Raw genomic sequence first — 121,896 nt, 5'->3', positions numbered from 1 at the left:
GCCAATTCAATCCATCTGACCAATTCTGGCCGGAATTAGACGTGGATGCTGGGCATCCCATGGATGGACAATTTTTTATAATATTTAATGTTTTTTCAATTTTTTATTACTTTGTCTTTTGTCTTTGTTTCTTTCTCTCTCTTTTTTCCTTTCTTCTTCTTCCTTTGGCCAAGGACCGGCGACAGGCGACGGGTGAGCAAGTTGGCCTCGCCCAGGCAAGGGTCTCCCTCGCTCGGCCATCGCCGCCACAAGCAAGGCCCAACCAGGAGAGGGTGACGCCCAACAAGGCCACCCTGCCCTAGGTGACGCCCAGCCTCACTCGATCTAGCAAGGGGAGCCCTCGCTAGGGCTCGCCTTTGCCCAGGCCAGATTTGGCACTGCCGATCCTCGTCGGACATCTCCTTCACCTAGGCGATGCTCAGTGAAGCCGCCCTAGCCTAGGCAAAGGTCGGCCTTGCTAGGACTTACCCTTGCTCGGCCGAGCCTCACCCGTGGAAGGCAGCGGCGACCCTTGCCCAAGCGAGGCTTGCCCGCCCAGTCATGTCACGTAGAACGATCAGCGTCCACCTCAGCGAATTCTGAACAAATTGGTCAGATGGATGCAATTGGCAAATTAGCAAAATTGAAAGGTTTATGATTAAATTGGCAAAATTTCAAAAAGTTTATGATTTTTTGGAAATTTTCCTCACCTTTGAGAGTTAAAATCACAAAAAAATTGTATTATCATGTAGTTTTTTGACATTCCATCTTTCTCTGGGAATTTTTGTTGTTAATTGTCTTAAGGTAATGTATATACATTTACGTTGTCTTGGAACCACCGTGACTGTCCACTCAAACAATCATGAAGTATTGAGTATATCATGAATTGTTCCATTTTCTTTTAAAGAAAAATATTTTAACGAAATCCTTAAAAAAATATTTGTGTTCCTTAATGATTTGTTTGATGGACGGTGCCTTCGAAAGATAGGAAGGAATCTTTAATGGGTATTACTAAAATCATTTTTTTATGTCTGGTAAAGAAATAGCCAATTTTTTATAGGAAGAAAAGACAATTTGCTAGCGACTGACATTAAAAGGACAACGTTTTTGGTGTGGGATAACCTAATTTATTAAATAGTGGATGTGGCTGCAATTTCTTTGATTTAATGATAGTTTTCTTGTTGCTTTGCAATGAAAAGGAGAATAAATATCGTGTTGATCAAGCATTATTTCATAATTAATGTTGCAAATAAGATATTGGCCCAACCCTAGAAATACACCTGACTGACAGTCTAGAGATACAAAAATGTTGAGGATCACCGTATTTTCAAAATAATTCAATACTCTTTGACCCATCCTTGAAACTAAACAGTAAAATAATTTGTTTTTTTCCTTCATTGAACTTGGATTTTATCTCCATTATATGTACTTTACCGGTGAACAATAGTAGAATGGATAATGAAGGTGAAGAAAACAGCACCATTGAGGACAGATATGGAGAAATTAAGGCCAGAAATACACTCAACACGAAAAAATACCTCCAGTACCAGTCCCAAATCTCCAAGAACCAATCCGTGAATAATGGAATGAACCACACCAACATAACAGTAAACCGGTTCGATCTGCTGAAGAGCGAATTGACTGACGTGTTCAGAGTACTAGACAACAGGTTGGCTACTACTAATGTGGCTCATACGCGATTGAGATTGATGTGGCTAGTGACATGTCAGATAACATGTTGGATGACTTGACTTATCGTGGCCAACGCTGAAAACTGCTGGCGTGTAAAGCACATGAGATCAACTTGATCCTTGATGTTGCGGTGCATGGAGGTGTGTGACGGCGTAATGCAGCGGGATTTCACGATCTGAGGATGGCGAGTCTAACGGTGGTGTTGATTTTTTCAGAAGAAGCAACATAAAATATGGAATCAACACCGCGTTTGACAAAATGACAAAACGAATGGACGCTTCTCAGACGGGGAATAGCTCCTATACCAAGATAAAAAGAAAATGCGAAAGTGAATTGTATAATTTCCATTTGCAAGCACATTAATTATTTGTAGGCTTTATCATGTTACTATATAATATAATAAGATATTACAATATCAATTACGACAAGTATGCATAATTAAAGGAGATTTGGAGAATCTCCAAATTATCTCAAACAATTGACAGGTAGATTCACATAAAATTTCCTCATAATATTTTGAATTAGATAATATATTAACTTTTAACGAAAAAGAAATATTTTGGTTTACTTAATCCTGAAGAAACGCGGTTGGGATATTAATTGTCTGTTTGGAAAAGATGGGGAGCGGGACACTGGGAAGTGGGGTAACAATAGAATAAAATTTTAAAACATTTGTTTCGAAATTTTTTTAAAATTTTTTCCATTTTCTATATCTCCACTTCTCAACTTTTTTTCCCAATTCCCATCTTTTCCAAACAGAGTAATTTTTTTTTTTGGTCGAACCAAGCAGAATGTAAATGAACACGTTTCTTCTCTTATTTATGATTACCTTAGTCATGGAAAATTACTGATCAGCAGCAAAACTTGTCAATTTTCTTCTTAGAAAATTTGACTGAGTCCTCGTCGAAATTTCTTATAATTAGCTTTTGACCCCTAAAAAAGTAAAATTACAAAAAACACTACAGTCAGACATAAATTAGTTTTTCGTATTCCAATTTCTTTTTTTGGGGAAGAAATCATAGAATTTCATTTCCAAATCTCCAGAGAAAGAACATAGCGATTAAGCTCTCAATTTTGATAGTTTATACTAGGGGAGAGCATGGTCCGGATTAAGCCGGTCTAACACCTAACCCAAGGACCAACTCACACAGTATTGGTCCCTAATTTTTGGGACTGAGGACCGACCCTATTGAGCCTGAGACTGAGGACCGGACTGACCCTTTGGGTCCAGTTCAGTTTCAGGGTCAATCCGGGACTAATCGATTATTTTTTTTTTCATTTTTTGTATTCGTTGAAAAAACAGACATACTATTTCAAATTACATATCTATCAATAATGTGACATTGAGTAATCAAATTATGAACACCAAATTATGAACACCAGTACATAACAACATAAAATTCACACTTGTTAAAAGCAACAAACCAAGAAAATGAACACGTGACATACAATTAAACCATAAGAAGTTCAAAATACGTAATATAAACCATGAATTATATAACTTCATATCTTGTTCATTCTCAAATGATCGCTTCAACTTCCGAACACCTAAAAACAAAATAAACAACACACATAATTAATACTTAGCAAAGTATGTTTGTCCAACTGAGTTGCGTTCGTAAGGTGAGTGGAGAGGCGAGTGAACATAGGTGAGCAGTAAGGCGAGTGAGGCAAGCAAAGAGAGGCAAGCGGCGAGGCAAACGAACATAGGCAAGCCAGGCGAGGCGATCGAGATAGGCAGAGACGAGCGAAGAGGTTTTCTATTTTTTTTTGTCGAAATAGAGCTGGGTTTCTTTATACTTTCTGTTTATACGGCAAACTGAACTGCATAAGAAAGAAGACAATAGAAAAGGAGACGTTAGGGTTTAGAGTAGATAAAAGCATATAATGTATAATATATATTATATATAATAATATTTAATACATACAGGGTTGGTTCGGGTTGGACAAACCCTAAACTCTCAGGACCGAGAACCAACCCATACAGTGCAGGGTCCAAGGATCCCAGGACCAAGGACCGACTCAGACCCCTTAGGAACCGGACTAGGACTGGCCAGGTTGGGCCGGTCCAGGGTTGGTCCAGGGTCGACCCTGTACCGATGCTCACCCCTAATTTATACATAGCCAATTCTCCAGAGAAATCATGTATACACTAGACACATGTTCATAACAGAAGGACTAAAATTCATCATACAATACCTCTCGATTCTGTTCATCTCAAGTCTCACTCTATTGAAACTACAGGACATAGCCAAAAAGCTCGACGGGGTCGCGGGCCGAGCCGATCAAATCCTCCTTTCTCCAATTCGGATCCCGCGAACTGCTCTCGGCCTCAGGTGAGCGCTTCCGAGTCACCCTCACCGGCTCCACCTCGGCGCAACCGATCAAGTGCGGGAAATTCAGCCGGGCCTGGGCCCCCCGCATCGAGAACGCAGCCCGGTCATAAGCCAATGCGGCCTCCTGCGGCGTCTCGTAAGTCCCGAGCCACCTCCTCGCACCATTCTTCTTCGAATCCCGGATCTCTGCTGCATACTTCCCCCACGGCCGCCTCCTCACTCCCCGGTAGTGACACCCTCCAGGCACGGCCTCATTCACTTCGACGTGTCCGTAACCCACGACCGATCGCTCATTCGACGAGCTGGGCGATTCCAACCCTACAGTGTCCTTCGGGGGGTTCTGACGGACGTCCACGTCGTAATCACTCGCTTCCAACCAAAATGTTGTCGCCGGCGAGAGAACTATGTCGAAACTTGAATCTGGGCAATGGAATTGAACATCTTGTGCAATTTTCGGTAGGGTTTCGAGCTTGTCATCGTTGAGAAGATGCTGGCGGATGCACTCTAAAAGAGCAGCATCTGAGTCTGATATTGCTGAGCTTCTTGTGGACATGCTGATCCTGAGCGGAGGAGAAGGATACGAGGTTAGGGACTGATTAGGGTTTTGTGCGTACTAAGCTGTTCTTGGGTGGCGAGAGTTGACGCCTGAAGGTATATATAAACGAACTTCATGGGGGAGTTACTTTTTTTTGAAGTCCTTCAAATCGGTACTTCATCTTGTTTATTAGTATTATTATATATGTCACACGGTTGCTTTTTTCTAGTCATTCTGGCGTGGAGTATGTACAGGTAGGTCATTGAGTGTTTCGTTGAAGATTCACTCTTTTTTAACAAATGATGACGACATTGATGTATATCATTTCAAGAAAAAACAGTAAGTGTGAAACCACTTTTGATTCCTTATATCATCTTCAGTGGAACGATTATTCAAAGATAAGACGTTGTGGGTACAGTAACCAAAAAATCAAGAGAAATGCTAGGCTTATCAAGTCTAGTTTACCAAAATTTGTTTACCCACATATATGTCAGACTGTGATTGGTTCTTGAATGCGGCTCGCTTATTTGAAAGGCCTCATATGATGAATCAAATTTGCAGACCAATCTCAGTAAATCAAGCATAATCGAAAACAGTTAAGTGAACAGTTATATCATTATATATATATATATAGGAAAAATTTCAAAAAAGAGCTCGAAATGGAGTATTTTCTCAAATAAGGGTTTGAAGTGGATATTGTCTCAAATAAGGGTATGAAGTGGCCAAATCGTCTCAAATAAAGACCTTTGGCCGGTCGGTGACTATTATGTCGCTGGAGAAGGGGTATTTTAGTAAAAAAAATTATAATTATATATATTTTTTATTTTTTTTACTTTCTTTTTCTTTTTCTTTTCTTTTCTTTTCCTTTTCTTTTTTCTTTTCCCTTTTTTCTTCTTCCCCAGTGGTCACTGCGCCTGGCCGGCGACGGCCTCAAGCGAAGGCTGCCCTTGCCGGCGTCAGGCAAGGGTCACCTCGCTTGGGCTGGGCGGGTGAGGGCGACCCTCACCAAATCCGACGAGGGCAACCCTCACCCTCATCGGCGTCGGGCAAGGGCCACCCTCGCCTGAGCTGGCTTGGGTCGCTCTTGCCCGCCCAGCCCAAGCGAGGCAACCCTCGCCCTATGGCGACGACTGGGTTGCCCTCACCAGCGTCAAGCGAGGGTCGCCTCACCTCGGTTGGGTGGGCAAGGGTGACCCTCGCCAAGCCAGGCAAGGGCGGCCCTCGCCAAGCCAGGCAAGGGCGGCCCTCGCCAAGCCAGGCAAGGGCGGCCCTCGCCAAACGCCGGCGAGGTCAACCCTTGCCTGCCCAGGCGAGGGCGGCCTCCGCCTGAGGCCAGCGACCTCCGCCGACCCCGGCAATGGCCGACGGAGGGAAGAGAGGAAAATAAAAAAGAAAAGGAAAAAAAAAGAAAAAAAATTTAAAAAAAGTAAAAAGACTAAAATACCCTTTAGCCAGTGAGGTGAGGTCCTTATTTGAGATCGATATGGCTACCTCATGCCTTATTTGAGATAGGATTCACTTCATACCTTTATTTGAGAAAATAAGGGCAATTCAGATCCTTATTTGAGATAAGGTTCACTTCAGACCTTTATTTGAGAAAAATGACTCCACTTCGGACCCCTTTTTTGAATTTTCCCATATATATGTTGTTAATGTGATGCACATAGCTAGGTGATCATGTTAGTGGCGATTAAAAGGAGTGCAAAATTGTTCAGAAGCATCATTTTGTCAAATTTTTGCCTCCAAATTAGACTAAAGTCTCTTGGAAATTCCTTCCAAAGTTTTGTCACCTAAAAAACGTGAAATTACTGAAGATATTCGTGTCGGGCTTTTTTTCCCTCTTTTTTTTTCTTTTTTTTTGTGAAAGAAATTATTAGCCTTCTGTTTTCAAAAGTTGAAAGTAAATATTCATTTTTCAAAAGTTGTTTTAGCTTAAAATTATATTTACCGTGAGGGATACTATGAAGATGGAGGGAAAATGGATCTCCTAAAGAAGTATAGTAAACTTTAAAGGAGTGTCTAAGACAATGATCCATCTAAAAGATGGAACAGGGGGTCTCTTCCTTTACTTTATTTTTATCTCTCTGTATGAATTTAATTCTAATACAGAATTACATATGTGTCCCCTGTTACATATACTTATAAAAAAATCATATATGCACATACACAAAATTAACCACCGCCACCGCCGCCGCCGCCGCCGCCGCCGCCGCCACCCCCCCCCCCCCCCCCCCCGGTTTCTAGGAGGCTTTTAATTTGGGATCTGGCCTAGGGTTTTATCGATCCAGCTTGACTCAACTCGAGAAATCAAAATTCATTTGGAGGATTCTCAAGTCTTACCAACAGCTACATATGTTCATTAGATTGGAACATCATAATACATAGACTGATGATTCAATTCTTCTCTTTTTGATAGATTAAGGCTAGCATCATCAGATACAATCAATTTATTTTGTTGAAATTACTGATGATTCGCACATTAAATCGTGTTCACAATCGAGTTTTGAAGAGTCTCTTCAGGCAACTTAATCTAAATTGAGACTCCAACAAGAACTTGATACTGAACCGAGGATTCATTCAGGATTTGGAGCACAGGCATCAAATCAAAGAAAGAAGGAAACCGATGACGATTGAAAACTTCTCTCAGTAGGAAAGACTTTTGGCAATTAGGTTTCGTTTGTTTCGCGAAAAATGAATGATTTGAAAAATATTTTCGTAAAAATAATAACTTATATCCCTTATAATTATGAATGAACAAAAAATATTTTCACTATCCACGAAAATATTTAGGCAGTTTAATAATGAAAACATTTTTTATTGTCTAATTATTTCGAGCAACGTAAGCTATTATTTTTAGAAAAATATTTTTCAAATCATTCATTTTTCGTGAAACAAACGGAGCATTAACATGCGGTTTGTCCAAGAAAACATTCATGTTGATTTGATTGATTTCTCTTGTCTGATCCAATGAAAATTGATCGTTACTTTCTGCTGTTGTGGCCAAAAAAAGGAAGTTTGAGCAATTTCGAGGAGTCAATACATTGTTAAGTCGTTTTATTACTCCAAAAGGAAGGGCAGTCCACACTTTTGACTATTCTTTACTTGACTTGAGCTGACCGAGCTTGAATTTTAATGCGCGATTGAGTGAAGTGCCCCATATGCTTAACCTAAGATTTTCTATGTTCCTAAATAAATGAGTAGGTTCATTGGCCAATTGAGTTTAAATTTCCCTCTTTTTGATATAGACGCTATTTGAACATAATCGGAATCAACTCACGGTCGAATAGTCAACGAACCAATCTTGATTGATTTATCTTGAATAAATTACACCGTCAAAATCAACCCTAGTTTCGACATTCCTCAAAGAAACAGTTGTATGTAGTAGAGCAAAAATTTTAAAGTTCATTCCATTTTCTATATCTCCACCTCTCAATTTTCTTTTTCCAATTCCCATCTTTTCCAAAAAGAGCATAAACGAACGCATATCTTCTCATATGTATGATTTTCTTAGGTGGCGACTCAAAGCACTGTAAAGTGCAAATTTTTTAGTATGATAGCATGGAAAATTACAGTTCAGCAGCAGCACTTGTCAATTTTCTCCCCAGAAAATTTGACTAAACCCCCGTCGGAATTTCATCTAATTTGTTTTTGCTCCCTGAAGAAACAAAAATTAGTAAATCACGCATAAATGAGTTTTTCGTGTGCTTCTTTTATGCGAAAATTATACACTTGACGCATGTTCAAAACACAATGACTAAAAATCATCACACAAAACTGTCAATTTCGTCCATTTCAAGTTCCACTCTATTGGAACGACAGGATATAGCCATTAAGCTCGTCGGGGTCGCCAGCCGAGCCAGTCAAGTCCTCCTTTCTCCCTGTCGGATCCAGCAAGCCGATCTCAGCCTCAGGTGAGTGGTGCCGCTTCCGAGTGACCCTCACCGGCTCCACCTCATCACAACCGATCAAGTGAGGGAAATTTAGCCTGGCCTTGGCCCCACGCATCGCAAACGCAGCACAGTCATAAGCCAACGCAGCCTCCTGTGGCGTCTCGTAGGTCCCGAGCCACCTCCTTGTGCCGTTCTTCTTCGGGTCCCGAATCTCCGCCGCATACGTCCCCCACGGCCGCCTCCTCACTCCCCGGTAGAGACACCCTCCAGGCCGGGCATCACACTCACGCATCACCGCAGGCATGGCCTCATTTGCTTCAACGTGTCCATGATCCTCGATCGTTTGCTCATTCAACAAGCTGGGTGATTCCAATCCCATGGCGTCTTTCAGGGGATCGGGATAGACGTCCACGTCTGTATCATTTGCTTCGAAGGACATTGTTGTCTCCAGCGACGGGAATGTGTTGAAACTTGAATCTGGGCAATGGAATCGATCATTTTCATCGATTTTCACAGGGGTTTCAAAGTCGTCATCGTCAAGAAGATGCTGACGAATGCACTCTAAAAGAGCAACATCTGATTCTGATATTGTGGAACTTGTTGTGTAAATGTTGATCCTGAATAGCGGACGGTAATGCGAGGTTAGGGACTGATTAGGGTTTTCTGCGTACTATGATGTTCTTGGGTGGCGAGGGTTGACGCTTGACATTATATATAAACGCAATTAATCGGGAGTTAATAAAAGTCCTTTCTTAAATTTGTACTTCAACTTGTTTATTAGTATTATATGTGCAGTTTGGTTGCTTTTTCTGATCACTGTGGCGTGGAGTACATACAGGTAGGTTTTCGAGTCTTTCACTGAAAGCTTCACTTTGTTTTAACATATGATGGCGACGGCGATGACTATAATATATAGTGATTAACAATATATCGAATTTGAATTCATGAACGAAACCTGATTCAAAGCCTGATCGTGTAATTTAAATTAGGAAAGTCTAGATCGGACTTTCGCTTGACCTAACAAATGAAGCTAAAAATCTTTACTGGAGTTGAATTCCTAATTTGAGTCAGTTAAAAAGGGTATCCTTTCTTTAATACAAATATATATAAGAGGTAGATTTTGGTTTTAGCATATTAGAGCAAACAAGAAAAATGTAGGGTTTTCTATCAGTGAGTTTTATCGGTAATTCGTTGTGAGGGATTGTGATATAAAACATTTATGAGTTTGCTTTGGTTATAATTTAGGGTTGGGAAACACTTGAGCGATTGAGCGAGTGTAAACTATGTATTATCCGGATTCATAGGGATTTCTTGGCAGCTAGTTCTCCTCGTGGGATAGGTGCCTACACTCGGATAAAAGCACATAAATCTCTAGTGTTCATTATTGTTCCACGTGATTTCTTTGGTAATTTCTTCTTCTCATGTGAGCGTGCAACTATTTTAGGTCACTCAAATCTTTATATGTTGAGCGATTATTCGAATTGAGACATGCTGGGAATTGTGCAAAAAAAAAAATCTAGAGAAATGCTAGACTTGCTACATCTAGTCTACAAAATTAGTTTGCTTAGTGATATGTTAGACTGTGATTGGTTCTCAAATATGGTCAACTTACTTAAAAGGACTCAAACCAAATTTGTAAAACAATCTCCATAAATCTAGCATAATGTAAGTCTATTAATTTATAAAACAGTGGTAAAATTGAAATGAAGTGTCCAATGTGATCCCTCTATAAAAGGGTGATGGACATCTTCCCTCAGTTTGTTTCCATCTCTTGTCTCAACCTTATACACAATCAGTTATGTGTGGTTTGTGCATATCAGTTAATAAAAAAATTACCACTTAGCCTAACACTCTCTCTCTCTCTCTCTCTCTCTCTCTCTCTCTCTCTCTCTCTCTCTCTCTCTCTCTCTCTCTCTCTCTCTCTCTCTCTCTCTCTCTCTCTCTCTCTCTCTCTCTCTCTCTCTCTCTCTCTCTCTCTCTCTCTCTCTCGGACCAACTTCACACTATATTTTTATCTCGAACATTATCAAAATCATCTCATGGTCGAGTAGTCAACGAATCAATCTTCATTGATTTATCTCGAATAATGTACGCAGTCACAAAATCTACCCTCGTTTTTTGCATTTCTGCTTACACGGTTATTCATATTCATATTCATATAAAGACTCGCCATTTTCTTGTGAGAAATTAAATTCTCATTTTTGCATTTCCGATTATATGGTTATTCATATCCATTTAAAGACTCACCATTTTCTTGTGAGAAATTAAATGTTCGTGTAAAGGGGAAAAAAATAAGCACCACATAATTGCTCAAGTGCATTTGAACTTAGGTAATAACTAATCGGGTTTTCTCACGTTTCATTCATCTAATAACGATTCTGTAAAATGTTATATTTTAAGGGCCGTACTTTCTGATTTAAAAAAAAAGGGCAGTACTAACCCCGAAAGCAGAAATAATGCACAGCATTGTTATAGGTTCTTTCTTTCTTTTTTTAATCTTTATTGATAAAAAAAAAAGAAAATAAAAAAAATTATTTCAATTTTAATAGTTGGAGGTTCCATTTTCGGAACCTAGCTCGAAAGACACGTTATAGTCCTTCACTTTTTAATCAAATTATTTCTCACATGGACCATTTTCAACTATATCTTATTTATTATGTGGTATATGCTCTTTTCTCCATTTTGTATGGCGGAGTTCCTCCATCTTTTGCGGTTGTCAGAGTTCAGTAGATCTTGATAAATTAAAACATCTAACTCCGTGACGAGGACGACAAGAGACGGTGTAAATTACTGGATTAACACCTCTAATTAAAGTATTAATTTGTAATTAAAGCCAGTGATATGGATGCAATGTCAAAAGGGCCCAGCTTTGGTTATTATCACGCGTGCTTAAATCATGTCGCTCCAGTGTTTTGACTTGTGCTTTCACACGAGCCAGTTAACTCTCAGTTAAACAAAACATTGTTGATCGATTTTGACGTGGACAGCTTATTTTAATCTCATTGGAACACCAAATATGTCATGATAATGGACGTGTAATTAATCTGGAATTTATATTAAAAATAGAACCTGGGTCCTTGTGAAATTTTGTGTAACATGGTCAAATTTATGTAGAGTTTAATCTTAGGATCTAACTCCTCCGTCGGGAAATTTTAAAAAAAAAATTTGTTTCTAATGCGAGCCTTGTTGTCAATACACAAATATAGTATAATATATACATATATATTATCTTGTATCTATATACAACATTATAAAATTGTGTCCGTTCACTAATACACTAAGCCAACTGGTTCCGTACAAATATGAGGACAACGAAAATATAAACAAAGCATATCAAAAGTACACTATGCTACCGATAGATTTAAACCCAATATTAACAAGTTCCTAAAAATCATTCGGGTATTTCATACATAATAATATCGTGTCCTATAATTAAGTCCATGCGTGGCATAGATACTCCAGTATGTATGTTTGTATGTACGTACATCTCCTGAAGAAATTGATCGCTTGTCGTTTTTTGACACCCCACGTTTCTTTTGTGAACGTCGCTCTTGTCAGTTGTCTTATTACATGTTTTTGGATCCACCATGGCTGTCCAGTCAAACAATCACGAAACACTGACTAAATCGTGGGTTCTTCCATTTTCTTTCAAAGAAGAATATTTTAATAAAATCCTTACAAAATTCCGTGCTCCCAACATGATTAGTTGGGTGAAGGGTGAACTGTCAAACAACTTCTCCTTAACTTTTACCAATTAATCAACTAACTAGTCACTAGCAATTGAGTGATTAGAAGAAAACTCTAATTGGTGTGCTGAAATTAATTTTCTTCTTTTCTATTATTTCGAGACGCGGAATCTAAAGGAAAAAAACAATTTCTGATTGGAATAAAAGCAAACGTTTTTGTGTGGGATAAAACTACTAATGTACAGGCAGCGTGCATCTGGCTGCAATTTCCTTGATTTAATATGTAGTTTTCTTTGTTGCTTTGCAATTAAAAGGAGAATAAACATCGTGTTGATCAAGCATTATTTTGATGGTATAATTAATGTTGCAAATAAGATACTGTCCCAAACCCTAGAAATACACGTGACCAACACAGTCCGCAGATACAAAAATACAGACTGGGATCACTGTACTTTGAGAACGTGAACACCATTTCCAAGAAGATCTCTTCGAGAACAGCAGGTCCGTACGTGAAAATGGGCTTTTCTTTGCTAAAGAAGGCTCTGGATAACTTCATTTATCTGCATGTGCACTGCGTGGGGGAGTTCTTTACGTGTTCCTCTTCGACCCATCCTTGAAACTGAACATCAAAAATGGTTTCTTTAACCTCCCATTGAACGTGGGTTTTGGATCTAGCTAAGGGTTTTTTAGATACTTGCTGAGGGGAGAACAGTCAATGAAGTGAAGTAATCTGTCTGCATATCGTTGTGGGTGATCCCTTTTGTTTCTTTTCTTCATTGTCTCATCCTTGCATGTGATTGATATGCTCTCTGCTGTATTAAGTTTATAGAGCAGTTTGGCTATAAGTTGAGTATCTCATTATCTAGTTAATTAAGCATGCGAAATTCATTAGAGAATTCATTCATTCATTTGAATTAGCCAAGAAAAATGCCACAAGAAGAGACAGAAAGTAATTACCGGAGTTGGGTCTACAAGCATCCTTAGAGGGGAGTAGCGGGGCCGGCAATAATGAGGATCAAGGGTGATTAATCATAAGAAATGATAACATTAATAAGCACATGCTACATATATCAGCATATAATATACTTCTATAATAAATCAATACCAAAGTCCAAAGAAAACATGTGCTCTTGCAATTCGTGTGTCGCAATATCAATACACTCTATTCGTATAAGATTTCACTCAATACTTGTTAATATATAATAAATTTGTAATGCCGCGAGAGCCAAGATGGAATCACATGACTGTATATTTCAAATCTTTATTGTAAAGGACGATCAACATTTTGACATTTTTTGAAAAAATAATTCTTTATTTGAAGTTGAGTTAGTATTTAATCACCATATGGTCCTCATTTTCCATAATTAAATCCGATATTTTTCCTTTGTTTTTTCTTTTCTTTTTTTCTTCTTCTCCTTCCTTGGCCCATGGCCGGCGAGGGCCGCGATGCCCTCGCCGGCTTTGGCGAGGGCTGGACCCTCGCCGCCAGCCCTCACCGGATCTGGCCCAATGAGGGCAACCCTCGCCTAGGCTGCAAAGCCCTTGTCAGATCCGGCGAGGCAGACCTCACCCAACCCGTGAGGGTCCAACCCGGAAAGAAGAAGAAAAAAAATTTTCTTTTTCGTTTTTGATTCTTGTTCCTGGAATTAATAATCAACTTTTGTTTTTATTCTTGATTCTGTTCCAAATTTGTTCCCGGGAACAAAAAATTTACCAAATGGATTTATATTCTTTATTTGTTCCAGGGAACAAAAGAATAGAATCAAGCACCGTTTGGCCAGTTACCAAACAGGGTCTTAACAACTTAAATTTTTAAAACAGTTAGCGGTGCCCGGTGATTTATGATATTGCACTAAAAGTTCTGGTTCAATGAAGACAAAATGTCGCTTACTTCTTCTTGTTCTAGATAATGGCACTCGATGGTTTATGATGTTTTCATGAGGTACTCTTGTTGACCTCTAAGAATCTTCGAGTATAAATATTTCTATTGTTGAAACCCTGGCCAATCTACGTGGAAACTCGACTCCTCAGGTGCCGACTATTATCATAATCTTGAATTTTTTCTCATTCGTCTTGCCAAATATTTTTGAATATCTGGCCCGTTGTATTTCAAACTTTTCAGGCTTGAATTGTCGGCATGCACGCTTGCCGTGAGGATCCAACTCGGAAAGAAGAAGAAGAAAAAAAAATTTCTTTTTCGTTTCTGATTCTTGTTCTCGGAATTAATAATCAACTTTTTTTTTATTCTTGATTCTGTTTCAAATTTGTTCCCGGGAACAAAAAATTTACCAAACGGATTTCTGTTCTTTGTTTGTTCCCAGGAACAAAATAATAGAATCAAGCACTATTTGGCCGGTTACCAAACAGGGCCTTAACAGCTTAAATTTTTAAAACAGTTGGCGGTGCCGGTGATTTATGATATTGCACTAAAAGTTCTGGTTCAATGAAGACAAAATGTCGCTTACTTCTTCTTGTTCTAGATAATGGCACTCGGTGGTTTATGATGTTTTCATGAGGTACTCTTGTTGACCTCTAAGAATCTTCGAGTATAAATATTTCTATTGTTGAAACCCCGGCCAATCTACGTGGAAACTCGACTCCTCGGGTGCCAACTATTATCATAATATTGAATTTTTTCTCATTAGTCTTGCCAAATATTTTTGAATATATGGCCCGCTGTGTTTCAAACTTTTCAGGCTTGAATTGTCGGCATGCACGCTTATGTTTTTTAAACTTAAAATGAAGCAAGAAGATCAGGACATTATTGATAAATTTGTGGACATTTGATGCCGCATAGGTTAACGCTGTTGAATTTTGCACGGGCAGCTTCTAATTAACAATAAAGAGTGGAAATTAATGAAATTAGCATCTTCAATAATGTCAAAGATACAGTGAAAGAAACTCATGAACCATGTGTTTGGAATTTTGTGGAAGGGAGAATCTTCGACGCCGAAAAAATAGAAGTCGCAGGTCAAGAAAAATGGGAAAATTGTCAATTCAGTCCTAAACCTATTGTACGCGGCCAATTCAGTCCTAAACCTTTCAATTTTGCCAATTCAGTCCTAAACCTTTTAAAAATTTGCCAATTCAGTCCTTCCGGCACATTTACCCCGGAAAATGCTTACGTGGATGTCCAGTCAGCTCTGGCCATCCTACGTGGCCGGACCGGCGGGAGGCCGGCGCTGACGTGGTCACCGGAGATAAAAACGACGCGTTTTCTGCGATTAAAAAAAGAAAGAGTTTGGAGTTGTCGTCTGCTTGGAACCCTCGTGTCTTGCCCCAAAGTGAACGCTCACCCCAATCCTCGCTCCAATTCGAAGAACCCTAACACAAATCGATTCCATCTCAAGTCGAATCGAACGATTTCTCGCAAGCCGCATCGTTCTTTCGTCAAATCGGCTCCTCCAATCCTGCGTTCGCTCGTCAAAATTGAAGACCCGATTCACCCACAACACCCGATTCGACCTCCGGATTCTACAGCGAACGCGACAAGGTGTGTGGTCCCGATTTTCTTTTGTTGTCGGCACTCAGCGAACACAATATAAAGGTGCGTTTTCGTGCTCCCAAACGCAACACAAAGATTTATGAATTCTTTTGTATGCTGGAACTGATGGTAATGCTATTACTGCCTGTTGTGGGTCTGTGTCGGGATCAGCTTGCTATGGGTTCTATGGGTTTTGTCTCGGGATCTACTAGTTGGGATGAGTTCACCACTGAATTTTAGCTTGAGGTGGGTTGTTCTTTTGGTATCAAAAGCCATGGGAAGTAGCATTAATGTACTGAGGTGGGTTGTTCTTTTAGGAATTTTATTTGAGTACCATATGTTCTCTCTGCGAAATTTTTCTCTGTTCGTAGCATGAATCTGTTCAGATTGGAAGTGCTGCTACTGGAAGAGTTCATCTGATTAGTATCTATTCATCTGTCCATCATATTTGCTCATTGTCTTGACTATTGGAAGTGTCTTTTTGGATTCTCTTAAATCTTATGCTATCCTCACTTTTTCCCTTGCAAATGGCAGAATCACAAAAGGAAACTCCAGTAGTAATTTGAAAGCATAAATAGCAATTGTACTATAACTAACAGCGAGGTGTCATCGCAAGAAGAGATTAGAGAATTCATGAAGAGATCAGCCTATTCGTCACAATCGATGGCGTCGGTCCCTCCAATCAACAACGATACATCCATTTTTTGTTACTGTGGCCTCAAATCTCCACTACGAACAGCAAGGACGAAGGACAATCGGGGAAGAAGATACTACGGCTGCCCAAGATACAACCACAACAACAAAGGAGAAAGTTGCAGTTTTTTTATTTGGGTTGATGGGGAAATCAGTCAATCAGCAAGAAGTGTGTCGAAAAGTTTTCACCAGAGCAATGTCGAGCAAGAACTAATGTCAACCTGTAGTGAGGATGATGGCTGCTCGATGGACGCCGAAGTCAAGGCTCTCAAAGCACAATTAAAACATGTGAAACAAGAAAATTCTAGATTGAAGATAATGTTGGTTGTGTTGTTAGTGTTTATAGTAATATTAGCTCGTATGTTATTTTAAAATTTGAAGGTGAAGGATGTCATGAGTTTGGCATAGAATGTGTTATTCTGAACATGTTTTGTATTCGTCGGCATCTTTTTTACATGTATGTGCACTTTGTTTGTGGGATGAATGAAGTGAAGATTTTTTTTCAGTTTGAAAAGCACATATCCTGTCTGGATATGTGGCAATGTTCTTTATAATATTTGGATTTTTAATAGTTCAATTTCCTTTCTGGAACAAATGTTGCTTAAATCAGGAAAAGAGCTAGGGAAATCTCATGGCTAGGGATTTTTAACTTTCCGTTATCCTATATGCCATTGAAAACTGTCTTGCATTCATTCTGATATATGAATAACCCACAATGACAAGGAAAAGAATAATAGATTATCCCACAAAAGCAAGCAACTTGGGTTGAATTAGCTATACTAACTTCATCAAAGCTTCTGTGGCTGAAGATGTTATATGCCCATTAGTTGGACTGAAAAGGTACAAAAAGAAAATTAATATTGACTTTAACAAACAAAGTTCTGTAAACTTACTATGGGAAACGGCTCAGATTTGGCTTGGAATGGATGTATCCACATTTGAAAATGTTTCTGGTGTGGAGAGAGGTTGCTAATTGTCTAATGATGTGCATTTGAGATTGTGCTCTATTTGGTATATTGAAGCTCCATTGATGTTGCTTTAGCTTGTAACAAAGGTTCAGCTCTCATGGACATGCCATTTTGGAATCCAATTTGCAATCTATTTTCAAAAACTAATGCCCACTAACTTTGTCATGTTCCTTGCCATTAATCGGAGCAGTCTTCATGTGCTCAGATTACTTATCTTCCTAGCTGAACAGTGACCAATGCAAAAACAAATAAATTGAACATTAACTATCCCAGGCACCTGCTTCAACTTAAGCATTTATTTGACTTGTCATAGAATATGCAACAATCGGTAAGAGTAACAACAGATAAACAAATTTACCAGAATGCACAAGCACATTTCATTGCAATAAAGGAGAGTACAAGCACAGTACTTCACCGATCCCCAACCAAGTCAATGAGCCATCATCGAGCCAAAAAAAAAAACTAAAACCCACAATGCTACTTCACTGAACCAACCTATCATCGACAAACAAAAAGAGAACCACCACACTACTTCACTAAACCTCTGAGTGACAAAAAAAAGATAAGACAGCCACAACGATACTTCATTGAACCCATTAGCGAAAAAAAAAAAAGAACACAACCATAACACTACTTCCTATCACTTTTTCACAACCATAACACTACTTCCTATCACTTTTTCTTGTAGGTTGAAGTTGCTTCTTGTCACTATTTTTCTTCTTTCTTGATGGGCCTCTTGCTTTAACTGGAACTTCAACTGCAGTTGCTTTTGATGTTGATTCAACATGTGTTTGTACATCAACTCTTTGTCTCTTGCCATGTGCGGAACTTGTAATCTTGCCCAACATCATTAAATTTCATTAGTTAATAAAAATTGCTAATAAAAATGAAAATTTAATAGAATGCTACTCACAGTTTCGTGGACTGGCGTCCTAGGAGCAGCACCATCAATTGGTGCTCCACCAACACTACCACTCGCACCTTCGCCCGTATGCCTCTGAACCTGGAAAGAGTAATATTCACTTAAGGTTTTATCGACAAAGCAAGCATGACACCATGGAAATAGAAATACTTTGCTAGTTAAATTGAAAATCTAACAGAACACTACTCACAGTCCTACAAACAGGTGTCCCAGGCGCAGCATCAGCAATTGGTGTCCCACCAACACCGTCGCTTGCACCTTCGCCTATATGTCTCTGAACCTAGAAAGAGACAATTCATCTAAGGTTTTATCCCCGAAGCAAGCATGACATCATGAAAATGAATGTACTTACCGAAAGTTTTTTCCTTGAAAAGTGTGTTTGTGAAGCGGTAGACCTAGCCTTCCTAACTGGACATGTCAAACTATTGTGTCCTGTTTTCTTGCAAGTTTGACAAGTCATCTTCATTCCTCTCCTCGACATCCGAGTTCCACTTGCCACCTCACCTTCCTCCCTTAATCTTTTATGTTTACGTCTGCCAGGCTTCACCCTAGCTGGAAGTGGTTCAGGTGCCTCATTGTTAGTTTTTTTCCAAAATCTCTCTCCTCGAACTGGCATAAGCATGTTCTGATATGCAGCTAAGAACTTCTCCTTCTTGTAACACACATCGACATAATCATATGCATCCTCATGCCTATGATTTAAAGCAGAAATGGCATGGGGACAAGGGATGCCAGTAAGCTGCCACCTCCTGCAAGTACAGTCTCTCTTGAATACATCGATCACGTACTTCTCACCCTTTTCCATCACCTCATATCCATTATCACCATTCCATATCACTTGGGAGCAAGTTGCAGCAAGTCTATTTTCTTCCAATTTTTTTACGATTCTTGGACCACAGTCTCTCCTCCATCGAGCACATGCATCCCTTTGTGTGTGCATCCTTGTCATTATCATTATCCTCATCTCCTCTAACATGCTATAAATGGACTTACACCTGGCATCTACGATTCTTCCGTTGAATGCCTCACATAAGTTGTTGTCAACTATATCACATTTGACCTTAGTGGTGAAGAAAGCCTTTGACCAGTGCTTTGGCTCCGTTTGAACTAAGTCATGATATGCAGCAGGACTAATTTTCTTCAATGCTTGAGCATGTTCATCGTACTCTACCATGGTATTGCTCTTAGCACACTGCCAAAACAATCTTTGCATTTGTACTCCCTTATACTTCTTGCCCCAGTTGGCATAAATGTGTCTAGCACACATTCTATGCTCAGCTGCAGGCAACAACTCTGCCACAGCTTGTAGAAGACCCTACAAAATATGATTCCAATCAAAATAACATACTACAAGTGTGATCATTTAAGACAATAAAAAAGAAATAAGGAACTTACCTTTTGCTTATCACTGATTATGACCCAACCTCGTCCATATGTGTTTATAATGTTGAGGTCCCACATCAACTGTGTCAAGAACCAATTCCAGGTGTCTCCACTCTCAACTTTGACAACTGCCCATGCAATTGGAAACATCTGATCATTTGCATCCCTTCCAATGGCACACAAGATCTCCCCTTTACAAATTCCTTTTAAGAAGCAACCATCTAACCCTATCACTTTCCTACATCCATCAAGGAAACCTTTTTTGCATGCAGCAAAACAGATATACATTCTCTCAAAGAATGCCTTAGAATGCATTTCGGGCTTCTCAACCTTCAGTATAACACTACTCCCAGGATTTGTCTCCCTAAGCTCCTCTGCATAATCCCACAACTTTGCATATTCTTTCTCATAGTTTCCCATCAAAACAGGGAAGGCAAGCAACCTAGCCTTTGTACACTGATTCATACTTACATTTAAGCCCAACTGATCCTTGATAAGCTCCTTCAAAGCACTAGTTTTGATGGTTGGCATTGCTCTAATTGTACTAAGGTAGTGCTTTGCCAACCAAGAACTCGTGACCCTCTTATTATTAAAGCCGATGCTACATGAATGTTCTTCGTGGTAGGTCTTCACATGGAATGACCCAGTTCTACCATCCAAAGATGCAGAAATCCTCCAAGCACAATTTGCATCCGCACATTTTGCTCTAACAAATTTTTTTTCATTCTTGACAAATTTTATCTCTCTACGCTCGGCTACTGAGTACTTTATGAGAGCATCTTTAAATTGCCTACTATCATCAAACTTCATAGACGTAGAAAAAAAAGGCACTACACTATCAGGATCATACATTGGAAACCTACTTCTCCTTCTTGTCACATCACTATCTTCTCGCTCTACATCAGAACTTAAACTCTCATCTCCATCTGTTTCATAATAGTCTGTTTGGTAACCACCTTCAGCAATAACCACATCAGATTGTTCGCGATTAGATGATTCTCTTATAGATTGTTGGGATGGTACAACTTTCGTGAGTGGTTCCGCTATAATCCAACCCTTTGTGACCCTCTTGTGGAACTCCCTAATGTTCTTCCTTGCTTCTACAAGTTCCTCATCATCATTATCCTCATCATCAGTCGAGAATATTGTATCGACTAGATTAGATGAGTATTCATTGTCTGAATCAATTTCAACATTATCTACCGATACATCTAAATCATCCACCATAAATTCATTACTCTCTAATGTAGCACCATCACCCTTATCAACTGAGAAATTACAATCTAAACCAATACCCTCAACGGCACCCTCACCAATGCCCTCGCCTTGGCCAACACCCTCACAGGCACCTCCACCAATGCCCTTACTTTTACCAGCACCCTGACCAGCATTCTCATTAGCACCCTGACCAGCACCTCCAACAAGACAAACCAGAGTTGACTGGTTGTCCATCTCGACCCTATACAAAATGACAACGTATATTATAGTTTGTTAACTGAACATAATTGAGGGTCAATATAATAACACGTGAAGATAAGCATTAGCACAAAGAAATTTGTCATTGTGCTTAATTATCAGATCTCTTGACACTCCTTGTGAGAATAACTTAAACTAGAGCAAGACAAATGCTAACTAAAAAAATAGGAAACTGAAGTAAAATTTTTGCGCAGGCAAACTTATATAACGATACATATTGTCTAGTAAAGTCATTGAAAGAATATTTGGTGCAGGTTTCAGAAGCTCTAATAGAATTCCCATCTACTTCATTAAATCTTTTGTGCCTCCTGTGACATTTCAAGGCAAAGTCTTCTTATTGTCAATTTGCCTAAACAGAAGTCACAGTTAGTTCATCCATAATCTTGTTCAAAGTTTCAGGAGGCTAAAATTCACGTGACCTTACTCAAGTGAAATTCCTAAAAGAACAACCCACCTCAGTACATTGATACTACTTCCCATGGCTTTTAATAACAAAAGAACAACCCACCTAAGGCAAGTTCAGTCAAAACAGAATTTGCCACAAACATTCTGTGTAGAAACAAAATTTGCCACAAACATTCTGCGTAGACTATTTTGCCACAAACATTCCGTGCAGTCAAAACAGAACCCAAAGTTACAACACACAAAAGAAATTCATAAATCTGTCGCAACAAAATTTGCCACAAACATGCTACGTGGACTATTTTGCATCCAAATATTCTTTTGTGTGCATACATGCTTAGAAATTAGTTTCAGATGGCCATCGGGGGTTTTGCGTGAAGACAATCATGTTCGTCAAGTACCGACAACACGTGAAGACAACGAATCTTTGTGTCGCGTTTGGGAGCACAAAAACGCACCTTTATATTGTGTTCGCTGAATGCCGACAACAAAAGAAAATCGGGACCACACACCTTGTCGCGTTCGCTGCAGAATCCGGAGGTCGAATCGGGTGTTGTGGGTGAATCGGGTCTTCAATTTTGACGAGCGAACGCAGGATTGGAGGAGCCGATTTGACGAAAGAACGATGCGGCTTGCGAGAAATCGTTCGATTCGACTTGAGATGGAATCGATTTGTGTTAGGGTTCTTCGAATTGGAGCGAGGATTGGGGTGAGCGTTCACTTTGGGGCAAGACACGAGGGTTCCAAGCAGACGACAACTCCAAACTCTTTCTTTTTTTAATCGCAGAAAACGCGTCGTTTTTATCTCCGGTGACCACGTCAGCGCCGGCCGGTCCGGCCACGTAGGATGGCCAGAGCTGACTGGACATCCACGTAAGCATTTTCCGGGGTAAATGTGCCGGAAGGACTGAATTGGCAAATTTTTAAAAGGTTTAGGACTGAATTGGCCGCCGTACAATAGGTTTAGGACTGAATTGACAATTTTCCCCAAGAAAAATTGTTTTTGGTGGGTATATGATTAATTCTTGTCATCGAGTTATCAGCCTTATCATTTGAGCAATACTTCAGTAGATTGACCATCTTATAGTTCTAGATTACTTGACAATGGGTCTTACATGCTCTTTGTATACATATGACCTCTCACCATCTAATAGCTTAAACTTTCAGATTAGACATTCTAATATGATAATCTAGAGATGAGCAGTTCCAAATTCCGTCCAGGTTTCCCTTGGAATTTATAACCTACCCTATCACAAGTTTCAGGGTTGGTTCTAGGATCTACCAAAGTTCCACATATACTATCAATTGAATGATTGTAATGAATCATCACCTCTAATTATCACTATTTGCTATAATTCGTTGATCACAACTCATATTTAAACACACAAAGAATATGAAACATTAATAAAGTAAAAGTTTTTGTTATGATATCGCCGGAAATGGAAGCCCATACTACTGAATTCAGATTATACACTTATCATTGGACGTTATGGAATATCGCAAGATCGCATAAAGACATAGAACAAGAAAAACACAAAAACTTGTTCGACTTGGAACCTATTTGTCAGAATAGTTTTCCAAATTTTTGGAACCTAAAACCTACTCTGCATACCCTAGAACCTAGTTCTCAGGTTTCTCGGTTCTACCATGAAACCATGCTCACCCCTAATGGTATTGGAGTCAATGTTATACTTTCACGTATGTGCATCCACCCCCATCAATCAAATTTCACGTGTCGCTCCTAATACGTATTATATACTTTTTACATAGAATCATTGTTCTAGACGAGAGATACAAATGTTCGAGGCATTTTCTCTTCTCTATAATTTAAAGGCATAGGTATGGAGACTCGGCTAGGCTAGTTGAAGGCCTGTAGAACACCCTTCATGTTTCTTTTATATAGTTTGTTGGATTCAAATGGATGATATGCAATAGGTATGCAGACTCGGCAATGCTGGGGCATGCAGCTACTAGTGGAGAGAGAAACAGAGGAGAAAAGAGACTAGTATTTTTTACGAGCTGTTAGGGTGTGGTTTATACACCCCATCAACAGGAAGGCATGGGGATCCGAGGGGGCCGTCTCGATAAGGGTCATGAGGGTAACGCCCTCGAGTTGCCAAAGGGCTTTCATAGCTTGGGCCCGTATCTTATTGATAGTTTGGCTTGAACTCATGAATAGCTGTTGTATTATATATATATATATAATCTCTTTATCTTGTAATTAAAAGTTGTAATAGAGAGGTAGGAGATGCTAATTATAGTGGAATTCCCTGCCGGATGTAACCCTAGTGTAAGGGTGAACAAGGATAAAATCTTATGTCTTGATTTCTCTTTCTCGCATTTATTCTCTATTTCGTTGTGTTTGTGTGTCTAATCTAACACGAGTCATGTGTTTTGTGAATACGTGATGCACATGTATCGATTAGATAAATGGAGAGAGATCCGAAGAACTATATCACCCATTTTTGAAGAAGAGGAATGCCATGTTCTCGTTTTTAATCTTTCACCAACGGGAAAAGATTAGGCATGCAATCATATCTCTATAAATTCTGGTTATTAGACTACAAACACATGTAATGTTTTAAAGTTGAACATTCCCCTTCACACCCAAGGTGAAATGACGAGGAAGGTCTAAAATTTGCGAATCTAATATGCATGGGAGAAAGAAATTTGACAGTGAATTCGTGTTAAAGAAACTAGGGAAATTCACTTTGAGGAATCAAATTTGAATATGACTCGCGATTGTTTATTTTAAGGATTTAAGAACTTGTTATTTCCACTTAAATAACAGCAGAAGGTAATCTTTTTTTATTAAACTTTCCTGTCAAAATGTAATTTATTATTCAAACTTTGAAAGATCATAAAAAAAACTGTATGTGAATCTACATTTCAACATTTACATTTTGTGAAGTTTCGAGTGTTTTGCATTGAATAAAAGTGAAAATGCGTGAGTCGTAAGATTTCGATTAGATAAAAAAAATAGAGAGTGAAGTTAATCCCTAAGGATAATATTCCAGAATTAATAAATTGTGTAATGCAAAACATCACATGCACAAATATGGTTTTAGTTTTATATATCAGCGACGGCCATGCCACGTAGAATCTCCGACGTTCACGTCAGCAATTTCCGATCTAAAATGGCCGGATGGACTGTGAAAAGGTTTAAGACTAAATTGGTCCAATTGAAAGATTTATAATCAAATTGGTACTAATACAATAGATTTACGACTTTTTTAGCGCTTTTTTTCATTATTTGTCAATGTAGCCCCACATGTCTGTGGCCTAATTAATGGAAAAACTTGATTGCACAAAGTAAAATACAAGATGTGATTGAATAAACATAAAGTTCATAAAAATTTTGAACACTAACTATATACTTAACCAAAAAAAATTATTATACATAAGGGAAAGATATTCGAGTTTTTTTTTTAGTTCGAGCTCTAGCTTAATTTCGTAGCTTGATTATAACCGAGGCAAATTGAGTTGAGCTTGACTAAATCTCGATTTTCTACCCGAGTCGAGCTTGGATGGGAAATTCCATGCTCGATCAAGCTCGAGCTGTACTTTGAGCATCGAGTGCGCAAGTCGAGTTGCGTCGAGTTCAAACTTGGCACCCTACTGCCTCCACTAGGCTCGATTATACCTTTGAAAGAAATAAGAACCGGAGACATATAGTATCATAAAGGGGGCAAACATCATTTCCTTCTTGTACAAGTGTGATTGTTACGGGCCCGTGATGGATCATGCTATTGCAACGAGCACATTACTCATGCATTTCAAGCTAGAGTCTACAAAAATGAATGGTATAAGATAGGCTGTTAACCAGATAATAAGCAAGGATAGATCCATACGACCAATTTGGTCCAACACTAATAACTTCCAGTAGGTTATACACATGTTTTTGATCTTGTTTTCCTATATGCGTGGCTACTGGCTATCTCAGCAGGAAGTATTTCAAGAAAACAATCTTAACCAATCATTTTCTTTTCTTTGTTTTTCAGGCCAGACGACCCGTTGCAAGTTGAAGCAGCATCTCATCTGCACCACTTACTGGAGATACATGGCTGATAATCAGCTAGTGAAAAAATACAGAAAGAAAGGCGAATTTGGTTACTTCAACTTCTTAGTGAAGTCAGAGAGCTGAAGAATCTCAATCCTGGAAATGCTAGCTGCTTCCTCCCGCTCCTTCTTTGTGTTATAACCCCAATCCCCTGCTTAAACTATTCGAGCTTAGTGTGCCGACAAATGTGCTGATATGCTAGAGAAAAGCATACACTTACAAATGCAGAGAGGCAAACTGAGTAATGCAGAAGAAAAAATATAGGCAAAGATGGAGAAGCGAAAACAAGAATGTGAACATGGGGGACAGGAGATAGTACCGAGATATAGATTCCATCCATCTAGCTCAGGCTCTTTAATGACATTCTTAAGGGTTGCAAGTCGATCTTCCACAAAGCTGGTGAACAAGAAAAGGGACATTCTTAATTAATTTTCAACTTCTCGAGATCATTTGCAGGATGGCGAAGTGATCGAGATTAGTATGGCATGTACTGCTACTCCTCGTTTACCAGAAGCAGGACAAAATCTTACTGTAATTTTAACCCCTGGTGTTCTGGTCTCTTCTGAAGCTGCTTCAGCACTTCCACCTTGGGTCTGTATACAATTCACAGAATGAATTAAGAGAGAAAATGGAGATCTCGAGGATACATTCACTAATTTAATGCTTCTTTACTACACTTATCGGAGATTCACTTACCCAGTCCCCAAACCATATATTTTTTCAGAGGGTATAGTTACCCCCCCAAGTTTCTGCAGCAAAGCATCTGCAAATCGACTCTGGAATGGGCATAACAGAAGAGACTTTATCAATGTATAAGACACGAAAAGGGAAAAGGGAATAATCAATTGGATGCTCAGCAACAATAACAACTTAAAGTGCTGATTGGAAACACTTTAAAAAATTCATAGTCCTACTAAACTAGAGTAACCATGACTCTAAGAGCCAACCTGTTTCGTTGTAACAACAAATATACTTGAGCTCGCTAATTGAAGAGCATCAGGAACTCCTGGGTAAAATCTGCAGGAAGAATGATTGATTACGAGAAAACACAATGAAATAGCATAATCAAGTGTGCAACACTGATAATGTTCCTAAAGTCAACATATCAGACGGAACACAGAGCCAGCAGGTAGGTTAGTCCTAGACATATGTACATCAAGACTCTTATCATTAGGCCAACATATTTCACATCTAAGCTGCACGAACATGGTATTTTGTCCTTCAATTTTATTTTATATTGTTTTTGAACTCCATTGATCGATAATCTAACAGATGTGCCACAAACTCAGCTAAGAGAAATTCGATGGTACCGGAGTCCCAATTTAAGACAAAACCAATTGGTCATTGTACAATTTAAGAGGAGATACATAATGAGCATGGCCAGAAGAACTAGGAAATTATTCTGATTGTGAGCACACACATCAGTACACGTGAAGTAAAACGGAATAGTGGGTCTAGAAAACAAGCCATGCGAAATGATAATGTTGGCGTCAAATGAGTACGCTCGGTTGAATTATCACAATGGCTATTAAAAATTACATCAACATTAATACAAATTCCCCAAGAAGAAAAATTTCTAATGGCTTTGTTAGGGAACTTAAGACTTGCAAACTCTCATCAACGCATTCCCTTGAGTAACTCCCATCCGAAGGTAGAGCTATATATCAGTCAAAAGCTTTTAGAAAGATCAAGCGGGATTCTGACGTTCTTTATGAAAATGAAAATCTAAAGAACCTGTTTGCAGCAATCCAAGTTCCCAAGTCCTTATCCATCCATTCATCTCTGACCTTTCCAAAAAGGTCTACCAGTATTTCCCTGTTCTCGCCCCACTCTTCCAAAATGACAGGTTTGATCTTTGACCAGTTCTCCAGAATCCCATCTATGGCGAGTCCCTCTGCAACCTTGCACACCAAACCCCATATCATCAGGTACATCCACTTTCATACTACATTTTAAAAGTACTTCACCCCAAATAGAGACGCATAATAAATCAGCTCAAAGGTGCTCTAGAAGCAGTTTATAGAGGAAATATTCATTCAAGTTACCCACCGAGGACTTGCGAATAGAGCTCACTCTCATCTCCAACAGCAATCTCACGAGCAGGACATTTTCATATCCGGTCTCCACGACAGGTCTCACCTACCACAAACCATCACCATTAGGACACTGCTTCAACCTATTCAATCCTCATACGTTGCCAACATTTTTGCAGCAATTTCCAGATACATGATGATTAACTCATCTTGATCTGGGTGTGTCAGAATTTTCGGGTATTAGAATTAGGTAGGACAAGATCTTCCATACACGTGACATTGCATCACACGCAAAGATAATTCACAAAGAACCCACTATTTCAGAGAAAGAGGAGAGACATTACACTTCAAGAAAGAACAAGCACAGCAGGTGCACAACATCACATGACAGAGAAGCCAAATCCCATGACCACCCTGCCCCCCAAAGTGATAAATGGCTAATCTTTTCAGGTAAAAATGAACTTCCATATTCGTGTCAATGATTCCACTGGAACTCCCCACGAGATGCGCAGTAGCTATTTTCCGACCGAAGAACACGAACCCATCCGGAAATCCCATAATTAGATTGCAAAGGAACTGATTAACCACTTAATCAAAGCCGTCACCGATTCAATCTCACCAAACTTAACACGACGCGAAAACAAAACGATGGACTATGGGATTCAGTTACTCGGGAGCAAGATTTACGATGTGCATCTGGTCGACAATCCAATCCTCGGTGGCGGGATCGACGCCGTCGAAGAGCCCCGGCCATCTCGCCTTCGCGGCCTAAGGAAAGCGGAGGGAAAGTCAACCCCACGTTCGAGTCAAACCACGAGAAGGAGAGAAGCGAAAGTACGGAAGAGAGGGAGATGGGGACCTTGACGGCGGAGAGGGAGCTCTCGCCGCAGCTGTCGCAGAGAACGCCGTCGAAGTCCAAGGCGTAGAGATCATCCCCCATCTCCTTCCCGGCGGTTCGGCGGCGGCGGCGCTGCTGCTGCTGCTGCTGCTTCTGTCATCCCCTCGATCGCATTACCCGCCACAAGAACCTCGACAGGGAAGGGCGTGCTCTCGCGTCATTGGTCCACGTGTCACGACACGTTCTAGCTTGTCATCCGTTCCCCTTCCCATCCCCACGGGGATTTGGATTTCTTGGCGGCCATCTACGGTTCTCACGAATCCGCTAAAGATATTGTGATGGGTTAGTTTCGCGAAAAGTAAATATTTTAAAAATAATTATTATTTTATTTTATTTATAATTAATATCATGAAAAATTTCAAACTGAGTACATTTATGAGAAATTTATCTCAAATTAATTTTTTGATCACCAAAAATCTCAAACTGGTAGACATGTGATAATTTTACCCCAAATTAATTTTTTTACCACTAAAAACCCTAAACTGGTACATTTGTGACTAATTTACCCTCCGTTAATTTCAGCTAAATTGGATTAATACAAAAAAAAATCACAAACTGATACACCTGTGATAAATAGAGGGTAAAACCCAAAAATGGTATATCCGTCAACTACCATGTGTCATTTAACAAAGCAATTTAACAGTAAAATTTAACGGAAACTAACGCAGGGTAAAATTTGTCACAGATATACCAATTTGGAGTTTTTGATAGTCAAAAAATTAGTTTTTGGTAAAATTGTCACATATGTATCAGTTTGGGGTTTTTCGTGGTATTAACCCTTCTATTTATGATTCGAAATATGAGTAAACAAGCTCGCTTTTTAAATATCTCTCTTTATGTGAGACCCCTATTCAACTCTTTTAGCGTCTATTGTATCGAGAAATAGGTTTGATTATCCATTTTTATGATTTGAACAAATTAAAAGTTTATGGATCACATTACACATTAAGTTAAAGTTCAAAGACCATTTATGTTATTTTCCCAATTCAATAAGACATTTTATTTCCCGAAACTCAGTATTCTTTGTTTATAAGAATCGAATCGCATTTGCATTTCACGCTCAATTGAATCGATCGAAAGATTGGTTTCGATGGATCGACGCCAATTAAAAATGAAAAACGTACTTAAAACCGGATTGCTAAGCGGTTCGATCCATCCATAAGGCACACTATCTACAGCAATTTTTGAAAGCCGCCTAATTAATGTTTCGGTTCGTTTTGTCAATCTCTACATTAATCCCACTTGACTTATTAAGGTCATCTTTCTCCTTCTCCTCCTGCCTTTGATGGAGAGTAGACCATACCCTATTTTTGAATTCAATGATGGTCGTTCTATCCAATCACACTTTAATATATGGAATGAGATGTGCATCACTCCATGACTAAAAGAAAGTCACGATCAATCGGTTAGGCCGAACTAGATGATCTCGCTATCAACCGGGTTTTGATATTTCGTTCGCATCTTATTGTTCATTTCTATATCCGAGGATTTAGCCATCTTGTTCGTTTTATTCACCGGTTTTACGCTTCAGGCCAGTTTCTCTTGTAAAGCATTGTTCGCTTCTACAAACCGAACTCTCCTATTCGGAAAAAAAAAAAAAAACCCTTGTTCTTTAAAAGACCTTACCTCGTTTCTATTACCGTGAACTTAGAAAACGAATCGTATATAACCACAGAGGGTGCTACAAAATGAGGTTGGGATGCGCCTTTCATCGCATCCATACCACCATGAAAACTTTCATAAACTTTTCGCTTGCGCGGTATCATTTGATCAACGTACCGAAACTGACACCACTTGACATTATGCGGGCTTGCCGCCGTGAAGGTCTTTCTATGGTGACAGGTCTCTCCGAAAACGGCATTGAATTTAGAAACGGCTTTATTTTTCCATCTTTTTTACTTGATATACGTATTAAAACATCGAGAAGGCATGCTCCGAATAATTCCAACCAAAGAGATCGAATGTACGATTCGAGCCTGTACGAAATAACCGCTCAATAGAAATACTCTCACGCTTCATCTTTCCCAATTAGCACGAGATCTTAGCCTCTTTGTTTTAATGACAAACTTGTTTTTGTGAATGCAAAACGACCAATGACAACGTCCATGGGTTTTCCGACAACACGAGCGGCACTCTTTGAGTAGAACTGCTGAACCTTGTCCACGCATGGAAGTTTTCCTACTTCGTGTGGACAAATCCTATGGTGATGCAAAAGCAAGCAAGAGATTTACAAACATGAGAGCTTTAAGAACAGAAGGCCGCGAGCAATTTTAGCATTCTTTCTTGTATGTCCGATCAGCTGTCCATGCTTGTCTGAGCTTGCGATCGGTGACCGTGACATAATATCCGACTTGGCTCCACCACATTGACAAGGAACCGGGACTAGGTTGTCGGTTTATTAACACGAATTGACATGAATCGATGCAATAAAGAGTATAGGCATTGATCACGCGATAGCCACATGAATAAGTCGATAGTTACTTACATTCAAGTATCTGCCAGAAGTACGCTAATAGGAGGAACTCCATCCATACGTGGACGGTTTAGTTCCAACATCGAGCGACAGCTTTGGGAAAGTATCACAACACGGATCTGAGGTTCATCGAAATATTTCAATTAATAATCTCGGCATTAGTAAGATCCAATGAGTTTCCTACTTAAAAAGCTAATCTCAGTATAGATTGTCGAGTTTTGGGGTCAAGATCACAGAATTTCCGGAGAATTTTTCCCATTTGGTAGTGCAGTAACAGGGAGAGACAGAGCAGAGAAGCTCCAGCGGGATTATCAGGAATGCTAGAACAAACACAGCACAGAAATTCCACCAGTCCAAAACACTAAAAGAACTCGAAGTCCAGAAATTTACCGCCAGACTTCATGTCCGTCCCCGGCCCAGACATCCTTTTACTAACACTGCCAACACCAACCGGGTCGACTGCCCCATACTTCCCTCGCAGCTCGGCTTCCACTGGCCTTGGCACCTCTGGAGGTGTGCTGCACCGGATGAGGGCCCAATTCACGCCCTCGAAGAATGGGTGCTGCTTGATCTCGGTTGCACCCCTCTTCACCCCGAGCCTATTCTGTGGCTCTTTTACCAACAAACCATGTATCAAGTCCCGGCTTGCATAACTTGTGGCTGGTGATTCCGGGAACTTGAGTTGCTGCCCAACCACGTTGAATAACGTGGCGCGGTTCCCAGAGCCTTTGAATGGGGTTTTACCGTAAAGCAGTTCATGCAAGAAAATGCCAAAAGTCCACCAATCAACCGCACTCCCATGCCCTTCTCCTTTGATAATTTCGGGGGCAAGGTACTCATGGGTCCCGACGAAGGACATTGACCGAGCAGAAGTGGGCTCAGCTACAAGCTCTGGAAGGGTGCTAGAGGGGAATCCTGGATCTGCACGGGGTTTCTGAGTCTTTTTCTTATTCTTCTGGGGGAAGAATCGGGGAATGAAGCAAGCAGGCTGGATGCAAACAGAGGAAGGCTCAATACAAGCAGGCTGGACACAAAAGGCGCCAGCCCTTCTTGGGTCAGAGTCATATGAGGTTCTTATGAGGGTTGGTGATACAGCACATCTTAATGAAAGATCAAAGTCTGAGAGCATAATGTGGCCGTCATCACGAACCAGAACATTTTCAGGTTTCAAGTCCCTGTACACAACTCCAAGCATATGCAGATACTCAAGAGCTAGCAAAACCTCTGCAGCATAAAACCTGCAAATATAAGACACAGTAATGATTATTTTACTTCATAACGTGTTCAACAAAGTTCAGGAAATGCTTGAAGAAACCAAACCACAAGACAATTGAACATCCTCGCTGAGCCTAGAAAATTAGTCCTCCAAATCATGCCTAGAAAGCCTATAGATATTTACATATAACAAAATTTATCCAGGTCCTACCAAAACAGTATCCACATTACAAGATTAAAGAGGAAAGGTTGCAAGACAGATAAATCCAGCCATAAATTAAAGCAGTTTAAAGATATTTGAAGTTTTCACAGAACATAAGAGACTATAGCCTTCCCTAGGGATATAAAATCGTCTACTTTTAAGAATAATGTCCAGTCAGGTAAAGATACATGAGATAACGTATTGAAGGAAATGTGCTATCTCTCACCGCTGCTTTGAACGATGAGAGAAAATATCAGTAAAGGATTCTCCATATCTCGGCATTTTATACTTCTAACCAATGAACCAGAAAATCCCATGAAAATTACTGAATCCTAGAAAAACTCTCGGTCATCTGAATAAAATCGTGTGGAGGAACTTCTTTCAGATTATAATCTAATTTTCTCCAGCACGTCTATCTGTATGTCCTTCAAGGTCAGGTGCCTTATACTTACGTAAGTCATTATAGCACAAAAAGGAGGGGTCTCACAAGAATGAACTTCAACATATGAGCAATTTCAGGTCACTTATTCCCCTACCTTTAAAAAAATGGGATTGCAGCAATTCTCACTTTCAAGAGGATAAGGCAAGCAAAATGGATTTCCTTTGCTAAACTGCTGGAGGTATTCCATAACCAGAAATAACATATTGAAAGATCAAAAGGAGGCATATTCAAAATAAATAATTACACACGAAGTCATCACGCTATCATCTCTTTCTCATGCTTAGCTTCACCACCTCTTTTTGCATGCTTAACCTTCTATAAACACAAGTGGCTTAAGCAATTCACTTTCAGCCAAAAGTAAACATAAATGGTACTTAAAACAGAAGCACTAGGAAGGAAAAGTGCCTCGTTAAGGAAGCTAAAAGAGTTCCATGGACTTTCCATTGAAAAACTGTTTCTGGTCACAAACCCTAGCACTTTATTTTGAAGCAAGCACTTGAAGATAGATGCGGCCAATGAGATTTATAAAAACAAGGGAAATTTAAGATCATAGTTGTCCCTGATAGAATACTCAATATTTCTTCCTTTTCATTTCTGCCAAATATTATTTACTGATGCCAATAGTTTAGGTAGAGGATATGCTCTGCAAATCAAAAGATGAACTTGTTAAAATGCTGATGAGATTCATCATAAAGAACGGCACCAAGTAGTGTTTCATCTTCAGCAAAGCCAGCAACCGATGCAAGTTTCACATAGCAAAAGAAAGGAGCAATTTATTAATTGCGCCGAGCAACACTAGTAAGTAGTAGCAAAATTAACTCTCCACTATGCACTAGGTCAATATTATTAAGCATGTTTACTTCGTGGATTTCTGGATATCATGCTTACTTACGGTCCAAAAAAGTTTTAAAGAGAGGTTTGCCCTCAATAGTTTCAGAAGATAAGCTGCAAGCACACATTTGGTGAAGGGCAGATAGAGGATAATCTGGAACCACTCTTAAAATACCCTATCTGCTTTCTCCCATATGGCAGAAGCCAACAATCCATTCTCAGATGGAAACCCAAAAGGAAGGATCTCTACAGAATCTCAGGTCCCCTCTCTCAATTCGTATCAAAGCAAGCAATATGTTATGTTCTGTTGGGAAAAAGAACGCGCATTTGTAGCAAAGGAAATTACCACGGTCAAACCATGCACAAGATTGTGCAAGAAATGAACCTGAAAGGTGTTGCTCACTAGATCCCAGATGAAGTGGCAGTTAGTTCTAAATGCGCAAACATTTTTACATGCAAAAGATATAATTTCATACACACTCCTGCCAAATGCATACTTATATTTTCTCACTGAATAAAGGAACTTTCGCATAAGTAATGCAGAAATTAACATACCCTTCCGCACAGAACAGGCTAGAAAAAATAAAAAATAAAAAAGTGTACTTGTCTTAAAGTAAAGGAAGGAAACACCATAAACAGCTGATGACGCGTAGTTGTCAATCTTACCGAGCAGCATACTCGGAAAAATGCTTCCTCGGCTGTCGCTGCCTTAGAGTATGCAGATCCCCTCCAGGACAAAACTCCATGACCAAACATGAAAATCTTTCTGTCTCGAAATGTGTATACAAAGTTGGCAAAAATGGATGGTCTAGCAGCTGCAGAATCTCTCTTTCTGTTTGTGCCCTGTTGAGCTTCTTTCTGCTAGCAAGAGATGCCTTGTCCATAACTTTCATGGCAAAATAGCAACGAGTACCACTTAGCTCAGAAAGATACACACTTCCAATATCACCACATCCTAGCCTCTCGAGCAACCTAAAGTGACTCATCCCAAGAATTCCATCTCGTGCTCGAATGGCAAGGATAGCCTTCCACCTAGGATCATTCCCTTTGTGAGGCTTATTGGCACTTCCTGTGATGTTGCTCCAATTACTGTCATCACTAAGGCCACTGCTATCACTAGCTCGACTAATGCTTGTTTTCGCACTCTCAAGTGAATCCCCCCGTAGACTCCCTTTCGTACTCTCAAAATTCCTGTCGACGCTAAGCATGCCGTCACTTGTGAACATATCACTGCGGTATGTGCTGGCCCGACTGTTGACAATGCTCATGGCAGTAACGACGCCTGTACTATCAATGCTACTGTGTGGACTTACATTGCCACTTGGAGGCAAAGAAGCATCCCAAACACATTCCTTCTCCTCTGTGTCATTTGGAAGGAGAGAATTATCTGTATTTTGTGATGCACGAGGAACTGAAAATGGACAAACATCATTAGGTTCTTCAACCAAACTCTCTGCTGGTGAAAGAATAACCAGGCTAGGTTTCTTAGCTGGAGGCTTGATTGATAGATCTTCCAAAAAGGGCGGCCCTTTTGCAGGCAAGCTTTTAATCAAGCATGCGCTCTCTGGTTTATCTTGACCAAGCGGTACATAAACTGCTTTCATTAAATCTGTGTCGATCGGCTCGGGAGGATGACTAGCTCCTGAAAAATAACTCGGGCCACCTTCCTCAAATGAATCATTAACGACCTTAAATGAGACAGCATTGGGCACTGATTGTTCTCGTCCGGGAATAGAATCTTTGCCTTTCCATCTTCTTACGGATGCATATGAGCGCGACTCTTGTGAGTCCTGTAGAACAGATCGGCTAATTTCTCCTCTCCCCGACATCGGATGCCCACTAGACACTTGATGTGCTTCTCTCAACAAATGCATGTGCGTATCTATTTCTTCTGCAACTTCTCTCACAGTGGGCATACGAATACTGGATACCTGGTCCTTTCCGGGCAATTTTGCAGGAAGTACCTTGACTTCTGGAAACCTTTCCATTTACAGTGATAGGAAAAAATCACATAAATACTCTCCACAAAGCAACGAAGCAACTCTGCAATGGACCAAACATACGCGTTATCACTGCACGCAGTAATTTAAAAAGTTTTCTATTAACTACATAGTTTCTACTAAAGGCTTCACAACGTACCACACAAAGAAAACCAATCATTCTTGAGACTAAATACGTCAGAGCATCAAATGGTATCAACTCCCCGTATAAACAAGCCAATTCAAGTAAAGGGAGTGACAAGGTTTTAATACAATTGCCACGAACAATTTTACACACGCAGGTTTCGATAGAGGTATAAGCTTAAAGATCGGACGCCCACGTGAATTTCATTCTAGCCTGAAAAAACTGAGAGTAGATTTACAAACTCTTACTTATATCGCACGCATGGTTTCGAGGAAACGAAAGAGGTAGAAATCAAGAAGATGGAAGGGTTAAAAACAACTTAAAAGTAACGATACCAAGAGCAGCAAAATGGGGAGTGACATTGCTTCCATATAAATGACAAACTACCGCTCATGGAAATACAGAGCATGATGATCCAAACGAAAAAAGCTAGCGAACCCAGCAGCCACCGACCACGCACGTCACAAGAGCTTTCGAGCGGCAAAGTCCAGCTCGAGGAGCCAAATCAGCAAACTCGGCTCATCTTCGCCGGATCAAGCAACGAACCAAAAGACGCAAAACAAGCTCACACGACGCCAAACGGAAGCACCCGGCTACGCTCAGGAGCCAGGACCAAAGCGAGGAGAATTCTCCACAAGCACCCACCAATTCAAAACCAAGAACCGCAAAAGAAGCACTAACGATGCTGGGCTCAGTGGCATTGTCCTGTCCCCGTAACCAGAATCAACGTCGCCAAGCCCACGCGCCCCAAGGCGAGAACGAAGCAGGAAATGCAGAACCCAGAAGCAGAAAGAGAGAGGAGCAGCAGCAGAAGAAGAGAAACGACGCACCAGTCAAGAAGGCATGCGCGCGCGCGGGCTCGCTCAGTGGCGATGCCGCAAACAGCCCCGAGCTCGACGCAACGGGCCGCGACAAGATTCCCTGACGACCCAAGAACGCGACCGGTCGTCGACCCCTGTCCCCCCCCTGTCTCTCCCCCACTGTCCAGAAGCAGCGACCAAAGCGAAAGCGAAGCGCGGGTGCGTCCGCAAGAACCGTGCCCGGGGCTTTTTCACCTCGGGGTTAATTCATCTCTTTCCCCCCCACCGCGAGCGCAAATTCCATGGAGGAGAGCTCCAGCGCTCCCCTGCTTTTTCTCTCTCTAGACTCTCTCTCTCTCTCTCTCTTCCAGGACAGGAGGTCTTGTCTCCTTCCTTCTCCCTCTGCCTCTCTCTCTCTCTCTCTCTCTCTCTCTCTCTCTTTCTCTTTCTTTCTCTGCAACTGCAAGTGAAAGGAGCGCTTTGAAGCGGGACGGTTTCCATCGTGCTTAAGCTCTCTCTCTTCCTCTTTTTTTCGCCTTTATTTTCTTTAGCTTTTTTTTACGGTGGTGTCTCGCCTCGCGTCCAGTCTAGTCTAGTCCAGTCCTGCTGCCTTTTCTCTCTTTTTCATCGAAAACGAAAACACGAACCGATTAATTTCGAAATATTAATTTAAAGAATAAAAGAATTATGTTTGCAAAATTTGTAAATTTTTTTTCCCTCTTGTTAGATTGTTCACCCGAGTTTCCTGACGATATCCTTTCACGTCATAACGTGAATATTAAGACGAGATCGGTCAGAAAGGCGATCCGACGCCTTTGTGCTTGGACACACTACACAGGGTAAGATTCATTTATTTATAAGTGTCGATTTACCAATTCCGTCCGCTTTTCATTGCTCGGTCTCTAATTTTTGCAATAACGAATTGCTCGGTTGTCTCGGTAACCACTCCGTAAGCATGACAGCCCTATCCATCCACACGTATCAAATTATAAACCGAGCGTGACCTATAGCTCGGCTCGAGAAAACCCACAAGTATGACGGGTTCATAGATCGAGGCCGTGTTTCCGTTCGGTCCGAATCTCTTGCGCGATGCACACACTTTAGGCGTTCTCGATCGGAAAAAAAAAAAAAACACCCGAAAGTATTTTTAACAAGACATATAATATTTCGACACGCAAAAAAAATCGGGTCATATAATTTCTCGTCCGGGTGTGAATGAATGGATGGACGGGAAGGAGGGAAAAAGAAAGAGAAAATAAGAGGGGTGGGGCCCAGGGAGAGAGAGGGGAGAGGAGGGGTGGGCCAAGATCTGTTCCCGCTTTAAACGACACAGCTTTCCGATGGGCGGGGAGAGGGGGACGGGGTGGGGCCTCCGGCCCCAACTTTCTCAGCGGCGGCGCGTGTTCCGCACGGCGGCCCTCCGGCGTAAGCTCGGTCGGGTCGGGACTTCCCTCCCCCCCGGTCCCCTCTCGTCGCCTTCCTCCTCCCGGAGAGGAGCGAAAGAAGCTGAGAGAAGGGCCGATCAGAATAGCCCGTCTCTCCGGAGAAGCCCCGTTCCGGGTATCCCAGACTCTTGTCACGGGATGTCCGGCTCGCGTATGAATCGGGGACCGGGGCGATTTATCGAGTCGGCGTTTATGTCTTTTGCATCGGACCGCTGAAGAGGTCCCTCTTTGGATCGCGCGCGTCGGTAAAAAGACTATTTCTTCTCGCTCGAATGCGAACGACGAAAGATGAAAGTTTTTTTTTCGCGGAATTGTTTTTCGGTCGTTTAATACAGGAGACCGAAGATTCTCGATGTTAACTTTTGTATCCGACTTTAACCCTTTTACGTACCCAAAAAAAAAAAAAAAGTCCTCGCGACGATATGACTGTTTCTTTTGGGTAAGCCAAAATGTAAATTGGCGCTCAAACTTTTGAAGGCACGCTCATTCCATTTTGGAGTTACTATCTTTTTGCTACTTTGGTTAAAGATTCAGCACCAAGAAGAGTGAATATGCTCACGTAAATTTTCTCATTAATCATAAAGAAAAAGTCCTTTCTTACCCCAAAAAAAAAAAAATTGGGTCGCACCAAATAATTGCAAATCAGCACATACCATATAATATAATGCGGTCGGTACACCAAAGGGAACTGAAGATATCCCTTGGACGCAAAAGAAAAGTCGTCTGTATTCTAATATTCGTGATTATTTCTCGAGAAATATTGCTAAATTATTCGAAACGCATAAAGCCAAAAAAGAGAAAAAAAAACATTCTTTCGTGTTCGAGACCGTATCTAGTATCGTGATTAGGGGTGAGCATTGGGTCGAGTTGAACTAGAGAACCGGATCGAATATAGCCTGGACCGACCGACTTAAGGCCGGCTCTAGAGAGAACCAGAACCGGCCTGTAATCCATTCAGTTCCCAATTCCAATGGCGGAATTGCTGGATTTTACTCGGAAACCGATCCCTTGATTAAATAGGTTCTACACCTGTTTTGAAGCCTCTTTATAGATAGAAAGTACCGTCAAGGGCCGAATCATAAATTTCAACATGAACAAATAACGACACAACTACACGACCAACTTATATCTCGTAGTGAGATAGTGCAATTTTCGCATTTTATTATGAGAATTTGATTTTTTTTCACACAAACCGTTTCCCGGTTATCGATCTCTTCGATTCCCGATTTCAGTCTTTTGGAACTAGGAGTCACCCGATTCTAAATCGGGCACCGACCCACGTTAGAACCGATCCCCTCTAATCGCAATCACCATTTCCAACAAGCGATTTGGCTAGGGGGAGGCTCAACACGCGCTTCACGGGAGCGCGTGAATCGAGTTCATTTTTCCGGTCATTTTTCATTTTTTCCTTCGGTTACTAAACGTTAGCGTGGATATGGAAAAAACGTGGTCGCTAGGGGCTCTTCTTTTTTTTATCGTATATTTGGCGCAATTCGATTGGCCCACGTGGGCCCCACGCGGCGCGATTTTTTTATTTTATTTTGTATATAATTCGACCTCATTTTTGGCCCTTTTCTTTTGTGTTTTTTTCTTTCTCGTGGTCCTCGTTTGACCGCCGTAGGTCTTATGTAGCATTAAGGAAAGTGAGTAGGTTGGGCAAGGAATCTACGAACGCCTACGTGTCTCCCTCCCCCCCCCCCCCTTCAAAAGATTATACGTACAAAAAAAAAAAAGTGAACATTTTCGTCTATTTAGATCTTATATAACGGGAGAATTTCTTTTAAAAAAATTACCTCGAGCTATGGAAAAGAGATCGGAAAAACAAGGATTGATGTAGGTCATTTCTTTTTCTTTTTCTTTTTTATCTTTATAAGAAATTGAATCACTCGTATCGATGGGAATCGAACCTATGGAGAGATTTTCGGACGCTCTCGTGCTACCAAATGAGTACGGTTGCAATGTCGAAAGGGGACGGACGTCGTTTCTGAAAACGAAAACACCCGTTTGGCTCGGCGATGTTGATTTTTTTCCCTTGCGTAGTTCGATGATGCCACGGTAATCCATTCTATAATGCATAGGTATGTCGTGCGTTATTGCATTTTGTTTAAAAAAATTAGGGTTAATATCAGCAAAAACTCCAAACTAGTATGTTTGTATTACATTTACTGCAAACTAATTTTTTTATCACAAAAATTATGAAACTAGTACACTCATGCCACATTTACCCCAAATTGGTGTACCCACATCACATTTATTTCAAACTAATTTTTATGTCACAAAAAATTTCAAACCGGCGCCCCGTGCCACATTTACCCTCGAACTGGTGCATCGGTGTCGTATTTACCCTAAAAAATCTTAGATACTACAATTTAAGGTAAATGTAACATGAATATATCAGTTTGGCGTAAATATTGCACGGGTGTATTAGTTTGGAGTTTTTGCGGCACAAAAAATAATCTAGAATAAATATGACACGAGTATACTGATTTAGGATTTTTGATGATATTAGACATAAAAAATAAATGCTCGACTTCGTTTTTTACCAAGGAGTGCACTATTTAACGTGTGAATAACCATTTGTGGGATTTTTTTTAGCAAAAAAAGAATTATTTGGTATTTATTGCAAACGCCAAGTTATCGTTGTCTTCTTTCTATTTTTTTATCATTTTTTTGTGGCGTATGAATATTAAATATTTCTTTAAGTAGACATGAAAACCAAATTCCGAGCCGACAAAATTCACCTTTCATTTTCGACCGTTCACGTCGCTCGCACAGACAGAAAATCTCCTTCCTCTGCCCGGCGTGGAAATGGTCCAAAGTGCCCCTGAGACAGAGGCGAGGTGGGACCGAAAAGGGCCGCAAACAGAGGGGCAACAGAGACTTTTCATTCTCGCGGGTCGACACGCGTGCCTGGTAAAAGTAACAAAGTCCTTGGTGGCAGTTGGCAGCTCTGTGAGAATAAGGACAAAAGACTGATTGCTCAGCAGAAACGGAAAAAAAGAAAAGAAAAATAATAAAATAAAATATCAAGCATGCATTAAGAAAAAGGTTAATACCACGAAAAATCCTAAACTGGTACACTTGTGACACATTTACCTCAAACTACTTTTTTGACCATAAAAAATCCCAAACTGGTACACCTGTGACAATTTTACCCCAAACATACCACAAAAAACCCTAAATTGGTACACATGTGACAATTTTACCCCGAACTGATTTTTAATATTATTTTTTTTATTTTTTTGAATTTTTTTTTCTTTTCTTTTCTTTTCTTTTTTTTTCCTTCACCTTCAACCTCTGGCCGGTCGCCGACGAGGGCCGCCCTCGCCAGATCCGGCGAGGGCGACCCTCGCCCGACGCAGGCGAGGGCCATCCTCGCCTACTTAGGGCAAGGGCGACCCTCGCCCGACTCAAGCGAGGGCGGCCCTCGCCCGACGCAGCGAGGGTCGCCTCGCGGATTTGGCGTCGGGCGAGGGCCGCCCGACGCCGGATCCGGCGAGGGCGGCCGACGCCGGATCCGGCGAGGCGCCTCACTGCGTCGGGCGAGGACCGCCCTCACCTCGAGGTCCGGGCGAGGGCCGCCCTCGCCTGACGCAGGCGAGGGTCGCAGTCGCCGGATCCGGCGAGGACAGCCTTCGCCCGATGCCGGCGAGGGCGGCCCTCGCCGGCTTCCGCCTCTGGCCGATCGCCGGACCGGTGACCGGCCAGAGTTTGAAGATGAAAAAAAAAGAAAAGAAAAGAATAAAAAATAAATAAAAATTCGAAAAAAATAAAAAATAATATTAAAATTTTAATTCAGGGTAAAATTGTCACATATGTACCAGTTTGGGGTTTTTTGTGGTAAGTTCAGAGTAAAATTGTCACAGGTGTACCAATTTTGGGTTTTTGGTGGTCAAAAAAATAGTTCAGGGTAAAATTGTCACAGGTGTACCAGTTTGGGGTTTTTTATGGTCAAAAAATAGTTTGGGGTAAATGTGTCACCAGTGTACCAGTTTAGGATTTTTCGTGGTATTAACTCTTAAGAAAAAGCATTTATTACAACTATTCACTCTTTCAATTTAACATATATATGAGGGGGATAATGACACAAAATGTGCAACGCGATTCCCGAATTTTTAAATTGTTCAATATGGTCTCTAAATTTTAGCTAAATATATAATGTGGTCCCTAAAATTTTAATTTGTTTAATATAGTACATGAATTTTGGTACATGTTCAATATAGGCCCTAAACTTGTACAGTATTGAATATTTTCATACAGTCAAGTGACTAAATTGAACATGTACCCATTGGATCAATTAAAAGTTTAGAGACCACATTACACATTTGACTAAAGTTCAGGAACTACATTGAATAATTAAAAAATTCAGGAACCACATTGTTACATTTGACCAGAGTTCAGTGACTACTTGTGTCATTTTCTTTGTATGAGATCTCGCCCGTGTACAATTTGTGTTACGCCACAATGCGCGAAAACATAAACGATGACAGAAAATTTGGGGCCGTGTTAATAAAATAAAATATCAAGCATGCACTAAGAAAAAGCATTTATTACAACTATTCACTCTTTCAATTTAACATATATACGAGGGGGATAATGGCACAAAATGTGCAACGCAATTCTCGAATTTTTGGAGATCACATTGCACATTTGACTAAAGTTCAGGGACCACATTGAACAATTTAAAAGTTCAGGAACCACATTGTTATATTTGGTCAAAGTTCAGCGACTACTTGTATAATTTTCTTTGTATGAGATCTCGCCCGTGTACAATTTGTGTTACGCCACAATGCGCGCTATAATCGCGCGAAAACACAAACGATGACAGAAAGCGTGTGTAGGGCCGGTCGCTCTACGAATATAACGGGAAAAAACAGCGGGTATTTTTTTTTCGGGTTAATAGATGGTTTTTAAATTATATAGCATAAAATAGAATGGCTTACGACAAGATCCGAGTGTGCGCGCGCGTGTGGATCGTACGACTGTATGATGGAATGCAGAAGGGGTCAAATTGGGAGGAGGACAGAAGATAGGGGGGACTGACAGAAATCATAGAATCGGTGAAGAACGAGTCAGTGAATGGTCGACTTTCGAAGGTCCCGTGCCGACCCGGAATGTAGTCGCTCGGCGACACGGGGGTTCGGCTCACGATCGGAAGGCGTGCAACAGTACGTGCAATTCGGGAGTAGAAAGCATGATAGATATCTTTGATTACTCTTATTACAAGTTATGAAGATCACCGGCATGCGATTTTAGCTAAAAGTGGTATTTGGCATTCGCGTTCGTGATTATGGGGTCGAAGGAAAACGAGGCCGCCTAATCGATTTATTCGAGTCGAATTCCGGTGACAGCTCTTTATGGCTGGATAAACTTTGGGGTCGTGTTAATGGCAAGATAAATGAGAAGTTTAGTGTTTAAAATATGGGATCATTGCGGTGCGAATCCTGACACTAGTTAACTTCGCGCACTTTAGTCCTAGAACTATCATTTTGTGAATTTTAAGTCATAAAAATTTGTGACTCTCGTCCATGTCCAATCAGTTTAATTGTAAGCGGATGGACATGCGCATGTGACCTTTTTTTTTTGAAATTTTTAACCTTACGTGTTTTTTAAAAATATTTCTTAATAGTTGGACCCAAAACAATGCCGCTTTGTGAATCCGCATAAGAAAATTAAATAGAAAACTATATGAAAATCAAATCAAATCAAATCAAGTAATTGAAAAAAGAAAGAAAGAAACAAACGTAAGGGTGGCCGCCGCCGCCGGGTCCCCTTGTTTAGGCCCCATTGGCCCATCCTTCTTTTCATTATTTTTAATATTTTTTGATATGGCGGACAAAACAACGTCATTTTGTGTTCAAATGCCACATAAGATTGGAAAAAAATAATAAAAAGACTCACTTGTGCATTTTTGTAGATTGAAAAGTGAAGTGTATGAACTGAACAAATTTTATGACCTAAATGTACGAATTGAAAGTTTTAGGATTCAAGCACGTGAAATTGACAAGTTTTAGGATTTACACTATAATTTCTCTCAGAAAACTAAATCGACATAACATGAGAGTAGTCAATGTACTAAAACTTATATAATTGATCGTTTAATAAGTGTCGAGAAGGTACTCGTTAACAGAATCTATTATTTAAGTACTTCTTTTTATTACAATTACGTGCTGAGGAGATGCAAGGCAAGGCTTGATCTCAAGTTTTGTGCATTCTCATGTTCGGGCCATCCATCGGAATTTTTGGGTCGAGTCCTTGCCTATGTTTGGAGCGCTTTTCATGACACGAGTTATCCAATCCCATGTGCCAACGAACCTCTAATTGGCCAAGATATTAATAATTTCGAAGAAATTAGTGATGATTGTTTTTTTAAGTAGGGACAGATTTGATACTATAGTGAAACTTTGTGATCTTTTGTGGATCAAAAAAAAATTTGAGAGAGAATTAAAATTGAACTCAAAGTTAGTTGAGCCTGCAATGAACAACAATAATTAGAGGGGGTACCGTAGCCGTCATGTCAGATCTTTTATCTAATCATCCCCCCGACAATGCATGTCCATTTCCTATTTCTCAAAAGCAATTCGAGTCATACTTTGGCCTCAATTCTAATGACTCAGATTTCACTTTTTGGACATACATGTACGAGCCCTTTGGCCGGTGATGTAGACAGGGAAAATGACAATAGCCCTTGTCTTGTCCATGTCTTAAACTAATGTTTCAAGTTGAAACTTCGATCATCGATTCTATTTTGTTCTCTCTTTTCTTCTTTTTTGGGCGAGGCCACTCAGAGTTGGGGTTCGACTGTAAGAGCATATTCCAAATCGGAAATAGTCCTCCGATAAGATAATTGCAGCCTCTATTGTCCTCTTCTTACCCAACAGAAAACAACCAAATTTGCTACGGGGACAAAATGCTCTCGAGGAATCATTTGGTTTCATCTCTTCACGATGTCGTGGTGTGATGACCGACGTTTTGCAGAAGTGTCTAATATCACGCTATTTTTCGTGAGGTCGTAAGTTTGAGTTGGCGTGGAGCATTTGTTACCTCACGAGTCATGCGGAGAGACTCTTTGTGTCTTATGGCACGTCATGATGTTGCGGTGCGATGATGGGATCATGCACCTACATATTGGAATGAGCAGTTTTTTACTCGAATCGAATATCCCGTGTCTAATTATCCTTCCCTCGTTTCTTCTTTTATCTGACTCACGGCGGATCATGCTTCCAAGGGCCATACACGAAACCCTAGATAAGCCTTGATCATCTGCTCTCTCTTATCGATCTTTTCATGATTTCCTGAAAACTCGGATCATTCAAGTCATTGAATTATGTCAAACAAAGTGCGACGTTCTTCGTACCTAGCGGAGTACCGAAGCAGAAGAGTTCGATCGAGTTCATTTGCATGGAGGTACATAATATGGAAGAGGAAAGAACAGCACATGCACACGTTAAGTTGATGTACTGAAGTTGAAGCATGATCAGTACAAAAGGAAAAGGAGTAATGTGAGGCACACAAAGTGTATATGAAAACTAGTATGCAAAATCGCACGTTGTCCATAACGATCTGTTTCTCCATGAATTCATGCCGTACTACCGCGAGAAGTCATTATCGATCTAACACATAGCATTTTACGTATTGGCCTTTATAAGTGCTTTGTACGCATGATATTACTCAGAAAGAGGAATCGCCGCGAGTTCTATACTTATCTCGTGCCAGTAGAAGAGGAAATGGGAGAGAAGATGAATCTCACAGTGGAAAAACAGCTGCCCAAGTGTGATCTCTATAAGGAAATTACTGAAGACTGATGGCAAAAATAAGGTTGCACATCTAAATCCTAAAACCCTAGTAACTGTACGTGTATGAGAAACGAGAGCCCTGTAGGGGCTAAATACAACTGTAGAGTTTCAAATTTGCAGTGCTCCAAGTTACTGTAATATCAAGCCAGAGGCAAGATGTTCTCAGCTGCTATCCCACTCAGCCAAACTTTGGCACATTCCAACATGAAAGTGCACTCAAATCACATTCCAAAAAGCAACTGGAAAAGAAGTGGCATAACCCACTCACTCAGTTTTGTTTTCAGCTGAGATCCCAAAAATGACAAATTCATTATCATTTTGAGGAGAGAAAGAGAGAGAGAGAGGAAATGCTGGGGTCAGTTTTCAATGTGAAGTGGGATGTGGGATGATGTGGATGAGGATTGGGGTGACTTTCCACTGTTGATTGGTGATGAAGGTGTCCATTGGCCAAGTTGTCCATGGGAGAGAGACTCCAATCCCATGATGAAATCAAATAAGAAAAGAGAAAAGAGAACAGGGGAAAGAGAAAAAGCAACAGAGTTAGTGATGAACATGATTAGCTTCCATATTATTTTGCCACTCATTTCAAGTCATTTTGCCCACATTTCCAGAAAAATATACGTGAACCATAAAGTGGTGTGGTAATCACATGTGGGCCAGGGTTTTCTTCCTAGCTTTTTGAAAAGTTGGAGCAAATTGGAGTTTTTTTCCAAAGCGAGAGTGTTTAGGGAGAGAGAGAAAGAGGGTGTGTTGGAATTAGCAAAAGGGTGGGCAGTCAAAGGTGGGGCTCTCCCTTTCATCAATTCAATGATTCCTTCCTCACTCTCTGAATTTCTTGGTCCACTTAAGGACCTTTTGAAGTGGCATCACCTGTGAATCCTGCACTAAATGAGGAGCATGAGTTCACTTTTCTGACTCAGAGAGAGAGAGAGAGAGAGAGAGAGAGAGAGATCTGAATGATCTGAACATTGAGTGTGTAAGATTCTGGGACAGGAAGTCATGAATCCCCAAAAATTTCAAAGTATGGCTAGTTCAATCTTTGCAAATGCATTGTAAAACGTTGACAGCTCTGAAATGCATGGATCTGTCCATGCCACATTCTCGTTTAGATACATTTCTATATCTGAAGTTTACCCTGATGAGATACTCTGCTACAGATTTTGCTTTGTTCATGCCATTATATCAAGAGCATAACACTTATCACCGATGGTGGTGGCCTGGTTGTATAATTGTTCATGCTAATACACCAAAATACGATGTCAAGTCTCAAACACGTCACAAAACATTATGATCTAAGACTATGGAAAGATTTTCGCGCAATAACAATCACAATTCATTGGTCCAAGATGGCAAGTCCTCTCACTATCTCACCAAGTGTCTAGTGGTCCAAAAACTGCGCACCAAAGCGACATAGCTCTTTTTCAGCATAAGCCGAGTCACGTCAGCAAAGTATACAATGAAATTAAAATCTTGTCAACTAGACAAACCTCAAGATGACAAGATTAATGGGCTTAGTAAAAACGATAAGAGTTTTGAGACTATTGACTCTGGACCTCTGTTTTAAAGATATATTAGATGACAATGTGTCCTAAAAGTTTAAACTATTAGAAAATGTGCTGACTCTTAATTACATTTGCTATCCATCCTATGGTTGTATTTTAAACTAGTTGGGATGATGTAGTTGAAAAATTGCATTTCTTTCCACTCTGGCTAATTATGTTCATTTCTATTGCGGTCCTTCGTTTGAGGAGTAAAGATCATTTCAGATCTTTCTATACAAGGGAATCACCATAAACCTTACCCACATTTCATCCTATGACCACTTATTCTCGTACTTCCTACCGCGTCCAAACCCGAAACGCAACCACCAAACTCTAAGCTCAGTTGCCCACCACCGGCTCCTGCCGAATCCTTTCGCCATTGCACTCGCCATCCGGATGGCAGCGGTAGACGGTGGTGGGTGGTGAAAGAGGCGAGGGTTTGCGGGTGATGGAAGCTAGGATTTGTGAGATACTTTGGAGCAACGGAATTTTTTAAAGAGCGGCGGCAATTTGGTCGTCTTAGCAATGCGATTTTGCTAGAGGACGATAAGTGGTGTTTTGAAAAGCAACGGAGAGAAAGTGGTAAAGGGAATGAAATTTGACGAGGGTTCTTGGCATTTCCTCTTTTATATGTACAAAAGCAAAGATCTGGATCATTTCTGCCTAAACATTGTGAAGGCAATTCAAATGCCACGGGTCAAGAAGCCCACCACTTTATCATATACGGTTTTTGCTCCCAATTTGGGCCATATTGCTAGTAATATATGAGGCATGGGCTCCAACTTTAGTCCACATTTCTCTCAATGAAATTGGGCTCTTGGAACTTGAGGAAACTTGAAGAAACTTAATGGTTGTTTTGCAAAATACTTGAAAGAGCAGAGTACATAAGTACCAAGGAAGGTATCTATTAATATCTATACATCTATCTATCATATCACTAGTAGCACACCTACGTGTAAAACTGAAATATGTATTTTAGTATAAATTATCAGTTTAATTTTCATCGTATTTCTTATGAATCTCCTCCTTTCAAATGAAATAGAGGAGGGATTCTTAGTTCGTGTTAAGTATTATTGTAACTTGGTGATCGTTATAAAATTTATAATTATAGTTGTTATGTGACATTGGGAAATTTTATATAAGTGAATAGCGTAACTGTAAAATCGAGACGATGTAATGAAAATGTCCTGAGGAGATACTTAATAGAAAGAGTTATGGAAAGATGTTAGAATTTTCGAGGACGGGAAACTTGCAACATCGGAACTCATTAAAAGGCAAAACAAGAATCTTAGTTAGAAGCAAAATGAGTGGAGAATGCAACAAAAATACTCTTTGTAAGGAGAAAGGATTAACCACATAAAATATTAGAGTCTTATGCGTCGCTCTTAGAAACAATCCTTTACCAAGAGCTGGTTATAATATATTTGCTAGGTGTCGACTGCCATACGTTGCGTGGAAGGCATAAACAATAATTTTATCAATAATATGAATATTAATAGTTAGTTACCACACAACTATGTGAAATGACTAAGCGTGACAACCAAGAGGGGTGAATTGAATAATCTTGGAAAGTAAGAACTTTGTGAAAGGCGTGTAAAATGCGTTATGTGAAAATGATCATGCAGAAATAGAATATCTTCTATCAAGCAGATGTTAAAGGAGTTAAGGAGATGGAAGAGATGATGCAAAGCAGATTTATTGTAGTTTGACCTTCGACTTGGCTTACTCCAATCTCTCAGCTCTCACAGCCTCAACAAGGCTCAAATTCATTATGTTCCTTAAGATTTTACAGCTTTTAAGGAGTTCTAGTTTTACGCGATACTTCAGTGGTCGCTTTCTTAAGCACCTCTCACAACACTGTATCACTCTCTTTCCGGATTACAAGTATTCACACGCTATCAACAGAGATTTGCAATTGGAAATCACTCATTTTTCCTCGAAGGAAAGCTAGAACATTCGATGCACACAGAGAGTCCTTGACTTTGCCGATCTTTACAGTCCACTTTGATCTGTTTGAATAAACTTCCAATCTTCGAAGATGTCCATTGGAAGCTATCACAGTCAAAGAGCCGTCAGTCTGTTCTCCTTGACCATTAGAGCTGTTATCGGGAAAATTGTCCAAAAAGTCCTAAACCTATTGCATTTTTGCCAATTCAGTTATAAATCTTTTAAGTTTGTCAATTCAGTCCTAAACCTTTTCACTTCTTGCCAATTGAGTTCATTTGGCCGGCCGGCGCTGACGTGGCCGCTGACCAACGCTGACGTGTCAATTTTTAATTTTTTTTTTCTAATTTTTTAATATTTTTTTATAACTTCTTCCTCTGACCGGTCCGGCGACCGGAGACCAGCCAGAGGCGAGTGCCGGCTAGGTCGACCTCGCCGGCCTCTGGCGAAGCTCTCCCCTGTCGGCCACTGGCGAGGGCGAGCCTTGCCCAGCAAAGGCGAGGCCGACCTCGCTATCGCCTAAGTAGCGACGGCGAGGTCAGCCTTGCTAGATCTGGGCGACTAGCCAAGGCGAGGCTCGACCTCGCCGTCGCCAGACTAATTTGGAGTTTTACTCTCTGTTTATCACAAGCGTATCCATTCGTGATTTTTCGTGGTATTAATCCAATTTAATGGAGGGTAAATTTATCACAAATATACCGGTCTGGGATTTTTCGTGGTCAAAAAATTAATTTGGGGTAAATTTATCACGGGTGTACCGGTCTGGGATTTTTCGTAATAAAAAGATTAGTTTGGGATAAATCTGTCACGGGTATACAGGTTCGGGATTTTCCGCTGTATTAACCCTTATCGGACTTAATTAACGTATCAGGAACACCTGTCAATATGAATCACCATCCAGAAAAAAAAAAAGGAAAAGAGATAAAAATAATAATAAAGAAAAAACCCACCTGGACAAAAAATATCTTCTCCAGGCGCCAACTGGTCCTCTTGCACCCACCTCGCTCCGACACCACACGAGAAAACACAAAACACAGACACGAACAGGGACAAAGATACACACAAATCCTAACGGTCGTAACTACCTGGAAGCTCTCCCCAGATTCAGCTTCCCTTCACCGCCTTACTGTTTCTCTCCTGGGATTTTGCCCGAGCACCTTGTCGGCATGAGCCCCCCCCCCATACCCACATGAGCTCCCCTGCACGCTCCGCTCGCCGACCATTTTCGTCTCTCCGTCACGCACATTCTCTCGCGCTTCTCGCTGACAAAGGGTGAAAAAAGGCAATGAACCCAGAAGACGAGCGATGCCCGGAACCTTCTCCTGGTTCTTCTGACCGAGGAGGAGGAGGAGGTAAAGGCAAGGCTCCTGCTGGTGCTGGGTCATCGTCGTCGGCTGCGTTGGAGTCCCGAACGCTGTCGTCCGTTGACAGTTGTTCTTAACATGATGGGTTCGGAGGCATTGCCTTCTGGGTCGTTCTTCGATATGGAGAACATTGGCTTCTCCGGGTCTCTTTCGCCTCTCGTGGAGTTTCGAGGCATTCTCCCCTCTGAACCCGTCCTCGTCGTTCGACTTGTTCGAGTCAAAACCGGAACCTTTTTTCGAAACAACCCCTGTTGGGCCTCCGTTTAGTACTAGTGCAGCAGAAACAGAGGAGGCGGGATTTCCGGTGAGAGGCGGTGACATGGAGACTGCTGTCGGTGCTCCTCAGCCTCTGGAGTGCCTGCAGGGTACTCCAGTCCCGCCGTTTCTTTCGAAGACCTTCGATTTGGTCGATGACCGATCGTTGGATCCGATTATATCATGGGGGTCGATCGGGGAGAGCTTCGTGGTGTGGGACCCCGTCGAATTTGCCAGGATTATACTCCCACGGAATTTCAAGCACAACAATTTTTCCAGTTTTGTTCGGCAGCTAAATACTTTTGTGGGTATTTGCTGGAACACGGCCTCTCTTGGCTGCTGTTCTCTCTTTGTAAATGCTTTTTTTTACTCTGCCTTTTTTAGCTTTTGTATTTTGTTGTATTTCTTTTTTATTTTTGCTGTACCGCTGTGCCTTTGCCTTTGTTTCCTGCTCGACTTTGTTGTAAATCAGGTTCCGTAAACATTGACGTAGTTGCAGTTCTACTGTATAATGGAGGCATTCTTGATGGTGTAATCTCTAATGAGAGCTTGTAAATGACTTTAAAATTAATGAGTAATTTGTTTACATATGTTTCTAATTCTTTAATCGTCTGGATGCTAGTTCTTTTCTTACAGATTATGTTTAACTTATGCCGCATCTTTTCGATGTTTAGCAATTCTTGTAATGCTTCCCACATGCTGTTTTGTTTGATGGTATTTCCTTCAGACTTCCCCCCTTAGGTTTGCTGCTAGTTTTAGGTGCTTCTAGACATGAAACCATGCAATAAGCTTCTTTCTTCACTCATCCTTAAGTTTTGAGGCTGGTTTTCTGTCTTGCTACTCCTGATGAAAGAATGTCTCCTACAAGTTTTCTCGGCAACTGGGATTTCATTCATCTCCTGCAGGTAGAAATTCTCAGGTTTTGGTATATTGTTGGTAATCGGTCAATGTATAGGTTCCCATGATGTGTTACATTTTATTCCTTATGCAGATTATGCAGCTAAAAGATTTTCTATGTGCCGCAGTGCAGCTTCTCCTGTTTAGGAAGGCTGTTCATTTCGGCTTGTGTGCATGAATGATGCATGCTAGACTTACAGACTATAATTCCTCCTTTTGGTCCTTTGGTGATTTTTACACATTCCATTCCCTACTCATTCTTGAATTTTCATATAATGTGTTCAGGGGTTCCGCAAGATTGACACTGATAGATGGGAGTTTGCTAATGAAGCTTTTCAGAGAGAGAAGAGGCAACTTCTAAAGAACATTCAGAGACGCAAGTCGCCCCAGACACAGCAGATTGGAAGCTACTTTGGACCTTCCAGTGAAGTGGCGAAACCTGGGTTGGAAGTTGAAGTGGAGATGTTAAGGAAGGAGAAGAGTATGTTAATGCAGGAGGTAGTTGAACTGCAGCAGCAGCACCGTGGAACAGCTCATCATGCAGAAGCAGTAAATCAGAGACTTCAAGCTGCTGAGCAAAGACAAAAGCAGATGGTTTCATTCATGGCAAAATTGCTGCACAACCCCTCCTTTGTAGCGCGCTTGAGGGAAAAGAAGGAACAGAGAGAAATCGGTCCTTCAAGGGTGAGGCCGAAGTTTCTCAAGCATCACCAGCCAGAGGATGTTGAAGCAGTCCCCTCCACGGAAGGGCAGATAGTCAAGTACAGACATGATACAGGGACTCTTGATGCATCTTCCGGATTTCCTACTTTGAATCCTATTCCTGTCAAAAGCCCTAAACATCTCCCTGAAGTTTCAACTGGCACAGGTTTAGGTGAAGAGAACATTCCGCTTCAAGTTGAGGATGTCATGTCAAGAGAAACATCGGCGCCACGTGATATGGCATCTGTACAGGGCTATCTCAGAACTCTGGATCTTCTCAGAGAGGGGTCATCAAGCTTGGGAGCTGATCTTCAATTCAAGGGGAAGAGTGTCACTGAGAGCCCAGGGCAAGAGTTCACTCCTCAGTACTTTGTCTCTTTCCCAGAGGATTTGGCATAGAGGAAGAACTTTCCAGATTTCTCATCGGGGTTCGAAAGCATGATTAAGCAAGAGGAGGTATGGGGCATGGGTTTTGATGTGAGTGCTGGTATGTCTAGTTCTAGCGGTGTGGTATGGGGTAATCTTGCTCAATATGATGCACTGGAAGTGGGAGTTACTGGTGGGCTATCTGATACATGGGATTTAGGATCAATGCAAGCTTCTGGCCGTTCAGACATTGATAAGTGGCCGGCTGATGAATCAACCTATGACAAGCGTGAGGGTCGAGCTGGCCAGCATAAAGATGATATGCATAGTAAAATGGATCCATAGGTTGCACTTGGTGTTGCCAATTGATGACTACATGGATTTTAGTAATTGTTAGTTGATGGCTTCTATGCTCCTAGATGAAAAGTATAGACAGTTATTGATTAGTAAAAGCTTCCATTCTTTCTTGATTCGAGTCTTGGTTCTCTGCAAGGTTTCTGGTTCAGCTGATTCTCTTACATAAGTTTATGTCCTTATGAGCTGCACTGGAGTTGCAGGGGTTTCCTTAGCTCACAATGTCCTTTTCTTCTAAGTCGTGAAAATTGCAGGTACCTGAACTTGGATGGAGATGGACACTTCCGTGGGAGTTTGGTTGCTTTTTCTGAACCTGGACTGCGCGGTAATGGTTCACGAACTTTGTGAGTTGATCTTCTTCACGCCACTTGATCCTTTGCCCCGATTTACAAGATCAGTCTTCTGTGGTGATGTGACATACTGGCACCCCTTTTTCACCCACTGAAATTTGATCATTGAGGCAGTTTTATCAACTGGGCACTTGGATACAAGTGTTCATGGTACTTTCATATGACACGAGAGGTGATTGCTCTTTCCAGTTCTAACCGTATCTAGACTCTGCAATAGTTGATTATGGTGATTGAAAGAGCCCCCATTTCATATCTGAAATACTTTTTACTGGATAGGCAACTGAAATGAGATGGAAGACCTCATAGCGAGATGCTGAGATTAGCCAACCAAACAGAGAATTGTTCAGACATACAAGAGAATGCTGGCTTGGCCAATAGTCTGTGTTATCTGAACAAATATTCCTCAACTTGATGGAGACTAGATAGGCTGTAGTAACCAAGAAGTCACATTAGCTGATACGTCATCGAAACTGACTGAATGGAAGTAGGCTCGAGGGAATTTGAGAGGCGACAAACTGAATAAATAGCTCTTCGAAAGGTTGCAATATTATATATATCCAACTATGTCAAATGAATCCATTAGCTCACAAAAATCCATCTGAAGGTACAATTCTAGCCAATTCAAAGGGAGTATCAGTTGGTTATTTGGTTGGCAATGACATAATATGAGATCCAAACCAAGATCCTACATACAGATTTTTGTGAGGTTAACATATATAAAGAAGTGATTCTGTTGTGCCCCAACTTGCTATGATGACGTGCTAACTGCAAATCAAACTTTCTGAGTCGACTCTTGTAATTCGAACATGACTATGTTGGACCCACAACAGAGGAAACCGTCGTAGGAACATTTCTTTACTTGGGAACTATTGAAAGTTTGTTTGAGAAAGTTTGTTTACTGCTAGGATGGTCACATGGAAAGAAAAGGAAGGTTGGCTTCTGAAGGTAGTTTGTAACTTTCATTTGACTTTTACCGTCTCACAGTGTTGCTATTAGAGGTAATTATTTTTATATGCTGTGTTTTTCTTGAATTATTTTGGCAAGAAAGCGCTTTGTTCTGCATTCTTCTTTTTTATAAATTCCCTACTAACATACGAACTAACAGAAGTCTCCATGCTCCCTGCGATTCTTTCTTCCAGTGAACTCGTTTTCCGAGCTTATGTGAGCAAGCTTGTATTCTCTTTGTGCAGGTTCTGATGAAGATGATCTTTCAATCTAGACAAATTTCCTGATCAGAATCATGTGTTACTGTGTAAGTGCAGCTGCATCAATGAAGATCATACCTATTTGGTCCACCTTTGAGTATGGCACTTTACAGTTTACATGCCCACCATTGTTTAGATGCATATTTTTGTGTAGCTCGACGGAGACCGAAAAACGCAGTCTGCATACTCACTATATTCGATATAAATTTATTTGGACTTGCCTTCTTACTGATCCACTAGTAGTTGATTCTCAAGCCAGTTATAAAGCTATTGAGGCTGATGGTAGCAAGTTACTCCTAATCTCATCTTGGAGCGCTGTTAGATCAGGTGGGTTTCAGGCTCACGTATTTGACAACTCAGATACCATCGAAGAAAATACAGAATATACCTGTCTTTCGCAGGGGTCAAACGCCACCGTTCTTAGCAGTTTTCATAGCAGTGTTTGGAACATGGCGAGGTAGCACGTTGGGACAATAACAATACAAAAAAGTGATTTTTAAGTTGGGGAAATTGTATAAATAGGAAGTAAGAAGGTGTGCGATGTTCTTGTAAGAAATTTGAACTAAAATTGCCTCAACTTCCACCTATGCTAACACGTGAAATAGATAGAAGAATCCATTCCCTATAAACAATGAAATCATTTAATTTGTGTTTTTTTTATTTAAACGTTTCTTAAGTAAAAGCAATGTTTGGTTATATCTACTAATAAATATCTATTTAAATCCATTTTCATTTTATGAAGTTCGTCACGTCTAATCGGTAGCTACACTTTTTTATTAGGAAAATATCGAAAAGATTACCTCGCATTTCACCCATTGACTACTTACGTACCTCTATTCATGAAAAAAAATCAAATACACTTTGAAGACTACTTTTTACTTACATATCAATCATCCTTGTATCCTTAGTTACAAAAATGTGATTTTTTTTTTCAAAAATGCCCGTCTCCAAATCCTAAATTTTCGCACTCATTTTCAATCAAATGTGCAGGTAGAACAACTCACATGGCATATTTCAAAGTTCACCTTTTTGGTCGGAAATTTTCCCAGCTAAAGCAATGCAAAGAATGCTGAAAGCGCTCAGAAAGTAGTACATGGCATTGATCCGTTCTTGGAACTTTAGGATGAAGACAAGTTGCGGCAACACAATTTCTTCAGGCTCAATTGCGTTCGTCTGTTTGCCACTGGCGTGGCTGCTCACAAGACGGCAACAGAGCATGAGCAAGCTATTAATCGAGATAACCTGCCGTGTGCATACAAAGTTATCTCACACCAAGAGATGAACTAGCCTCCTGGTCGAACGATTCATGCAACGACATCTACAGCTACAACCCAAAGAAGAATTCACATCAAGTCCCAAATGCAACATCATGTACTTGCATTGAGCACCTTGCCATACATTGCCAATGACTCGGGGCTAGGAAATGTAGTACTGGCTACAGTTGCTAATACCCCAATCTACTAACATGGAGGATGAAAAACATGCATCCCATTTTGGGAGGTGATGTAAACATAAAGGTAAAGGGCATGCCACCTACCTCTCTTCGCTTGAGTGGATAAAGGAATTTGCTGAAGGCACATGAAGCGCCATGAAAAAGAAATGTATTGTATAAGAGTAGAAAAAGAATCTGGTCGCGGACAGGACGATTCAATCGACATAACCCATTTGATAATCATCTAATACAGAGAACAAAATTGCAGGCGCCTCTTTTAATGGCATGGGACTAAAACAAAAATGATCGCCACAAGGCAACTACAGACAAAAATGCAAAACAAATTAGTCAGAGCCTCCCTTCCGCTTTTTTGATGCGTGTCCATTTGCTTGTTTGTTCATTTTTGCTTCGCGGCGCTCTCTCTTCACTCCTTTTGCTTTATTAGGCAGATTCATGTCTCCAAGCTACAAAAAAGAATATTTACAAACACAATTATACCACAACAGGAAAGTGAGGGATATCTAAGTGCCCTAAACTCTGTTTTTTCTAGTTCTTCCTCTTTGTTCTACTTCCGTTTCTTCTTTTACATTGAGCATAAGGAAGCAATACAGGAAAGAGTGGGGATGCAAGGGGGTAATATAGGATGGTAGTTCCATACGACCATTATAAAACTCAATAATATGATAGAAGCACTCACCTGTTGATCAGGAATATAAACCTTCCCGATCTTCCCTTGTATAACATCCCGGCTAACATTCTTTTCCTGCAAAGATAGTACATCCAAGACCATCATGTCGGTTCATTCCTCTAGAAAATAATAAAGGAGATAAAACTTGAGAAGAACATGTGATTAGCCAACCTTCTTTTTAGGCTTGTCTGCAGCTGTTTTCGTGGCCTCCTTTCTTAAACTGTCATTAGGAGGCCGGTGCCTACGTAATACCAAGTCCATCGATGGACCAACTTCCACCAGTTCCATCTTTGGAACAATCGTGCCAGACTTCTTAAGTCGCAAAGCACAATGCGTGAAGAAGACCCGATCAGAAGATAGAGCTGTGCAAACATAAGCACGGTCTATGCCGGCAAGATTCAAATTCTCCACAACCTGCATAATTAACATGTTAAATCTTATTGACAACATCTCTACTGAATTTAGAAAGAAAAAACTTCAAAGATATTATAGCCACCTCTCCTCGAAACAAATCGAGTAGAACTTCCTTCAAATGCTTCAATCCTTCAATGCTCTCAAATCCTTCTCCAATAAATGCAATAAAAGGTTTAGAACCCATCTTCGGAGCCAGCTTCTTATCATATACAAAAGACTCCATAGATTTGAAATTTTGAACCCCAACTTCGACAAGGTTGTAGATGTGATGGTCATACATTTGCCCTAGAATGAGATTGTCTGGCCGCTTCTTGGAGTGAGAGCCAAACTGCGGTCAAAGAAAGCCACTAAACACCATCCTTTCAGAAGAATGATCCGTCTATAGCAATCTCTTTTCCAGAACAGAGCAAAGCACGCTCGCAATTTCATACCAAATGCATAAAGCATCTTAACTTCCTAATACCAGCTATTAAAAAATTAGAAATGGCCAAGCCCAATTGACCTACTGAGAAATCCGAGATATATTTCAGACATTAGTCGCTTCTTGTTCGACAAAGCAAGAATGTGCAACCAACAGAGCAGATAAATAGCTAAAATCGACCAGCAACTTTTGCACATCATCAAGCTATTGTTCATTAGAATCAGACTTGCTATTGCACAATGACACCAATCAATCAAAAAACGTAAGGTGGGCTGTGATGTCCAATCAAGAGAAAGGAAGCCGCAGAGCTTATATTCAAGGAAGCGACTTCTACTGTTTAAAAAAGCAATGGAGAAACATTCATCGAACTCCCAAATCTCCGTATAAACAGCTAATTAGGACTAGAAAATCAGAACAATCCATCATGCGCATGCGCAAGGCTCGAATATTCCAATTGCTTCGCGCTTCAATTCGGCTAGACAAAAAGAAGAGAGACCAAACGATTTCGAACCCCCGGCGCCAGAGTCCGAACTCACCACAAACATGCCGCAATCGGTCTTCTGAGAGAAGAACTCCAAGGAAGTCTCCCCGCCGCTCTCGAACGGCCTAACGCCGTCGTTCCTTCGCGTGTACCTCACCGAGCTCTCCTTCTTCAGGCGGTAGATTTCGGTCAGCACGGTGTTCAGCAACCCGCTGGTCTTCGTGCCTTGCAATATCAGCGTCTTCTTCTTCCCAGTTTCAACCTACGACATCGTCGCCCAACAGAAAACCATGTCGGTTCGGTTCGGACCCATGAAACATAGTAAAAGAAAAAATCCGAGAACGAGAGGAAGAGCTGCTGCTCGGGGCCGGGGGGGGGGGGGGACTCACGAGCTTCGGAGCGCGCTTCTCGAGCTCTCGCCTGATTCTTCCCTTCATCCTCATCGTGGTTACCTGCGACAATAAGGAAGAAGAAGAAGCACGGGAAGCGGAAGCAGGAAGCAGAAGCAGAAGCAGCGGAAGCCAGCAGAAGCAGCAGCAGCTGCTAGGGTTTTGCGTGGAGGAAGAAGAGCGTGTGGATCCGGGTCCTCAAACCCGGCTGGGGACCCGACCCAATGGGCCTGTTGGGTCGTGTCTAGGCCCGGCCCATTCTGGCCCACTGGGCTGGAAGAGCGTAGAGGGCTTTCTCGGCCCGGCCTGTCGGTTTTTCCTCGCCCTCGTCTGTAGCGCGGCCCGGAAAAAGAAGATTGAAAGAGGCTCGGATCTTTTTCTTGAGGTTTTTTGAATTTTTTTTTTTGCTAAAAAATATTTCTCACTATAAATTTCCAAATCTCATTAAAGAAACGAACCTCAAATGTTTCCACTTAAACACGGCATATAACTTATAAGGTTCGTGAACTTTAATGGTTCATTTCATATTTTTTTATTATCCCGAGATTTGTGAATAAGAGATAACGGCACTATTGGTCCTCGTGTATGGTCAATTTGTTCAATCTCCTCCCTTTTTTTTTCGGTCCATTTTGATCCATAAACCAAGTGTTTTGTCATCCAAATTAGTCTTTTCGTTAAAATTGAAAATGGGAATGCCGACGTGGATGGCCACATCAACATCATGTCCACATTCCGTCCACGTCGATGTTGACTGGACAACTCATTAAACTAGACTAAAATGTTAGAATTTCTTTATCAAAAAAAAAAACCTCAAACTTGGGAGAAAATGTTGCGTACCTCTATAATTCCCGCTGTTATCTGTGCAAGCAAAACTACTCGTTGGACAATGGCGGGCCTTTTCCTCAAATAGAGATATATAGATTATGAAATCAAGAATCGATCTAGATGCAAAAGTATTAACTAAAAGGAGAAATATACATGTTGATTGTGCTTTTGCGAAAAAGGGTTCCGCGCCATATCGAATTATCATCTATAATTAGAAGGAAAGACCAAATGCGATTTGTCATCAATCCTTAATGAGCACGTGAAAGTAATATAAACTGGGAGGAGCCATTAATCTATTGATGGAGTAACGTCCGATAGAGCTAACGGGCTTCACAAAATTCCCGCGAAGGCAGCAAGTTCGACAAAATCACACAAAATCACCCGCGTTCCCTCGTTCGGGTCAAATTTTCATGTTATTTTGCGCGACACTAAACATAATCCCCCATACGAATTTCATAGATATGATCTAGCCGAGCTACTCATGTCACTAATGCATCACAATGTTCACGTATGATCGCACGCAAGTGTAGTTGAAAATGATCAACCGGGCCTGCACCCAGTGCCCTCGGAGAAGAAAAAGAAACAAAAAATGGCTATTTGCACTTAATCACTCCATATTCTATTTATTATTTCTTTTTGGGCACGTTTTGGCGCACGAGAAAATCGCACTTCATGGAAAAAAAAAGAGCATCATATGGTCGCGTAGATTCCCAATTTTTTCGTTTTCGCTTTTTCAACTTAAAAGCGAAAGAAAAGAAAAGAAAATAAGCTCACCGAAACTCTTTAAAACTTATCACGAAAGTATAATTAAATCTTAAAATTTATAAAAAAAAATACAATTAAGTCATAAAAACTTGTCAAATCGGTGTAATTCCATTAAAATGCTGAATTGACAATGATGTGGCTAATTTTACATGATTACATTTTTTTTTTTTTATAAATTTTAGGAATCGATTGTGCTTTCGCGATAAATTTTAGGATTATTTATTAAAAAAAAAGAAATTCCCGCCGGAAATTCCTTGACGGGCGTTTCCCCCACAAAGTCAACCTCCGGGGCCCCACGCCCCACTCCCCACTCAACTCAACTCGCCCGTGACGTGTACCGGAACTCTCCCCCGAGCCGAGCCGAGTCGACTCGAAACCGACTCGCCTCTGCTTTTGTCCGTTCCGTTCCGTTCCGTTCCCGAACGGCAACAAAAATTCATTCGTTTCGCCGCTCCCCACTCCCCCCACCCAAGTTCCCCAACCACCACCACCACCTCCTCCTCCCCTTTTCTTTGCTCTTCACGCTCCCGTCTTCCGTCGGTCCGCCCGTTCCTCCGCTCCACCCGGACGCCGGCGCGCGGATCATGGCGGTTGCGTCGTCTCCTTCGAGCGCCGCGGCGATCGTCGAATCCATGGACGCCGCCGCGCCGCCGCCCCGGATGTCGCCCCCCGAGGCGGCGGCGGCGGCCGGTGGCGGCCCCTCGCCGCCTTCGCCCGCCGCTTCCTCCGGCGCGACCGAGTCGCCCGATCGGTGCGATCCGTCGCCGAGCTCCTCCCCCGCCGCTCAGAGGGACGCCGAAATCCAGGTTCCCTCCGCCCGCTCCCCCGCCGCCGCCGGCCCCCCGCGCGCGTGCGAATTGCGGCCTTCTCCTTTGGTTTTCCTCTTTTATCTGTCCTTCCTTCGCTTGCGTTGGGTCGGGCGCGCTTGCTTGCTTGCTTGAGTTGAGTTTCCGAGTTTTTTTTGGGGGAAGTGGGCTTGCTGTGCTCGTCGATCGCCGCCGTTAGACGGCGGTTTGATAGGCCATTGACTGTCCAAGTGTCCACTTCGAGTTGAGCGTGTCAATCGGAACTGTTTTGACCACGGTTTTGAAGTTCTTTTCAACTGGAAAAGGAATTTGAGTTTTTCGGATATTTCGAGGAAATTCAGCAGTTTACAATGTGAAGGTCGATGTCCTTCTTTTGGTGCATAGGTGCGATGTGCATAAAGATTAATTGCCATCATCGGCTTAGGATCATCTCTGCGCTTAATTCTGCAATCAGCTTTTTAGGATCATCTCTGCGCTTAATTGCCACAGTCCGCTTCATTTACTGTTGGGAGGTACTTTGGTTGTATAAGATTGATGATGCGCGCTTGTTCTACGGTGTCTCCGCAAGTTCTGCACAAAGCGCCCCCCCCCTTTTTTTTTTGTGTGATTGGGAGGAGCTCTGTGGAATGCGCCTCTTCTTTGTGGTTATCGTGCTTTTGTTGTCGCAGACTGCGGCGTCGCTGAGGAGCGAAGAGTACCGGCAACTGTTCAGACTTCCGCCTGAGGAAGTAAGTGGTTAGAAGTTTTCAAGCCAGTCATTTTTAGATTTGCAAAGTGTTCTCTTTGCCAATAATTGCTTAAGCATTTGACTGGGGTTTATCATCCTTTTTTTTTTTTTCCAAAATGGGAAAAAAAAGAGAGGAGAGGGACACCCTGCTGGAGCATGTTGCGTAACTTTCAATTAAGTGCCGCTAGTGCACCCTTTTGTCATGGGGATTTTCTACTGGACAAAAGTTCTTCCTATATGCCTGCTTGGATATTCCATGCTTATTTAAATTATTGTGTGTAAGTTCTGGAGCTTGTATTATGTGTTGCAATGAAATTGCAAAATCACTCAAGCTACTGAGCAAGTCAATATATTCATGCTGAAAGATGTGCATCTTCTTTTGTAGTTATATTGTTCTTATGCTTCTCTATAAGTTATGCACGTGATGGTTATCTGATTCTTAATTTTGATATGCTTTGTGATTTGTGCTGCTCCTTTATCTTGTGAAGTAGCTTACTACTCACATTTTCAATCCGAGGTCTGTTTGGTCCTTGAAATTTCCATTTCTTTCCATTGACATTGTCAATCAAACTGGAGAACTGCTTGCAAAGTTGTTATGTGGCTATTGTTTTTCTATTATGATTTCCAATTTTTTTAAACTTGTTACCAAATGTACAAATTGCAAAGTCAGCTGGAGTTGAAATGATGGATTAGTAGGAAAAAAATTTAGGAGTCAAGATGATGGCTTGTGTTTGGCTTGGTGGGGAGCCACCATTATTGATTAGACAAGGCTTTGGAGTAACTGACCTAGAAGGCTACTTGGTATGGATATAATGGTAGGATCTCTTAATTTCCAGACATTGTGTTACAATCCAGTCTAATCTGGATTATGCAAATTTCTGAGTTCAAAGTCGTCATTTCACATCCTTGTTATGTGGACACGTATTGAATATCATATGTGCACTATTGTTGATTAGAAGCTAGAGAAGAATTTCAGTGTCTTCCCTTCCTTCATGTACCGCTGTATTTTGGTTATTTAGTAATCAATGCTCATTGGCCCTTCAATAAAGCTAGTCATTGTGGTAGAGATTGTGGATAACTTTTCTCAGTATTTTGTTTGTGGGCATGTAAGAGTAGAGTTCTGCCTATTTACCCTCATTCTCTTTAACTTTCCAATTCAGGTCCTTGTTCAGGATTTTAATTGTGCATGCCAGGAGAATATACTTATTCAGGTATGACTACCTCTTATCTATAGGTCCTCCCTTGAGATGAGCTCTAGTTCTTCTCATCTGTTTTCCTATGATAATGGCATTAGTTAATTGACCGTCCTGATTTTTTGTTTGACACGAATTCTGTTTATTTGGACTCTTGTAAAGAATAACATTTTCCATCTTGTAATTTTGATTTTTCTGCTGTTGCAGGGTCATATGTACCTGTTCGTGCACTATATCTGCTTCTATTCCAATATATTTGGTTTTGAAACAAAGGTATGCTGTTGAACTGATCTGCTTATGATATTTAGCTCTGCACGTTATGTGATGAGAATTCTCACTTATTGCACATTTGTAATTTTCTTTTTTGATATCGGGTGTTACAGGATATTGATGACCTTGTAGTATTGAATACCCATCATCGCTAGACTATTTTTGAAAACATATCTCTATGCGGCACCTCCATTTTGTCAAAGATGGAGCACTCGAAGATTCTGAGTTTTCATAAGTTATTTGTGATTTTCCCGCTTGACACTTGCTTAGCTCATGATGGTTGTCTGTCATAAAACAGTTTTGTAGCTCTATGGGAAATTCCTTATGAGGCAATGGCCTTTTCTTTGATTTCGAAGACTCTCTTCTGGTTAACTGTTGGGTGGTTTTTTATGAATATCTATTGTCAGTGAGTGACAGTGGATCCTTCCATGTGATTATATTCTTTCTATTTTCAAGTATTCTTAAACTCTTCGAACTGTTTATGCTTCAGAAAATAATACATTTTGGAGACATTACAAGTGTAAAAAGAGCGAAGACCGCAGGTATCTTCCCCAATGCAATTGAAATACTTGCTGGAGGGAAAAAGGTAGTCTAGATTTTTGTAATTTCATTTCTTTGCTCATAAGTATGCAATGGGGAGCCACACCTTTTCTTGTGGTTTTTTGTTTTTTTTTTTCCAGTTTTCCTACAGGACAAGTCCTTTTCCTACATCACAAGTCTTTGATTTTTCAAAAATAATTTTGCAGTACTTCTTTGCATCTTTCCTGTCTCGTGATGAAGCCTTTAAGCTGATTAATGATGGGTGGATGCAACTTGGTGGTGATTCTAGAGTAGTCATCGAGAAGCAGGTGATTTGCTTTTTCAGAACTGCTTACTCTTTGGCTTGCTTAAATGTGAAATTCGGTAAATGCAAGTCACTACGGTGATTTTGGTAAGTTGAATTAAGAGGAGATGCGACTTTTCTATGAGCATTTGAGAGTTAGGCTGCACAAATTTAGGATACGTATGAAATTCTGACTTGAGGCTGTTCTTGCTGGTTTTTTCATATTGTTCGAAGCAGGAATTGTTTTAGCAATCTAACGTTTACTTCCTTGATGTCATGTTACAATAAGTTATTAGTTAGTCATAATCGGTGAATTTTTATGCTTCTGAACACTAGAAAGTTGTTGGAGTCCTGTGGCTAGATGGTTGTCTATTCTGAAATAATTTGTAGCAATTGCCTTAAAGTGTTGCTGCTATTTTTAAATTCAAGTAATTGTTTTGGTACAGCTCGGTGTTTGTATTTGAATCTTTTGGTCGCAAGTTATCTCATTAAATCCTTTTATCAGATTGTCATAGTTTCTCCAGTTACACATCATGCTTATGCAAAAGATATCTTTTTAAACTTTTCGGCAAACTAGTTTCTCCCTTTAAGTGGTTTGATACTCAATTCAACCTTGAGGATATGCCTCTTAGGAGAGGTTTTTGAGTATTTATGTTGGATATAAGTTCTTTTAAGTGCGACAAAGGATTAACCTAGTTTGCTTGGTCAATCTCAAGGCAATAGTCTAGATTCAAATTTCACAGCTTCTTTCAATGCTTCCCTTTCCTACCTTCATTAGTACAAAGAATGAGAAGAAGTGCATATATGATGTGCAACAATCGCTAAGGAAAATATTATCCAAGAGTAATGCTATAGATAATTGAGACCGGTTGAAAGAGTAACGCTAGTAGATTGGTTTATGAAGTGATGTGAGATGTACGTTTTATATAAGGGGTGTCAAGCACTTAGTAGGGGTCTACTACAAATCACATAGTGAATCACGACCAATATTAGTCTCTCTACAATTATTCTGTACCCATTTTTAGCCGCAATTCACCAATTTATTACATCAAAGATTACATGGACCAACAGTTTATATACCTTGGGGTATCTGGAAGTTTAGATGGAACTTAATTTGCTTATGTTGTCAATCGTCTGTCTAGAAACAGGAGGATGAATGACAGATAATTATTTGGACCATGTAGTTATAATTCACTGATCACAGGCATCTACGTCTGAGTTGAGCTTCCAGGAAAATGGATCTGAATCTGATTTGGTGAGAAGCTCCAAATGCCTTGATGATATGGAAATAAGCAATGGGTAATTTTATGTCCTGTTTGAATTAGATTCTAGCATAATTACTTAAAGTGTATCTAATGTGACATGCGTATGAATCAGAAATGTTGATGTTCCTATTCCTGTTGATACTGTGATTACACCCAACGCGGAAGATGATAATGCATCTGCAACAGTTTCAGAATTCCAAGATACTGAAGAGCATGAATCCGTACCTACTCCAGTTTGTAATTCTTCATCTTCAGAAAAGACTTGGTCATGGAAGGTGGAAGATTATGATGCGCCAAAGAGTTAGTTGCTCCTGACTTTTTTCCCGTTCACTGTTTACTGACTTGTTTAGAAAGCATCTTTTTGCATCAATAAAGTCTAAGAATTTGAATCCAATACCTCATCTTAATTCTGGTTGAAAGAAGTCCTCCTTGGTAGTCTGAAGAAAAAAATTGGTCAAGCTTATCAGCCATATGACCAGTAGAGCCTGTTTGGTAAAAGGGTGGCTTTTGAGAGAGGGTGGATCATTGTCCGAATCATTGTTAGTAGATGTCATATAGAGACTGACATATTTGTCAACTCAATGAGGTAATGAACCTCTTCTCATGGTTGATGAGGTCTTTCTGAGTGAACCCAAGATTCGCAATGAATCAACCTTCAACTTTGTACTTTCTAACCTTGACTTGTACGGGTTGATTTTCTTGCTTCGACTATCTTTATGATGAGATTATATGAATGATGGTTTGTAAAAGCGGGGAGGTTGTGGCTTTAGCCTTTTCTTTCTTTGGCTGGGAGGTTGTGGCTTCAGCATCTCCTTGTTTTTCTATCCAAGTGCCTGAGCCACAACATCGACTTTGCCAATTTACACAGAATTGACAACAACAAATAAGCCTTTCCATGAGTTGGCGTTATTTACATGGATCCTTTTGTGCTAATGCACCCCATTAAGTGTTATTTTCTTTTGAAGGATTTGCATAAATGTCTTTGTTTGTTGTTCTTGCTCATTTTTAATCAAGATTTAGTAACTCTTTGACACGATTCGGTACCATGAAGTCATGTTTTACATCTTGAGTTTCTGCTTAACCAGTTCAGATAGCCTTAAATAAGTTCTACTTGCTGATTGTTGACCTAACTTTTCAGATACACATTTTGATCCCATCTTTTCATTTTTCCTGCGCTTTTGGGAGTCGACTGAAGAATTTCATACCTTGTAGTATTGACTAATAAGTGTTTTCTTTTCTTCCGCTCTACACCAGAAGGTGAACCTTTTCTGGATTTTCAACTTGGGTTGATTTATGAGGCTTGTCTTGCTTTGTTTGACAATCTAAAGTTGGATATGACAGAATGAAATTCATGGATCAGTCAACTGATATGGAATCATCAAAACTTTTTGTCCAGATTGACAACCTTGAAATTTCTTCGTGATTACTAAGAACCTTAAAGATTCTTAATATGTTAGTTTTCTCCGTTGTCTTTCTCATGGACTCAACAGGACAATTAATAAATTCTCATGGTTGGTCTAAATATTCTTGAGTATTGTACTTTAGTTTGGGCTGTCCTTTAACAAGAAACAGAAGTGGGATGCAAAGGTTAATTTGGATAGGTTTGGTTGTGCCTTGGATTTTCCAGAATATGAGTGGATTAGGAATTTGCTCTTAAGTATTTATGTTGGTCCGGCTCCATGATGATTCTCAAGATCTGGCAATGTGGTGTCTTGGCAATGATGAATACTACATGGCATTTTGGCTGGACGGTTGGACGGTTCCTTAGGATAGCTCATGGGTTTTAGGATACTGCATGTCCGTGTTTTAGTAAACATGATCTGAGTTTGTTGGATTGCTTGCTTTGTGTTCTTTTAGGTAATGGCATATATAGTGCTCTTATTTCTTTTTTCTGGAAATGTTCTTCAAGGTTAGAAAATTTTGAAAATCTGCTTTCCCTTTAAACAGACTCTGAAATCGACTCTATTATTGTTTACATAAGAGGATGTTGATACTTGGATTGACCATTTATATGAATCTTCTCTTATTCCATCATATACTTGACTGTTTTTCGAGAAACGGTTTATTTCAGATTGTAGGAGATGCCTAACATGGGTGGTGGAATTGCAAGAGTGGCTTGCTTGTTTAGGTAGAGGAGATTGTACTAGGATGTGTGTGATGGGTTAGAAGGTCAATTATAGCCTAATGGACACAGAGCTCAACTAGAATTGTTCTTTTATTTTTATGGTGACTGTTTCATGTATTATTTTCTGAACCCGGGAGCTTCACATGCAGTACCCGATTACCAGACAAAGGTTGCAGAGTCCAAGTTCCCGGTAGTTATCTTTCCTCCTTATGGAGTTCTCTGTTTGAAATGGATTCCCTTTTCTGAAGCTGGCCATGATTGTTGAATTATCATAAATTTTTTGGGCATTGTCTGATTTTGATTCAGTTTTTTCTAACCATGGTTTGTTTGATGTGCAGCTAAAGGTGGAGGACTTCTTTAACCTGTTTTTCTCGAATGATGCTGTCGAGTTTATTGAGTCATTTCATAAAAGATGTGGAGACAAAGGTATAACTATGTGGTCTCTGTAATTATGCACTTTCACCTAGTGTTCAATTTTAGGCTACATCATCAAAAGTTTCATTTTCTCGAATTTGCTATTGCTACATCTTTCAGAGCTCAAGTGCTCTCCTTGGCAACCCCATGATCAGTTTGGGCATGCTCGTGAGGTGTCTTTTCAACATCCTATCAAGATATACTTTGGTATGAGGGTGATTCACCTGATATGGATTGTTCATGCTACAAGTTCTGAATAATTTTATCCATTTTGTACATATAAAGATGGATGTACATATATCTTATTTAGTTTCCTCTGTTTTCTGCTAAGGGGCAAGATTTGGGAGCTGCCAGGAGCAGCAGAAATTTCGAGTGTATAGGAACAGGTTACTGAAACATATTTTCGTACCATGTTGATGTCCCTTTTGTAACATACGACGGTCTGTGGTTTTGGTATTATTTTGTAACTTTTTTTTTTGGTTATTGAGTTGTGCATTAACTTTTTCTTGCTTTCTAGACATCTGATGGACAGGGAGATCTTTGATGAGCTTATATTGACATTGCTACAATTTCAAGTACTACTATTGATATTCTGCCTATCCTTTTGGGCTAGGAAGACTAGTTTTAAATTGCTTACCTTTAATCATTAAGACAACTCTGCCAACCAAGTGGATGGTTGCATAATTTTTCCCCCTGATATGAGTAAATTTTCCCAATCAAATATATAGTCAAGATCGAGTTGCATAACTGCATTTTCAACCACACCACTTCAGAGGTACGCTACCTCTAGTGTAAATGTTATCTTTTATTTGCTTGCATTTGTTTTCGTATGTGCTTATTGCATGATATTTTTTAGTTATCTTCTTTACTAATTTGATTCTTTACTGGAGTTTTATTATTGTGGAATGACTCTTTCAGTGACATAATTTGTGTTTCTAGTTATGTTTCTATGCCTAATTCTTGACATTCTTGCTTTCTGTTTTTGCCAGTCATTTGGTTATTGAGACATCACAAGAAATCAACGACGTACCATATGGAGATTATTTTCGGGTGGAGGTAAGCCATCTTTGTGCTGAGAAGTTAACTTTAGTTGGTTATGCGGCTTGTCGTACTGGTTTTTAGAAATTATTGGTAACAGAATTAGAGTCACTTTGCTTCCTGTGGGGATGCAATAGTGGAAGGGAAGGGGAGGGCTGGCTGTCACATTGGATTTGTAGTAGAAAGGAGGCATGTATATTTTTGTGCTTATTGAAGTTACTTGGACATATATAAGTAAATAAATGTACACATATATGTGCATCTATGCATGTGCAAGTTATGCATGACCATGCACATGGTGTGCTTTCTGTGCGGCTTCTTTAAGTTTTTACATCTGTTGAACTTAGTCTTTGAAAAGATTTTTTTTTTCTCTCACCTGGTAGATTTGAATTGTGAAGTGTGTTCCCCAGCTCATTTTTTCTGGTTGACCCTCTATGTACTCAGGCACTATGGGACGTCAGAAGAGATGGTGATGAATCAAAACAATGTTGCAGCTTGTGTGTATATGTTAATGTGGCATTTTTAAAGAAAACCATGTTTAGAGGTTTGCTTTTTCCTAATCTTTTATATTCACCTTTCGAGATTGTCATGCATGATGCATGCATAGCTAATATACTTGGCGAAGGCAATTCTTTGTCCTTGATTGCATAAATAAAAGGAGAAAAGGAAATGTTTTTTATCTATTTTATGGAACTAAAAATACTTGTATGTCTGCTGTCTCTTTAGGTATCCCAGCATATTTATGGCAAAAGCTTGTTTAAAAAAGCAATAGAAGATTTTACTATTGGTTTTGTTCTTAGCTTTGTGGTAAAAGGGATAGAAGCTTTTACCATTGGTGAACTATTGTGATGGGGTTTAAGTACATCTTTCAGAGTCTTGTAAGGTATCCAATTATTGACTATTTGATTGTTGGATCAAGTATGGTTGTTTACTCTCTTGAGATAAAATTTCGGTTGCATTCACAAGATGCTTATAAGAGATGGTGGGCAATCTTTTGGAACATCTGGGTTGCTACTTAACGGAAAATGAATCCATGCCTGTTCCTAATGCTAATGGATCGGTTGTCCGTGGTTGTTTGTTTCATAAATCAATGACTTCCTATAATCGAGTCTTTTTCCTGGATAGACAGCTTTTGGTACGTTTTGGTAATTTCTGCTGATAAGAAAGATGATGAGTTTTAGTAGGAATTAAAATTTGCAGGCACAGATTCAACTGATGCTAACCTTGATTTGAATAAATCTGTTTTTTCTCTATTAGTGATCTGGTCCATCCGCATTTTTTCAGGAAAAATTGTGCAGTCTACATTGGAGGAGTGCCGGGAAGCTTATGCAATTTGGGTGGACATGGTATGACGATACTTTTTTAACGTTCTTTCTATTTTATTTGGATTAGATTTGACTGTATTAGTGAACTGTTAATGTTTACTATGTTTCTAGGCCCATGAATTACTGAAGGAGAGAAATCTTGAAAAACAAGAAGGTAATATATCGCTGGCAGAGTTTGCAGGTCAAGTTTTGCACATTCATTTAGCTTAAGTTGCACAAGACTTGAATTGGGCACATTTTGCCCAAGTTGAAATTGTTTGGCTGAATCATGGCTTAGGAAATTTTTGACTGGCTTGCATGGATGGAGTTCTTACATCGTTCTATTAGTTTGCACTTTTGTGCATGTTGTTACTCATATCTTTATGCAACGTGTTACTCATGTTGCAATTAAAGCAGATAGAGCTCCTGAGTGTAACTTGATTCAGAATGGGGAAGCGAATCTGCAATCAAAAGAGAATATTGGGAATGCCACAGAGGTGTCTACTGACATAATTAACAGTTCGAGGACGCCGAAGATATCTGATTCTACAAATGTCCAACAGCATGAAGCCAGCTTTTTCCATGTAAATCGGATTGACAGTGCCTCTACGTTTTCTGTTCTGAGAGAAACTGTGGTGAAATTCTTGTCTAACATGAGAAGCCCAACCAATTTTCCACTACTTGTAGCCGTAATTTTCGCTGTGATTCTTTTGATGCAGGTAAACTTTCCAGCCTGTAACTTCTACTTAAAAGCTGAAGGTTCCATATTTGATTATAAAACTGCTTCATATGATATCAATACTGAGCATTCCGTTGGTACTGTTATATATCAGTATGGTTCACTGTTCACATTGTTTGCAAGTTTTGTTATATTGAAGTAGACTGTATACCTTGTTTTCTTCTTCCTCTTTTTTTTTAGAAGTAGGCTAGTATCCTTGGAAGGAATTAAGAATCTGCATCATCTGACCCTCCGCTGCGCTATAGGCTATTCTTGTCAGACAGCGTTGTGTAATTTCCTTGCTGTATAATTAAATTATGCTAAACTTTACTTTTTTTAAAAAATAACTGTGTGTTTACCTTAATTTAGCGTCATCTTTAGAAGAGCTTTAAATGCGGTAACATGATATTTTTAATAATAACCATATACCTTGATTTCTCTCTCCCACATGAAAGTATATTCAAGATGTCGGATAGAAATCACCTGTGCCTTTGTCATTACATGTTCTGTTCTGAAGATAAAAAGCTTTTGACCCCCCGGTCCAACCTCAGCCTATGTTAGTTCATGGTTAATTGCATAAATTCTCTTATAGTCGCAGTCAAACCTTTGACCTAAATTTAGGTAGGATAAAGCAGGAAAAAAAAAAAAACAGTTGAGGACCCTATACTAGGCAGCTAGAATTAATTTGATCGCTGTAGGTGCTCTTTTAGATATCGGATCTCACTAATCAACCATAAGAGCAGATTCCCTTTTTAGTTGAGGATCATAAAAGTTGATGGCCAGCGTGTCTGTAATACGATATGTATGTGCTTATTGTAGCTTTTATGGTTAATGGTATGACAATTCTTGCTTGAAAGTGGAAGTGCATCGAATTCATGGTATCTAGATTTCTTCTATGGTTCACATATGCTCCATTGTTTTTTGTAATTTGTAAAAATGTGGGTTGTACATTGGCACTTCACATGGTTTTCTCCATCATTACCGCACCTTCCCCTCTTGTACTTCTCCAAGTAGACCTGATTTGTATTTGCTAAATTTTCGGCAATTAGTTATTTTTAAGATATGAGCTTTTGCCTCTGCTATCAGGCATATAGATTGCAGAAATTTTGGTTGATTATACGTAAGATGCTCATCAATATGCGGTATATCCAATGCAGGTTAGCATAGTTCTGCTCCTGTCAAGGCCACAAAACATCCATGTCATTTCTCAAGCAGACTACCTCGGTGGCTTGGGCAGTGGAGCAGGCGAAAGATCTCCTGAAGCAGTCGCCTGGTTGGAGAAACGATTATACCATCTTAAGGACGAAATGACCATGGTTGAAACTCGGCTTGAGAGGATGCGTTTGGAACATGCACGACTAAAAGAACAGCTGAGAGAGCTAGAACACGTAAATAACCAGAGAAGACGAAAAGGTACATGACGTGGTCATTCTTCTATGATGCATGTTGTACGAGTACATAATCTCTGTAATAAATAGCTACTATCCTGATTTCATGAGGCAATAAATTGCGAAGAGATTCATCCCATCAGCGTAATGGGTTTTAGGGTCCTTTGATTGCTTTGCGGGGAGATGAAGTCTCTGACTTGCATGGCTGGCGATTCTGTTAAAACCGTTTCTCTGATTCCTGAGTGCACATTCGTAGTACTGTTAGGCATCGAACCCTTCATCCGAAACGAGACATTGGTACATTCCAGCTGAGAGATCTTAAAGGTGTTCTCGGTCGGAGCAAATGCTTGATTAGATATTGCAATTCAGATTGCATACATCAACTTGAACTTTAGAGACAAATTACCTTTTCCACGAGTCAGTCGATTGCGTTCTATGTCGGATGTTATCTAGCGTGATTTCCAGGATTTGAATTCTTCCGAGACGATATTAAGAGAGTGGCGTTGCGCAAAATTGATCTTTGGCACTGCGCACTTGTGAGCACGGCCACAGTAAAAAGGAGTCTCTCTAGACCGGGAAGATGATAGATATATGGACACCGCAAGACTGTGGTTATTCTTTAGCGAGAAAAACCTAGGCATTCTCTTTATTCGAGCCCCTTCATGCCCTGCCTGCCTCCCTTATTTTTCTATCTATCGCCAAAGGGTTAGATTGAGACGGAGAGGAAAGGCGCTAATCGGGCCAAGCAAGCAGCGAAAGGCTTGTAAAAATGCGCTTTTCTTCTCTCTTTTAGCGCAATTTCCTCGAGTTGAAAATATCCAACCAGAGGTACAGATGATGCCCGCAATCAATCCAGCCCTAAACTAGCTACCGGTGACATTAACTCGGCCAGAGATATATCGGACGCATGATCCTGAACATATCCATGCAAAAATAAAAAAACGAAGAATGGTGTCATTAAGTGAAACTCTTAACTCAGATCATTAAATCTCAATTTGGATTAGCTAAAACTCAATCGAAATTTCGATTCATCAATTATGCCCGGTTACAACCACGCGTAAGAAGTTCTCTATACAATTTAGTGTTTTTTTTTTTAAAATTATGATCTCGTATATGGAATTTAGAATTATACATATAAAAAAGTAAGAGCGTGAGTCAGCAGTGGTAGCTGCCAGCTTGCCACCAACGACGCCCTCGCTTCTCGCAAGTAATTTGTTTTCCTAATTGTATTACTTGTTTTATCCTAAGCTTGCTATCAAGGGGAAATCATATAATAAAATTTCAAAAGATGCGGGGGTGACGTTTTCCAAATTCAAAACAAAATGGAAAATAGGGACAATACGTAAAAAAATCCTCGGGGCAAAATGTGACGATCGGACAACAAGGGTTGTAGGAAGGTTTAACTGTCGATAGTTGGTGGAAAAAGTACCAAAAAAGTCCTAAACCTATTGCATTTGCACAAATTCAGCCTTAAACCTTTTAATTGCACCAATTTGGTCATAAACATTTTCACATTTTACCAATTGAGACTTTTTGACCAATTTAGGTGGGAAATCACTGTCGTGGATTCTAGCGATCATACGTGGCACCGTCAGTGCTGACATGGACATTCTTTTAATAATTTCTTTTTTTTTTTTCCTTTCCTTTTCAATTTCTTCTCTTTCTGCCAGTGGCTGGGCGCTAGCCACCCGCCAAAAGCCATGGCCGGCAAGGGTTGGCCTCGCCCAAGCAAGGGTCACCCTTGCCACCACAAGAGAGGTTGGCCTCGCTTGGGCAAGCGCCGGTGAGGGCCTCCCTTGCCAGATTTGGCGAGGCCGACCCTCGCTCAAGCCTAGGTGAGGCCAACCCTTGTCCAGGTGATGTCGCCTTGGCCTGAGTGAGCCTTGCTAGATCTAGTGAGGAGGGCCCTCGCCCAAAGGGTGGCGATGGCCAACGCTCGTCCTAGCTAGCGATCGACCACTAGCAAAAAGAAAAGGGAAAGAAAAAAATAAAGGAAAAAAAGAAAACATCCAATAATTATTAAAAAATTATAAAAAATATTTACGTCAGCACTAAACATATCATGTAGGACGACCGATGTCCACATCAGTAATTTCTGGCCTAAATTGGCCGGATGGATTCAATTGGCAAAATATGAAAATATTTAGAACTAAAGTGTCATAATTGGAAGGCTTTGGAGTGAATTGACACGAGCGCAATAATATGTTTAAGACTTTTCTTTGGCAAAATGTGATGATCGGACAACGAGGGTCGACGGAAGGTTTAACTGCCGATAATTGGCTATAGCCGGTCATGTGATGGCACGTAACCGGAGTTTTAGGCTAGAAATTGATCGTGGTTCGTGCTAAGGGTGGGGTTGCATTACATCGATTTTCAAGAGTACAGGGGACGACATTTAAAAACCAAAAACAAAGAAAAAAAAAAACAAGGGGCAAACAGGCATTCTCCAATATCCCCCATTCTAGTTCCTCGGTACTCAAATTTCAACGAAGTCACTGGCATGATGGACCACCAACCAAAGATTGTCACTCGATTTCGCAATGCGCAAGCTCCAGTTTCAACACGTTCCATCATGACATCCATCTTCTCTCTCTCTCTCTCTCTCTCTCTCTCGAGAAGTCTCGAACTCATAGTGCTGGAGGGGCACTCACCATGGAGGCCTAGTCGTGTTAGTTCTCGGTACTCACTATCGTTGCATGATACACTTTGACAACACTCTAGGATGATTGATATCGGATGACTATCGTCCTCGTATCACGTTAGGTGGCATCGCGATGTTTTGGGAGCACTCGATAAATTCAGGGAAATTACCAAAGAAAGTCCTAAACTTATTGCACTTACGTCAAATCAGTACTGAACCTTTTAATTTGGCCAATTGAGTTCTAAATCTTATAACGACTTGCTAATGTAATCAATTCAGCCAATTTTAGCCGAAAATCGCTGATGGAGACGCTGGCCGTCCTACATGGCATGGCCTGCGTTGATATGGACAATTTTTATAATTTTTTTCTTTGTTTTTCCCTTTTCTTTTCGCCAATGGTCGGTTGCCTGCCATCGGCCATAGATAATGGTGAGTGCCAGCAAGGGTCCCTTGGCCGACTTTCGCCCAAACTAGGGCGGCCTCGCCAGCCGTTGCCCTCGCCTAGGCGAGGCTCGGCAAGGGTCGACTTGCCCAAATCAGGCAAGGCAAGTGGGCCCTCGCTGGTGCTCACCCTTGCCCAGGCAGCGTTGGCCCTCATCGGCCATCGCCTGTGGCCGGTGGTCGGTGGTCGGTCGGCAACCGGCCATTGGCAAAAAGAAAAGGGAAAGGAAAAGAAAAGAAAATTCAAAAAATTTTAAAATTTTTTCCAGCCAAAGTTGGTAAGCCATCAAAAGATTTAGGGTCAAATTGACCAAATTGTAAGGTTTGAAATTGAATTGATACAAATATAATAGGTTGATGACTTTTTTAGTAATTTGTCCCTATAAATCCCCACAATAAGGTACTGCTCGTGATTCCATTGTGTGGTGGTGAGGACTCCCTTTAGCTAGAACTTGGGGGGTACGTCCCATAGTGGAGGAACCTCAAAGTCTCCCACCGTGTGAGCGGCTCTCCCACATGCGAGGACGAGCGCGGAACGATGGCCAACATTCCAAAACTGCCATAATTACCACATGCAACTTGGTGGAGTCCGTACGCGTAACCTGTACAATCGATCATGAGCTATAAGTGTTGCGACTCAATTCAGGTGCTAAATCGGGTTTTCGCTTCAGGTCATATGCGTTTCGAGTCGGGTTGGGTAAGAGAAAACACACAACTATTATGACTTTGGGTCGGATAGGGTGGCATGAAAAAATGACCCAAACCATTGACACCCCTTAGATATAAGGAGTTACGATCTATTAGTGAAAGATGGATTATGGATATGGTCACTGTGACTCTTTTTCAACCACGTTACAATGCAGTTGGCATTGGACGCGGGCGGGCCAGTAGTCTCGTGCTTGCCTGTCTTTGACAAGATCACGAGTTCGTTCATGATTTAAAGCGCGATCTCAACAACCAGCTATACGTCATGATTTATGCAAGTGATCTGGTCCAAATAGTCACCACCTTAATTACTCCTTTTGGAATGCCAATTAAGACGTAAATGTCTGTTGTTCGTGTGTCACGGACGCGGGGGCTGGGGTGTTCTCAAGGCATAAAAGGCCGAAGAGGTAGCCAAGATGACCGGGGCACGCCTTGAAGCTTTACAAGAGTTCGAAATTTTTTTAAAAGGCGTTTGTCCCGTAAGGTTACGTTCTTCTTAGGACGGATTTGGAATTTGAAAAATTTGTCCATCTATGTGGTGGTTTGTATGGGAAAAGCATGTTTGACCCCACAAATATTTGGTTTTTGAGCCATGTCCGGTTGATATCTCACAAAAGAATCTCTCTCTCTCTCTCTCTCTCTCATGCTCTCTCTCTCTCTCTCTCTCTCTCTCTCTCTCTCTCTCTCTCTCTCTCTCATGAAACTATATTTTTCAGATAATTGTATAGATATAATATTTAAAGTTAATTTAGAAGTGAAATGGAAAAGATAGTTATGGGCTTGAAAATGGCCTTTTTTGTAAACAAAAATTATCACGGTACTTTATAAAATCAAGTTTTTGTAAATGGTCCCCGTTTGGTTCAGTTTTCCCAAGGGGCTTTCTACCTTTAAAGCCCCTTAGGGAAATGCTGAGGCGTTTGGCAAGTATTCTTAATAAGCTTTCGGACGAAAGCTAGCATTGGGTATGTTGAAACTAATTTTTTTTTCCCAAACTACCTTCACTAATTCTTTAATATTCTGGTTTTGCCCCTCGTTGTTATTGTTCATCTTCTTTGTGCAAAGGCTGCCGACCAAAGCCGACGAGGACAGATCGGGACATCGAGAGGCCTACGAGGGGTTGGTGAGGTCACACGACCCTAGAGATGGCTGCCTGAGGTTGCGCGACCCTCACCGACGATTGGACGACCTCGGGTGATGGCCGTCGATGCCAAATTTGGCTCGCCAGTGGCCATGGCCCTTCGCTGGGTCCGGTGAAGGGTTTGCTTTTTTTTCTTAATAAAAAAAAAACCCAAAGCCCTTGGCAAATTTTTTTTTGCCAAACACTACTTGGTCCAAAGTAACTTTACAAATGATTTTTTTACCAAATGCTATTTGCATTTCCCCAAGAGGCTTTAAATTAAAGGTATTTGCATTTTACCAATGGTCATTTGCAAAACTGAACCAAACGGGGCCTTTAGTCTTGTAAGGTTTCCTTCTTCTTCTTTTTTTCTTCCTTTTCTCATTATTTCTTTTATAGCTTTTATGTAAATAAACAAAATGCATTCATAATTATAATTAGGAGTTTTTTTTTTTTATGAAAAACCATTTTGGGAAATTGTTTTCGGGAGTTTCCAGCATTTGAGTGACGGAAGACTAGTCAATAGACGATAAGCTTAGATTGGGAAAAATGATTTCCCTTTCTGGCAAGAAGGAAATCATTTTTCCTAACTTTTTGCGGTGCGTGCAAGTGAGAAGGATATGTCCTGCTATGTCTATTTGTTATCTGTTATCAAATTTTTTTCTTGTAAGAATCATATGTTTTTTCATAAATCTTGTCTACCATATATTCGATATACTTCATTAATGCTTATATTTTTCTACATTGCCGAAAAGCTTGTAATACAAAATAAACAAAGAAAATGTTGATTTTAGTTTGTTAATCTGTACATGTTATTTTTGACCATACAAGCTGCTTATAGTGGATTCACTTATAGTCACATACCATAGAACCGGTTTTTTTAAACTTATTTTCGGCGCATATAAACTTAAATAGAATTTTTTGTAATATTTTCTAACGACAAGAAGTTTTGATCGAAACAAACAAATCTTAAGTTTCACTTCTTACTCTTAGGGTGCGTACGGTAACATTTTTGTTCCCGAGAACAATTTTTGTTCAGAAATAGTTTTTTCTATTTCTATTCACTGAACTAGTTTCTGAGTAGAAGAACGCGTTTGGTAACTGCACAAAATTTCTATTCTAATAAAAAAAGAACAAAATAATATTTGGTACGGCCCTAAAAATTTTGTGACGTGGATTTTTTTTAGTTTTTTAATAATTTTTTGAGATTTTTCTAACTTTTCTAATTTTTTCTTTTCTTTTTTTCCTCTCCTGTTCTTCCCCCTCTAGCCGGTCGTTGGACCTCGGTGAAGGCCAACAACTGACCAGAGATGAGGGCTAGTGAGATCGACTTCGCCTAGCCACCGCGAGGTCGGCTTTGCCCAACCATGGTGAGGCTGACCTCGTCGGCCATCGTCGAGGCTCGTCGATCGGCTAGAGGAGGAAGAAAAAGGAAAGAAAAAAAGAAAAAAAAGAAAAAAAAAAGAAAATGACCTTATTTCAGAAATTGTTTCCCAGAACAAAAAAGTAGATTTTTTTTTTTACTTCTTGTTTTTGTTCCAAATCTATTCCCTAGCTACTTTGGGGAATAGAAAAATTAACTGACGTACACAAACAGATTTTTTTTTTTCTATTCCGGGGAACAGAAGAGCAGAAAAATAGAGAAATAAAAACGTTACCAAACGCGCCTCTCCCCCTCAAATATTTAGGTTAAATTTACTTACATTGCATCCCTCGGCCAAATGGCCTACCTCCATCCGGCTCCATGGTCATCTGCCATGGCCAACCTCGAATTTTCGAATTTTGACGCCATCGACCTTTGACCTTACATTGGAGGTCCGAAGGTGGCCCGGTCTGAGGTGGCGAAATCGGAGGCCATGGCCCCTAATATGGGGTTCAGTTGCGGCGACAGCATTAGAGAGAGAGAGAGAGAGAGAGAGAGAGAGAGAGAGAGAGAGAGAGAGAGAGAGAGAGAGAGACTGAATTACACTGTTGCTGTTGGGCAACAGCAAATAAAGAAATTGTGAGTGGCCGCATGATGCTTCGCATTAACGTACACTGGATGCTAAAACTAGGTATGCTATCGCTTTCACCTCAGTTGGTTGTCCCCAGCAAAATCCGAAACCCAGAGAGGTGTCAAGCAATATTGTCATCACGAAGCGAACATCACTTGATCTCTTGGTGGCTTTCCTTGTAATTTGTAGTTCTACCCCACTATCTTCCTCTGAGAGATTCCCTTTAAGGAGGCCAACAGAGTGCTGGACCACGAGAGAGAGAGAGAGAGAGAGAGAGAGAGAGAGATGTGAAATATCCCAGGAATAATTCTTGTTTTCTGCTAATACATTTAAAGGGAACTTTGGATATAAAGATTGCGGAAGGATCTCAGCGCTCCTACTTCACCTGTTCACTTTCCGGAGTCGCGACCACGGCACTGCGGTCACTAGCCTAAGCAGTATGACCCCTGCAAAGTGGTGGTCACCGCTGTACAACCACAATCACGTCACAGTGGCTGCACTTTTAGATAGCCGTTCTGATGTCCTATACGACAGCATCTCATCTCCCCATATGCACGCATGGCAATTGCTCCTATCTTGGGGCTCCTCCACTTCGGCTCAATGCTATTCAAGCCCTCGTGAGACTATGTTTCCATGCGTTGGAGGCGAATAACAATGATGGGGAAGTTGGAAAATGCGAGAGGAAAGTGACCCACTTCACCCACCAAATTCCTCGAAGTTAATCCTTTCAATCTCCCACTAGATTGGACCGTCAGTCTTGAGGATCTTAAGGCTTTGACATTTTCTTGGGAGACCTGTCTTTAGTTTTGAGACAATCCCTAAGTAAAGAAACTGATGGATTAGATGGAGAAATTCAACTTGATATTTCAATATATTATATCGTGACAAATCTCGATTTGAAAATGAGTTATTGCTTGTAGTATATTCCACTCATATATATAATTTATTTTATAAAGACTGTTGGTGGAACGAATTTTCTCGTGTGATGAAGAATGAGATCAGCATGATGTGAACTAGAGTAACAATGCAATAGGATAAGGACCACTTATCAAATGAGCAGTTCCTCATCTGGAGCTACTTTATCATATTTTGAATTTAGTAGATTCAGTAATACCTTAGTGGCGGGTAACTCTTTATATCTTTACTGTACCTTCCTTATGACGAAAACCCTAATTTCACATCATCAATTCATCTTCCTGCACCGAAAATCCTTATTCCAATCACCAACCAGAATGCAACTACTATACCCCAATCTATGCCCTGCGTTGAGCTGCCACTGATCTAACCTTACGATGATCTAATGCCTCCAAACCTGCCATCGTTGGCAGCACTTCAACTTATGCCCTCTCTCTCTCTCTCTCTCTCTCTCTCTCTCTCTCTCTCTCTCTCAATAGAAGTCACAACCTTATAATTAGGCACCCTTTGGTGTAAAGTCCTGAACTTGACTATCTAGTCTCAGGTCATGATGGTCTTCAACGATGAGTAGCAACGTCGATGGGTCGTAGTTTAGTACTTCACAATCAGTTTAGAAGAAGGGAAAACGAGAAAGGAAAAAAGAGATGAATGCATCTTAGGCGCAAATTGTGGGAAGTGGATATTTTCCTTTTCGTAACTGATTGTGAAAGGTATACTTCACGCTCGCAGTGTTTCAAACAATTGATGATGGTCATTCACCCTGCAAATGGGGATATTCCAACCTGATGCAAGAACGCCACTATGAATTCATTTGTTCTATAATCGTTGACTTGTGAAAGGAAGAGGAACTCAGCAATGCTCCCCTCCAAGAATTTTCAGATTATATGTGAGGGAGAACATACCTAATTATGCTCAGCAACGTATCTGTGTATCTATATACGGGCAAAAAACACGTGTTGCATGACACGAGACAAATTCAACACCTCGCTTACTATTCTTAACTTTGTCTTTTAATCGTAGAGAGAGATTAACGAAAAATTACATGGCGAGAATGACTCCTGTCCATTCAATAACAGAATACAAATACATATGCAATAGACACAATATTTTCAACCAAGAGTTGAAAACAGCTATAAAGACCAAATTTATTTTCTCACGACACCTTCACCGACTACCTATCTAGCGTTAAGGTAATAATAGGTGAAGCCACTGGGGTTCTTCAAACCCCCAAACGACCACACGAAAAGTATGCATCCTATGCTATTTATTCACGTGCTAGTCGTGAACAATTCGAAGTTATTCATGGATCGTGTCGACCTCCCGCGAGATCTCTCGTACCCTACTTTTGGAGTGTATTTTGGCTCGCATGAATCAGATCCATACCAAGAACATCTTCGAGAGGGAGTGAGGAAGGCTTACTGGCATGCATTCATGCATGATTCTCATATTAATTAAGATATTGGCCTTTATCCCTTGATCTTCTTTTATTCACGCTCAGCACCTTCTTCGCTGTAGCCCTAAAAGGACACTTGGAGCTCACAAACCCACTGATTAACTGAAGATACGTCTTCAACTCGTGACACGTGGCGAGATCAATGCTGCCGAGGTACGGGCACTCCCTACTACTCAGCCTCAACTCCCGTCCCACGTCAGTGTATGTCGACGACGTGCACTCCATGCGTTCCCGGAACAACCACAGGAGCCTCACGACGTCATCTTTTAGTCCCGGCACCTTGGTGACGAGGTCGTCCGAGTTCACGATGCGAAGAACGTTCGCCTTGCTCTTCTCCAAGAAGCGTCTAAAGGTTCGGTTCCCGACGCGGGGCCCGCCGAACGATATGACAGTCACCATTGGAGCATTGGAAAAGTTGGATCTTATGTCATATGCGCTGAGAATGGCCAGTGCCGCACCGAGGCTATGGCCTGTGATCGTCAAGCTAAGGGGCTTGTCGCTGTACATTTTGATGATCCTGGCAACTTCTTCTCTTACTATGTCCTGAAATTAGGAATGACCATTTCGATATCATGTATCAACACATTGATGTTGTCGTCATTCCTTTAATAGTAAAATATTTTGAGATTCATTTTCGGAAGTACGTTGAACAAATAGTTACTGATAACAAATAAATTTGAGCTTTTGCTCAATTCAAAGCTGGTAAAAGATCAGTATAGTATCTTGCGATAGTAGTACCAACAAGATGACATTTTGTGAGGAAGTCATCACTTGTTCACGTCCCATGATGCGCTCGATTATAGTCTACGATAGCGTCGTTTGTGAGGACTCGATCGTGCCTACTAGAATTCATGGATTTTTTCTGTGAATTCTGTGTTATCAACTATTCTTGAAGATTTTTCGCTAAAGAAGACACTACGACTAGAATATAGATCTGTACGGGACTGTGCTATCGAGCACTTATGTGCTCATAGTGCGACCTTTTTTCCTTACCTGTAAGCTCATTTTAGAGGCTGTTTTTGATGTGTATAAGCTTAAGAACCCACTTCCCACCATAGGTCCCTCCTCTCTGCCGTTGCCGCCGCCACCGCCCACACAAGTCAAGTTGGCATGTAGGTTTTCGATCCACTCCAAGCACGTGCCGGTCCCTCGAAACGCGATCACCACGTCCCTCCTCCCCAGCCTCGAAATCTCCCTCCCGTCGTGGCACACCGCTACATAGCCGATCCAGCTCGACCGCGTGCCCATCCAACTAGGGACATTAGATGCCCAATGCGGCATCTGGACCCCGCACGTGGCGCGCAGATAACGCGTCACCTGGTATCCAGTCTCCTGGATCCCGGCACGGGCCAGGAGCGAGCTCCTGGGGTGCTTGCAAGTGGCATAGGTAGGAGAGGAAGGGTTGAAATCGAACGAGCGGTACGTGGCTTCGACGAACTCTCCATAACGGAGTATTTCACGGCGTAGGTTGTCGTCGAGAGGGTCGAGCAGGCCTTCCCAATTGTTGATCCCTTGGTACTCCATCCATTTCTTTTTGCAAATTGCGATGCGCTTGGCAGCGATGGTGGTGCGGCCCGTCTCACGGTGCTTGAGTCGGCGGAAGTATGAGTATGGATAGGTGGGTTTGACGACCGAGTTGATAGATGTGGTGGGAGACTTGAAGAGAGGGGCGAGGTGCTTGTTAGGTGATGGAATGGCAATTCTCATTGTTGGACAACCCAAGAGCTACAGGCTTTGCCACAAGTGTTGGCATCCTGACGAGGCTCTAGGGTTGAATCTTCTATAAGTATGGTTGAGGGAAGAAATAAATGTGTGTATGCATGCATTGGACTATTGATGCGATGTGACAAGACGCAAACTTAATTGCTTCTTAGTCGGACCAAAACATGGATCCAACATTTTTTAATTTGTGATGATTGGTCGTGAGCTCGTAGTGGAAGTAGTTCATCCACCATCTCTGGTTTTGTGCTAATATTATAACTAACAAAAGGAAAGAATGTAAACTGTTTATTTCAAGAAATATCTTATATTTTAACACTCTCATTCACATTCAATGATGAAGGGCGTGAAAGAATTGTCAAGACCCATCAGACAATGAAAAGGAAACCCACAATGAGAGAAAGCTCCGGTACTATGTTTCATTGCGCAACCGTTTATTCAAAAAGGTTAATCTGTTAGAGCACAGTATGGAACATATTTTATATCTTAGTAGTGCTCCTTGAATGTGACAATATTGTCATCTTCTCAAATCTAATTAAATTTCATACTTAACTATGGTCTTCTAAGTTTATCGTCAGGTTTAATCTTTAGTCGGAAAAAAAGTCGAAAGTAAGAACTCAACCTAAGTCTCATCCAAATAATTAAAAAAACGTGTTTCTTTCCTTTCAATTGCAACAAAACTCAAACGAAGATTTGGAGATAGAAAACGTGAATTCCATCTCTTTGACATGTCAAATTAGCTGCAAAACATTAACAAATCCACGGGGCCATCACAAAATTTTCCAGCATGTTTTCGTAGAAAACTACGGTTTACATTTTATATCGAAAATGCGCGGCATGATAAAAAAGACCATGAATGAATGAATAAACATTTGGGGGTAATTGCGAAGCTTGAAACAATAGGGGAACATCAAAGTAAATTTAGGGAGGATATTAATATTTCTTCTTATATATTCTTCTAATTTCAATTTGTGTGCATCAAATAATTGTGCACAAACAATTGTGGGAGGGAGGGTCGAGCAAATGGACATGGTCTGACCAATTAGAATGCCGTCTGTTGCCCTAGGCTGTAATGGGATGGTTGAAAGAAAGAGGGAAAAGTTGGAGGCATACAATGGGTAATGATTGTCCTTCTCTCTTTCTTTCTTTTTTTGTCTTTTTTTCAACTCATAAAAAATAATAAGAGTGCGTTTGGCAATCATTCTGTTCCCGAAAACTGATTCTGCTCAGAAATGATTCTTTTTGATTCCGTGTTCAGGAACAATTTCTAAGCATTTGAAGGAGTTTGGTAACTGCCTAAAATTTCTATTCTTGGAATAGAACAAGAACAGAAATGCGTTTGGTAATTGCATAAAATTTCTTTTTATTAATAATATTTTGAATTTTTTAATATTTCTTTTTTTTTCTTTCCCTTCCTTGGCAATGGCCAGGTCGCTGGCGCCGGCGACTGGCCACAGGCTAAGGCCGGCGAGGGCTGGACCCTCACCACTTGGGCGAAGGCCGCCCTCGCCAGATTTGGCGAGGGCTGGACCCTGGCGAGGGCTGCGGCGAGGTTGTTGGTTGCCATATGAAGGAAACGGATTTTTGTTCTAAAACTCATTCTGGGAACAAAAGAATGAAAATTGTTACTGTTTGGCAACTTGCCAAACGCACCCTAATTCGTCCTTTCATCCTTTTTCGACTCGTAAAATAAATGATTACCCTTCTATTACCTTCTTGACGAATATTTTACGTGTCATTCTACGATATATCAATCCTTTCTGATCATTTATATGATGAGCAATTGTTGAAATTTGTGATCATGGAAATGACGAAGTGAATACGCAAACATAACTTTATGTTTTGAATGTTCGCCAAAAAGAAAAAAATTCATGCTTTGAACGAAAAAGACATTTACTCTTATCGCTTAAAAGATCCCTAATATTCTCTGTAGGGAGAGAAAAAAAAAAGGAATTGACCCCAAAATGCTCAAATCTTTATCTTTCAAAGTGGCAAAAAGTTGGGTATTCTGGAGTCCGCTCAAATACATACAGGCACTTGATCAATCTATGATCAAAATGATCCATCACTTATTCATTCTTGGGAACGACCATCCCCTCTTTGAATTTGGAGGGTGTTGCACAAGTCCTTGCTTGAGTCCAATCGCGACATTGATGGGTCTCGTACAATAAATATCAATATTAGCTAGAGTTGCAAGAATTTTTGTGCATATATATAATATTAACAGATCGGGTTCAGTGGAGAAAGATCTTTTCAACAAATGAAACCACTCTAAATGTTGGCACATTGTTACACTCTTCCCCAACTTTAATATGGCTATTTCAGATCCTCGTCTGTTTAATGCCTCACTTAAGCCCCTCGGACTCCAAACTTTGTGGTAGCAACTCTTCATTACCAAATAGTGTATCGAGACCACAAACTATGCTCTGGACCTTATCCTACTGAGCGTAGCAGAAGATGCTCTGCTAATTTCCATTGACAACACATAGACTCCTTCCGGTGTCCATGTTCCTAGACAAATCCCTCGTTCAGAGTTAGTCAAACTTTTCCCAGACACCTGGGTGACTAACCATGAGAAACTTTATCAAAACTCCCGGCCAATTCAAGCTACCGAATCTAAATTCACCAAAAAGAAAGATGGCTCGGTAGTCATCAAATTTGACCACACTAGTACGTAGCAAACCCATAAAAGTACAATTCTTTCCTTGATGCTATGTTACTACTCGAATTCACGGCTCCTCATCTCCCGACCGAGACATTATAGTCGGATGGGATCTTCTTAGTAAACTCCTTGAGCTTAGAATCTTTCCCAATGGCCTTCGATTCAAGGGACACTTCAAAGAATTTGTGGATACCAAAAGACTTTACCCGTCCCCGGAGAATGGTGGCGGATCCTCGGTTACCAAAAAAAAAAAAAAAGACTTCACCTCATAAAGCTAGAAAGTCTAGACCCAATCCTCCATAGCCTCCTGGACTCTTGTGCCAAGACGCATGCTGAATTCCTCCGGAAATGTTCCAAACCGCTATGGATGAATGAAGAATTCTTCATCCACTAACCTTTAAAAAAGAATGAGGGTATCAATCCTACAAAGGCGAGCCATTCATGGATGAATGCACAAAATCTCCAGTTGGCCCAGAAGGAGTGTGATGAATTAGTCTAGTAAGTACTAATTGAACCTCCGAACTCTTAATGGGCGTGTGAAGCCTTTTGTGTTGAGAAAAGAGCTAAACAAGTTCGAGGAAAGAGGAGATTGGTAATCAACTACCAACCTCTTAATCAGTTCCTCTAAAATGACAAGTTTCCGTTACCCAACAGAAAGACCTTATTTTTTAGTCTTTCTCATGCCAAGATCTATTCCAAGTTTGATCTAAAGGCAGGATTTTGGCAACTAGGGAATCTGTATCCCCAACAAACATTTTTAATGGAATGTTCTGCCTTTTGGCCTCAAGGCAGCACCTTCATTGTTCCAAAATGCCATGTGCAAGATATTCCATCCAATTAGTGCTAATGCCCAGATATACATCTACGATATTCTCCTTTATAGTCCCGAAGAGGAATCCTACTGCAAACTGCTTCAACAATTTGCAGATCTAGACAAGCAATATGACATTATGCTGTTACAAAAGAAAATAGTTATTGCCCATCAGGAAATCGAATTTCTGGGAATGCACTTGAAGGATGGAGCATTCCATCCTAGTGATCATATTGCCAAAGAATTTCTCAAATTCCCAGATGACTATCTTTCTCACAAGCAGATCTAGTAGTTCCTTGGTAATGATGACCTTGTATCTTGTTTACATAATTGAGCAATACCCTTTTTCGCAATTTGGGTTCTTTTGTACCCATTTAAAGATAGGCTTGATTTCGCATGTATGCTTGCCATGTGTTTTTTTTTGTTTTTTGTTTTTGTAAAGTATAATATAGTTTATGATCCATTAAAACCTCGATTTTTAACGTTGCCAATGCAATATCTCATATGGGTAGTACATAATGTATAACATAGTGCCTCTAAATAACTAGAGAAAATGCCAATTCAGTTCTAAACTTTTTAATTTTGTCAATTTAATTTTAAACCATTAAGTAAATTTTCAATGTAGTTATTCCGACCAATTTTCGCCAAAAATTGCTGATGTGGCGGCACGCCGTGTAGGACGATCGGCAATGATTGGACCGTCACATTGGCGATCTCTAATGAAAATTGGCCAGAAAAACTACATTGGGCTACGTTCAGCAGATGACTCCACTATAATAACACCTCTCTCCTCTCTGTTACATCTTTCAATTACAATAGAAAGAGATTATATATAGGCAATAGTTTGATTCAAAATAGGAAACCCCTTTTTAGGAAACCTACTCTAAGTAGGAAACCTACTTCAATTAGGAAACCATTCAATTAGGAAATCTATTCAATATAGGAAACCTAATTGAATTAGGAAACTTTCCTTTTTCAAGCTCAAACTATAAAAGCCCTCTAGCGGCTCAAAACCGTTGCTCCTTCGACCCTTGCCCGCTCATCGGGGAGTGGGCCCCCGTGCCTACCTGTCAATGGGGAGTATGAACCACACTCCAACGTGGCATATGCATACACGATGTATCCAGCATCCAAGTACGATTTGACCGTCGAATTTGGTGGGTCCCTTTAGATTTTGGGTTTACAATATGTCCAAATTAAGTTGTCGATTCAAAATGATTTAGAGTACTGTACACACTGAGAAACCAAATTAAGGGAAGGGTGATTTCAACATAATATATAATTTTAATGCGGGAACGAAATTGGATTAGGATCATCAAGTTTGATGATTTTTACAAGCTAAGCCTCGACAATTGAGGTCCTGATTTTGGTCCATGACCATTTTTGTTTGCACCAAACATGAGTCATAGTTTTAGAATACACGAAAGCTTATAATGTGAATGCTGATCATTTCTTTATATTTAGACCCTTTGATTATTTATGACATTCACTGTGGACACTCTTCGATTTATTTAATACTAAAACATATGACCAAAAATGTATTGAGCAAAATTGATAAAGTAAGCCTCTAGAAGCACAATTTGTTCCGCAAGTGTTGTCCATCGTGCACTTCAACAAATACGTGCGATCGCAAATATGAAAGCTAGAGCAACGATTCACTTCGGCCACAAAACTGGACTTTTGCTTCTTCTAATCCATGTCAATTCGGCATTATTACCTCATTATAAGTCAAGCATGTTGTAGCGACAGCTTATTCAAGTAAAACATGCAGAAATGGCGTCCTTCCTATAATCTTCGTGGCATTCTAATCGCATCATTTGCGTGCAAGTTACGTATTGTCTCAATTTTATGAATCATCTAAGAGGGTTAATTCATTGCCTATTGTCATGATCGGAACATAAAACCAAGTCGCCACGACTCTTAAATTGAGTTTGGCGTTCGTGTGATAACGAGTGTCGATTTGGTATAATTACGTCATTACTAGTTAAGCATGTTATAGTTATAGCATTTTCAAGTTATACATGCTGAAATGATGTCCTTCATATATGTTCTTTGTGGCATTCTAATTGCATCTTTTGCGTTCAAGCTTCGTATCAGCTCAATTTTATGAATCGTCTGAGAGAGTTAATTCATCGCCTATCGCCATCATTGGAATAGAAAACCAGGTCAGTGCGACTGTTAGATCTACTTCGGCGATTTGTCTAAATCTTGCGAGTAAAATCGGTACCCTTGATTGACCTGAACCGAAAAGTTTTGAACACTTGCACTTAAGTCGCATCCCACACCATTACATCTCATTATTTGGCTAATTACCTCTTCATCACGACATGCAAGAGGAATTTACTATATGGGTATTCAAATCTCACCATCTCCTAAACATTTGCACTTTCTTCCGAGTCTTCCATAATGTTCTTTTCGTAGAACATAGCTCTTTGATCAACCCCATGAACTCGACTCGATGCATCGAACGTGGTTGGAATTGTTTTTTCCTTTCTGCTTTCTGTCGTGATGGAATCGAGTATAGAGGTGTAAGTCAAGTCAAAGTAAACGGTGACAAGATTGATTGGATTGAATTGGATTCCTTTTTCACGTCGTGCAAGAAATTCTCCAATCATTAGGGTTAGTTAAAGAAGCACTTACGTGAATTTTCCCGCCCATCATGAAGGAAAGAAAGAAAATTGACGTTGACATATTCTTGGCTAAGGAAAGCCAGGTGCTTTTCTTTTCTTCTACGCTTATTACACTTTAATCGCAATCATAGTACCAATGTCTTAGGACTTTGGATGTGCACACATACGCCTTGTCTTTCGTCCATTAACTTAACTAGGGAGAATCATTTTGCATTTGCCGTTTTGGATCGATACTATGTATGTCATTATGTACTCTTTCGGTTTCAATGTCCTTATTGCCATGTTATCACACATCTTGGTTCCTCTACATTGCCGATATCGCACTCGATGTCGTTTGCAATCTGCATTTGATTGTTGCACCCATGGTATCGCACTCAACATTATTTGCGATGCGCACTTTATCGTTGAGGGAACGGACATTCGGGGAAAAATACCAACTTTTGACTGGAGGAGGTTCGTGGTCGATTGCGATGTTGTGATGCTGGCGGGGTTGTCGACTGTGATGGTTGAAAGGCTAAGCATGAGAAGAGAAGAGGATGAAATGAAAGAGGCTTATATGGAACATTGAGAAGAGTAGGCAAAGTTTGGTACAACATTAATCATAAGGTTTATCTCAATGATTGCCGTGTGGAAACATACGTGGCATAATTTTTTCACGTAACTCACAACAACCGTTGAACCTTAACTTATTGAGTTCACACTTGAAAAAATGGAAAAAGAGAAAGTATCGTCAAATATTTTTCTAAATATTATGTCTTACTTTAGAATAATTTCCTAATAATTATATTCATGAATTATACATCGTTATTCAAGGCCAATTAGTAACAAAGATCCTCATTTTTGTCCTCCTTTCTATTTTATCTACGCCATTTTAAGTTATCAAAATAAACCCTCACCTTTCAAATTCATACTTTGGATTACCTTTCTGCCCTATTTATACAATAAGATTGAAGGCACATTTTATCTCGATGAATCCCAACTTGACAGTCCATAAGCAACCAAAGCAGGGGCCTAGGTGGGAATAGTGAAAGGAAGAGAAGGGTGGCTGGTACGACATCTAGGGAAAATGACGACCCGTCTGATTTGGACCAAGAGCAACTTGATTAGGGTTGGAGACTCTTCCCTCGTCTCATTAGGAACCTCCGATAACTAGCACAAGCAAGTATGGATAATACGCTAATAGCGTCTCTCAATTGGAAAAATTCGGCTTTCTGTCATTGTATTTTCACCACCATTTCCAATTACAACTTTGTATTTTTAACTTGTCAAATCAAGTCTTTCTAGTTTTACACATTTTCTAATAAAGTTCCTCCGACAACATATTCGGCAAAATTCAGCTGAAGTGGCGGTTGGACGACATTGATATAAATTTTCTAATGTGGACATCCACATAGTCGTCCACATTGGCTAAATTTTACTAACATTACTCCGACTTTGTTTACATTGCTAAATTTTTTCCAACCATATCCATGTGTATCTGCATATTTTATCGACATTATACTTAGAGTCCTGCAACGGCTAGGTCAGTTGAACTCGGTTGGATTTGTTGTTGGAGGGATGTGCTGGGAAATTTGTAAAACTAGATTGGCTTTTTTTTATTTGACAGATCAAAAGTACATGGATTTTATTAGAAAAAAAAACGTGAAAGTATGTAGAGGAAGAGCTGAATTTTTCCCTCTCAATTTTCAAGCCCTAACAACTCGTCATAGTAGAAAGGTAGACATAGGGATGCGATGCGAGTGACTGTCACCGGTTTATATTCCAAAATGATAACTCCCGGTGCACAAATTCCCGAGGCTTGAAATTTGATCAATCCACTTCCCGAGTCGTCTGACAACCTTCACACCGCAGACAAGAAAGTTACGTTGGAGTTGTATATTGAAAACCTTCTGATACTTAAGCCATTGTGTATTATGTATCTGATGATGCCAACATATTTGTGCGTTCCGCCGCGAAGTATTGTCTGCTCTGGCTTAGGCATCAAACTTTTTGTCCATCCTTGTGAGTGAAGGGGTGAGCCCAGCTTACAAGCTGACAATCATCTTTGTCTCTCAATCAATGTGGTGAGGGACCAAGCAAACCAAACCCTTATACATGCATACATATAGTACACATGGTTGATCTGATTTGGGCCAGAAAACTGCGTGCCATGGCTCATAAAAGGTGCTGACATATACAAAGCTATGGGCTCATTATGTACTAGGTAGATCTTTCATCTGGGCTTTTGTCCTTACATAGGTTTTTTTTAGGGCAATAAATAGATTAAATAAATCGCATCTTCCCTATGGGTCCACTGTCGGTGCAAAAGTTTCTTTTACACAATCACTGTTGGATGAGTTAGACGTGGGTGAATCCTTATACATAGCAATCTCTAAGTACGCATGTCACCCGCTCAACTACGAATATGTGAAAAGCTTTTTACATTGGCAGAGGACGTAATAACGGTCCTATTAGGATATGTGAACACGAACCTTCAAGCTTAAGCTCGATTAACTCAGCGGATACATGTCATGCAAACCGTCATGTTCATGTGCATTGAGTAAGACTTCACTTATAGTTAGCCGTATCAATAAGATGAAGCGTTTGATAATCAATCAGCCCACGCTCCAATAACGATTAATGATTGATAAACTTTATATTGAAAATATATTCGTTTTCCCCTGCTCATTGCATCCCAAAATATTAGGTACTAATACGTCCAAAAGCAAATGCAATAGCTAGTGTTGTCTTGAAGTATTAAGATTTTTCATATCTTGTCTCCTGTTCCTGTGATGGCTGGAGAACGCCCAAAAAAAATATTAGAAAATTTCTAAACCTAGCTACAACATTAGTCCATTTTTCTAATCTCATCGTGTTGGTACATTCTAGCTTCCATGACAGATATCTTGTAAAGCCTATGTTTGATATTTTCTTTCTCTTTCTTTTCTTAGGTTGGACACGGAGTGTCATTTTCTAGACGCTCAAATTTTTGGATTGAATTATTTATCATGATATCTGCACAAAGAATCTCGGAGCACCTTTTTACTTATTTTTTTTTATAAGTATCTATGGAGTACACCTTAAATATGAAAGTGTACTACACTCCTTCTGCGTAGGTAGTGTCAGAACCGAATCGAAAAATCGAATCGAGATACGAACCGAACCGAACCGAACCGAAAATTTGGTGCATTTCGGTTCGATTCGATTTTCAGTTCGGATAACCATTCTTTTTTATTTCAGTTCGGTTCGATTCGGTTACGATAGAATCGAACTGAAAAAATAACTCTGCTTTTTACCCTAAAAGAGCAATCCCCTCTCTCTCTCTCTCTCGGGCTCAAATCCCCTCTCCATCGTCAGGTTCACAGCGGTCAGGTTGCCGCTCAGCCTCGGCGCCGCCGCGATCCTCGCTGGCACCACCTCCACCGTCACGTTCACACGCCGCATCCGCCGCGCCGCCGCCCTCCCCGCCGGGATCCTGCCCTCGCCGATGACCTCGCCAACGTACGATATCTCCGTCACGGAGCCACCGTACCGGAAGGACGCGACGTTGGGGTTCTCGTCGGAGACGTCAGCGACGGCGGTGATGTTGGTGCCGGCGAGCGCCGTCCCGTTCGAGACCAGCTGGGCGAGCTGGGGGATCTGGACTCGGTTCATTTGTACGATCGGGTCCCTGACGTGGAAGACGGTGAAGACGAGGGCGAGGGCGACGACGGCGATGATGAGGAAGAGCGCGGCGGCAATGCCGCGGCACTTGAAGTAGCTTGGCGGGCGGAGTCTGAAGTGGGCCGACAAGGCTTCGTCTTCGTCGCTGTGGACGGTACGCGAGGCGGGCGCGAGATGCCTGGCTTGCTCTTTCTTGGCCATGGACAATGGGAGTGGCTTGGGGGACCTCGTCGTGCGGGAGTTGCCGGCCAGGTGTTTGTGGAAATGCTTGTGTGAAGTGTCTCTGGGCGTGGATATTGTGTGCAAAAAAAAAAAAAAAAGCCGAAAACCGAACCGAACCCAACCGCTTTTTTGGTTCGGTTCATATTCGGTTCGAGCGAGATTCGGTTCGGTTCGGTTCAAGGGTGCACCCCTAACGGTTCAGTTCAGTTTTCTTGAAAAATCGAACCGAACCGAACCGAACCGTTTACACCCCTACTTCTACAAAACCCTAATTATGATAACAATATATTGTTAATTAGCAATAGCAAAATCTAAGTTCTGGAAACCAACAAGGTGTTGATATAGATGATAAGGGAGTTTGCTTTTCTTCTTGCTATCTTGGTTCAGTCTTGTTGGGAGCATTACCAGAGTAAAACGCTAAATGCACCAAACCGATATGGGATAATGCACGCTCAAGATTGCTCTGAGACAAGTATGCTATCCCACAATCACGGCCCTTTGTCCTTAAACATGGGACTGCCTTTTATTGTCCAGACACCACGAATCTATCCCATAAAACTCTTGAATTTAAGAAATTTTCTAACCCATAGGATCTGCAAAGTGTCAAGTGGAGAGCATATTGACATAACAAATTCATCTTAGCAAGCTAATAATGTGGCTCTAAACATACAATTTCCTATATAATCACTCTTGGCACTTGGTGCATATACACTCTTACTCAGATCAACAATATAAGACAATTTATAGTAGCATCATGTTTGATATCGCGAAGAATTCCACCACGGTTAATAATATAATTATAGCTTTCATAATTCCTACTTTGATTATCTAGGTTATACAGTAAATCCTGTTTGATATCGCCGAGGTCCGGTGACCGGCTAGAGGAAGAATGGAAGAAAAAAAAAGGAAAGAGAAAATATAAAAATAAATAAATAAAATTTTTGCAAATTATTAAAATATCATTTAAAAATATCTACATCAGCGCCAGCCGCGTCACGCAAGACAACCGACGTCTATGCTAGCAGTTTCTGGCCAAAATTAATCGGATGGACTGAATTGGCAAAAATGCAAAAGGTTTATGACTCAATTAACCAAATTAAAAATGTTTAAGACTGAATTGACACAATTGCAATAAATTTAGAATTTTTTTGGTAATTCTCCCGTCAAATGGAATTACCTTCTGATAACCAAATCTCGAAATACCACCTTGAAAATTTAAATGCCTGCTCACAATCTAGATCGTAATCCAGCTATATACATGCCTTATTACACGTCAAATCTCCCAAAAAAAAAAACGAAAAAACCAATAAAAAGAAAAAAAAAACAATAATCTTTGGATTATCGATGAAGGGACCGGTGGCTTCTTTACTCAACCCAATCAAGCATTTTCAAAGGGACCTATTCCTGCATATGACCCTTCCAGGAGCGGCATTGACCAAACCCTGCAATGTTCATGCTCTATAAGATTTGTCCAGTCAATCCGTTCATACCCCGGTCCAAAAGGAACATAAATGTGTAGAATCCTATATCGATGTGTATTTTCAATCGCCAGAATTTTGAAGCAGAGATGTTGACGGAAAGGATTATTGGAAGATTTAGCTCTCTACACTGCTATTTTCTAAATTCACGTCAGGGTCCGTTTGTTTGTAAAAAAACTATTTCGAGAGATTGTTTTCTGACTTTCCGATACTTGGATGACGGAAAACATCGATCTGTCTATGGATTGAAAACAACAAGTTTAGATTGAAGGAAAACGATTTTACCTTCTGGCAAGAAGAAAATTACTTTTCCTGAACTGCCAAACAAATGAAAACTAACCGTTTTTCTTGAAAATAATTTTCATGGAAAATAGTGTACTTCGAAATTTTCAGTGAAACAAGTGCGCCGTTAGTTTAAATAAGATTACCCAATGAAAAGTTTGCGTGTCTTGCGTTGAGGAGAAAGAGAATGGGAGGTCCATTTCAAACCCTAGTGAGTGGCGTGATGGAAAAGAGAATAGGAGGTCCATATTAGCTTTAGTGAAGTTACGTTTGATGTCTAAGCTTTGAAGTTTTTGTGATGTGCTGTAGCATAAGTCATGCCGGCTTTATAGTCCGGGCACGGCTTTCTCTTTCTAATCAGATGTATGTTTCACGCACATCCCCCAAAGTCGTGAAAACATCGAAGCACCGACCTCGAAATACTATCCAAATCAAAACTCATCCCTCTCCTACGCGACGTTCCAACCATGTAGTCACTGTAAGACATCAATTCGATCGTACTGGGCATTCAAGAGTCGCATCAAGAGAAGCGGGCTACTAGAAACTTTCGAGGCCCTGAATTATTGTTTCCCTAGAATTCAGCCGAAAACCAAATAGATAACAAGTTCATCGACCTTACAAATTTCGGTATGCACGTCGCGAAGGAGAAGTATGAACATCGACCCTTCTTGTTCCAAAGTCCCCTTGTCACGCCATCTTTCATAATCGTGCCCTCAATTAATACACATATATCTTTAGGGATCCCCGCAGCTACTTAATTACGACAATTATCATTGGAAAATATATGATCTTTGACTTTGGCTTTCCAAGAAGCGTCTGATCATTCCAACTTGGAAAGTCTTGAAGTTTGGTAGGGACTGAGATGACCCCTTCCGGTCATCGATTCTTCTATTTATTTATGAATTGAAATTATTCAATTTTGGGTCATTTCTTCTTCTTTTTGTTCTGAGCCGCAATTCTCTTGCTTTCATTTTCTTCTTAGGTTTTTTTGGTCAATTCTTGCTTTCATTCAGGGAGCAGCTTTTTGGGGGTGGATTTCAAGAAACGTACCGAAAACGACCCGATTTGGATCCAACTGGTCCGGAATTCGCCAAATCGGGTGGGACCCGAGTTGGTATTATTCCCACTTCCATATTTCAATCTGACTTTACGCTTTCTTTTTCAGATGAAATTTGTTTTTTCTTGAATTTCTTGGCCAATGGAAGAAAGAGACATGGTCCAGCTTATAATTTCGGCTCTTAAACATTCTATTTGGCCCGTGCCGACGGCCACCGACCATGACCGACCTTAGCATGGTAGGACGGAGGAGAAGAATCACAAAGGTTGATAAATTTCAATTGCAGAGCTCTTGGCAGCAGTCATGGTCATTAGGTGTACTAAAAAGACTGTAAATTGATCCATCTTTATGATAGCAATAATAACGATAACAAGGGAGAACTGTCTGAAAAGTCCTAAACCTAATGTACTTTTGCAAATTGAGTCATAAACCTTTTAATTATACGAACTTTTTCACATTTTGCCAATTTAGTCTATTAGACCAAAATTGACCGAAAATCACTGACGTAGACGCCGACCGTCCTCGTGGCACGGCCGGGCTGACGTGGACAAATTTTAATAAAATTTTAATATTTTTTCGTTTTTTTCTTTTCTTCTCTTTTCCTTCTTTACTTTTTTCATTTTTTTTTCCTTTTCTCTTTGTTTTTTCTTTTTTCCCTCCATTGGCCATTATAGAACCTTATCGATGGCTAGCGAGGGCTGCCCTCGCTTGAGGTCAGCGGAAGGCCCAGCAATGGCTAGCAGAGGGAAAAAAGAAAAAAAGAAAAAAAACAAGAAGAGAAAGGGGAAAAAAGGGATAAAAGGAAAGAACGAAAAGAGAAGAAAAGAAAAAAAAGGGAAGAATACAAAAATTAATAAAAAAAATTCGAAAAAAAATTACAATATTATTAAAAATTATCCATATCAATGCCCGCCGTGCCACATAAGACTGCCGATGTCCATATCAGCAATTTCCGGCCAAAATTGGCCATATGAACTTAATTGGCAAAATGTGAAAATGCTTATGACTTAATTGGCACAATAAAAAAGTCTAAGACTGAATTGATAAAAATACAATAAATTTAGGATTTTTCAGACAATTTTCTCCGATGATATTGATGTTTGTGATTAGTCGAACGAGATGTTTGTGATTAGTCGAACGAGATGGAGGTAAAAATGAGAGAAGTGGCCGGCGTATGAACAGGACAGTTTGCTGAGGATGAACTTGAACCTCTAGTTGCTTCATGACACTTGTCATCTTATACATTAAAAGCTGGTTACTTTGATTCGAGGATCATCTTCTAGTCAACGAAAGTACTCCCAAGAAGAGAAACCCTAATATACCTGATGTAGCTAGCAAGGATCACCTAGAGGGGGGTGAATATGTGATCTTAAACAATTTTGATAATTTATGCAGAAACAAAACAAATCACAGAAGAGTCTGAATAAAATTCAGATTCAAGACAGATTGTATAGACGGTGCTCTTGATGTGCATTGTACAAAGTGAGAGAAGAGAGATAGAAAAACTGCACACAAATTTATAGTGGTTCGGCTTATAGTAAGCCTACGTCCACTCTCCCACGCTGACAGCCTACCGGCTGGATTTCACTATGTAATCAAGAGGAATTACAACTTCTGAGTGTTAGCACTCTTGTGTATAATAGGACTCTCTATCTCACACGATCACTCTTACAAAGTGTCCCTCAAGATCTTAATGTATGACTCAGAAAGACAAGAGAAATGATTGGAGTATGTTCAGACTTTGGACTTGATGATTCTTGATTCTGTACTCCCTTCTGCTGCTCGTTGATCTCCTTAAATACTCATCTACTTCCAAACTAGTCGTTGGACAGCTTTCAGAGGATCATCTTCCAATCTTCACCTTGGACAGATTTGTATAGAAAGGATTGAGTAGCCGTTGGATGACAGATTCTGAATCCCGCTGATTCTGGTCATCCATACAATCAGAATCTTGATTTCCATAAGTAGAGCTTTATCCGTTGTAATGCATGCTTGTCGTAGTGTTTGATTGTCAATCAATTATAGCCTTAGATTGAAACAATCAAAACTTTCCTTATGTGAAATCCATACCAGATCACTAGCTGTTATGTCTCATTCTGAATTCTGCGTCTGAAGAAATTCTGCGTCTGCATCTGAAGAATTTCAGCGTCTCAATAATTTCAGCGTCTGAGTCTTCAGAACTAAGATTATGTGGGTCTTCAATAAGGTATTTGCCAGCTTGTAAAGTCTGAATAACTTCCTTCTGAGCTTCCAGAATATACATACCTGGAATAAATTAGTTCAGAATAAGTATCAGATTTACAATAATATGGAAGGTTTTGTCAACTTCAAAATCAATAGGAGTTTTCCTCAACAATCTCCCCCTTTTTGATGGTGACAAAACTTTCCTGCAGATTGAATTATTTTGGAATTGATTTGAAAATAAATAAACATATTAAGCTCATGAAGCATAGATTGAAAGAGCAAACTCTGTTGATATCTGTGTCTTTCTTCCTTTGAATATAACCTGCATATGATCCTGCGTATTAGTATGGCAAATCTGCATATAATTTCTCCCCCTTTTTGTCATCAGCAAAAATAATGATAGAATAAATCATTGATATTAAGCAATCAAAAGGTCTAACAAAAAATGGTAGAAATATTACAGACCAGATGAAAACTAGATGTTTTGGAGAGAATGTTAAAAAGATCAAGCAATTTTTTAGAAGGAGTACGAATCAGTTGAAAATTTTCCAATATAGAGACAGCTTCTTCAATCTTTGAACTGCATTGACCTATGGCCTTATCCATGGTGGATGAGCACATAGCAATGGCTTCCTCAAGTTCTGCTTTGTCTGCTGCTGCCTGAAGTCGTTGAGTCTTGTTGTTTTCCTCAACAATTCTGTGTATATTCTTCATATCTTGTTCTAGAGCAGCTTGCTTTTCTTTAATCTCGAGCAGAATAGAGAGGATGTTCTGATTTTCAGATGGCTGACCTTGGACATTAGCTTCCTAATTGTACCCTGTGGCTGATTCTGGTGGAATCTCCCCCTGAACAGGTGCTTGATCTTCAGAAACATGTTCTTCATGAATTGGTTCTGAAACGTTGGGAACTGGTTCAGGAACATGTTCTGGTTCTTCAGTGTGACCTGTTTCAAAGTGCTCTGCTTCTGCTTCATCACTTTCATCATGCAGAAGAATTTTTCTTTTCTTTCTGTACACTTTGATTGAGGTAGGAGAATCAATTTGCTTGCTGGCTGAACTGGTTCTTTCCCTTTGCCCTTTTTCTTTCTCAAATTTCTGTCCAACAGATTTTGCCTCCGACTATTGAGCCTCTTTTCCTTTTACTCTTTCCTTTACATCTTCAAATTGTTTCATTTTGGAGAGTATTTTTTCTCCAATAAACATGCGGGGAACAATGGTCTGGCGCATCTTATCAGGGATAGATATATTGAGAAACATGAAAATACGAGTGATTAAAGCACCATATGGCAGTTGACCCTTGTCCTTCTGTAATGCTCTATACATATGAAATATGATGATGTGAGGGAGAGAGAAGGATTGACCTTTTAAGATAGCCCAAATGAGCTTGATTTCTGATTTTGATAGGTCAGTTTTTGAGGCAGCTTTGGGCTTCAAACAGTTGATTATGATCTTATGCAAGATCACAGATCGTCTGGACAAGTCTGAGTAGGAAAGATGGCGTTTGGATCCTTAAGCAAAGTTTGGATTTTCAGAAGCCACCTGTGAAGCTTCTTCAAGATTCACTGCCAATGGAGTAAAATTGGAGTGTGTGGCTCCAATTATCCTTGCCAACTCATGCGCTTTTAAATCAATCTTCTTGTCACCAACAGTGAACTGAAGCCAATTGGGTGACAGAATTGAAAGATTGGAATAGAAGTAGGCAGTTAATTCAGCATAAACATTGGCAGATTGAAGGCAGAATTCATAAATCCCTAATTTCTGAAACAGGTGCTTTACTGAAATGCCAGCCTTTTCTAGGTAGTCGAAATCCACAGTCCTATTGTTCATGACCCCTCGAGCAAGTAACAACTTATAACAGACATTATGCTCAGTGCTTCTAAACAAACCTTCTGTTCCAGGCACACCAGATGCTATTCCCACCTTCATTTCAAAAATATCAAAAAATCGAGCGTCATCATCAAGAACAACAAATTTTGAGGCACTTGTGGGCTTAGGGCTTATAGGAACAGATTTCTTTGCAGAAGGAGTGGAAGATTCTCTAACTTTCTCCTTGCCCTTCCTGGAAGAAGGCTCTTTTGGTGTAGAACTGGCTGGAACTTGTTCAGATTTAGTGCAGTAAATAGAATAGTTTTGCACAAGTTGCTCTTTAGAGCGAAAACCGTTGTCTTTTAGACATTCAAGAAGGATCGACGCTGAAGCATTATTCCTTTTCAACCTTTGGTAAACTTCCCACACACGTTTGATGCTTCGGAAACGAAAATCAGTTTTACCGGACGATTTGGGCGGCGACGATCGCTGAGGTGGTGTCGCTTCAGAAGGGTCTTCATGATGGTCGGATTCTGAGTCTGAGATGTCCATATACTCTGCCGGAGATGAAGATTTGGAGTCTTCGTTGAGAATACGTGAAGATCTTCGACGGGCCACCATCTTGAACGGTATTATGATCACTTTTGGAGTGGAAAGTTTCGATCTTTGGAAGAAGAGGAGAGTCTCTAAATATCGGAAAGGTTTGGAGAGTAAAAGATCGTACTGATAAGGTTTTGAAAAGTGACGGACAGGTTTATAAAGGAGGAGGACAGGTTTTGGAAGGAAAACTTATTTTTAGAATAAAAAGAGATTCCCAAAAAAATGTAGGAAGGAAATATACTTATTGAAGCACACTGATGATAATATATTAAGCACAATTAATCAGATAAATTAGAATACGTACCTGATTTGCTTCCTAAAGTAACGATTATGAAAATATCCTGCCAAAAATTCCAAAAATATACCCGTCAAAATTTGAATAAAGGACGTACCTTTCTTTGTGAGTCTGAAAAATGTTCAGACTGAGAATATTTGAGTCTGAAAAATTCCTGTCTATCAAACACTTCAAGAAAATGGATAAGAGATGCCCAGTTGATTTCTAATATACTCAAATGAAGACTTATCAAGAGGTTTTGTGAATATATCAGCTAATTGATTCTTAGAATCAATGAATTGAATATTCACATCACCGTTTTGAACATGATCTCTAATGAAGTGACGCTTGATTTCAATATGCTTAGCACGTGAATGAAGAATAGGGTTCTTGATCAAATTGATAACACTTGTGTTGTCACATTTGATTGCAACACTTGAATCTTCAATAGCATAGTCTCGCAACTGTTGCTTCATCCACAGAATCTGTGCACAACAACTTCCCAAGGCTACATATTCTGCTTCTGCTGTAGAAAGTGCAACTGTATTTTGCTTCTTTGAGTACCAGGATACCAACATATTCCCAAGCAGTTGACATGTACCTGTAGTACTTTTCCTGTCCACTTTACATCAAGCTAGATCAACATCAGAATAACCAGTAAGAGTAAAATCTAAATCTTTGGAATACCAAAGACCTAACATTGGATAAGTTCCAATGTATTTGATTATCCTCTTTACTGCAGAAAAATGTGATTCCTTTGGGTCTGATTGAAATCTTGCACACATACATACACTGAACAATATATCAGGTCTAGAGGCAGTAAGATATAATAATGATCCTATCATGCTTCTATATACCTTCTGATCAACTTTTTTACCATTTTCATCTTTGTCCCGTTTGGATGATTGAGACATGGGAACGTCCGTCTTCTTGCAATTTTGCAAACCAAACTTCTTGACGATCTCCTTTGCATACTTCTCTTGGCAAATGAAAGTACCACATTTGGTTTGTTTCACTTGTAGGCCAAGAAAGAATGTTAATTCTCCCATCATGCTCATCTCGAACTCATTCTGCATATTCTTAGAAAATTCTTTGCAAAACAGTTCGTTAGAAGATCCAAAGATGATATCACAACATAAATTTGAACCAGTAAAAAATCTTTACCTTTTCTCTTAATAAATAAAGTTGTATCAACCTTACCTTTGATGAAATCATTTTGCAGAAGGAAGTTACTTAACCTCTCATACCAAGCACGGGGTGCTTGTTTCAGACCATAGAGGGCCTTTTTGAGTTTATAGACATAATCAGTCTTCCTTGGTTCTTCAAAGCCAGGTGGTTGTTCAACATATACTTCTTCTTTGATATATCTATTCAGGAAGGCACTTTTTACATTCATCTGAAACAATTTAAAGTTATGGAAACAAGCATAAGCTAATAATAGCCTAATGTCTTCTAACCTTGCAACTGGTGCATATGTTTCATCATAATCGATGCCTTCTTCTTGAGAATAGCCTTTTGCTACCAGTCTTGTTTTGTTTCTTGTGACTTTCCTTTTGTCATCCAGTTTGTTTCTGAATACCCATTTTGTTCCAATTACTGGATGATTTTTAGGTCTTGGCACAAGCTCCCATACTTTATTGATTCTGAACTGCTGAAGTTCCTCCTGCATAGCTTCGATCCAGCTTTTATCTGATAATGCTTCACCAACTTCTTTTGGTTCTATTTCTGATATCAATGCCAAGTTGCTGATGTTCTCTTTGTGTTTAGATCTTGTCTTGATGCCATCTTCTATTTCTCCAATGATGAGGTTCTTCGGATGACTGGATTTATGTTTCCAGTTTTTGTCAAATCTTTCCTTCTGAAAATCTGTAGACTCTGAAGGTTGTTGAGTCTGTATTGTATCTTCTTTTCCTTCTTCTACAGATTCTACGATCTTTGGAGATTCTTGTTGAGCTTCTGATAACTCTTGAATGTTGGGAGATGGTTCAGATTCATCTTTGTGAGTCTGAATATTTTCATCAAACCTTACATTCATTGTTTCTTCCACAGTCTGAGAATTCTTGTTGAAGACTCTGTATGCCTTACTTGTAGTAGAATATCCAAGGAAAAATCCTTCATCTGCTTTCTCATCAAACTTACCAGGGCGATCATTTGGATTTTTGAGAATAAAGCATTTACAACCAAACACACGAAAATATGAGATATTGGGCTTTCTACCTTTGTAAAGCTCATATGGGGTTTTCTCAAGAATGGGTCTGAGAAAAGCTCTGTTAATAATATAACATACTGTAAAAACTACATCTGCCCAGAAATGAAAAGGAATCTTGCTTTCAATCAACAAAGTTCTTGCCATTTCTTGCAAAGAACGATTTTTCCTTTCCACAACACCATTTTGTTCTGGTGTATAAGGAGTAGAAAAATTGTGTTGAAAACCATTTTCCTCATAGAATTATGAAAAACTTTGATTTTCAAATTCTTCCCCATGATCAGTTTTAATGTAAGAAATAGAATAGCCCTTTTCATTTTGAACTCTTTTTGCAAATTTTGAAAAATATCAAAATGCTTCATTTTTATGAGCAAGGAAGAACACTCAAGTAAATCTTGTAAAGTCATCAACAATAACTAAAAAATATTTCTTACCACCAATACTTTGTGTTCTGGTTTGTCCAAATAGATCCATATGAAGAAGCTGCAAAACACGATTAGTGGAAACATGATGTATAGATTTAAAAGAGCTTCTTACTTGTTTTCCTAGAGTGCAGGCATTGCATAACTCTGTTTTCTTGTATTTCAAATCTGGCAGACCTCGAACCAGTTTCTTGTTTGAGATCTTTGAGATTTGTTTCCTACTGATATGCCCCAATCTTCTGTGCCATAGATCTTCATCTTCTTTGATTGATATCAAGCAATGAGTGGAATTTGGATTGACATCTAGAAGATAAATATTGCCATGTCTTCTTCCTGTGAAGGTTTGAGAAGAATCTTTGCTTGTTCCTGAGCATGTATCTTCTTGAAAGTTGATTCTGAAACCTGTATCACATAGTTGGCTTATGCTGATCAGGTTGTAGTTGAGTCCTTTTACAAATGAAACATTATTGATTGTGAGTCCTCCAATTTCAACCGTTCCTTTCCCAACTATTTTTCCTTTGTTATTTCCTCCAAAGGAGACTTTTCCACCATTCAGGTTTTGTAATTCAACAAATATGCTCGGATCTCCTGTCATATGTCTAGAACATCCACTGTCTAGGTACCACTTTCTTTTTCTCTTCGTGGTAACCTGCAAAAATTACAACATCTCAAGTTTTCTTTGGTACCCAAATTTGTTTGGGTCCTTGAGGATTAGTATAAGCTGTCTTAACAAAGTCCCTTCGAACAGGTCTCCAGACCTTAGGACATTCATTCTCAAAATGTTGTGGATCTCTACACTTTGAGCACTTAAGAGCACTTCGGCCAATAGGTTTAACAAAATTTCTTTTGAAATGATTTTTATAAGCTTGTTGAGGAGGTCTTTGTCTTAATCTCTCCTTGACCTTTGGAAAATCAATCAAGCTATCACTTTCCTTCACAAATCCGAGACCAGATTTGTTATAGTAAGGAATTTGGATAGAAAGGATATGCTTCAAGGTTTCTGAACCTTTTGAGAACTTGGAAGTAATTTCTGAAACTTCCTTTTTCAAAACAGCATTTTCTTTGGAAAGACGATCTCGACTTTCCTTGACTTGATGATATTCTTTTTGAAGAAAATCGATTTTTTCTTTTTGTGAAACATCCTGTTGCCTTAGTGATGAATTTTCCTTTTTCAAAGAAGAGATTCTTTTAAGAGCAGCCTTAAATTCAAAGCATAATTCATCAATATAATTTGATACTTCAATAGGCATATCAAAATGCTTTACCTCAATTTCCACTTTAGGATCAAAATCAGAATCAGAATCAGAATCAGAATCTGAATCTGAATCTGAGTCTGACTTAGCCATTAGACAGAAATTAGAGATATCTTCATCACTGTCTTCGCACTCTGTGTCACTCCAGGTTTCTGCTTTTAAGGCCTTCTTTGCTTTCTCAAATTTGGTCTTCTTTTTCAGAAGTGGACAATTTGGCTTGATATGTCCACGTTTCTTACAGTGAAAGCATATAACATCCTTTGATCTCCCTGTTTCATCGAAAGGCTTCTTCTCAAAAGGCTTCTTACCTTTGAGGTTTCTTCCTTTGATCTTCATTTTCTTATACTTCTTTATAAAGAGAGCTAGTTCTTCATCGTCAGCATCTTCATCTTCAGACTCTGCATCAGAATCAATGTTAGTTTTTAATGCAATTGACTTATTACCTCTAGATTCATTCTCCTCATTCCATTTCTCAGTCTCATATGATTGAAGAGTTCCAATTAACTCATTCACCGATAGAGGCTTGATCTTTTGTGTTTCTCGAAGAGATGTTTTGATATTATCCCACTGCTTTGTCAGTCCTCTCAGTAGTTTGTTGACTTTCATTGCATCTGGGACTGATTGTCCTTGGTATGCAAGACCGTTTACAATGTCAGCAAACCTGTCATACATATCAGCAACTGATTCTTCAGGCTTCATTTTGAAGGCTTCGTATTGACCAAGCAAAAGATTGATTTGAGTTTCCTTGGCTCGATCTGTTCCTTCATAAGTAATGTGGAGCGTTTCCCAGATTTCTTTAGCTGATTCACAAGCAGCAATTTTTTTTATATTCAATAGGAGATAAGGCACAATATAAAGAATAAATTGCTTTGGAATCTAAGGTTTCTCTTTTGGATATCTCAGTTTGAGATAATGGAGGATCTGCTGCTTTGCTTGCATCTGCCTTTTCTTTTGAATCAGAAGATTTTGGATTGACTCCTCTGATGATGACATCCCATTGCATGTGATCAATTGACTTTATGAATGCCTTCATCTTATTCTTCCAGACACTATATTCCTTGCCATCGAAATATGGTGGTCTGTTGTTGCTCTGTCCTTCAATGAGCCCTGGAGCACCAAAGCTAGCCATGTAGATCGTTAGCTCAGAAGTAAAACACTTCAATAAATGAGCAACCTGCTCTTATACCAATTGATGTAGCTAGCAAGGATCACCTAGAGGGGGGTGAATAGGTGATCTTAAACAATTTTGATAATTTATGCAGAAACAAAACAAATCACAGAAGAGTCTGAATAAAATTCAGATTCAAGACAGATTGTATAGACGGTGCTCTTGATGTGTAGTGTACAAAGTGAGAGAAGAGGGATAGAAAAACTGCACACAAATTTATAGTGGTTCGGCTTATAGTAAGCCTACGTCCACTCTCCCACGCTGACAGCCTACCGGCTGGATTTCACTATGTAATCAAGAGGAATTACAACTTCTGAGTGTTAGCATTCTTGTGTATGATAGGACTCTCTATCTCACACAATCACTCTTACAAAGTGTTCCTCAAGATCTTAATGTATGACTCAGAAAGACAAGAGAAATAATTGGAGTATGTTCAGACTTTGGACTTGATGATTCTTGATTATGTACTCCCTTCTGCTGCTCGTTGATCTCCTTAAATACTCATCTACTTCCAAACTAGTCGTTGGATAGCTTTCAGAGGATCATCTTCCAATCTTCACCTTGGACAGATTTGTATAGAAAGGATTGAGTAGCCGTTGGATGACAGATTCTGAATCCCACTGATTCTGGTCGCCCATATAATCAGAATCTTGGTTTCCATAAGTAGAGCTTTATCCGTTGTAATGCATGCTTGTCGTAGTGTTTGATTGTCAATCAATTATAGCCTTAGATTGAAACAATCAAAACTTTCCTTCTGTGAAATCCATACCAGATCACTAGCTGTTATGTCTCGTTCTGAATTCTGCATCTACATCTGAAGAATTTCAGCGTCTGAATAATTTCAGCGTCTGAGTCTTCAGAACTAAGATTATGTGGGTCTTCAATAAGGTATTTGCCAGCTTGTAAAGTCTGAATAACTTCCTTCTGAGCTTCCAGAATATACATACCTGGAATAAATTAGTTCAGAATAAGTATCAGATTTACAATAATATGGAAGGTTTTGTCAACTTCAAAATCAATAGGAGTTTTCCTCAACAATACCAACGAGAGTAAAATGGGAAACCAGCGTGTCGGTTCAAGTAACGACGTCATTCCTAAGTTGCCCGCATGTGAATGTCTCTTGGGACCATGTTTCCGACAAGTTCTCGCACAAAGAAAGCTCTTAAACTGCTTATACTCAAGACGATTTGCCTTTGCAGTCACACCTCGCACACTGATGCCCTCGTGACGAGAGTTCTCGAACGGGAGCCATTAACATACCCGGTTGAAATTAACTAAAGAATTTAGCCGTCTAGTTACGACCCGACTGATTCTTTTTTTTTGGCTCTAGATATCTTGTATGCGACTTATCTTTGCACCTAAACTTCCGCCATGCACCCGGCATTGATAATGCTAGGCTTGCTAAAGATTTTACAGATATCAATCTATAAAATCATTGCGGGGTCGCGCACCATTCTTCTTTTTTCACATTATGAATAGAGACATATCATATAATCACAACAAAAAAGGACTGGTTGCCTCGTAAGATTTCGTGCACTAGTCTTTGTGCGATCATTGCCCGGATTAAACCTTGGCAACATCAGGTGTGGTCAAGAACTTGTGATTTCTCATCGGAATCACATTAGCAGAGGCTAATGAATTGCTTTCGCTGTCGTCCTTTCCTTGATGAAGGAGGACCGACGCGGGGTTAGGTTTGGACGGCGTGGAGTGGCATTGTCAAAGTACGAAGAGGAGTTCGGCTGGGAGACTTGGAACGCACACAGGCACAACGCCACCGTCAACAAAAGAAGGAGACAAACTTGGCCTTTTTTTTTTAACGCAGCACACGTACGTTCTTGGTGGAAGATAGTCAAAATTGAGCACCGAAATCGCTCTCGTGTTGTGATTCACGTTAGATATGGATACACCATAGCCACACACACACACAGCACACGTAAATGGCAACGACGGAAACGAGCCGAGTGTTCAAAGATGCGAGTGTTCGAGAGTCGAAGACCGAGGTCGAACGTCGAATCCGATCAGGGTCGTGCTGCAAAAAGTTCCGCGCTCATCGGCATGCATGAAGCTTAGGCGATGTGGATTTCTGCAGATGATGTTCCAACATCATATGGTAAACTTTCATGTTTCCTCGAAACGGTGCCAAGGGAGACAAGAGGCATTTACTAAGAGAGGAACAAGTTTCGTAAATTTCTCGACCTCGGCCACGCGATGAAGTGTTCTCATGGCTCGGGTGCTATTTGTGATGATCCGAATATAAGTTTTTGCGGTTTTTAGAGAACTAAAATACCGAATTGCCAAGGTGGAAAAAAACGAGAACCACAAATATTACACGGTCTACAGACCGTTTTAGACAAGCCCATCTAAGCCATTAATTATTTGGATCGTACGGTGGGATTCAAATAAGTATTAGTTTAGATGATACGGGTGCACATGATCCGTGGACTACGCAGAAGAGTATGATTTTTTATTTTATCAAGGGTGGTTGAACTAGACATTGTACATATTTGCATTAGGTATTACGAGTCATCACCTTAGCCACCGCCCTCCCGGATATTTGGTTTGACCTTTGCTTTTAACTTTTCACTATTTCGGTGACTTTTAGATGTGATTTTTGAGCAATGCTAGGACTAATAAATTTTTTACTACTAAATCTTTTTTTTTGTAATAAAATGTTGTGACCCAAGGGAAATAAATGATTAAGTTCGTTTCCCACATAGCGTACAGGATGTTGCACTCTTAGTATATATAGCATTTAAATAATATGGAGCACCTCAAACCTTAAAATCATATAAACACCAACTTTTAACGTACCCGTAAATTTTTTTTAAATTTTTTTTTCAAGTATGCACGAAATTGAAGAAAAGAAATATCTAGTTTGGTTTAAAATTAGACTAAATTCTATACAGATTGCGCTCGTAATTTTATTTTTTACCATCTCTTATGACGATCTTAAGGGCACATTACTCCACATTGGCCGGTGCTTTGTAGTTCCGCGATCCACCTTTGGTTGAATCGATAATAGAGCAACTTGGAAGTCCGTATATTTAAATTCGATATATTTTTTTTCGAAATGACGATATAAAGAGTAATTAATTCTTTTTTTTTCAGCCAATAAATAGGAACAAATAAATATGTGTGATGATTCAATTACATGTAAGTTGACTAAAAAAGGAAGCGGGACAAGCAATGTGGGATCATCCACTGGTCCGTGCGATCTCCAACTATGGAAATCCAGTGTGATTTTCCATTTTAGGGCCCGATCCTAGATATTGCTGATCCTCTATTTACAAACACGACCGTCATCGCCGGCCCGCCTGTCCCCGGGGGCGGTCGAGTCTCGATCACGCCGCGACCCTCTCCGCTCGAGAGTGGCGGCCGCTGCCGCCGAGCACCCTCTTCGCAGTGGCTCGGAACGGGCAGTTCGAGCTCACGAAGCCGTTCACCAGGTGCAGGTAGGTCTTGAGGTCGTGACACGTGGCGACGTTGATCCCGCTGAGGTAGGGGGAGTCCCTGCTGCTGAGCCTGAGCTCCCTCCCCACCTCGGCGTACACCCACTGTGTGTCCGCCACGCGCCTCTGGAGCCAGCTCGGCGAGCCCGCCACGCGGACGTCCCGGTCGCTCGCAACGCCGTCGCCGTCGCCGTCCGGCCGGTCGATGACGAATCCGGGTACTTTGGTTATCAGGTCGTCCGAGTTGACGATGCGCAGGACCTTGGTCCCTTGCTCCTCGAGGCGGCACCGGAAGCTCCGGTTGCCCACCCGTGGGCCGCCGAAGGAGATGACGGTGACGAGTGGGGCCGCCCTCCCGAAGACCGTCTTCAAGTCGGAGGCGGTGAGCGTGGCCAGGGCCGCGCCCAGGCTGTGGCCGGTGATGGTCAGGCTGAGCGGCTCGTCGCCATAGGACCGCAGGAGCCGCGAGATCTCCTCGCGCACCATCTCCTGCAGGCTCGGGCAAGACGCGACGCGCGACGTGTACAAGCTTAGGAACCCACTCTCTACCATGGGTGCGTCCGCCGACGGGCACGCACCCGCGTCGGAGGGGCCCAAGTCGGGGAAGTGAGAGAGCGTGGCGCGCAGGTTCTCGAGCCACTCGAGGCAAGTGGCCGTCCCTCGGTAGGCGATCACAATGTCCCTCCGCCCCAGCCGGGCGATCTCGTCCTTGTCCTGGCAGACCGCGACGTACCCAATCCAGCTCGACCGAGTAGACATCCAGCCGGGAGCCCTCTCGGCCCAGCGCGGCAACTGAATCCCCGAGCTCGCCGTCAGGTTCCTCGTTATACGGTACCCGGTGCTCGGCAATCCGCACCGCTCGAACAGCGAGCTCTTAGAGAACCGGCGTGTGGCGTAGGTTGGCGAGGAAGGGTCGAAGTCGAAGGCCTTGTACGCGGCGTCCACGAAGCCGCCGTACCGGAGGATCTCGCGACGCAGGTTGTCGTCGAGCGGGTCGAGGAGGCCATCCCAGTTCCGGACGCCCTGGTACTCCATCCACCTGTTCCCCAGCCTCGCGGGCCTGGTCACGTGAGCGGCCCGGTCCGGCACGGGGTCGAGGAAGTGCGAGGAGATCTTGGGGGTCTGGTAATGGCAATGATCCAATTTCAGGTTCTTCTTGACAGGCAAATCCGTGGCGGGATGAGCGAGGGTGCAGCACCGGGAGGGTCGGTGCTTCGGAGGGTTCCTCGTCGTGCATGGCCGCACCGGTCGCATAGAGAGCTTCATCGTGGCGGCGATGGGCTAAACGCGCCTATCGACGCCTCGACGGAAGAAACGAAGGATCAAGGATCGAGCTGTCCGGCAGCTTTCCCTCCTGCTTTAGTGGAGGGCAAGTGGTGGAGACTGAGAAGAGCAGACTTTAGAGGTAGTTTTGTTGTTCAAAGTCGACGTTGCAGAGCGGACTTATATAGGCGAGAAAAAGACAGGGTTCGAGGGAGAGAGAGACAGAGCGTCGGGTGCAAAAAAAAGTAGAGATCTTTTCCTTCCGTCTCGAACTAAACAGACCGTGAAAATCAAGTCAATAAGCAATCCGAACATCATACCAAAAGTACCATCGACATGACGGGCAAAACCAATTACCGCCCAACACGGGAGACTCTTCCCGCATTCCTCCGGGGCGGGACCCGACCCGGGTTTCCCGTATTTCCCGAAATGCGATCGGCTCGATGCAGTAAATCATACATACACACACATACATATAATAACATTAATTCGGTCGATATTTTTGCCCCTCTTCTTGAGTGTGTACGGCGCTCGGTGTAATGAGGTTATGGGGCACTGCAATACCGCATCCGTCCGTGACTTCGTGGGCGACTTTTGATGGCGAAAAGAGACCGAGGCTGACGGGCCGTGGAGACGCGTACGAAAAGTAACGGTAACGTCTCTCGGTATTGTTATACGGTTCGACGAGGACGTCGTCGTCGCAACGAGAAAAACCGCTCTTGGGTCCACGCGGGAAAAAGAGACGCAGCGATTCATCGCGACGGGAGCTCGATTCATGGGGAGATGCGAATGCTTTTACCACATTCAAATCATCAGCGGAAATGCGCACGATTAATGTGGTTTCTTGTGCGTTCCGATGACGTCCGTGGCCTAGTGCATTTCAATAGATTATTGTCTTTTGATCGACGCGAAGTCCCGGATAAAGAAAAACATATGGTTTCGCACTTGCCCGAGCCGGACTGGACCGGACCCTTTTAGCCGAAAGTTCTAGTCGAGATCCCTCTGTATCGATATGCTTTTTGAGCCCGTGCGACGGCCCTAACCGCCTACGAGTCGCCAAGCTCACGATCGTGTCTGCACGTTGCGCTTTCTCGGCATAACGATATGGATACGAAGTAACTAGCAATCTTTTTTGCTACCGAATGGATGACCTGTTTGTGATCTGATCGACCGAGCGAATTTAGGGCGAGACGAGGAATAACAGAGTACTCGAGAGTATATTTCTCTCTCTTCTGGATTCTTCTTTACGTCACGTTATTGTATGAACCATGAAGCATTGTTTTTAGGAGGAAAGGGCGCAACGGAGATGGAAAGGTGGCAAGAGGGGAGGGAAACGAGAGATACAAAAGGAGATTTTCTTTGCTTAGTTTAAAGTTCAAAGTGAATATAGGAAATCAGAAGGCACTGGAACCTTAGGTAGCGAATGATAATCATTCTGTTCCGGAATGAGTTTCAGAAATAGATTTTTCTATTTCTGGTTCCAGGATGAGTTTCTGAGAAAAGAAACCCGTTTGATAACAACAAAAAATTTCTATTTCTGGAACAGAAACCCGTTTGATAACAGCGCAAAATTTCTATTTCCTGAAACAAAAACTCGTTTGATAAACAACACAAAATTCTATTTCCAGGAAAAAAATCCATTTTTTTTAAAAATGGAATAAAAATAATTAGAAAATCCAAAAAAATTGAAAAATTCTAGAAAAATTCATCACAATTTCCAAAAAATAAAAAAAATTCAGATTTTTCTAGAAAATAGGAAATTTGTTGAATTTTTTCAAAAAAAAAAAAAATCAAAAATTTCAAAACTTCATAGAATGACTTAAAATACCTGTGGCCACCCACTTTTAGTGAAACTTAAATTTTTTTAAGTGCCCAAAAAAAATCAAAAAATAAAAAATTCCAAAATTTTTAAAAATTCAAAGAATAGTTTAGAATACATGTGGCTACCCACTTTGAGTGAAATTTAAATTTTTTAAAGTGCCTAAAAAAATTCAAAAACTCAAAAATTTCAAAACTTCACAGAATAGCTTAAAATACCTGTGGCCACCCACTTTGAGTGAAATTTTAATTTTTTGAAGTGAAAAAAAGCAAAAAATCAAAAATTTCAAAACTTCATAGAATGACTTAGAATATCTGTGGCCACCCACTTTCAGTGAAATTAAAATTTTTTTAGATGCCAAAAAAAAATAAAAACATAAAAAAATAAAAAATTTTAAAACTTCACATAATGACTTAGAATGCCTCTAGCCACCCACTTTGAGTGCAATTTAATTTTTTTAGGTGCCCAAATGGTATTTTTTATTTTAAAATTTTTTTCGGCACCTAAAAAAAATTAAATTTCACTCAAAGTGGATGGCCACATGTATTCAAAGCCATTCTGTGAAGTTTTGAAATTTTTGATTTTTTTTCTTTTTTTCGGCACCTAAAAAAAATAAAATTTCATTCAAAGTTGGTGGCCACAGGTATTCTAAGCCATTCTGTGAAGTTTTGAAATTTTTGCTTTTTTGCTTATTTTTATTTTTTTCGGCACCTAAAAAAATTAAATTTCGCTCAAAGTGGGTGGCCATAGGTATTCTAAGCAATTCTGTGAATTTTTGAAATTTTTTAATTTTTTATTTTTTTCGGCACCTAAAAAAATTTAAATTTTGCTCAAAGTGGATGGCCACAGGTATTCTAAGCCATTATGTGAAGTTTTAAAATTTTTAATTTTTTGATTTTTTTATTTTTTTAGGCACCTAAAAAAATAAAATTTCGCTCAAAGTGGGTGGCCACAGGTATTTTAAGCCATTCTGTGAAGTTTTGAAATTTTTTCTTTTTTGCTTATTTTTATTTTTTTGGCATCTAAAAAAAATTAAATTTCGCTCAAAGTGGGTGGCCACAGGTATTCTAAGCCATTCTGTAAAGTTTTGAAATTTTTGATTTTTTTATTTTTTTCGACACATAAAAAAATTTAAATTTCTCTCAAAGTGGATGGCCACAGGTATTCTAAGCCATTATGTGAAATTTTTTATTTTTTATTTTTTGCTTTTTAAAATTTTTTTCAGTATCTAAAAAAAAATAAATTCGCTCAAATTGGGTGGCCACATGTATTCTAAGACATTCTGTGAAGTTTTTAAATTTTAGATTTTTTGATTATTTTTTATTTTTTTGGCATCTAAAAAAAATTAAATTTCGCTCAAAGTAGGTGGCCATAGGTATTCTAAGCCATTTTGTGAAATTTTGAAATTTTTGATTTTTTGACTTTTTTTTTATTTTTTTCGGCACTTAAAAAAATTTAAATTTCGCTCAAAGTGGGTAGCCACAGATTTTAAACCATTATGTGAAGTTTTGAAATTTTTGATTTTTTGATTTTTTTTCCCACTTCAAAAATCGTGACTTCCAGATGAACATGTGTTTTAAAGAAAGAGTTCTCTCAGAAATGATTCTCATTTTTGGTCTAGAAATAGAAAACCAACTTTTTTTTTGTTCTGATTTCTGGTTCAGAATCGGTTCTGGAACAAAAACTTGTCCCAGAAATAGAAAAATGAAATTGCGTTAACAAACGGGTTTCTGGTCCAAAACTGATTCTGGGAACAAAAAACCAGTTCTGGACAGAACCAGAATGGTTATCATGCGGTACCTTAGTCCTTTTGGGCAAAAAGAGATGCTGAGAAGTGGGAACGTTACGTTATAATAGAGTATTTGTGTTCACTTATGAAAAGTCAAAAAAAGTGTTTCTTGGCTTTTCCCAAAATAATTTTTTTTAACCTTAAAGAATCATGAAAAAACTCTCCACGATTTAAGGTGCTAACAAGCATTATCTTTATTATATCCATAAAGAATTTTGTGATAGTAAGGGCCCGTTTAACAACTTGCTAAACAGTGAAAATTTCTGTTCTTTTGTTTCCAGAATAAGTTTTGGAACAGAAATTCATTTGGTAAACTTTTTGTTCTCGGGCACAAATTTGTAAAAAATTATTCCCATAATCAGTTTTGGAACAGAATCAAGAAGAAAAAGAAAATAACTCCTTGATTATGGGAACAAGAATTAGAATTGGAAAAAAAATTATTATTTTTTCTTCTTCTGCTTTCCCGTTCTTTCTGTTCTTCTTCATTCTTTTTGCCTGGCCGGCCACCGGCGACACAGGCGACGAAAATCTAGCCCTTGCCAAATCTGGCGAGGGCGGCACTCGCCCAGGTCGTGAGCCTCGAGGGCGACCCTCGCCGGCTCGAGTGAGGGCTGGAAAAGGCCGGCGAGGGAAGCCTTCGCCAGATCCGGCGAGGGCGACCCTCGCCTAGGTCGCGAGGGTCTAGCCCTTGCCGGATTCGGCGAGGGTAGCCCTCGCCCAGGCCACGAGGGTGCAGCCCTCGCCCTCGCCGGCCCTGGCCTGTGGTCAGTCGCCGACCATGGCCAAGAAAGAGGAGAAGGAAAAAAAAAAGAAAAGAAAGAAATATGAAAATATTTAAAAATATTATTAATAAAAAGAAATTTTGTGCCATTACCAAACGCATTTCTATACTTTTTCTATTCCAGTAATGAAAATTTTGGGCCTTTTAAACGCTTTCAAATGCTCAGAATCAGTTCCCAGGTACAGAATAAAAAAGAATAATTTCTGAGCAAAATCAGTTCCCGAGCACAAAATTGTTGCTATACGCACCCTAAACATTATGTGCCATTTAGTGTCTTGATCCGGTACGATTGATTTGGGTGTCATGAGATTTTGGCCAGCTGCACGATTCACAAACCGAAGGCCATCCGTTCAAATTCGTCAATTTTGTGCAAACTGTTCTAGATTGAGGCCACATGCACGGGCTAAAAGGCACAGACTTGACCGAATAATGATAATGCGGGATATTTAATTTGCCTCCAAATAGCCGGTTTTTGCACTCGTGCTCCTTGATTGTTAAGAAAAACAGTTATTTATTTGCCATATACTCGGGTCCAAGTTGATTTCGGCCATACTACTCGAGTGTCCCATCTAAGATCATAGATTATTTTCGAAACAATTGCCTTCAAATCGGTTAAAAGGAAATTGCGGGTAAAAAAGAAGAAGAAACAAACGTATTTTCAAAAAATAATACGAGACGAATGAGATTAACTGCATCGAGGTCATATACTTATTTAAATTTGTAGACTGACCCGATAATTATATATGTTCATTTGCACTTGAATTTGTCAATCAAATGCCTCTCTTTATTATCATATTTCAAATGGATTGAAATAGCATAGATATTTTTCCCAAAACATCACTAATGAATGGTTTTGCCCATGTGAATGCAACATAACAACACCAACTCAAATTCTAGCCATTGAAACAGTGATAAAAAGAAGGTCAGGCTGACATCGACATTGGGGTGTGGGGTCAACCTTGCTGTCCAAAATTCTCTTTCTGGCCATATAAATCTTTTAGTTTTTAAATTTAAATTTTATTATTATTACTACTTTTATAATTATTTTCTGGCCACAAATGTTTTGAGCGATTGACTCCAGCCGAAATAGTTTTACAGGATACGATTGACTTTCCGACAGCGAACAAATTGACATCGGCTCGGCTCTTGACATGTTATTAGCCGAAGGCTTTCAACCTGCTGACGCTGACCCCGTCCAAGACCGATTTTCCAAAATAAAAATCCATAATTTTAGGTCCAATTCCAATTTTGTCGAGAAATCGTCACTAATTTATTCAAGATTATCAACATCAGTAGGCTGCCGTTATTCTATATAATGTAAGTGTGTTAATAAAGACGTGAGTTCTGATAATAAACCTCTAACTAGCCTTGATGTTGATAATTTTGAATAAATTGGTGGTGATTTTTGGACGCTCGGGCATATTTGAGATGAGATTGAAATTTTTTTTAGGGAATTAGGTCCACCATTCATCGGATCCTACAATTCTGTGTTGGTCATTTAATTTCCTCTAATTTTCTCAACATATGAGTAATTTGGTGCTAATAATTGATTTTCGTTATCAAAATTGTGACTTTGCAATTTTATTATTGGTTGCTAAAATCGAAAAATACAAACATGGTGACATGCAAATGACCTTGGAAAATTGAGGGTAAGAAGTGAAAATGACATAAAACAGTTTTTGCACGAGTTGCATAGTGATTGGAGTTAGCAAATGTTTTTGCCTTTCCGCAATGTTATTTCCAGGCTTAGTTTCAACGTGTTGTAATGGAGATTCCATGAATCGTTCCGTCAAACTTGGAAAAGGTATAAGCAGATGGAAGCTAAAGATGTGTTGCAGCTTTCAATAAGCAGCCCAAGATTGCTTTTGGCACTGTGCATTTTGCTTCTTTTTGTCCTAATGTAGGTGAATTGAACCTATTAGAACACGTAAACTAAAGCGGAAACTTCTATTCCCGGTTGAACAATGTTGTTCCTGAACTTGAATTACTGGAAGGACAATATTGAATATTTTCATATAGTTCGAGGACTAACCTGAACATGTACCAATGGATCACATTGAATAAATAAAAATTTCAGGGATCACATTTCACATTTGGCCAAAATTCAGGGACCACATTGAACAAATTAAAAGTTCATGTACCACATTACACATTGGGACCATTTGTGTCATTATCCATAATTAGAAAGCTAATATTAAGTTGCAATTAGAAAATTAAATAACACCCTTTATAGAATAGAGGGATGTTATGCTCGACAAGAAGTTACAGCCTATTAATTCTTTCCATCATTATATAATTAATGAAAATGCAACAAAACTCTTAATTTAGCATTACATTTGTGATGATATCAATTATAAGTACGCATAAAAATGAAAAAGAAAGGCGTTAACAACCTTGTAAATACTTGGAATTAAATTAGTAATATTTTAAATAACAATTCGGACATTATTGTTGAAGTAAAAGAGATCATTTATAGGCGGAGATAACATTTTCAGATTTATTAAAATCTTTGAGATAATGTATAAAAGTAAATATAAAAAAGTCGGTAAACCACATAATCTCCCTATCGATATAGAAAATGGATGTTAAAATAACCAATTCTACATCCGTGATGAGATCATGATATTTGCTATACAAGGCTTTGATTAACCATATATAAAAAGGGTTATTTTTCATCGTTGAGTGATTGAAAGAAGGTCCTCTAGGCATACCCTTGATTGGTGGCAGGTCACAGGTTGTGAACATCACTAAACATAAAAGTGGAGGATATCGGTACATGCAGCCAACCAAACAGAGACATGATCGGACAAAAACACTGTCCAAATCCTTAAATTTGTCTTCTTAGCTAACAAACGAGTTTAGTAATCTAATTTTCCATCTTCTTTTTTCTCTTTTCGAGATAGAATCAATCTTTTTCACAACCTTTATTACGAGGAAATCACGTCAGATTCGACGCATCTTAATCTTTTAAATGTAGCGGACCCCGAGGGAAGGGTCTATCCTGTGGCCCGCGAGACCTCATTACCAAAACAAACGAGGAACCTGAACATGTCCATGTCACGAAACCCCCTTCTTTTACCCGTCCACGCAAACAAGAGAACGAGGGAGACGGTTCCACGTTTAGCATACCAAACTCATGGAAAAATTCCTATTGCATGTGAAACTTCACTTTTGAACACTCAAAGTCATCTCTCTCTCTCTCTCTGAACTTTTTCCGATGGAGTTTGTACTTTTCCAAGATTAATTTCATCCCTTTCCTCTTCATATCCATCGTGACGTCCTAACTTGGTTGACGTGATCTAAATAATCCAATATGAGGATTTCAATGTTGCGTGCGGCGGACCTTCCCAAACGAGAACTACCCAACATATAAATTACTCGAATGGAGTAAATACGAGGACTTGGCGTGTCTACTACAATATAGGACGCCTAATTATATTGCTAGGCAATAAATTAGCCGCACATTCCAAAAGTTAGGGATGAGGTTGATTCAAAACTCGCCATCTTTTGTCGCTTTACTCATCGCATTATCCGGCACTTTCACTCATATGACTCGAGTGATTTTGGAAGTCATGGATCCACCATGTTAAACATAATAGTGGGTTGGCACTTCAAAGCATCTTACACTTTTCTTTCGCAGGAGGCGCTACAATAATCGAACATAAGATCTTGATTTCATCTAATAGTTTAAGTTTTTCAAATAGTTAGCAATAGATCCACAAATTTTACGTGTGATTTGAATAGAAGGTCGTAAGTTCAAATCTTCTCGAGACTAAACCCAAGCCTACATGTGAAAGGGATTGTCTTGGTACTTAACATTAAACCACGTGACATCAAAGCTGGAGATCACGAGCTCAGATCCTTCCAATCCCCTCCGTTCGCGGGACAACTCCAAATTTCAAGCCATATAAGTTGAAACTTCGTAGAAGTGTGAGCGAAACAAGTCAAAAAGAAAAGAGTGTTGCACGCCGAATTCCCTCGATCGCTGCTAATTTGACACCACACGAGCCAAAGTGCCCGATTTCAAGCAGCATACAGTGAATCGTTGTCGGAAAAGGACTCGTGGAATTCCCGTGTAATTGCATGTTTTCGTGATTAATGGGGCGGTTCCAGATGGATTTCAAGTCATCAGAAAGTAACTTAAGACAACGACCCGCGATTACGATTGGCCTACAACGCATTTGCGGTTCTCGCCGTTCGACCTTTTCCTTCCGTCCATGGAATAAACAAGGAAATACGTGCCGACCAAAACTAAGTTTTTAAAACTTGGCAAAAGGTAGAGGTGGTAAATGGGTCTAGAGCCCATATAATAACCCATATTTAATGATTGTGGGTTATAAATGGGTTGGGTTTAGTTTTAAAAATAGACTTAAATGGGTCATTAATTAATTATTTATTAGCTTAATGGGTATTAAATGGGTTATAAATGGATTACCCAAAAAGATTAAGTAAAATTTTTAATTTTTTTTAAAAATTTTCTGATTTTTATAATCTTTGTATTCTTTTTCTTTTTTTTCTTTTCCTTTTTCCTTTTCTTTTTTTCTTTTTTCTTCTTCCCCCGCCGGTGGCCGGTCACAAGCGAGAGACAAGCTCGCCGATCTGGCGAGGCCGAGGCCAGTGCTAGTCCCGACTTAGCGAGCTCCAGTCTTGCCAGATCGGCGAGGCTTGAGGCTCGCCAGAGGTCGGTGATGCCTCGGCCTCGCCAGATTTGGCGAGACTCGAGCTCGCCGGCCTCTGGTGAGCTCGTCCCTCACCTGTGGCAGGCCGCCGACAGGGGAAGAAGAAAAAGGACAAGAAAAAAAGAAAAGGAAAAAGGAATAGTAAAAAAGAAAAATAAAAGAAAATTAATATTAAAATATGATTTTTTTAAAAAAATTAATATTAAAATATTAAAATGAGTGCATAGAGGAAAATATGATTTTTCATACCAAACGGTGGAAAATATTTTCTAATTCATTTCCACATTTCAGCCAAATATCGAAAAATATTGTCATTTTCCTAAAAATATTTTCCAGAAATATTATATTTTCCGCTAAACAAACAGAGTCTCATTTTTTTTAAAAGATTTGTATTGCATGAAGATGTTTTAGCAATACAATTTTTTAAAATAATTATAAAAAATAAGCTTTCCTAGATTTAGTTAAATGGGTTGGGTCGGGTATGTGTTGGGTCGGGTCGGGTTGGGTATGGGTCAAGATTTTTGCCTTGTGATAATTGGGTCATAAACGGGTTAAATGAGTCAAGTTGGGTCGGACCATTTATGATCCGACCCAAACCCGACCCGATCCATCCGTTTAATAGGTCTAGCAAAAGGAAGAAGAAACCCTAAATTTGGAGTAGAAAGTATAGCATGTCTCGGAAGGCAATTAAAGGTTCAATGGCGTTCTTGTGTGAAACACAAAAATCTCTACTTTATTGACTACCATTGTTGCGGGATGAAACAAGACTACAAAAATGTCGGAACAAGTGGGAAGAAAGAAAGGGACGAAGGCTCCGTTTGTTTCGCGAAAAGTGAATGGTTTGGAAAATGTTTTTATTACTAGTGATCACTTGTATAGGGTGAAATAATTAGTAAATGAAAAATATTTTCATTATCGACAATAATTTATGTATAGACATTTTCGTGGATGATAAAAATATTTTTCATTCATTCATTTTTGTGATATAAGCACTCCTTTTTAGAAGAATATTTTTCAAATCATTCATTTTCCGCGAAAGAAATGGAGCTGAAGTTTGATTCATTTTTTAACTTAAATGAACAGAGAACATGTGTTGATACAGTGCCAAATCCGCAATGGTGGATAACGTGCCCAATTTTGGATTTTGTTCCTCGAATCTATGTCTTTTATGCTATCAGACTCTCAAACTTTTAATTTGTACAAACATATTCTCTAACTTGCATAGTGGAATGACTAGTGAAATTGAGCCCTTTTGTTATTAGCATACTTAATCATGTGGGAAAAGTGTCAGAAAAGTTATAAACCTATTGCATTGGTGTCAATTTAGTCCTAAATCTTTTATCTTTGTGCCAATTCAATTATTCATGCTAATTTTGGCCGAATATTACTGACGTGGACACCGACCGGCTTACATGGCACTGCCGGCGCTGACGTGGACAACCTTTAATAATATTTTAATATTTTTTCGAATTATTTCTTTTCTTTTCTTTTCTTTTTCTTTTCTTTTTTTTTCCTTCCCTTTCTTCCTCCTCCAGCCGGTCACTGGACCGGCGACTGGCCAGAGGCCAAGGCCGACGAGGTTGGGTCTCACCCATGGCCGGCGAGGCTCGACCCTCGCCAGCCCAGCGCGAGATCGCCCTCGCGGCCATCTGCTGAGGTTGAAGGTCGCGACCTTGCAACCTCAGGCGAGGGCTTGAAGCTATTCGAACCCCGACTAGGACAAGAATAAAAGCTAAAAAAAAACAATAAATATCTCTCTCTCTCTCTCTCTCTCTCTCTCTCTCTCTCTCTCTCTCTCTCTCTCTCTCTCCACGTGCACACTGGCACAACCACAATCACAACCGCCATCACTATTGGACACTTCTAGTGTCCTTGTCCCTTATCGAGCTCTTTCCATGATAACTTCAGTTTTCACCCACGAGCATCATGTCCCTAAAACCACTATGCTAACTCCAGCCACCACCGGAGTCATCAAGCTCATTAGATAGAGCTATTCTAAAGCTATTTAAACTCCCAATGTGCAAAATGGGGCGTTGGCGAGTCATTTGCCCTAGCTCTACCTATGCAATTGTTTACCAAGCCTCCCAATCGTAACCATGACGAACAATCAAACATTCGAAGAAGTAAATAGCAAGCGGAATCTCAAAGTCACATGAATTTGCATGGTTTGATAATATTGCCTAATTGAATACATATAAATAAGCT

The 121,896-nt window shown here is 40.3% G+C and overlaps 10 protein-coding genes and 1 pseudogene across 18 annotated transcripts; 2 read left to right on the top strand and 9 right to left on the bottom strand.

Annotated features, from left to right (window-relative positions):
- Positions 1 to 3,909: 3,909 nt before the first annotated feature.
- On the bottom strand, positions 3,910 to 4,560 carry LOC115661993 (ethylene-responsive transcription factor 2-like). Its single transcript, XM_030584175.1, has one exon. It carries the CDS (start codon positions 4,558 to 4,560, stop codon positions 3,910 to 3,912), a length of 651 nt encoding a protein of 216 aa, XP_030440035.1.
- A 3,786-nt stretch (positions 4,561 to 8,346) lies between these two features.
- LOC115661992 (ethylene-responsive transcription factor 1-like) lies at positions 8,347 to 12,674 on the bottom strand. Its single transcript, XM_030584174.2, has 2 exons — positions 12,553 to 12,674; positions 8,347 to 9,049 (listed from the first exon to the last, which is right to left on the bottom strand). The coding sequence occupies exons 1-2, from the start codon at positions 12,672 to 12,674 to the stop codon at positions 8,347 to 8,349; spliced, it is 825 nt and encodes a 274-aa protein (XP_030440034.2).
- A 5,248-nt stretch (positions 12,675 to 17,922) lies between these two features.
- Positions 17,923 to 21,020, bottom strand: LOC115668933 (uncharacterized). The gene is made up of 5 exons (XM_056317945.1): positions 19,581 to 21,020; positions 18,538 to 19,500; positions 18,376 to 18,465; positions 18,177 to 18,266; positions 17,923 to 18,099 (listed from the first exon to the last, which is right to left on the bottom strand). Exons 1-5 carry the CDS (start codon positions 21,018 to 21,020, stop codon positions 17,926 to 17,928), a joined length of 2,757 nt encoding a protein of 918 aa, XP_056173920.1. The 3' UTR covers positions 17,923 to 17,925.
- Positions 21,021 to 25,273: 4,253 nt separating this feature from the next.
- Positions 25,274 to 28,660, bottom strand: LOC115684439 (uncharacterized). 4 transcript variants are annotated; one of them, XM_030609169.2, is made up of 9 exons: positions 28,399 to 28,658; positions 28,227 to 28,307; positions 27,556 to 27,645; positions 27,241 to 27,407; positions 26,454 to 26,523; positions 26,203 to 26,282; positions 26,037 to 26,099; positions 25,826 to 25,902; positions 25,274 to 25,657 (listed from the first exon to the last, which is right to left on the bottom strand). In XM_030609169.2, exons 1-9 carry the CDS (start codon positions 28,477 to 28,479, stop codon positions 25,557 to 25,559), a joined length of 810 nt encoding a protein of 269 aa, XP_030465029.1. In that variant the 5' UTR covers positions 28,480 to 28,658; the 3' UTR covers positions 25,274 to 25,556. The 4 variants fall into 4 exon arrangements, with proteins under 4 accessions (XP_030465029.1, XP_030465030.1, XP_056174081.1 ...); XM_056318105.1 differs by having other exon boundaries at positions 25,652 to 25,704; positions 28,399 to 28,659; XM_030609170.2 differs by lacking the exon at positions 27,556 to 27,645 and having other exon boundaries at positions 28,399 to 28,660.
- A 2,370-nt stretch (positions 28,661 to 31,030) lies between these two features.
- Positions 31,031 to 36,880, bottom strand: LOC115684437 (serine/threonine-protein kinase D6PKL1). 2 transcript variants are annotated; one of them, XM_030609167.2, is made up of 3 exons: positions 36,555 to 36,880; positions 34,267 to 35,643; positions 31,031 to 32,148 (listed from the first exon to the last, which is right to left on the bottom strand). In XM_030609167.2, the coding sequence occupies exons 2-3, from the start codon at positions 35,586 to 35,588 to the stop codon at positions 31,272 to 31,274; spliced, it is 2,199 nt and encodes a 732-aa protein (XP_030465027.2). In that variant the 5' UTR covers positions 35,589 to 35,643; positions 36,555 to 36,880; the 3' UTR covers positions 31,031 to 31,271. The 2 variants fall into 2 exon arrangements, with proteins under 2 accessions (XP_030465027.2, XP_056173831.1); XM_056317856.1 differs by lacking the exon at positions 36,555 to 36,880 and adding an exon at positions 36,370 to 36,497.
- Positions 36,881 to 50,259: 13,379 nt separating this feature from the next.
- LOC115684435 (heat stress transcription factor A-3-like) lies at positions 50,260 to 54,722 on the top strand (annotated as a pseudogene).
- A 1,649-nt stretch (positions 54,723 to 56,371) lies between these two features.
- On the bottom strand, positions 56,372 to 58,697 carry LOC115684436 (ribosome production factor 2 homolog; the record flags this gene model as incomplete). The annotated part of the gene is made up of 6 exons (XM_030609166.2): positions 56,372 to 56,639; positions 56,873 to 56,938; positions 57,035 to 57,277; positions 57,360 to 57,605; positions 58,235 to 58,441; positions 58,569 to 58,697. Coding segments are annotated over 6 exons (1,011 nt in total), but the record flags the coding sequence as incomplete, so codon positions are not given.
- Positions 58,698 to 60,640: 1,943 nt separating this feature from the next.
- Positions 60,641 to 72,368, top strand: LOC115684457 (protein VASCULAR ASSOCIATED DEATH 1, chloroplastic). 5 transcript variants are annotated; one of them, XM_056317760.1, is made up of 18 exons: positions 60,641 to 60,964; positions 61,633 to 61,692; positions 62,852 to 62,902; positions 63,092 to 63,157; positions 63,645 to 63,740; positions 63,901 to 64,002; positions 65,182 to 65,276; positions 65,355 to 65,542; positions 67,517 to 67,557; positions 67,706 to 67,793; positions 67,902 to 67,988; positions 68,113 to 68,167; positions 68,771 to 68,837; positions 69,264 to 69,363; positions 70,104 to 70,165; positions 70,256 to 70,325; positions 70,541 to 70,842; positions 71,999 to 72,368. In XM_056317760.1, the coding sequence occupies exons 1-18, from the start codon at positions 60,743 to 60,745 to the stop codon at positions 72,260 to 72,262; spliced, it is 2,016 nt and encodes a 671-aa protein (XP_056173735.1). In that variant the 5' UTR covers positions 60,641 to 60,742; the 3' UTR covers positions 72,263 to 72,368. The 5 variants fall into 5 exon arrangements, with proteins under 5 accessions (XP_056173735.1, XP_056173734.1, XP_056173733.1 ...); XM_056317759.1 differs by having other exon boundaries at positions 60,641 to 61,033; positions 65,209 to 65,276; XM_056317758.1 differs by having other exon boundaries at positions 60,641 to 61,033; positions 70,256 to 70,298.
- Positions 72,369 to 81,034: 8,666 nt separating this feature from the next.
- On the bottom strand, positions 81,035 to 83,279 carry LOC115684483 (phospholipase A(1) DAD1, chloroplastic-like). Its single transcript, XM_030609225.2, has 2 exons — positions 82,489 to 83,279; positions 81,035 to 82,038 (listed from the first exon to the last, which is right to left on the bottom strand). Exons 1-2 carry the CDS (start codon positions 83,200 to 83,202, stop codon positions 81,490 to 81,492), a joined length of 1,263 nt encoding a protein of 420 aa, XP_030465085.1. The 5' UTR covers positions 83,203 to 83,279; the 3' UTR covers positions 81,035 to 81,489.
- A 9,314-nt stretch (positions 83,280 to 92,593) lies between these two features.
- LOC115684499 (uncharacterized) lies at positions 92,594 to 93,160 on the bottom strand. Its single transcript, XM_030609239.2, has one exon. The coding sequence runs from the start codon at positions 93,158 to 93,160 to the stop codon at positions 92,594 to 92,596; it is 567 nt and encodes a 188-aa protein (XP_030465099.1).
- Positions 93,161 to 109,233: 16,073 nt separating this feature from the next.
- LOC115684458 (phospholipase A(1) DAD1, chloroplastic-like) lies at positions 109,234 to 110,790 on the bottom strand. Its single transcript, XM_030609197.2, has one exon. It carries the CDS (start codon positions 110,624 to 110,626, stop codon positions 109,253 to 109,255), a length of 1,374 nt encoding a protein of 457 aa, XP_030465057.2. The 5' UTR covers positions 110,627 to 110,790; the 3' UTR covers positions 109,234 to 109,252.
- Between the last annotated feature and the right edge of the window lie 11,106 nt (positions 110,791 to 121,896).

Source organism: Syzygium oleosum, unplaced genomic scaffold (assembly GCF_021117445.2).
Source record: "Syzygium oleosum isolate NSW1041296 unplaced genomic scaffold, Sole_v2.1 Sole_v2.14, whole genome shotgun sequence".
Taxonomy (NCBI): domain Eukaryota; kingdom Viridiplantae; phylum Streptophyta; class Magnoliopsida; order Myrtales; family Myrtaceae; genus Syzygium; species Syzygium oleosum.
Note: the sequence above shows the minus strand (reverse complement) of the source record. Positions and strands in the feature narration are given on the sequence as shown.

Coding starts and splice junctions, on each gene's coding strand:
- LOC115684437 (XM_030609167.2), bottom strand. CDS start 35,588: ATGGAAAGGTTTCCAGAAGTCAAGGTACTTCCTGCAAAATTGCCCGGA. Junction 32,149..34,266: donor TTTTCCGAGTATGCTGCTCG/GTAAGATTGACA, acceptor TTATATTTGCAG/GTTTTATGCTGCAGAGGTTT.
- LOC115684499 (XM_030609239.2), bottom strand. CDS start 93,160: ATGGCCAAGAAAGAGCAAGCCAGGCATCTCGCGCCCGCCTCGCGTACC.
- LOC115661993 (XM_030584175.1), bottom strand. CDS start 4,560: ATGTCCACAAGAAGCTCAGCAATATCAGACTCAGATGCTGCTCTTTTA.
- LOC115684458 (XM_030609197.2), bottom strand. CDS start 110,626: ATGAAGCTCTCTATGCGACCGGTGCGGCCATGCACGACGAGGAACCCT.
- LOC115668933 (XM_056317945.1), bottom strand. CDS start 21,020: ATGGACAACCAGTCAACTCTGGTTTGTCTTGTTGGAGGTGCTGGTCAG. Junction 19,501..19,580: donor TAATCAGTGATAAGCAAAAG/GTAAGTTCCTTA, acceptor CATATTTTGTAG/GGTCTTCTACAAGCTGTGGC. Junction 18,100..18,176: donor GGACGCCAGTCCACGAAACT/GTGAGTAGCATT, acceptor ATGTTGGGCAAG/ATTACAAGTTCCGCACATGG.
- LOC115684439 (XM_030609169.2), bottom strand. CDS start 28,479: ATGGGGGATGATCTCTACGCCTTGGACTTCGACGGCGTTCTCTGCGAC. Junction 27,408..27,555: donor GCTCTATTCGCAAGTCCTCG/GTGGGTAACTTG, acceptor TTGGTGTGCAAG/GTTGCAGAGGGACTCGCCAT. Junction 25,658..25,825: donor TGGATGGAATCTATATCTCG/GTACTATCTCCT, acceptor TAGTTTAAGCAG/GGGATTGGGGTTATAACACA.
- LOC115684457 (XM_056317757.1), top strand. CDS start 60,743: ATGGCGGTTGCGTCGTCTCCTTCGAGCGCCGCGGCGATCGTCGAATCC. Junction 61,034..61,632: donor AATTGCGGCCTTCTCCTTTG/GTTTTCCTCTTT, acceptor TTGTTGTCGCAG/ACTGCGGCGTCGCTGAGGAG. Junction 67,558..67,705: donor TTGCAGAGTCCAAGTTCCCG/GTAGTTATCTTT, acceptor TTTGATGTGCAG/CTAAAGGTGGAGGACTTCTT.
- LOC115684483 (XM_030609225.2), bottom strand. CDS start 83,202: ATGAGAATTGCCATTCCATCACCTAACAAGCACCTCGCCCCTCTCTTC. Junction 82,039..82,488: donor CCTCTAAAATGAGCTTACAG/GTAAGGAAAAAA, acceptor TCCTAATTTCAG/GACATAGTAAGAGAAGAAGT.
- LOC115661992 (XM_030584174.2), bottom strand. CDS start 12,674: ATGAAGTTATCCAGAGCCTTCTTTAGCAAAGAAAAGCCCATTTTCACG. Junction 9,050..12,552: donor AAGTACAGTGATCCCAGTCT/GTATTTTTGTAT, acceptor TCCGCTATTCAG/GATCAACATTTACACAACAA.